The 120752-nt window shown below is 46.8% G+C and overlaps 2 protein-coding genes across 10 annotated transcripts in view; both read right to left on the minus strand.

Annotated features, from left to right (window-relative positions):
• CHRNA4 (cholinergic receptor nicotinic alpha 4 subunit) overlaps positions 1 to 2317 on the minus strand; it is a 20876-nt gene extending 18559 nt beyond the window's left edge. The window contains exons 1-2 of the mRNA XM_054274418.1: positions 1803 to 2317; positions 509 to 660 (exon numbers count right to left, since the gene is read on the minus strand). Coding sequence (XP_054130393.1) covers positions 509 to 660; positions 1803 to 1863 — 213 coding nt within the window. The 5' untranslated portion in view covers positions 1864 to 2317. The remainder of the gene's footprint in view (positions 1 to 508; positions 661 to 1802) is intronic.
• A 45850-nt stretch (positions 2318 to 48167) lies between these two features.
• Positions 48168 to 114867, minus strand: KCNQ2 (potassium voltage-gated channel subfamily Q member 2). 9 transcript variants are annotated; one of them, XM_054274775.1, is made up of 18 exons: positions 114566 to 114867; positions 92050 to 92140; positions 91086 to 91212; positions 89163 to 89338; positions 88166 to 88291; positions 85893 to 86003; positions 84914 to 85009; positions 84138 to 84232; positions 80813 to 80842; positions 76899 to 76967; positions 75060 to 75089; positions 69551 to 69604; positions 62241 to 62464; positions 61276 to 61384; positions 60616 to 60747; positions 57740 to 57847; positions 52048 to 52171; positions 48168 to 51349 (listed from the first exon to the last, which is right to left on the minus strand). In XM_054274775.1, exons 1-18 carry the CDS (start codon positions 114859 to 114861, stop codon positions 50642 to 50644), a joined length of 2706 nt encoding a protein of 901 aa, XP_054130750.1. In that variant the 5' UTR covers positions 114862 to 114867; the 3' UTR covers positions 48168 to 50641. The 9 variants fall into 9 exon arrangements, with proteins under 9 accessions (XP_054130750.1, XP_054130751.1, XP_054130745.1 ...); XM_054274776.1 differs by lacking the exon at positions 69551 to 69604; XM_054274770.1 differs by lacking the exon at positions 57740 to 57847 and having other exon boundaries at positions 62241 to 62428.
• Positions 114868 to 120752: the final 5885 nt, after the last annotated feature.

The following is a 120752-nucleotide window of genomic DNA, read 5'->3' on the forward strand; positions in this document are numbered from 1 at the left end:
CAAACATTCAGAATTTTCTTGTTAATATCTGCTAGATTAGCTAAAAACTCTCAAAACTTTCATTTGCACAAACCTCTTCAGGCAATCTCTCTTCCCAAGGCGTGAAAAGCAGTGTCCCTATTAGCTTGTGTAAATTAGTGTTAATGATCATGGCTCAAATTCCAAATTAGGTATTTGATTTATTATTTTGCCAGATTCTCTGTCATTTATGCCAGCAGCTCCAGTGCCCTGCTGTGATCAGCCCCATGGGTTTTGATAAGGAATTCGGGATTTTGCCTGTAGTAAATGAAGAGTAAAGGATCCACTTTGATGCCCAGCTACTCACATGAGTCCCCCCATGTTCCACCAGCTCTGTCTGCATGATTGCTGCTCTCTGCTGAGGGCAGAGCATTCCCAATCCAACTCTGGGTCAGCCAGTAAAGCCCACACAGGAGCCCACACCAGGAGCCTCGCCCTGTGCCCAGCCTGGCTAATTTTGGCCTTTGTTGCACAAAGAGGCTGCACTTACGACATCGATGAGCTGCGCGATGGAGAGGCCGAAGCGCACCAGCACCACGTCCGAGATGTTGGCCACGGGACGGGACCACTTGTTGTAGCCAGAGAAGAGTTTCTTCAGGAGCCTCTCCTCTGCGTGGGCTCGGGTCTCCACCTGGCCAAAGGCTGTAGGGAAGGAATAGAACACCTGCAGGTCCATGGGTTGGCACAGCTGGAGCCTTCTCCAGAGGGAAACTCCTGCAAGCCACAGCTTGGGGACGCACAGGAGGGTGATGCTGCCCAGGTGATTTGTCTCCCCTCACTCTATTCACCCACTATTACAGAGCAGGGTTGGTCCGAATAAAGTGGGAGCACCAGTAATACCATCTAGAAAACACTTCATGAGCCATTCTTCCCTGAATCTGATCTAATTTTTATGGCCACTTCGTGGCAAGTTTCTAGCACTGGAGTCTGCAAGCAGGGAAGAGGGATGCTAGAAGGGCAAGCCAAAAAGGAAAAAGCAACCTCCTGCTGGGAAATAGGGATTTTGGATCTGATTTACACATAAAAAACTGGCATTACATCTAGTGCAAAAAAAAGGCAGACTGAAATTCAGCTCTTTAACCTACCTAGTGGATATTTCACAAAAACAATGGGAGAAAGAAGAGGATGATGGACAGCACAAGTTGGATAACAAGATCCCGGTTTTGCTCAGGCATAACTTTAAAAGTTGGAGGCTGCAAGGAGCAGCCCTGACCCTGCACGTAGGCTCCAGGAGCTGTCAGAGGTGCCTGGTGGTTGTTAAAAATTAAAGCCACGTTTCATCCAGGGGCTGCTGGAGGAGCTGTACCAGACAGAGGGGAGAGGGAGCCGGGGGCTGTCCCCACGTCCCTCCTGGAATATGGCTTCTACTTAGGCTGCAGCTGCCCTGGATTATACAAAGGGAAGCATTAGCTGAGCGCTGGCTGTGCTCTCCCCAGCCGCAGCTGTAGCCCCGAGACACATTAACACACTTCACCCAGGGAAGAAAAGCCCTGGCAAGAAGCAGGATGCTGAGCCCCCGTCTGGATTCTCCCTCCTGTCCCCTTCCCACCGTGGCTTTAACCCTTTCTCCATCACATCAGACAAAAGGAGAACAGAATAAAGGCAAAGCGTTGCCCAGCAGAGGCTGGTGCTCAGGGGACCAGAAATGATGGGGCAGAAGGGTGGAGGAGTCAGGGAAATTCCCTGTTGAACAGGGGCTGGTCCCTGCAGCGTGTTTTTGAGAGGGATAACGGAGCAAAGAGCTAAAGAGCAGAGCAAGGGGAGAAGAGCTTTCTCAAACTTACCGGGGAAAATGCTGGCACACAGCAGCAGGAGGAGGTTTCTCTTCGGCATGAGAAATCCCATGGTGGAGCAGAGCTTCAGTGTGCAGAGCCTCCCGTCAGGGCAACTTTTCCTCTCTGAGTCTCTGGATCCTCCAGGTTCATTCCCTTAAACTCCTATCGCTCTCTCTCCCTCTGGGAAGGGATAGCAGCTGGTGCTTTGATTTTGTTGGTTTTTTTTCTTCTCTCTTGTGAGTGATCTCCAGCTCTTGCTCCTCGAAGGATGCTGTTTGCTGGGACGCTGCTCTCGTTTACTCACAGCGATGTGCCAGGGATGCAGAGAGCCTGGGGTGCCCAACCTCGCTGGGCTCTCCTCTGCTCCTCTCCCCTTTCATTCAGGGCTCTTGGTGCTGGTTTGTTTGCTGCTGCTGCTGCTGCTTCCAGCCTTCCCCAGCCCTTGGGGCAGCCTTTGCTCGGGTTCTGCTGCTGACGGGCCACCGATGATGCCTCTGGAGCGGAGAGTGAGCACAGCGTGTTTGTATATTTAATGTAGTCAGTCCTGCCCGCCTCCTGCTTAGCAGGAGGAGGAGGAGGAGGAGGAGGAGGAGAGAATGCCTGCGCTCCAGCAAACAGGCTGCAGGGAGGAAAACTTTTGCAGGAGAAATAAAGGGGGAGATGCAGAGCCCAGCTGCGGCCAGAGGTGCATATGGGGCCAGCTGGGATCTCTGTAGCACCGGAAGCCCAAACAGTTCTTAATTAACGAAAGCTGTCTCTCTAATCTCGTCCAACTGCTTTTCAAAATCACTCCAGTGTAATTAGACTGAGATATTTCTGGCTTGGGCCCGTATCTTTGCTGTCAATAATTACTGGGGTGATGAACCTGCCCAGGAGAACAGGGCTCTGCTGTCCTTGGTGCTGTACAAACATGTAGTACAAATACAAATATTAGTGTCTGCCCACGGGCAATATTGCAAATCAGGGGTGAGACTGAGACAAGGGCACTTGGATTTATCTATATGTTTGAATGTACATTAGATACATCACAAAAACTCTATTAAGTCTTGCAAATTTGGTGGAGGAAAGGATAACTCCTTGTGTTGGCAAGGAATTATTACTCCAGCCCTTCATCTCACATCCCTGATTCCTTTCATGGGAGACATGGAGTGGAACTCTCCCTGTTTCATTTCCAAACTAGCTTTGATATTAACACAATTACTTCCACACGGATAGCAAATGGATTTAATTTTCAGGCAGGGGTAATGTTGCCAGCTGCAAAATTAATCAGAGTCTGTTCTAATAATATTAGCTACATATTTTATGTATAATACTTTCCCTACTCCCAAAGCATCTCAAATATCTTCCCATATAATAGATTGCTCACTGCAAATGGGGAGGATTAAAGTCACAAGAGAAAATAGGTCTGTAGTGAGATTATAAATAACATCACTGTAGTACCAAACTCGACTAGTCTGTTTTTTCTTATCTCATCTCTTCTTCAACAATTGTCAGCCTTTCCAGTGACAAATCACACCCTATTTTCCCACTTTATGGATTCCTGTACTGTTTTGCTTTCGGAGTCCTGACCCTCACTGCAGCGCCTGAGTACCTGTGATAAGCTATAAAAATCTATAGTGCTCATTCCAGGGAACCATGCAGCATTAATTTAACAAGCAGCAGATGTGAGATCAAATTAACTCGGAGCTGAGGCGTGGGATACATCCTGAGAGCCGGGTCCTGTGCAGCTCTGATCACTCCAGCCAGAGGGGAGCAGAGGGGCAATCACTCCTCACCAGGGTTAAAACAGCATCACTGTCACCTACTGCAGCCACACATTTCCAAAAACAATACTAAAAAACTCCTAGAATATTTTAAACACCTTTTCTCTGTGGAATCTGAAGTCTGCAGGTTCTTGTACCCCTTGTTATGTCCAGCCCTGCTCAGTTCTGACCCAGCAGCATTAAATGAGGGAATCCTGGGGGTTTCTGTCCACCTCCATCCAGCCACAAGCACCAAACACAGGAAATAGTGGGGAATAGGATGTCTGAAGGCCATTTTTCAGTGAGGCTGGTGCTCTGCACAGGTCACACACTGAGCAGCCAAACCCAAGGGATGCAAGATCAACTATTCCCTTCTGAAAACCTTGGCCATAAATAATACAGGTACCCTTGACTACAGCCCCTCCTGTGCAGAGCTGATTCAAATCCCATGGACAAACCCCATCCATCTTCACCTTGCCTGGCTTTCCATGCTGGCGAGCAAACCCTGCCTTTAGATTAACCCTATAAATTATTTTGATTAAAAAAGGATTTCCTTCTTTTGGAAATTAATCGTAAATCACCATTTCCTGTGAGTGAAACGTTTATCCCTCACCTCGCTGGCCATGTGTGGAATGAGCATATTTTACAGTGGCTTCTGTGCCTTGAAGTGACCTTGTTAAATCTCACTGCCAGTTTCTTTCTGCATCATTGGGCCATAACAAAATTTCCATCAGCTCCTGTGTGAACTTGGAAGGCGATGACTTCCACTGGTACGTGTGCAAGGGACTCTGACTGGAACAAAAGATGCCATTTAAAGGTTTTAATTATTCTTTTTTTTTATTGTGGCAGAAAGCTGCAACTCCAGCCTGATTTCCAGGGACCCAGCTCTGAGTCTCCTCATTATTATGATCTTCCTTTGTCTGAAAAAGACGTGGATAATTTGGGTGATCCAGATGTTCACAAAAGCTGATTCAAACATCCCAGCTATTGAAGATTCTAGACCGAACAAAACAGAAACAAGGCAGTGTTTCCCCAAGGTTTCCAGTAAAATCTCAGACTTGTCCTTGGAAAAAGTGCAAGCCAGTAACAATGTCAGTTTTGAGCCATTTAGTAGAATACCATGATTTTGCAAGGATCTGGTAAGTCTTGACTGTGCCTTCCTGCATTCTGCACTCCTGTGAATCTCTTGTCTGCTTTAAACCTTTCTCAAATAATTTTTATTCTGTAAAAGACACTGGCAGAAGCAGATTGAAGGTCCCAGAGAGGTGGGTGCCTGCATATAAACTGTGCCTAAGCCCCCTCTCCTGCCTCATTCAATATTGAAGATACTCAGCTGCTCGAGGAGGCAGAAGCTGCTGCACTGCCAGGGAATCCTAGGACTGCACAATTCCTTTGAATTTGCTCTCTCTCCCTGATCTTGTCTTGGATGTCACAGCCAGCTCTCCAGGGCGAGCCCTTGACCTCTGTTTATTTTGTAAAATGGCACTGGGATGTTTAAATCTACAAGAGTGAGACATTATAATGATAATATCTCCTTACTAGTGTCCCATTTGGGCTTGGCACAGGGGACAGCTCAGGTTAATGGAATGCTTGAGAAACACCAGCTTTGCATTCAAAGGGGATTTTTTTCCTTGTCTCTCCATTCCTGTGAAAAAGATTTCCTCCTCCTGTTCCTAACTGCTTTGTCATAAACAGGGGCTTCAGGTGGGGCAAAGCAGAAGGAAGAAAACCAACAGTGCAAGGGGAGAGGTCTCCTTTCAGTGAAAAGTGCACTGGAATGAGCAGAGGGACGTGCAGGGCTGATTCTGAGCAGAGCAGGCTCCATCTGCCCCTGGGGAAACCTGCGAGCTACTGCTGGCCCCTCAAGAGTGACTCTGATTTATTCATCATTTCAGTTTGTTTCTGAAGTGAAAGAATGCTTCAAAAGACATTTTTAACTAAATCAAAGAGTTTTTACTGTGTGAGAGGCTTCTGGCCATGCAGGGGGGCTGAGACACCTGCATGGCAGTGGGAACAGCAGTAAAACAACACTGCAGGAATGTAAAAGGATTCAAATCCTAATGAGCACACAGAGAAGAGGGAGAGATGCTGCCTGTAAATGTAGGAATGATTATTTCCAAAGCAGTGGATATAATTATGGAGCCCAGGCTTTTCCAAGGCTTCTCCTCTTCTTGGAAGTTGGCTATGGAGTGGATTTGTTTCAGCCAAGAGCCCTCTGCATTAACCTTTTGGGTTGCCTTGGAATTCTCACACATTGTCAGGCTGGGAGCTACAGGAGCTCAGAACCTTGCAGGATTAGCTCCATAATGAAGCTCTAGGGAGAATCCAGTTGTATTTATTTTGAACAGCCTGTGCTGATGGAGAGCAGGGGGAATTCTCTCGTTCCTTCTGTCTCCAGACTTGTTCCCACCTCTGTCCTCCACAGCAAGACACTGATTCTCTTTTTGTCTGACCAATGACTCACCATGCCAACAAAACACAATAATCCACACATTTCTTCCTCTCTGGATTTCTCCTCTTCCTGTTGCTCACTCAGGCATATCCTGGGAATTTCTGAATAAAGCTCTTTATTAATGAAGCAACAGGAGGATTTGTGGTTCTGGCTGTACTTAAACAAAGCAACAAACAAAGTGAGCCAAGCATTGAAAGAGGAAATGAAGCAAAGCAGAAAGTCATGGCCTCATTAAGACTTCCAGCTCTACAACTATTAAAGGGCTCATGTTACAGATCAGATGAACCCCTACATCTTATTTGCAAATGCCAGACTCCATTGTAAAGAGCCCATAAAGAGCAAGGAGGCAGCTTTCACTTCTCTTAAGATCCACAAAGATGGATTTTTAAATTAGAGAACTGAAGCATGTTTCTCCAGACAAGTTTGCTCTCCAAGGGTAGCTTTGGTTTCACTGCTCAGCTTTGTGGATCTAAATTAGGCTCTCGTCCTTCCTCACCAGAGGGCAAACACTGCCCAATTTACTCACTGTGGAAACCTGGAGCTGAGTGACTGACAAATCCTTTCCTCTCCCCAGCCAGCTCCAGCAGCACATCACAACTTCCCAGCCAGTGCAAACCTGTCTGAGGGTGCTGCAGGCTACAGGCAGAGCCAGGGCTCCTGAGAGCAGGCTGTGATTAGCTAGATGAGGTGACTGAGCAGGTCACAACCTCCCCTGAGCTCCTGGCCTGCTGATGGGAAGTGTCACAAACCTGCTGAGCAGCCCAGGCTGTGAGGGTCAGGTGCAGGACCTGCCCATCCAGCTGGAGAGCAGGAGCTGGCAGCTTCTCCAGCCACCCCTGCTGGCATCAGAGGAGCTCAGGAGGTCCCTGATTTAAAGCTCTTGATGCCACTGCACAGACATGACCTGGAGCAGCTCCCATGCCAGGCCTCAGCTCCCTGCACAGAGGATATTTTAGCCAGGCATGGAGAGGAGAATGATCTGAGCCTGAAATACCTCAAGTGCCCTCACCAAAGCTGTTATGAGGACAGAGATGAGCTTTGCCAGAGATAGACCCTACTCCAGGCTCTGTCTGGATGACTTCAGCCTTCATTTTCATGCCCACACCAGTGTGAATGTGTTCTCTGTCCTCTGTGCAAAAATCAGCATTTAAAAAATGCAGCCAGTGGTAGAAACTTGGTCATAAATATTGTGCTTGGCACAAAGCTTTGGCCATAAATATTTCCTTGGTTAACCAATAGGAAATGATAGCTCTTAAATCTCAATTATAGTTGAGTAGTAACTGGCTCACACTCATTGGCACCAGGGTCCTGCCTTGCTTGTGTGGCAAATAAGGGCAGCTTTCCCACAGCTTTGGAAGCAACCCTGGAACTCTGATTTCTGATTTCCAGAGTTCAACAGCATTTGTTTTCTTTCTTAATTTAGAAAGAGCTGGGATGAAAAAACTCTCATGTTTAGACTTCCTTAAGCACTGTCCAAAAGCTTCCTGTTATAGTGGCAGTTCTTTTCCAGCTTTTTCATTTTTCCATCAATTCTTTATTTACTGGATTCATTCATATGTAGCTCACAGACAGTCTTAGGATGTGAATCTTCAGAAGTGCTGCACTTTCTGCAGGAAAGGAAAGGTGGTGTTTCTTAGAGAATTTTTGGAACTGGAAGTTGCTGAGATGCTACCAGCCATACTATCTGGTAGTTTAGCTATGATCAAGCCAGCCGAGATAATTTTCATACCTACTATAAAGTCTATATTCAAAGTTAAAAAAAAAAAATTAATGAAGAGGATTCAGAGCATCATCTTTTATGGCTGCAGACAAGCTGTGGCCACACTCACCATATATTGGTACATGCTGGCAGTGTTGCCTCTCCCTAGTGTGCACCTGGGAAGGTGGAGAGGGGACAATCCAAGAGCTCCAGAAAAATGTGTCCTTAGTCTGGATTAGGGCCAAAGATCCTTTTCCCCTTCACATCTCTTTTTGTGCAACAGATGAGGAGGGTTTTGGGTAACCAGGAAGGCAGAGCCTGATTTGTCTGCACCCTCCTCCCACGTTTCTGGTACCTTCAGGCTCCCATCTTCTCTCTGCTCATTAAGACATGGGTTTCTATTATTTTCCTGCTGACTGGCCCACACAAAAAGAAACATCAGCCATCTGTTACTCCCACAGTTTTCTGGATCACAAGAGTGTTGTTGATTAAGGAGGATGTTTTATCCAAAAGGCACCCATTTCCCACTGATTTCCCCAAAAACATAGCGTCTTCATCTAAAATTACAGCTTTTTTGTCCTGCATGCTAACAACACACTGGCCTTTCCTTCAGATCCATGTACAACTCTTGTATTTGCACAGCAGTTATTTACAGCACTACTCACTGCTCAGTCAGGGTAGAGGAACACAAACACTTGATTTCAAGTGCCTGGATATCTTTGGAAATCTGGACCGTGTCCACCAAAGTATTGTCAGACAACCACAGCAGTCTCATGCTATTCAGGAACTCAGTTATTTTTTGCACTTTTCTACTAAAACAATTTATCATGATGTCTTTCGGCCTCATCCTGCCACTCCAAACATCCAAAAGTTCAGGGATATTTATACCTGGACTGCTTCTAATTTTGCCAAGCAAGATGATTGGGCTGGCATGGCTACAGCAACTCCCATCATGATGACTGTCGAGCTTGGAATTAGCATGAAGATACTTTGACATATTTTATTCCAGATTCTATTCTTCTTCTTTTGGCACAGGCTGGTGTCCCATATGGCCCATTGTTGGACCCTGCACCAGCTGAAGGAAAAGCTTCTTTGATTGACACTTGAAAATACCAAGTTGTGCCTTTGGGCTGGCTCAGGCTGAAAATGCTCTTGGCAAATGGAAACAGTCGTGTCATTTTTATTTCACTGTTCAACAGGAAGAAGATATTTTATACACTGAGCAATGTACATAAAAAGTTTATTCTCTAATATTCCTCTTTTGATCTCCTGGAGCATGTTTCCAACTGGAAATGGGTTTCAGATCACACATTCAGCTCTGAGTGGAACTTGGAGGAATAAAAACCCAAGCTCTGACCTCTGGGTTTAGAAATCAAATGGCTCCTTCCCTTGGGGAACACAACTCTTGGCCTGAGCAATCTCCTGTTCCACACTTTTGAAATTCTCACATGGGATTGCCCACACCCAAGGTACACCCAAAGAACAAGCTCAACCAGCTCCTTTCATCTGTGAGGAAGGAAATGCAACCAAACCACAGAGAATGACCTGGGGGTAGAAGTTTGGAGACATGGACACTGGGATATTTCATTTTGTAACCCATCTCCCAAACCACAGCGTGTCTTGACTGGCTTTCCTTGAAGTCCTCTGGACTATCCACACCATCAGGAGTAAAAGCTATTTGTTCTTTCAAATTTTACCATTATGGAATAGGAGAGAAATTAAAAACTTAATAGTTTTAAATTAAATTTGTTAATTAATTACATTTTTTAAAATTAATTTTAGTTTTGAAATAGCCTGGACTCCCAAGACTATTTTACACAAAAAACAAGTGTGGATAAATGAGCAGGAATAACAAAACCCCCTGTTAGTAGCAAGGCTGGTGGTATTATTTTCTAGCAAACCCAATGAAAGCATTTTATTGCAGTCAGAGGAGCTGACTAATTTGTGGGTTGCAGCAAGAAGTTAAATTTGTGTAAAGAAAGAAAGGATGGGCATGGAAAAATTATTCCCTCTGCCTATCCAGAAAGTGCTTATAATAGAATATTTGCAACCTTCAAATATTCTTAGTCATGATCCTGTTACTGGCAGGGGAATCAATCCAGGTTCTTGGAACAGGACAACACTGAAATCATTGATTATTTCCATTTTGTGGGATGAAAATTTTGGTGGATAAAGGGCTGTTCCTATGTGGCAGCAGTTGAGTTTGATCCTATGGCTTTGGATATATATCATATAACATACAGCATATGTTCTGTAACCTATAAATTCCTTGAGCAGTGGAGATTGTAAATGGAAATCAGACAGACAGCTTCACGCAGCACAGAGTGAAAAATCAATCAACTATAATAGCAAATACAAAGGCTGTGCTGCAGGGCTGAAGAGCCATTTTGCTCCATGTATTCAAACACCTGCAGCAGAAGAGGCTCCTGTGAGGCATCTCTTTTCTGATGGAGAGAGATTTCTCATCCCAGCCCTTAATGAACACTCAAATCACTGAGCTGAGCCTTGCTTTGTTCAAGGAAGAAAGTGCTGACCACTTAACATGAAAAAGCGCCCACAAACATGAGTCATAGTCCAAAGAGGAGTTTTTCTTCAAAATCACAGGATTAAACTTGTGTATGAGGTTCTTTGCAATCCTTACTACACCAATACTACAGAGACCATTCACTTCACTTCCTGACTAATATTTTTTATGGCTATAAGGGAAAAAAACAGAGGTTGTCAGACATTTATTTCCCTTCAGTGTCTGAGGCTGTTGGTGAGACATCACAAGCCCTGTGGTGTAACCCCAAGACCTGGCAGCCCTGAACATCAACCATTCCCCCAGCATCAGCTTTCAGCCTCTGCTGCAGAATTCCAGTGGGAAACAAGCTGAGAAAGCCAAACCTCTGGCCCCATCTCATCATGGCCTGTTCTCCTCTGGAATATGCTGTTTTCTGGAAGTGTGCAAAACTTTCTCGTTTTGGCAACCCACACAACAATAAGTATATTTTTATTGCTGATGTTTGTTATTTTTTCCTCCCGCAAGTGAAGGTGCTTTGGAAGTCATGAAAGTGTTGCATTGAGGGATATTTGCTTCAATGCACTGCCATTGCTTGGTCCTCTATTCACAGAAGGAAAACACAAATGTATAAATTATGCAGGCAGAAATCAATGAGGCTTTTGAGGGAGAATTCACTGGCAGTGGTTTGGAGTTGTGGCCGGTAAGCTCCGATCACGACACAATCATTAAAAATCCAGTCAGGTCCCACACAGAAGTGATGTTATTCTAATGCCCCAGTCACTTCAGCAAGGTGTAAATTGCTGTGTTGCAAGGAATGACGTTGCCTGAGGCAAGTTACCAGATTTGTGGAGCAGGGCAGGAGGTCAGACATGAAAGAGATGGCACAAGGGAAGGCAGGGAGCTGAGAGTCAGAATATTTCCATCAGGATCCCAAAGGTAGCAGCCAAAGCTTCAGTCAGAGACAATCATTGCTAGGATACAGGGAAACGTGTCCAGAGTCATAGCAACAACTGATTACAAGCAATTCCCCAATCGTTTGAGGAGATGGTTCACTCTAGTCAGCACTTCAATTTCTTGGTGATTATCCAAGATGTAAACATCTTTACCCAAATAATCCAGCTGTCAGCCGTGAAAATCGATTAAATTGGAAAGTGGATGTCTGCAAAATGGTCCCTGCAAGGATTTATGTGCAGGTGGGATTCAAGGGGGGGTCAGCAGTGCTGGTCCCAAAGTGGGAGCTCAGAGCCATGCACATCCTTTTCCTTTATCCACATCACCTTATCCAGCACTGCCAAGGCTCGCCTTGCCCCTCACGTGCCACATTTAGGAAAACACAGCACCAAAAATTTAAATTTAATTTTATACCCCCATCTCCCATGAAGATGCAGATTGTTTAAGGCTAGAGATGGCCCTTGACTGGCTACAGGCATCCCTTGCAGGGTGGATGAGGAAAAGTTGGGAAGAAGTGGGCTGGCAGCTCCTCCTGGGAAGCTGGGCTGCTGCTGCCACCAAATCACCAATAAATCAAAGAGTGGCCACCATCACTCCTGGGACATTTAATTCCTGGGAAAACATGACTTTATCCCAAGCAGGGCAATGATTTCCAGAAGGACCCATGTTTTCATGCTGTGCTCTGCACCCAGAAGGTGCCAGCCACACTCTCCCTACTGCTGGAAGAAGCTGGATTTCCCTGCATTTCCCAGGTTTAGCAGATTTGGGAAAAAAGCTGGATATCCCTGCATTTCCCAGGTTTGGAAGATTTGGAAGGAGCTGGATGTCCCTGCATTTCCCAGGTTTAGCAGATTTGGGAAAAAAACTGGATATCCCTGCATTTCCCAGGTTTGGCAGATTTGGAAGGAGCTGGATGTCCCTGCATTTCCCAGGTTTGGCACCTCCAGCAGGACAGCCCCTTTTTGAAGTCTCCTGTTTTAATTTCCCACCTCCTTTCCCTGGATCCCTCCTCCTGGCTGTGTTTGACAATGCCAGGTGTGAACAGAGCCCAGAGCTGCCCTTCAGGGGAGGAAAGAACTGAAAATCAGAAAAGTCTGAACTAAAGTGTGCACAAGGGAGGCTTTGTAAGCCCAATTAGAGGTAATTAGAAGTTCTCTAAAGCCATCCACCAAAGCCCTGATGAATATTTATTGCACTATTATAGACTGCTCCCAGGTATTCTCCAAGAGCATTGGAATTTTTCAGGGAAGACAGTGATATAAGTACTTTTGAAGCAATTCTGTTCCAGAATTGCAGTGGTCTGTGCAACTTATATGACTTTTACATACTTTTTAAAATATTACAGGAGAGCACAATGACTTTTCTCAGGATATGTATGAAAGGTGGCCTGACCTTAATGGACATGCAGCAGCAATTCAAGCACTGGGAGTGACTGACACACCTCATGGTGCAACTCAGTTTAAAATTATGGCACTTGTGCCTCTGAAAACACTCAGGGACTTTGAATATTCAGCTTCCATGCAAAAAAAAAAAGAATTAACCCTTGATCCTCCACCACCCCACACCCAGCATTGCAGGGAGATGAACTGAAGAGCTTATGCACACTCCTGGTTACACAACCCACAAATCAACCCCCCTCTCAACACACATCTCTGCAAGACACACAAGATAAATATAGAGAAGGCAGTATCTCAGCTAATTAAGCTCTCACAAAGGTGAACTGCTGCAAGTTTAATTAGCTTGCCGATGTTCCTCCTGCAAGGGTGTTTAAATCAAAGTCAGCTTCATCTGGATCTAATTTGTGGCGCACAGGGATGCGGAGGGGTGAGCAGACTTTCACCTTTTGCTGGAGGCAGCACATCATCTCAGGCACAGGGGAAATGAGGTAAATGACATCACCAGGCTCCCCTGGGCAATGTGTTACATTCTTCTGTTGAAATTATTCATCTGTTATTTAGCTTTGCATTGCCCCTGTTTGTACTGAAGACGCTTGGCTCAAAAATCCAATTGCACAATTCACCACAGTGCTCCTGGTTTAATGGGAAAATGCTCATGGAAGGGCTGTGAGGGGCACGGGGCCTTGGGTGACCCTTTCCTACTGAATTCCACCATGGGGATCCAAATGGAGCTTACCAGAGCTTCCCCAGGGACTGAGCTTCTCTTTACAGCATTTAAACAGAAGATAAAACAGTGTTTTTCAAGCAAGGTAGAAATGTGAGGTAGGGGAGGGAGGCTGTAAATAATCACCCCTGAGTGTCCATTTCACCCTGTAGCCCCAACCAGAGCTGCTGATCCAAGCCAGGGCTCTTCCCAAAGCTGGAGCAGCACCATTTCCCCTACAGCAGTGGTTTGGTGTGAGTACCTCCCTGTGCAATGGGGGCCACTTGTTAAATCATTACAAGTGCTACTTTTAATTAAATCTTGAAATCACCAGCTTTTCTAAGCTAAAGTGAAAATCCTACCCATTAGCTGAAGACTCTCCAGAGCTAGAGAGAAGTTATCAAAAGCAGATGGAGAAGAAATAAACACATGGCAACCATTACAGTTTTCAAATTGAGTTCTTTACCAGCTGTGTCCAAAACTTTATTGTCTCAGAAGCGTAAATCTTCCTTTGAGTGCAGTATAAACTGGGAGCAAAATTTCTGGCAGTTTCCAAACCCTGCCTTATATCTCTGAAAGGGAAAAGTCCACCACAGGCCACCACCAGCCTGGCTTTCCTTCTCCATGGTCCCTGCAGTGGGGTGGCCTTGCTGGAAAAGCATCTCCTGCATCTGAGATTCCCCCAGTGCCCACACAGTTCCAGGGCAGTAAAAGCATGGAGAGGTTCAGAGAGGTTTCCAACCCTTCCCCTGAGTCTGGCCTCTCTCTGCCTCTCCAGTAGAATCCCCTGTGGTGCTTCCCTCTGGCACCAGGTGCCTTTTCCTCTGTCACTGCTTGTCCCACAGGGCTCCGAGCCACATACAGGGAAGCTCATCAGGACCATCCAAGGAGAAGGGAAGGTCAAACGCCATCACCAAAATGAGCCAAAAACTGATGAACAGGTCCTCTGGTTCAAAATTAACAATGGTTTGCCATGTGTAGAAAATCAGCATTTTCCTACTTAGTCTTATACAGAGTGGACAGACAGTGGATTTAAATGGATGTAAATGGTTTAATTTAAATATACTGCAGTAAAACCATCTCTTCTCTTCCTTCTTCCTTAGATTTAAAATCAAAAGGGAATCTTAATTCTGTCTCTGTCTGAACACATCAGCTGTTCTGGTCTGCCCATGTGCCATCTCTTATCCCAGAGTGTGTGAGAGCTGATTGGAAATGGTTTGCCAAGGGTGATTTAAAATATTTTTTCCAAAAGCAAATCTTGTGAGTCTGAGGCTATCCCAGACATGAGAAATTATACTAATGTTTGTCTCCTCTAATTTAGAATAATCCACAGACCTTTGACTCCCCATCTTCCCAGCAATATCAACAAACAATTAGTACTTTTGCTGAAACTTGTTTATGCTTTCCTTACTTTCAAGTGAACCGAAGATATGGCTTCCTAAAATAAAATTATAAAAAAGGGAGAAAACCAGAATATGTCAGTAGGAAGGAATTACATAGTGCCTGGAAGAGAACAATTAATGGCCTCTGAGAAGTTGAGTAAGAGCTACAAAATTTATTTGTATCCTAACAGGATTTTCTTTTGTAAAGGAAAACATGAAATATAAATCAGCGATTGACATTTCTCCTTGGGGAAAAAGAGAGAAAAAGTGATGGATGACAGATGGCAGAGAAGTGACAGTACACTCTGCAGAGATGCTCAAATCATTTGTTGACAAGGAGAGCTTAAAAGCTTGAACAAAATGATATTTCTGCTCACGCATTTAGTCAGATAGTGCTTAACTGGTTTTGTGATGAAGGCAGAAAATGCTATTTAAAGTTTCTGAAGATCTGAAAAAAAAATAGCTCAGGGATGATCATTTTCTTTAAAGTCCAAGTTGTGAAAATATGATAAAGCACAGGCAAAACATTTTCTTCAGGATAAGACTTGAAAGCCAGCACAGGGAATAGGTTAAATAAACATAACTTTACTGTCACAAGAAATTATAATTTTGCATTTTTCCTAAACATCTTTTGATTTTCAGGCAGGCAGTAGGAACTCTTTAAAGCCTTACTTAAAATACCCATATATTTATATATAAATACATATTTTATATACAAATATATAGATAAATACACATATAAGTTAATATAAACCCCTCATGTATAATTTTATATTTTTACATATTGCTTTTTTATTGTCAGTCGCTGATCAATGAGGAACAATGAGAGGAAACTTCAAAAGGAACCAAATGGGATTGGGGACAAACAAAGTGGAGCCAAACTTCAAAGCCATGTCTGATTCTTCCAGAGTTTTCTCAGGAGCTCAAGAAGCCAATGCAATCCCTTGTTTTGTTTGTGTGGATCAGCTTTGCAAAGCCCAGCCTGTCAATAACAGATTTGGATCATCCCAGACCAGAAGAAATCAATGCCATGAAGTCTTCCAGGGCTGTGTTAAATTTGGTTCTTGTACATCAGATGAATGATTCCTATCTGGTGCTGGTTACACATTCTGGCAAATGATGGATGGAAACTGCTTCATCTGCTCCCTTCCTCATGACATTTAAAATTGCAAATGGCCAGGAAAAGACTCCAAAAAGAGCATTTTTCAGCTTTCAACAGAGACCATCAGCTCTCTCCACATAGCAGAGCAAAAAATCTTTTATCTTGGTACTATTAAATACAATGTGCTGGGAGGCAGAAGTGCTCAGACAGGGCAGGGATGGTGGGATGTGCACAAGGACCCAGCCATGGGTGGTTTCTCACTTCACAGCCCTGTGACCAACCCACCTGAATTTTGCAGCATGGTACAAATTCAAAACCTAACACTTCAGAAATGATGGAAACAATTAGCAGGGCTGCTTGACAGCCTCTGCCTGGATAAACCCACATCCACGCTTAGTCTGGAGTGGATTTAAAGTTTTGAGGATCACCTCTGCACAGGATGCGCTGCAGAACAGAGTCTGAGGGTAACTCTCCACCTCTTAAAAGAGGAAACAGGAGACAAGAAAGGTTTTAACAAGAGGGAATTCACTGAGTCTATGCAAATTATTATTAATAGGGCTAACAAAGCTTTGTTAGCACAGAGAGATTCACGTGGAGAGGAGTTTTTTAGGGTTATTAACTCTCATACCTTGTTGCTTCGGGATGTCATGAAGCAGAGCAATGTGATTTCTGTATGTTGCATTTGTTTGCAAAGCCTGGGGCGTTTCAGAGAGAGGACCACCCTCGGATTGGAGCTGTTTGCTCAGGCTGAGCAGAAGAGGATTCCTAATTCCTCCTCCTGCTCAGTGGAGCAGTTGGCTGTCTTCAGCAGGGGAATTCACTGAGGGTCAGCAGCAGGGAGATAACCTTGCCCTGCAGGGATGGGCCATTTTATGTATTCATCAGCCATTCCTTGGCATGCAACAACAGCATAGCAATGAGCTGCTCCCACCCTTTCCTCCCCTTTCAACACGTTAGGAGTCAGGCAGGAGATCAAGCTAAGCTTCCTGATAAACCTAGCTCTATTCTCTTTCTCTTCACTTCTCAATTGAAAGACAAAATAAAAAACAAGAGAGAAAGGAAGAGACTAGAAAATGGAAATTTCATGGGGAACAACAGCTTTAAGGTCATGAAGTGAAAACAGGAAAAAGCTGCAAAGACAAAACCTAACACTGTGGATGTTCCATATTCCAAGTTCCTTATTGATAGTACCTAGTCAGAGGCTTCTCTCTTTTCTTTTTTTTCCCCTTGGAACCTGTGTTTCCAATTTGTTGTTTGCTACAAATGAAACAAGAGGAAGGTGATTCACAGAGATGCAGGTGCCCCTGTTCTGGTGGGTCAGGACAACCTGAAGCCTCAGAGGTGAGGCAGAAGAAAGCACTGAGGTTTCCAGGAATGCATGAAAGAAAGATAGGTGTACCAAGATGATAAATAATTATCCTTTTGGTGTGCACTTCAAAGAAATGAGTGAATACCATCCTGTCTGTGGCAGGAAAGAGCAGTCTGGACCTCTGTCCTTGTGGCTCAGCAGGAATTGAGTACCGGGGGGTTGTTAACACATATGGAAAATTTCATGGAAGTGCCAAACATCAGCTTCAGCAGCACCAGCAGAGGAATAAAGCTGGGAGCAGCCTGCTGCACTCCCTGCCTGTGTTTACTGCAGGGAGAATGACTCCTTGTCAGGACTAATTCCATAATGGGAGTGACAACCATTTAGGGGCTGAGTGGTGTCATTAGATGTGGCTCGCCTGCTCTGCAGCCACTTTTTCTGGCAATTTGTGCCGCCTTGTCTTTCAAGATGTGCAGGAGGGGACAAGGGGAGGAGGGAGTGCAAAGGGTTATTTATTTCCAAACCTTTCTAACAGGAAATAACAAGATCCTGAAGGCTGAAGGGGTCACTTTGGTGAGGCATGGAGGAGAGGAGGGAGTGTATGGGGAGTGGTGAAGCAACCCCAAATCTGCTCTTCATCACAATGTGTGGATCCCTGATGTTGCCCCCTGTTCCCCTGAGCATTTGCAGGTGTCAGTGAACAGGCACCAGCTCCCAGTGGGATGGGAACCCTTTTCCTGCACAGCAACATTTAGGATTTCTCACACACCCAGAGGATTGCTGGATCCTTATTTTCATATCACTCTTGTGTCACATTTTTAGACATAACAGTGCACATTTATCCAGGGTTTCCCTCTTGGAATTGCTGAGGAAGGAAGTGTTAAGCCCATTACAAATACGGTTTTTGACTGACAGCTTAAAAAATTTCAGATTGTGAAGCAAGTAGTCCCATGGTCAAATATTAATTACTTACCATTATTCATTGTGGAAAATGAAAGTTGTGGTAGCTCTCAGACACTCATGTCAGCTCTTAACAAAGGCTTGACTTTGATCAAGGGCAAACAAAATAGGGAAGGAGAGCAAGGTGCTGTTTGAGCTGGAAATGCAGTTGAGGTTTTCATTTTTTGGGATCTCACCCTGAACCACAAACCAGCATGGGCTTTGCTGGAACAACACTCTTCCCATGGCACCTGGAAAACAAATTCCGCTTTTCCTTTGCACAGAAAGAAACCAATATGATGAGAGATGTGGAGAGCGTAAAACTCAACTAAGCCCTGAAAGAGCCTGAACAGGACTCCCTTGGCTTTGCTCCACCTGCTCGCCAGGCTGGCATTGCCCTCTCTAACTCTCCATGAGCAGGAGAAGCCCCTTGGTCCCAGCAGCTGGAGAGATGGCTGTGTCCCTCTGCAGGTGCCCAGCTGAGCCCTGGCAGTGCGCTGGGCAGCAAATCTGTTCTGGCAGCAAATGAAGATGTTTCCCCTCTTCCCCTGGACAGCCATTCCTTACAACAACTTGTTTTTCTTCAAGGCTCACACTGAAGAGCGGCAGGGATGCGTTGAAATAACAGAATTGACTCAGGGAAGATGGTTAATCACATTTTAGCTGGAGCCTCCCTGCACTGACACAGTTTTATGAATTGTGTTCTGTGGCATTCACATTCTCTGAAAAAAGTCCCTTCACCCAGGATTTTTCTCCTGGGAATCTGAGAAGCCTCAGAGAAAAGGAAAACAATTCTTATCTCATTTGCTTCTCCTGTGTTGTGCTCACGTGTGGAATGTGTTTGGAGATTGTTTACCCACAGGTGATTGTTTCATTGCATTCTGCTGTGAGTTGTTTTGACTTTTCGGCCAATGGTGCCAAGCTGTGTTGAGACTCTGGAAAGAGTCACAAGTTTTCATTATTATCTTTTAGCATTAAGTATCTTTTCTGTATTCTTCAGTTTAGTATAGTATTTTTTAATATAATATAATATCTTAAAATAATAAAGTATCTTAAATACTTCAAAAATAAAGTATCTTATAGTATCTTAAATAATAATTAGCCTTCTGAGACCATGGGGTCAGATGCATCATTCCTCCCTGCCAATACAATAGTGTTTCCATGGGGCACGAAGGAGTTGCACAGTTTTATATAACTACATACACTTGGGTGATAAATCCCCCATGTATTTTACCTGGATGGCTCCACAGATCCCCACAAACACTGTACCTGCTGATTTTTATATATTTGAGGGGGATTTTTGGGTCCATTTGCACATACAATTAGCAGGGTTGACAGCAGCTATTCTTAGGAGAAGGCAGGCAGGTTGGGATTTAAAATAAATACAGATGTTAGACAGAATTCATGTTGATAAAATACTTCAACTCTAATCTTGGTATAAACCAGAAGGCAGTGGTGGGTTATTATTTTTCCAGTTGTCAGGTGAAAGTTAGATTTACACAGTGCTGAAGGAAGAGGGTGGAAGAGAGAGCTGCTGGGCTCTCTCAGCAGCCCCAAGCTCTCACTTGGAAATCATAATTTATGGAGCTGACATTCTGTGGACAGAAACCTGAGGGCAAGTGAGCCCTGTGAGGGGAAGGACACATCTGAGGGATGTGAAGTGTGAGGTCCACATTGCTGTGAGTGCTGGCATGTGTGATGGATGGGCAAGAAGTTCAAGCAAGTGCAATAATGGATTATGAAAGCTGTCCTCACTTTGGGAAGAAGAATTGCCCAGGTGCTGAAAGCAGCAGCAGCAATGGTGCCACAGGGGATGAAACCCTTTATTTCTGTCGCTGGAGCCATGCCAGAAGGCTGTGCTTAGGATCTGCATGTCAGAGAGATTCTGCATTGTCTGATTTCTTTCCTGTCCCCTGGATGGTGATTGATTTACTGACCTTGAGTCTGACACCTTGCCCTGAGAGCAGCACACAGCCTGTCCCTGCTCTTCATCCAGGCTCTTCTCTTTTAGTTATCTCTCCATGCATAATCCAGGAATCTCATTTCCATTCAGTACAAAATAACAGTTTTATGCTGCTGCATAATGTAACATGGGCTGAGCCTATTGCAGGGACTGGAGAGCATGCAGGTGAGGGAAAACACCTCTGTTATTTAGCCATGCCTCAGAGGCTGAAAGACAGGGAATGTGTCCTGGGGAATGTGGAAACTTGGCGGGGAAAGGTGTCCTCTGCAAAACGATTCTCCTGACACTTCTGAGGGCAGAGGAGGCTCAACCACCCCAAGGGTTTCCTTCCATCCCCCTGTGTGCCTGGACAGGGAGGGTGTCCTGCTCTATCCCTGCTTTGGAAGGAGGTGGGATCTGTGCTCAGCCCTGAAGCAGCACCTCCCTGAGCCCAGCACATCGCTGAACCCTGGTTTTACCTGCGGACCAGCTGGGCAGAGCCTCCAGGGAGCTCGGACCTGTCCAGCTGAACTCCGTGTCCTGCTGCTGCCTCCCAGCACAGCCCTTCTCATAACCACTCTGCAATCTCTTTTTCTCTCGCCTTCCCTTCCCTCCCCTTTCTTTTATTTCCACCTTTCCCAACATTTGCCCTCCTCCTTCCCTCTCCCCACCTCGCATTGTCCTTCCTTTCATTCCCCATCACTCCAAACCCTTTCTGGCGTCTGAGCTTTTGTTCTGCTTCCTCTCGGCCCCTGCTGGGACCTGCTCTGCCTTTCTGTTTACACGCATGTCTGTACGAGTGCTGTGTGTGATAAAGCACGGAAAAATGCCCCTCTGAGACCCGTTTTGCTTTTGCAGAGCAGATCCTTTGTGCCAAAATAATGACTCAGCACCGCCGCGGGAGAGGGGCCGTGTCTGTGTCTGCTCTTCCACAAACAGAGATGCTGATGAGCTGCCCAGGCTTTGGGCTGAATCTCTGCCTCCAAGGTGATGCCTTCAAGTGAAAACACTGAGATGAGAAGGAGGAGGAATTATCCAACAACATAAAATTAACTTTTAGCTTTTTTTCCTTCTGTATGATGAACCAGAGGCCAGACAAAAAGCAGCTCCTCTCTTGCCCTTGCCTAGCACGTGCATGCAAAGATTTCCCAGGGGTTTGCCCATTCCCTTATAATCATATTATAAACAGAGATTGCAGCACTTTGAGCTTTCAGCTAAGTGTTCTTGAATGGGCACTTGTCAGTTCGACTCCAGTATCCTTTATCAGTCACTTTATGCCATGGCATTTCAGCTTGAAGACAGCCAGCTGCATCTTTCAGCATTGCCCACTTGATCTGGCTGCCAGTTTCTCTCTGACTCACAGCATTTTATTTTAAGCAAAAGGAGTAATGAAATATTTATTCTTTTTCTTGGGAAACTTGAAACTGGAGGCAAAATGTAGCTTTTTTGCTTTTTCCCTTCCACCTTCATGTCTCTGAACTGTGCCATTCTCTCTGGGATGAGAGAACTCAGGAGTGACCAGAGCCTCACTTTACAGATATTGGGATTTCTTTGTGGGACAAGGCATGAGAGTCTCAGTAACACAAAACCCCTTTCACCTTCTGCCTGGCCCCACAAATTCACCCTGCACGGCTCTGTCTCCAAACCTGCTTTCCTGGTTCTGCTGGGGGTTTCCAGCATTACTTCTAGGGACAGGTAATTGCACACTTTCTCCATGGGTTTCTTATTTTATCCTAAAGGAAGCAGCAGAACCCAGTGTTATCATAAATTTGAAAATCACAAACCAACCTTCTGATTATCCCTGTGTACTTTCTGCGCTCTTGGCATCCTTTAGAGATGGATTGCCCTCATCTATCACCAGTGGGAAAAGGGGAAAGGCTGGGATATAGTGGGACCAAGCTGACTTTACCCCACGAGATAATAATAATAATAATAAGCCCATGGGAGGAGGTGATTAGTGGAACAGTTTCCACAGGCGCCCTGCTGGCTCTAATCTGTCTGTTGTCATTCTGCTGCTGCTGTTAGGCCCAAACAGCCAGGCAGGGTGAAAGCCACGCATTTCTGAGGGGTTTATGTCAATCTTCTGACTTTTCATTTGACTGGGGTGGTATTTTTATTTATGGAAGGTATGGCGTTGGGCCTGCCTTGGGGTTGTGGATAATCTCCGCTTAGAGCTTTTTGATCCATTTTCCAAAAAGATTATTTTAATCTCTTCCTCCCTTCCCCCAGTGCATCTCGCTGCACCAAGGGATAATTATTTATCCTCTTGCCTCACCTCACTCCCACTGGCCACTGTTTGATGCTGGCCAGATGCCTGGAGCAGAGGAGACAGGGTGAGTTTTTGTGCAGGGGATGTGATGTGACACCGTGTCAGTGATTTCAGAGAGCAGCACAAAAGGACTAAATCCATACTTAAGTAAACTATCGCAAACAATAGTTTTGTTGCTTGTCTGTGCCCTGGGCCAGGCAGAGGGCAGGCTGACCCTGGTTTGAGCAGTCCCTGGGATGCTCTGCTCTACTGGGGCAAGTTGTTCTGCTAAGCAAGAAGAGAGCAAACACAAAAACCCTTCAGGCAGAGCCAGGCAGGTCCCCAGCACCCAACACTGTCTTTATTTGCCAGCAAAAAAAGGCAGCAGCTGAGACCTTCTGCCTGTTCAGCTGCTCAGTGTTAACAGCATCGAGGAAGAAATGATCATATTCATGTTCAGAGCCCCTAAACCCTCCCAAAATGAATCTGTTATTTCCTTCAAAGGCTGCTCTAAAGCCACACTCTGGGAATGGCTGGGTTTGGTCTTCAGGATGATAATTTGGGAGAATGTCACCAGTCTCAGGCTGCATAGAGCTGGACTGCATGTACAGGCTGATAAAGGAAATTAGAAATTCACTCATAAATATTATTCAGAATGTGTATTTTCCCCTTTCTCTTCCTCCTGCTTTTGTCTTTAGCAAACCCCTCTTCCTACTCAACCAGTCCTGGAGGGTAATTTGTCTCTTCATGGCTTGTGGAGCCTACTTGAAAAGGTTCAATTAGTCAATAAAGGTTCTGGCTCTGTATTTGCAGCATTTCCATTCCCTGGTTTTGCTGAACCTCTGTCTTCATGGAGATTACACACTCATCTTAATTAGGAAGTGGAAGAGGAAAAGAGAAGCTTTTTAGCCTGCATTATTCAACTTTGATCTGACTTATTCCCTTTCATTCTGGAAGAAAAACATTTCAAAGACTTCCAGGAGCCTGAGTCTAATGGCATTGACCAGAGGCCCTGTCAGTCTTGCTGGAGAAGAGAAGAATGCCCTGATATCTCAGTTTCTCACAGAGTGTAATAATGCCCTCCTTAGAAACCAGCTTTCATTAGACAAATTTCTAAATTTAAGGTCATATTCTTTTCCTTGGGTGATTCTCATTTAATAGTCTATAATGCAGATACATCTTATATCTTGGTTAGCTTTACCCAGGGGAGAGAAAATTATTCTTTGTCTCTTACTTCAGGTTTCACAGGCAGTTATTAAACACACTTGAATAAACGGAATATTTTAAAGAAACATCATGGGCTTTACCCTGAAAAAGGAGTAGGGAACTCTAAATTCAACTTTCCTCCCTCCTGGTGTAGAATTGAAACATCGAGAGAAATTATTTACAAACTGAGCTCACTAATATTTGTTTAACAAATATCACAAACACAACGAGCTTCTAAGGCTTTTTTTGGAGAGGGTTAGAGGGTTTTGCCATCTTTTCAGGTGATATTCACTTTAAACATTTAAATGTAGACATGGAGTTGGCAATGTTTTCCTTGGTACCCCCAGAGATGTCAAATTCTGTAAGGGAAATTCACATAGCAGAAGAGATGATGGCACCTCCACTAAATTGTAGCACAGATCTTCCCAGCCTCTGTCATTATTGTGGTTTGAAGAGCAAATGGCACAATGGAAATGTCCTGGGAGATGTCTCTGGTTCTGGAGCTCACATTTGTGCCTCTCTCTGCTTTAGTTGTCGCCCTGCTGTCCTGCCCAGGCTGTGCAGAACCTTCAGCAACAATGCATTATTAACATCCTCCTCCTGATCAGAAATCAAACATGAATAGACTCATACAAAGTGCTCCATTTCAGATTACTCCTTTCTTCCTCCTTTCTTTTGCTAACAGGAGATGTCAATACGAATCTCACTCTGAGCTGGGGGTTGGCTCAGGGTGGAATTTCACCACAAAGTTGCTGTCAGGAAAAGGGGAGGTTTGGTGAAGCTTGGGTTCATTTAGTCACAACTAAATACCTGCTGCAAGATGGAAAATCCAGCTTTTGCTAATGTGGGAAACATGGAGCTTCACTGAGGTTTAGTAATTAAAGCAAACAAGCAACCACTCCCCGCAGAACACACCCACCCTTCCCCTGTCCTTTTTGTTCAGCAGCCCAGAGAGTTTCTCACTGCGATCTCACACTACCTTTATTTGAAATAATAATAATAAAAAATTTTTAAAGTGTATGTGATTTTCAAGATCAGGCAATTCTTTCCCCCATTCAGTGCTAACAATTCCTCATTATTTCAGCAGAGGAAGACCCAGGGTGATTCTAAACCTGTGTCTGAGCCTTCACGCTGTCTCCAGCAAGGAAAAACAGTGAGACTAATTTCTCACTCTCTCAGTTGCTTTTCACTTTTCACAGGACGCAGACTTCTCCTCCTTTCAAATGCCAAAAGGCTCTTTTTGGGGTAAATAACCCAGGCCATAGTGGCAAGATTTGTCAGATTGTTCTTTGAAAAGAGTATGGGAAGATGGGCAATGGAATGGAAGTCACTTTGCAACATTGATGCCCTATTTAAAATACAAATAATAGAGCATTATAAATATAATCATGTCTGAAAAATAGATTAGAGTGAGGAGACCTGCTTCCCAGGCTGTCCAAAATGTGGAAGATCTTATAACTTCAACCCTGAATTTTCTATCCTGGCAAAACTGACCCAACAACGTCCTTCAGGGACAGGGAATTACCAATTCCTGACCTAGAGATGTTCTGTCAGATACAGAGGCTGGGAAAGAGTCCAGGATCTGCCATCTAAGGGTTAGCCAAGGATCCTAATTATAAACTGTTCTGGTGACAGCTGAAACGTGAACCTGCCTGGCCAGGAGGGGCTGAGCAAAATCAAGCTGAGCAAAACCAAACTGAGCAAAACCAAACTGAGCTGAGCCCACTCCCACCCTCCGAGCTTGCTGTGCTATCAGCTCTGCCTCAGCACAGCCAGGTATGAATAAAATATCACAGGAATACATCCATCCCACCTGGAGAGCTTGTCTGACACACTGAGCAACCAGCCAGCTCTGTTTAATAAAGAGCTTCCTTTGGTGCTTCAAAGGACTTGGTTACACCAATCAATTGTATCTTTCAAAAGCAGCTTGAACTGGACTTTTAATCCTTTTTTTTAATTATTATTTATTTATTTTAACAAGACCCAACAAGGGGACAGATAGAAAGAATCCTCAGATGGTGTCAAATTTTAGATTAGTTCCTGTAATATGGGAAAATCAAATAAATTTCAAGCTATAGCAGGACTGATTTTATATTTAGGGAAAGACAGCAAGGAGTGATTCCAAATGCAGCCTGGCTGAAGATGGACAATTGGACAATAAATGGATTTCCAAGTTGTAATGAGGAGGAAGTAACTGGTAAGGGGAAGTGTTTGCCCTTGCAGTGTTGCCCCCAGACAGAACTTGCCTGGTCCCTCACACAGCACTGTCATGCTGGAACAACCAGTGGAGCAGCAGAGACTGGGATAAATCCACAGGACCTGAGCACACATTCAGTGACCTCTGGAACATGAACTAATCCAAAATAGCAGTGGGGTGGAGAAGATAAGACAAACCAATGAGGAAAAAAGGAGGAATATTTTTTCCATTTCCCTTCCCAAATGAATACAGCACAAAGCCATTACCGGAGGGCTCACTCTGAATTTAATTTCAATGGCATATTTGGGAGAACTCCTGCTCATCACAAAGGTGTCAGAGCCATGTGTCCAGTGGTACTCCAAGCATTGAGCAAGTTTCTATAATTTATTTTAATGCAATGAGTTTCCCCCTGTTGGCTGAATCACATCCAAACCAGGTTTATATCTGGCTCTGTAATTCAGCTCCTTTGTGGCCTTTCAGGATGGAATTCTCTCCCTCTTCTCTGCCTCCCTAAATGTGTCATTAGCTTCTCATTTTATTTCGGAGTGTTACCTGCTTTCCAGCTTTCTTAAGGTATTATTTTGATCACCTCAACTGTTCCAGCCCCTTTCTGTGTCATGCCTGGCATAGGTAGGGCCAGATCATCAGAGGGGATACAAATCTCCATAATTCCAGTGGAAATCATGGAATTCAGCTGGTTTTTTTGCAACCTCTGGATGTGACTGACAGGTCTTGCAGGAGCCAAATGAGGTTTTGCTACACCCTGGATTGTGCATGTCAGGGTGACTCAGAGCCTGTGGAGGTGGGAATAGTGCCTGGGCACAAATGACATTTTACTTTTTTTTTGTTGATTTTGTTGTTTTCTCTGCTTAAGGTAAATTTTAATTAGCTCAATTAATTTTCAGCATATTTTCCCTTCACATTCTAACTCTCCTTCCCATAATAGTTTTTCCTCCAAAGTGTCAAAAGGAGCATCCTTCTCTACAAAATACCAATCAAGAGGATTCAAGTTAATTGCTTCCTGCAAACCCTTATAAGCCAAACAAGCCAATCCACTGTTCTTTAATTCCCTCTTGCTTTCTGTTATTATGGCTTGGTCAGTGCTTAGGGATGCTGCTGATAAGCTAATGGTGATTAGGACTCTAATCACGTGCCATCTGGAGTGAAAAGATGACTCCAGGGAGAAGCAGAACACAGATTTAGTGTTTCTGAAGGAGAGAGCTGCTTGTAGTGTGGCCAAGGGAGAGCTGGCAGGGATGGGGACGGGGATGGGGACAGTGCCTTTGTGCCTTTGGTAGAGGCAAATCCCCTGTGCCCTCCCCTGGCTGGATGCTCAGGAAAGGCAGAGCTGGGTTTGCTGCATGGAGCTGTTGCCATTGCTCTTTGAAGTGCTCAGGGAATATAATCTTGTTTTTCCAGACTCTCATCTACCTCATATAAACTGAGGGCTGGCAATCACTTCAGTCCTGCTTGGGAAGGTGTGAGAAGAACAGTAATATGTCTGTCCTTCACCCCAAAGATGGGTTCTGCCTCACTTTTCCCAGACAGGGTCTGGGTCTTTGTGCTACAAAACACTTCTGAGCTCAGTGAGGGCCTGTAACCTGTGAGTATCTGAAAGTCTGACCCCACCAGCTCAGGAGAGGCTTCCTTTGGGTCAGCTTGGGTGGTCAGGACCTGAGTGTCATGACTTGAATGCAAGGAGCACGCCCCATCTTCCCTCCCTGTGCCTGAGATGGTAACAGGCATGTGGAATGCAAGCCCAAATCCACAAAGGAACATCTGCACAGCCAGAGCCTAGGGGTCAACAGGAAACCTCTTTTATGGTGTGTAACCTCAGTTAGACAGAGAGCAGGCAAAGGAAACCAAAGGCATTGTCTGGGCAGAGTCCTGTGAGCTCCTTTCTGAGGGCACAGACCAAATGACAGCTCATTATCCAGGGGAAAAGCTGTGTCCTCCATCACCCCCAGCTAAATCACTGTGAGCAGGCAGATCCTGCCCCTCAGAGGGTCCGGGTCAGGCCAGAGTGCAGCCAGGCTTTCACCTTGCCCTTGGACTGGTTTACAAGGTGATGGTGATCTTTACCTTTCCATGGTCTCTGGCACTGTAAAAATGGCTGTGAGTTAAAGCAAATCGTACTTAGTTTGGGTATTTTTTTTCAGTGTGTGTTTAAAGAAAATATTCGAGGTGCTACCAGCTCCCAGTGGGGCACTGCAGGATGGAGAGGCAGCAGCTCCAGCTGGAGCCAGGGATAGAGGAGCCCCACTTGGGACTGCTGCTGATGGGAGCTGTCAGTGACCAGGGGCTTGATGAGGGAGATCAGCATCGCTCCTCCAAAGAGGGAGAGGGAAGGCACAAAGCCCTGGGGCCGTGCAGAGCTGCTGCCTGCACCAGATAAACTCTGCTGGGCTGGGCTGTGTGAGCAGACACAGAGCTCACAGTACACAGGATTTGTGTTCAGGTAACTCAGGGCACAGTCAGGAACAGAGCAGGGTCACCTCAGCCAGGGACTGTCCCCAAGCCCTCAGCGCAGACAGGTTTTCTCTTCCACAAGTGTGCATTTTAATGGGTGAAAGAGGGTGTCTGTGCTTTTTAATTTTTTTTTTGTGGGATTTTTTTTTCTCCACTCAAATATACACTTGGTATTTGAACAGTTTACTCAAGCAACTCTGCTGCCTATTTCCTCCACCTCCTCCTGACCAGAAGGTCTCAGCATCTCACCTGAAGGGTGGATGGTGGAAACTGCCATTTTCATTCTACAGGCAGCTCAGGGATGGAGAAGCAAGGTGATTGATCAAGATTAATCTGTGGTAAAGCAGAGCCCCCCCATCCCAAATCCTACCTCGTGTGTTATCCTTGCTCTGTATGCCTTTAGTAAGAACAGATTTGGTCCTAGAAATCAGGCTCCATTCAAGCTCAATGCAGCGTGAAATCCTCCAGTCTTTACTACATCTCTGGGGACTTGGGTTGCTTGTATGTGAGATCTGGCTTTCAGCTCAGGCTCCTGATTTTAATTTCCATCATCTACAGGTGCTTGGCTCGAGAGCCTGCCCTGCTGCTGCTCCTGAATGCTAATTCCAGCCACGCTGCACAGGAGAGCTGCTGGAAATGTGATAAGGAAGCACTGGGAACTAGTGCCAGAGTCTCAGCTGATTGCAAACTGATACTGCTGCCTTGTTTAAGTGGAAAATTAGATGGAAAAAAAAATCATTAAAATATGGTAGACATTTTCTTCGGGCTCTTTTGAGGGCTGCTGTTTCTTGATGCATTCCAATAAGATCTCTATTCCCTGTGCCCTTGTAATACAGAGCAACTGCAACTGCCTGTCAGAAGGTACATGACTAAGTGCTGTCTTTTCTCTGTTCTATTGTCATTAAGGCACCAGGAATGTTTATGGGATTTGGGCCCTTGCTTTTAATGAGAGTTGGACTCGTGCCCCCATTTTAATCAAGTATAGGACCAGTTATTATTAATGTAGGACTTTGGATGCACATGACTGCTTCCAGAGCTAATGAAGATGGATTCCTTTCCCAGAATAGATTACAGGCCCAGGTCCTGCAGCCTCTGATTGTGAGGTGTTCTTGGGGAGTAAATCATGAGTTGCTGCAGGATGACAGAGCTCTGAAGATCAGCAAGAACTGCCCCTGCTGAGGATGCTCTTGTGGTGGAAATTGATTAGGGATTTTCTTACATTGGATAAAATTTGGGCTGCGGTCTAGAAAATAAAAATCAGCAAGAAATGAGTCTTGGAATGCCCCATCTCTGGAAGTGTTTGAGTTCAGGGTGGATGGGGCTTGGAGCAGTCTGAGATTGTGGAAGGTGTCCCTGCCCATGGCAAGGGGGTGGGATGACATGAGCTTTAAGATCCCTTCAAACCCAAGCCATTCTGTGGTTTTGAACTCTGAAAAGCCAGTTTGTTCCAGGCATCAGGTCACTGAGTTCTTGACACTTTGCTGCTCTCACTCCCCCTCCATCAGACCCACCAGCCTGCCTATGCCTGCACCCTGAGACACAAGCTCAGGCCTCCCTTGTCACAATATTCCTTCTTCTTGTGCCCTCCTGCCCTTCACGTGCCCTAAGGCACATCTGCACCTCTGTGTGTCTCCAACTGCAGAATAAAGACACTGCTGTTTCTTGCTTAGTTCAACAGTTTTCAGACAAATCACATCCATTTTGTATCTGTGCATCTTTGTGCACAGTGGTGCATGATGGCAGTTGGGTGCTCTTGGAGACAGAATAATGGAAATACTGACTGAGTGAGAAAAATAGGGAAAAATAGGACAGTGTGAAGGGCAGGGATAAACTCCACAAGGTCAGGAATTTCTGGCCATGTCTGGCCTGATCAAGTGCTGGCATTAGTCCTGCTCCAAGCTGGAGGTTGGATTAGAGGCTTCCAGGAGCACTGTCCAGCCAACACTGCTCTGATCTGGAGATTACTCATGAAGTCAGCATGTCAGTTCATGATGAATTTCACCAGTTTTAAAGCAGGGAAGTTGGGTGAATAAACTTCTGTCCCCTGAGATTCATGTCTGAATCCCATTGGAAGAAACATCCTTGGTGTTTAATCTCCTGTGAGGCAGCTTGATTGTGCAGAGAGGAAAAGAGAAGGACAGAGGGGAGGTCCCCAATTTGTTTCCATAATCCACAACAGCATGGACTGATGCCAGCTAATATGGCCAAGTTAGACTGATTTAATGAGGAATCTTAAGCAAATACATTTCACCATCCAAAGGGATAAAGCATGGACAAGGTTTTCTTGTCTCTTCTGCTGAGCTGACACTTGTCATGCCATGACTTGATTTCATTTGATTATGTGCTTACATGATTTGGCAGAGAAGCTGCACAAGTGTAGCACTTGTCTGTGTGTCTGTTGAGTTTAGATAACTGAGTGCTGTCTCTATTTTGATAAGGACTCTATTTTGATAAGAGCAGCCCACCACTGGGCCATCGGCAGAGTCAAAATTGTGCCAACCCTTCTGCTGTTCAGCTTCAGGCTTCCCCTGCAGGTTTCCTGTGGAGGCTGTGAAGTGTCCATCCATTCAAAAATGGATTGAAAATGGCCTGAGCAGACTGGTCTGGCTTCAAAGCTGGGTCTGACTTCAGAGCTGGGTCTAACACCAATGTCTGCCCTGCTTGGGGAGGGGATGGAGCAGGAGGCACCCAGGGGTTCACAGCCATTCATGGTGTCACAGGGGGAAAATGAGCTGAGATTTCCTCAGGAAAAACACTCAGATCAGCACTTTTACACAGGCAGGGCCCATATGAATTACACTGTCAGGAAAAGTTACCAAAGCATGAAATTCCTTCCCCCTGAGTGTATTGGAATTGATTCACTCTCCTGAGAAATGTGCTCACGCTTGGCACTCAATCCTTTCACTTCTCTTTCAGTCTGCTCTGAACTCCCACATTGAAAACTTGGTGTTGATCCCAGCATTTTTAAAGTGAGGTTCTGTGCAGGTTTGTAGATCTGATGGCTGGAATGAGTGATTGCAGTGAACACTCCTTAAAAGGAGAGTGATGAAATACCCCTTTAGCTTTCAGTCTTTCTAATCTGTCATCATATTAGAGCAAGCATGGCAGGCTCTGTGCAATCAGATCCTTCCATTCCTTCCAGAATTTAAGCAGAATTCTGCTTTCAAGCAATTGCTGGTGTACAAAATTCCAGAGATATGCTGTCCCTTTTGAAAATTTCACAGCCCAGGATATTCCCACACTGAAGTCTGTGTGACTCCATATTTTTCTAGCTAGATTTAACTAATCTTAACCTCAACTGCCAAAAGCTATGAGAGTTTTCAACATAAATATATTTTTACTTGGCAGTAGCACCCACCCTCCCTTACCTGTTAATAATTTGCTTAGGATGTCAAATTTTTAAAAATTCAGGAAACAACTGATATGAAGAAGCCCCAATATGTATAATCTTTCATTTCTTCTTTATATTCAGGGTGTTTTGGTTGTAGGAAAAGGAGATTTTAACTGTTTTATCGTCCACACTTCATCTTATTCTTCCTGTAGGATATAATGCTCCACAGAAGTTGATCCTTGCTGAACGACTAGCTGTTCTAAAATGCCTTTGAGAAAACAAAATGGTTTGATTACAGCTTTTAAGTCATGAAATCATGAAGAAAAAAAGAGAGATTGGAGTAGAGAATGTGCCAGAACTGGTCCTTTTCCCACTGGTTTGTGGGATTTGCCTGTTGGGGTGACTCCTGGCAGTGCCAAGGGCAGCAGCACCATTTCAGTGGGGTGTTTCCAGGTCTGCACATCTTGGGGACAAGAGCAAAGGGCTCAGGGACAAGCTGGTGCCTCAGATGCTCCTGCAAAACCACAGAGGGGGTGGCATCAGAGTTAAGGAAATGCAAACCCATTTCAAATGCAAATACCAAGGCAACAGTTTGCATTAAAAAATCGCAGCTCTGAATGTCAGGGAAGGAATTCTAGAGGCTTCCTCTGCCTCATACCAGCCAAGGTGTCCAAACGTGGGGAGGCTGCTATTTCCAGAAATCTGGGCTGGAAAGGGAGAAGTTGTGTGGACAGGTTCTGTAATCATTCCCATGGCAGCAGTGAGCTGGGAGAGCTCTGAGCTGCTGTGAGAGACCTTTGTGGGAAGCCTGGGAGGATGGGGGTCCCCAGGTGGGATTGGAACAGCAGAATGGGGGAGAAGATGGTCCAAGCTTCAGTGAGAGGATGATTTGAGAACATGATGCCAACTTGCTGAACAGCAGCAGCAGAACAGGAGATGTCTGGCAATGCCAAAGGCTGGAGTTTGAAAAGCAGGAGGAGAAGCACCAGGGATGGGCCAGGATTGATATTGTTCTGGATTCAAGGGTCTTCTCTCAGCCTGTGACCTGATACTTCTCCCTCATGTGCTGTAAAATCTTTTTTGCTCACATTATTTTTTTTTTCAACAGGATTTCAGGTTAAAAAAAAAAAATTCACTGAGCTTTCCAAGGAAACAGAAGCTGATGTTACCTCAACAGCTTCAGCCACCCCTTGCCAAGTTCTGCTCTGGCACAAACAGGTCTCCTCCATCTGCTGTGTATTTCTGTCTCTCCAAATTGGTGTTCTGTGCATGTGATCCATTCTCTGTAACAGAAAGCTTCGTGGGCCATTTCTATCAGCTCACTCTGTCTCTCTGTCCTGGCTCTGCAGACTGTGATGGGTTTTGTGCCAGCACAGCTCAGGGGCAGGCAGCTGTACAGCTCCTGGGCTGGGACCCCCAAAAATGTCTCTGAGTCACTTTAAAATGTACAACCCCAGGTGGAACAGCATCTCCAGCACCTGAAGAAACTGTGATTTGCAAGATGCTTGGTTCCTCCAGGGCATTGTGCTCAGATCTAGAGGGTGGGAATTAATCCTTTTGAAAATACTACCCAGTTTCACGCTTTTAAGAATTTTGTGCCCTGGCCACCATTACAGTTAAGAATAGCAGTAACTGCTGTTATTACAGACTGTTTTACCCACACACATTTCTTTACAGAGAGGCAAACTTTTACTGAACTCTTCTTTAAAAAGAAATTTTTTGTTGAAAGAAGACCAGAGGCACTGGATAGCATTTTCTTTAAATTGTCCAATTAAAACCAAAGTGTCCAAGAGCTAATAATCAAAGCAGATGTTAGCTCAAAATCTAAACCAATTATTTTAAAAATCTGTTCTTGATGGACTTATGCTAATGAACTATTTTATTATCATGAGAAATTGCAGCCTGTGCTGTGGTTTTAACAGTCTAATTACAGAGATAACACTTGTTTTGTGTGCCCGTGATAAGCACAGACTTTTAATTCACTCAGCAAATAGTGGCATGACAGCAATGGGCCAGGACTCTGCATCTGCTGCTCTACAGAAGGCAAAAACCAGGGGCTGTCAACTTCTGAAGAAGATTTCAGAGCTTCTGTGTGTCTTCTCTCCATGGGGGATTAATGAGCATTTCTTTATGTTCAGCAGAGCATTTCTTTCAGTGGCTGTCCCTATGCAGACCCCAAGGAAATCTGCCTTGACTGTGCATAAAACTGATGACTGGAGGTTTTAGGACTAACAAATATTGAAGATATTTATTTATTTTCTATGCCTGCCTTTGCTGCTCCAGAGAGGCAGAAAACACTGGAGATGTTGAAGAGCAGACTGTGGTGCTGTTATGTTGGCTTTTGATTTCCAAACAGGGAGCTGATTAAATGCTTTTTTAAATCCTTGAGAAGGGAGCAGATCCTGATAGCAACCCCCAGGCAAGGGGAAATCTCTGCCCAGGAGGGAGAGGTCAGGGTCAGTTTGGAGCTTTCCTCACAAGCTCTCTGGCTCTCTGTCCATATGGCCATGAAAAACAAAACCTGGTTTTTCCTTTTATTTTGCCGACATTACTGCAGATACTTTAGCCAAAGGCAAGAGAACAGAACCTCTCTTTTCCTCTGTAGATTTGCTCTTTTTTATTCTTTTTTTTTTTCCTTTGCATAAATCATACCTTGCACAGAAATGAAAACTGCAGTGCAAGGACCCTCAAGAGCAAGGATTTCCAGAAATCAGGCATCAATCCCATCTGACAACACATCTGTGAGAATCCTGGAAATTTCTCTGACCTCATACTAATACAACATCCATAAACAGAAGAGTTTTAAGACTTTTTCTAAAACCACTTGAGCAAAGCTCTGTGTGCTGCCTTCAGTAGGGTCTGGCTTTATCAGATGCCTTCACTGTAGGAATCCAAAGCTCAGTTTATGCTCAGTCATGGCCACTGAAGTTCCAGTCCCTGCCCTTGTCCTGTGATTCCCTGCAGGCCCCAGTGCCCAAGAAGGATGTGTGTGGTTTATTAGGGGATGTGAGCAGTGCTTGGGAGCACCCCCAAGTCCCATGTGACACTGGAGCCCAGGTGTGTGCCTCCTGGGAAGGGTGCTAGTGTGAAAAATGCATGTATTTTATGATTGGCTTTTCGCAAATATTAAAATGAATATTATATGTGTTGTGTTAGAAAGTAATGCTGTATTAATTCTCTTAAGTACTGTGTTGAATATAGTTTTAGGTTATAAAAATTGTTAAAATACAAACTATGCTATGTAGGATACTTTTTTTAAAGAAAGGACTTGCAGTGAGATAGCAGCCACAGGACACCTGAATCTTTCAGAGAAAAAGAATTTATCACCCTCTTATCAGAAGAAATGAACTTCTTCCCGCCTCGAAGGCGCTGTTAGGATTGGAGGAAGAAGCTGAGGATGATCAGACAGAATCCTGTATTTGAATGGAATTTTTGCATCATGTATGAAGTGTATGAATATGCAACAAGCTATTGCTTTTAAGGGTTAATCCTTTGTTAACTGCGTCCTTTTTTGGGCTCGTGCTGCCCAGAAAAAGGTACCCGGACTGTCCGTAACTCTTTGTCTCTATTGTCTCATATTGTCCTAATTCAAATTGTCCAAATTATTGTTACTCTAATTGTATTACTATTTTTATAACCATTTTATTGCCTAATAGTAATTTAAAATTTTAAAAACAAGCGATTGGCGTTTTTCACACTGGGAATCCCACGGGGTGTGGCTGAGAGGAGCACATCTGGGTGGGGGTGATGGAGCCCTCACCAGCTCTCTCATAAATGCAAACAGCTCTGGTGGAGCTGCACCCATTGACCAGCAGCAAAAGAGAGCAGTGTTCACAAAACCACTTACCTGGAGTCTGCTTCAAAAGGGCTGAATTGGACAAAATCCCCACTGGAATAAATCTTTGTTCAGAGTACAGAGGCAAATTCTGCTGCCTGTGGCACTCTCCTGCCTACACCAGCTGCCCAGCCTGAGAAAATTGCCAGGCTATAATCAAGAGATATTTTTCAAGTGACTCTGACTGCTGAAAGAATGTGGAGGTCATGGGGCTGTTTTCTCCCTCCTTCTTCTAAAATCCATTTTCATACAGATCAATATCTGTGAAGACCGAAGGAGAAAACAGGCTTTGGGAATCAAACCCTTTCTGCTTGGAAGCAGGGCAGGAACAAGAGGCTCTGCAGCAGTGCTGTATTAAGGAGCAGGATTTATCATTGCCAGCCAAGGTTGGCTTCTCTTTCATTCTTCAGCTGGATCCTTCCTTTCAGTGACTCTCATTTCTTCCTTGTACAGCAAGAGGGTGAATGCTGAATAAAGATCAGCACCTGGCACCTCCATGCACTGACAGTTAAAAGGAATTTTCTCTTTTCACAGCACAGGGCTGAGCTTTCATCCCATCCATTGGTACTGGTGGTTCCTGGGTACTGGAAATCTTGTAAATTAAAGGAATTGAAAAGTTCATTGCTTGCTTTTTTGTTTTTCCAGGTCCTCATTCACCTGGGATGATTGAGGTGCAGCTTTGAGACTCATTTTGCGGGCAATGTGGTGAAAAGCCTATTTAAGATTTACTCCTACACAACCTCACAATGTGGCAGATAATATTCTCAAATGCTGCTGAACTTTGTGTTGGTGATATTGGTTTTTTGGTGTCTCCTCTGAGCTAATCCTCAGCCACTGGACAGCAGCAGGAGCCTTCACCCTGTCCCTGTGTGTCCCAAACCTCCATGTGAGGCCACAGGTTGCTCTGTCAAAGAGTTTGGGATGCTGTGGGGAAATGGGATTCCTGAAAGGCTCATATTTCTGCAGAACCAGTGGTGTTTATCCCACATTTCCTAAACTGCAGCCCATGAAAGCAGCTTTTTGTGCATTTTGTGTAACACCACCTCACCCACTTCATAGCTGCAGAAATTTGATTTTCAGACCTTTATTCTGCCTTCATTCCTCCCTCAGCCACCCCCTTTCTCTATTGAACACTCTCCATATCAATATCCATCACAGAGCATCTCCTCCAAAGGCCAGCTTCAGCCTCCCAACCCTCTCCTCATTAGGAAAGGATGAAGTAAATCAGTCTCTTCAGCTGGTCCCAAAGGCTGCAGTGGAAGATAAATTGCACCTTTGCCTTTTATGAGTAATGCAGAGCAATCACAGCAGGGCTTTACAAAGGGCCATACATCTTCCAGGAGCCCTGTGTCCATTAGCTAAATAGCTCTGCTGCACACAGGACAGCTGCAATTGTGCAGGATGGGGAGAAATAGTGCAGTTATCCCTCTGGCTGAAAACACACCTGAATCCATGTGGGAGCTCCTTCCCTTCTCTCAGGACAAACTGTGGATTTGGATGTGGATGAGGTGAGCACAGTCTGTGTAATCTGCAGGACACAATGCAGGTGAAAGAACTCAGGGTCAGCTTACCAACACTGCTTTAACAAATTAAACTGCAGCTCCAATTAAACATGTGAGGATTAAACACCACTCTGGAAATAAAGCTCCTGCACCCTCTGCTGGGGAGAGGCTCGTGGCTGCACAGGCTGGCGCACCAACCATGCTGCTTTTTCACAGGACTTTAATCTAAAATTCCTTCTTTTACCGTGGAAATACTCGCAGGGGTGTGGCTGAGATGGGGAAAACAAGACAGGTTCTCCGCCCACCGCAGCCCTTCCTGCCGTGCTGAACAAAAAGCCTGCAGACCTCAGATGAGAAGGAAGCCTTCAATAATATATTCTATGCTATCAATAAATCATGTAATAAAACGTAAATAATGTTTCTTCTTCTCCCATCCTTAGCTTAAAGGGCAGGAGGCCAGGAAACATTAATATTCCTGTCCCTGGTTCTTCCCACACAGTAGCTTTTCCCACTTCACAGAGCACCCCATTCCTTACAAGCAAACATATTTTGCCCCATTTAGGAACTCAGTTTCACTGAATGCCTTTATTTCTGCCAACAGTGCTGTTTCCACTCTGCAAAAAAACAAGGGTGAGACATCCTATGGGAGACTTGTTAAATCAGGGAAGACCCCAAATTTGTCTGCTTTCTTCCCTTATTCAGGAGAAATGAAATCCAGATGCTTTGGGCTGCCGAGGTGGGCTGGGGCACTGCCTGTGTGTGTGTACAATTCTGGGAGCACTCTCCTGCTTCTCCCCAGAAAAGCAGCTCCAAGTGGTTGTGATGCTTCCCTGGAAGCTCTCAGTGTGTTTGTGGAGTTGGTGCCTGGCTGTAATCAGCAGCAAGAATGAGGTTCCTGGGCTCTGCAGGAGCCAGGAGCGCAGCTGGAGCAGGGAGGGAATGAGGATGCTCCACCGAGGGGATGCTGAGCAGCTGCAGGAGGTTTCCAGTTCAGCAGCAAGCTCCTTCTGCCCTCTAGGGTCCAGCTCACCTCCCTCCCCCAGGGAACAGCTCCAGCTTTTCTGCAGGATGGGCTGGAGGGGAAATTTCAGCTTTGAGCCACTCCAGTACCTGCCCTAATGATGCTCCACTGATGAAGAGCAGATGGGATTCCACCAGCTCTCCCAGTTCATCTGTTGTGCCCTGCTGCTGTTTGTTTCACCCCTCAATTAAAAGTGTACTCATTGGTTTATATCCACTGGCTTCTTCATACTCTGATTTCAGGAAAAGCTTCAGCTGAGTCACGAAAAGGTCAACTATTAAATAATATTTTAGCATTTACCCTTTAAGATGAAATCAGGACCTGAAAAGGCACAGCAACTGTGGCTTTTATTTAGTTTGTGATTTTTATTTAGTTTGGAGAAGCAGTCCCAGGCCCATGTACTGCTTTTGTGCTCAAAAAGGAATGGGGCAGAAAGCTACAAAAATGAAAGATGTGCCAGTATAACAAAAACTTCACACCAGTGCTGACCAGTGAGAGAGGGAGAAAAAGAAGCAGCAAGAATTTCTACTCATTTTTGATACTACAAATTTGGACAGATAAAGTGTGTCAGTGCCTCTTAGAACATTTGTTCAATAAATCATTGGAAAATGTGTAATTTATAGGTCTGGTGATGGGGGAATGTCTGGGACTGGCTCAACTGAAGCTGAGAAATCTCTGAAACCCAAAGTGGAAAGAGGAGCTCGGGGACATTTGTTTGTTTTATTTAACAACCATGGTGTGAAGAGCAATCTTATCAGCTTTTTAGGTGTATCCAAAATCTCCTCCTAACTTGTCTCATGCTAACAGTCCGTCAAGGGCAAAGAGATAAAATATTTGGTTATGAGTTTTGTATGAAAAGTCTCATGTTCCATTATTCACTGAATTCCTTATTCATGCCAAATTACATAATCCTTTAAAGTGTGTCCCATTCCCTTTTCCTTCCACTTCAATTTCTGTCTGCCTTTCTCTTTAACTATGTATTATTAACTTCCTTATATAAAAGAGAGTGACCACCTTGCTGAAAATGGTTTCTCTTTCCAGAAAGACACTTTATGCCCAAAACCACCATTAAATTACTATTGATGGAAACAGGGTTCCATCAGGAAACAGGAAACAGCTGCCAAGAAAGTAATAAGGGTAAATTATACCCCAGAGCAGAGCTGGAGTAGCATTTAATGGATCAGAGAGATTTCACTCACCATTCTGCCTCTGAGTTATTGCACAGCTTCCTAAAGGAAAAAGGTTTCTGCCCACCTTGAGCTTGAAATCAAAATGCTGGAGTCAGGTTTTATCAGGATCAAAAGCTGGGGTTGGCTTTTTTTCACCTTGGACTGAGAAGTGTCAGCTCTGGGTGTTTTAAACTCAGTGCCCAAAAGTAGGACTGAGTTTTTACAAACTGCTTCTTAATCTTGCAACACCTGCTTACCCCCCCAGTGAATAAGGGAGAAACGTTCCTTTAATTTTCCAAGTGAGTAAATGGTTTAATTAATCAGCAAACAAGGCAAAAAATTAAAATACCCAGACTGGGATTCTGCTTAGGAGCAGAGCACAGCACAGTTTTTGGCAATGAGTTTACCCTGCAGAACTTCAGACCTCTCACTGCATGTACAATTCCAAATAACTGTTAATTTGGAAAAAACACTTTTACTCAAATTTTGAGGTTTAGTTAGAATCAGGGGGCTGTGAAGGTGCAGGGGAATCATTGCTGAGTTACTGAAGGTTGCTGTCACAGCTCCCTGGGGCCCAGCTCCCAGCATCCTGATGGGCCAAGAACTGAACAACACTGAGGGCAAATAGTTTGAGTAAAAATCAGTTTCCCTTGAGGAGCTCTATTGGTGAGGAGACAGGTAGATGTGTTCCTATGATAGCAACTGCTCTCCTAAGGGATATAAATAATTTCTATTATAATTTGTTTCTAAGACTCCAATATTTATTTCTGCTGCAGGGAAAGGGCCTTCCTGATTTTTCCAGAGGCCAATACTCGAGGAAAAGCAATGCCTCCTCCTGCTGGTCTCCTCTCTTGGCTTGGCAAATGTGTGAGAAAAGGCTGCAGGTCTGCTTGGCAGCTCTGCTCTGGCACAGCAGGTGCCACGTCTGGCTCCTCCAGCATCCCTGTGGGATGCAGCAGGACAGTGTTTGGATGCAGCTCATAATCCTGTGCAGACAACTGGGGAATGTGCCTCAGCAAGCTGAGAATTTTCCTGTTTTTCTCGCTGGTGTGAAACATAATGAGATAAAATATAATGATGCTGTTGAAGCCCGCTCAGAGTGCTGTATCCATTGGGAAATGCTCACACCTGGACTCCTCTAATAGCTCTGGGGAGGATGGAGCTGCTGAAGGCTTCCAGCCAAGGGCTCTGGCACAAGCAGGGGCTGCTGTGCCTGGGCACGCTGTTCATTCTGCCAAGCCTCTGTCACTGCCTTGCCCAAATGACTGGCAGGCTTCCTAAAACCCAGGTCCTGGATCATCCAGATTCTCATGCTGCATCATTCTGGAAAAAAATATCAGCATGGAGGAAGGGATTTTACTTTTTCCTTTTCACTTACAAAATGGAACTGCTGTTTTTTCAGCCAAGATCACTACAGGAAATGCTGTCAGTCAATCCACTTCACTCCTAGACAGTGCTCCAAAATCCAACTTTTTGATTTAGAGCTGATGCCTGGTAAGCAAAGTAACTCATGGGTACCTCCCTTGCCAGTGCCATTTCTTGGCTCTGAACCTCAATGACACCAAACTCCATTTTTAGCAGGGTGATAAGGAGCTGGCACAGGGGGTGAAAGGCGTCAGTAACCATCTTTTATCTGTCAGGATGTGGTTGATGTTGAACCTTAAGAGAGTCAATATTGGTAAAGGACTCTGAAGGGCAGTGTCCTAGTAACTAAAGGCATCTGAGATTTATGAGCGTGATTTTATACTCGAGAAAGAAAAATATATTCTAACATTGGAAATGAAACTGTGTGGAGGCTTAACGTCAGGAAGTCAGGGCCCCATTTATCTTCTCTTCATCAGCCATCATGTACATCCCCCAAGTACCAAGAAATCCCCATAAATAAAGAAACAAAGAGAACCAAAGAAGTGCAAAGAAAAATAAATGTGTATTTCATCTCATGAAGGTTAAATCTCTGGTATTTTTACTGAATGCAAATTTTCCATTCTGATGCTTCGAGGCTTAAATTAATGATTGTGATTATTTAATTTTCCTCCATTTCCCTTCCGGTTGCAACCGTCGGTGTTGGTTTTCACACCACACATAAAGAGTTTTGCAGCTGCCACAGTCATTCCTGTGAAGGTACAAGCTGACCCACGCTCAGTGCTTCAGTGTAAAAGTCTGGGCTATGTTGCTTTTCCACGGTGCTCATGTAAAACCATGTCTGTCAGCTTCTAGCCAGTCCCTTAGAAAAACCACAGGTCCTTCCCTTGGCACCTGTCCCTATAAAATGTACATTGCACAAAGTCATGATTGAAATGTACAGAGGAAATTACACATTCACCAACAGAAAAAAAGAAAAACAAAAAAAAAAAGAAGAGAGAAAAGAAAATCCGATTGCTATTTTACAAGAGAAAAGTGTGTCTCATTCCATACATACAAAATGTTTTCAAATTGTACATAAGTACCAAAGGCATTATGAGAGATTCTTTGGAGATGAAACGAAAGTGCAAGAAAGCCAAGGCAACAGAGCAAATGAAAGGAAGCAAAGCAGCAGCTGTCTTTGCTTTCTAAAGGACAACCAAACTTCCCGGCTCAGCCCAGCCCCGGCGCTTTTCCCGCGCGGGATTCGCGGGCGTGCGGCCCCGCGCTCCTCCCGCTGGGAAATTCACCTCTCAGCTCTCACTGTCAGGACAAAAACGTGAACCATTTTTAGCCCAGGTAAGGCCAAATGAGCCAGGTGCTGTAATAAACCAGGGGAGTGTCAAGGTATCTCAGGGAAGCGGCAACACACTCCAGAAATGGATGTACTCTTTGCTCAGTAACCTGCTCAGGGCTGAAGCAGCTCTTACAGCTGAGAACTTTGGACCCAGAGATGAATTTCAGGCCAATGCAAAAATTTGATTACTATTTATTCAAGGCATCCAGCAGTATTAAACCAGAAAAGTTTCCTCTTCATGCCTTTGTTTATTTAGATTAAACACTGAAGGGTAAGCTCTACCCAATATAAATCTTGTATCTGTGAAAATATTGGCAAAGTTCAGTCCTAGAGGATGATTCATTTGGTGAGGCTGGTGAAATCTCTGTATAGGGGCTATTGAAATCTGTTGGCTGACCTACTTGGAAAATCAGATTTATTGGTTATAACATGGTCCTTTCTTCCATAACTCTAAGATCAAAGATGGGCTTTTAATGTTTCTTTTCTTAATAATGTCTTACCTAAGGGATTTTTAAATATAGGCAAAGGTAAGACCCATGGGGCACTGGGATCCTCTGCCTAGGGCAGTAGGTTTGTGGGAGACCCTGGCACTGCCCTCAGCCATCGCCGCTGCCGTGGGACACCCTGGCACAGCACGAAAAGACTTTGCCCTTGGATCTCCAAAGGCACAGGACAACTGCTTGGCCACACTTCTTAGGAATGGGCTTTTTGGACTTGAAGTTGGCACTGGCCACTCTATTATATTTGTTTGTTTGGAAGGAAGCCAAAAAAGAAATAATCACTCAAAGAACTGCATCGCTCTGCTGCATGGGCTGTGCTGCCTTCAGCAGTGGGATTTCTCCTTGGGATGGCAGTCACATACCAATCCCCTCTGCAAATCTTCCTTTTTGACCGAGACAAATTATTGAAAAGGTAATTTGGTTTTATTTTACCCACTGTCTCACCTCCAAAACAGAACTTTTCTTCCCCTTGTGCATCTCAGATGCAACTTTGTCTGTTTTGATAAAGAACACGTGTGCACACGTGTTCATACCCACATGCACACACAGCCACACGTGGTGCATGTACTCAAACTGCATGCACACGCTTCTGCAGCCAAATTTATGTTGTCCTTTTATCCTGCAGGTTATGACAAATATAAACTGTGAGCTTCATTCAATCTGTACAGAATTTACAGTTCAGATGAATAGCAATGAAGAATACATAGGAATACAGTAGCTGTTAAGTTTATGGGCTGTGTGTGTTCATTTTGTTCAGGTATTTTTTAATTAACATCACAGAGGCAATCTCGTATATTAGCTTCCTGATAAAATCTGTTTAAAGAAGCATTCAAATGCAGTGAATTTCTTAACAAAACAGGATGCTCATTTTTTTCCCTTTTCCCAGTTATGTTGAGTCACATCACAAACCAGGCAGGTGACACTTTGGTGTCTGTTCAATGCACATAGGTTGATTACATGTAGAGATACCTATCAGCACATGGCATGTAATGTGCAATCTGTGTGCAGTACATGTGGATAATGTGCCAAAGTGACACCAAGCAAGATAAATTTCATAAATACAGTGTCTATATTGGAGAAACAGGAATATAGTTTTAGTGTGTGGAGTGTTCTTGCTGCATAAGAACAGTGGCACCCACCTATATGAATTACTGATAAAAGAATAAAACATTTATAAGAATAATTTCTTGAATCTCCTAAAGCATTTGATACACCACGCAGCAACTGCAGCTATGTTTAAAACCTGCTCTTGATTTAAAATAACAAAATGTCTCTCATTTATCAGCTATATCTTGTTTTGCCTTGGTGTTCCTGAAAGTCTCAGGTACTCTACACTGTGCGTGAATTTTTTGAGAAAAAGTGAAGAAATGTCAAATTTTAGGGTTTTGGAGGGAGGGAAGAGTAACCAACAAAGAAAGGTCTCCATCCTGTCTGTTGACAGGAGCATGGGGAAACTCCAGCTCCAGGGAAGATGCTGGATAAGCAGGCAGGACAGAGGAGACCTGTCACCAGCCTTGACTTGTCCTCAGGTTCTCAGCAAGGCTGAACGTGGTGTCTGTGGAGAGGATAAAGAAACACATCCACACCTGTGATCAATCCTTTTCATGAGCATCACTGCATATGGAAAACACTGGATCATGGCCACTGTGTTGGTCAAGTTTAAGCGATTACTGTGAAATGCTGTTTCTGCTTTAAAGGGAGGTGCCCATGACAAAATAAAGAGGTATTTTCCCATTGTGGCTTGCAAGGCTTGTGCTGAGCTTTTCTTGTGTGGAGTGGGAAGAAAAGAGCATTTCTCCACGTCCACAGCCATCAGTGCCAAATGGAGCTGAAATTCCAGCAGAGGCTTTGCTGGCAGCGTGACATTCAGCCTTGTTTGAGGTCAGGTTGGAGGCTCTGGCATGGCTTCTACCTGAAATCACTAACCCTGCCCTAAAATTATAGGCATAGCTGCAGGTGAAACCCAGCCTGGGCTTGGCACTGAGCTTTGGAAAGCCTTGTGGTTTCTCAGAACCAGGCAAACAGACGCTGCTTGAACAATCCACCTGCAGCTGTATTTACAGGAATTAGGAGAGGGCAAAGTGCTTCCAGGTTCATTGGCAGCTTTGGAAACAGCACAGCTTGGACCAGCTGCTTTCCAGCTCTCCCCATTACCGAGATGGAGCCTGGCATGCACAGCCACATCTGTGGGTTGCCAAAGGGGACAAGGGTCTTGAAAACAGCTCTGGCTTCAGGGAGCAAAAACATCTCCACTGGTAGAGGCTGTGAGCTCTCCTCAGAGATGTTCACCTGGACAAGAAAACCTGAGCCAGACCTCATCCCTGTTTCACTTTAATCAGCTAAAGCCATGAGGACAAACCCTCAGAGGGCACAGAGAGACAGCACAGACCCCATCCCTGTATGGAAAAGCTCCAGCAGAACAAACCAGGGATGTGTTGAGGCCACGGTGGCTCAATGAGGAAGCAAATAAATTGCCAATAAAAAGCAAAACTGTCGTGCTAACGAAACACAAAGGCTCTCTGGTGCACCTGGTGATGCCAGGCCAAGTCTCAGAGCAGAGTTCTGGCATTACAGCTTCCCTGGTAAACAGTCTGGGCAGGGAAGGGGAGGATATGGGGTCAAACTCAGCAGTGCCAAGAGATACAAGAGACTGCAAACACCAGCAAGATGGGCAAACCCTGAAGGCCTCATGGCAGCCTGGTATTGCAGTGGGAAGAACACTGGCAAAATGTTCATGGAGATGAAAATGTAGCTCAGGGCCACTCTGTAAGGAGAGTGAGAGATGCTTCCATGAGGAATGGTTATGGCACAGTTCCAGGGTGTCTGAGACCACCAAGGCTGTAGGGAAGGGTGGGTGGAATTCCCAAAGAGTGGATTCCAAGGTTTGGAAGTCACCTTCTCCCCTGCACCTTGGGCTGTGCTGCAGGCACAAAAGCACCCCAGGGCTGGATGCAGGTGAGAGGATCCTATGGGAATTAAATCAGACATATGGCAGGTCCCATACATGTGGGTTCAAATGGCATCTTTGAAATGAAGACCAGGCCTCCATCCTTGGCACTGCCTGCTCCTCCAAACCCCCAGCAAGGGCTATCTGGGATGCTCTTTTTCAGTGGCATCCAGATGGAAAGGAGGTTGTGACACACAGCCAATACAACTCGTATTTTCTCCTCCCCATTTACACATTTGAAGGAACCACAGGTACAAACATGTTTGGTTTTTTTTACCCCGTAGTCACAAGCAGTAGAAATGGAGTCTGTGCATGCTGTATCAGAGGGATGGGGGGATGACCAGTTGCAGCATGAAAGACACTTGGTATATCAGTGTTACCTACAGAAGCACCGCAGCACCCTGCGAGGCGGCTCCCTGGGAGCACAGCCTCTCCCCGGGGTGATGCTTTTGGCAATGTTTACCTTGTCAGGTACTACAGCAATCTGGGAGTGCAGATACAGCTGGAGCATATTGCTGTCTACTCATCTCAGGCTGCATGCAGTAGCAGGCAAAAATTGAGAGTACAGTCAGTGAGATAGTCCAGAAAGCACATTCATAAGTTAAAAAGGTTCCTGCTGCTACCTAAATTCCAAGCGTGATTAATAGTGTATCAAAAGGTGTGTGTGACCCCTCTCCCTCTAGACACTAAGGTAAGGCAAGCAGTATTGTGTCACTGGGGCATCAAACACTAAGATATACTAAAGAAGATTCCTATGCAGTATTATTATCCTTATTATTAAAAACCCACCCTGTTGTTATTGTTTAAAAAAACAGTGAACCCACACCCCTGCACGGAGCAGGTTCTGCTCCGTGAGGCAGAAAAGTCGGGGTGTTTGTGTGCTAAAAGCAAGGGTTTGCTTTTACACCTCTGAGCAGCAGTGACCCTGCAGGGCTCGGAGGGGCTGCTGCCCTCAGCCCTCCCCACAGCCTTCTCCTCAATGCTACCTGCAGCTGAAGGAGCTTTTGTATCTGATTTCCTTGTTTGGGGCTCAGGAAAGGGAAGCTGATGAGAACAGAAGAGGCTGACCCGTGATGGAGAGAGGATGGAGAGGATGTGGACGTGCAGCTGTGGGTTGGGATTAAAAAATTGGAGGCTCAGGGTTCACTCAGCCTGAGCGTTCACATGATGGAGAAACAGAAATCCTTATCCTGCTCCTGGGCTTTTTAACATTCCCAATAAAATACTCACTGCTAAGGGTCTTTGTATGGGACAACTTTGGGTAAATTCCTAAGGAATTTCAGTTTCTCTTTTGAAACTTACATTTTAGTCTTAGCAATAATGTTGCCGTGACCATGGTGGTCTGAGGATGTCAGGAAAATGAGGTTTCCAATGGCTCCCTCTTGGGAAAAGTGAAGGTGTTTCTTTTTTCTCTTGGGCAATTATCTGTAAGGGGAGCATTTGTATCTGAGGTGATGCTCTGGCTTCTCAGGTAGATTATACAAACTTTCTAAAAATTCACATAATTTAAAATCTTAAAAATCAATAAAAATGTAAAAATATACCTATTTATCTGTAAATAGCAATGACCCTGCAAAATTTATTTGGACCTATTAAGCAGCATTTGAAACAAAATGCATTTTTAGAAAATCTGATCTGTCACATAGTCTGTCTAAAGAAATAGAATGGCTTTCTGAGAGGCTGGGTGAGAGGTTTGGTTTTGGTAAGCTCCTTGACATTTTTTGCTCTAAAAATTGTTGTTAGGAAAATGGGTCAACAAGGAAATTCACATACAAAATCTGCACTTGAGTAACATTAAAGTCCCTTCCCAAATATTGGGAAATTTGACTTATGGCTGTTCCTCTGTCTCGGGGTCACATTATGAAAGGCCACCTTGCAACATCTCCAGCCACGTCTCCTGTTCAGAGAACTCCTCAGACCACCTCAACTCACACTTGGCCCTGAAGGACCAAAAACCTTCATGTCCCAGCCCCAGGCATTGCTCCATCCCGTGGGTGGGCCAATTGCAGGATTTCTTTCCAGACCTAAACCCAGATTATGGGAAAAAAAAAAAAAAAAACAAACCAGAAATTTTTTGGAGACCAGAGCTCAGGCTGTGGTCCAAGGTCATGGCTTCACATTCAGCACAGACACACCTGGAATCAGGCTGGGGCACAGAATCCAGTGTGGCCATGGGCAGCCACGGAGCAGTTCAGGATGGTCTGCTGGAAATTTGGCTTTCACATCTTCAGCTCTCTTTGGACTCCTCTGTCCACACTTGGCATTGCCTAGAATTTGTTTCTGTCCTCCAAAAAATACAGAGTAAGATTTGGGAGGAAGAGGGAAGCAAAGAGTAGCCCAAGAGAGGCTCAGCAGAGGGACAAAGTTTGCCTATCCACCCTTTTAAAGGTCTTTGTCATCAGGACTGCCTTATCAGCAACCCAAAACTGATTTATTTTCTTGCAGTCTGGTGGTTCTTGCAGGAGACTGCCACCAGGAATGTGTGGTACAGACATGGGGGAGCTGAGTGATTAGAAGGGAAGACTTTTCACAGAGTACTGGAGTGTAATTTAGGGGAAGAATGAAATTATTTATGACAGTAAGCAACAAGAAGGACCTCTCATTGTTTATGCAGTCTTAAATAATTTCATGGAAATGATGAGTGTTATTTCGAGCTAATGCTAGTGTAAGTTAACCCCAAAATCCATGGGGTTTTGCCTGGATGAATGAGAAATGATGATTTATGGCATGGTTGTGCATGGTGGTGTGTCAGAATTTCTTTGATGTCACGCCACAGAAAAATAGATCTCATACCTTCAAAGAAAAATTCTATGTGAATTCTGTGTGAAATGTGCATAAAACAAGTTTTTTGGAATCACTGATTACAGAACAAATCCAACAACTTTTCAAGATACGAGTCAAAAGATCTTTATAGATTCCAGTGCAGGAAGTTGAAGAGGAAAAACTCAATTTTTCCTATACAACTTCTGAAAATGAGCTTTAAGCTCCCTTTCCACCCAAACCATTCTGTGGTTCTGTGAATGAATGATTCTGTGATTCTCTTACTGAAGACCAGTCATGTACCTGTGCTGCATTAGGACTGCATGGCATCATCCTCATCCTCATCCTCATCCTCATCCTCATCCTCATCCTCATCCTCATCTGGCATTCCTGCCTCTATATCACAGCCTCTGTTCCAAATTTCTAGCAGGCCTTGAAAAGTAATTGCAAACAAATAAGAGAATAAATCTTTTTTATCTCTGACTTGGACAAAATCTGCAGTGAGCAGCTGGCTGGAGCAATGTCGATTTTTGCCTCACCAAAAGCAATTTCCATTCTTGTGGTGGGTAGAAAGCCCAGGCCACACATTTGATTTAGGACCTGCTGACACTTCTTGTTCTAGCAGAAAGGATCTCATTTTGGAATACACCAGAGGCAAATCTGCACAATTTACAGCCATTTGGCATTTAAAGTTGTCACTGTGTGGAAGTCAAGGGCATCGCTGCGTTAACTCTGCACAAAGGAATCTGGAGCCAGGAGGAGTTTTGGAGCACAAACAGAGAGGGGAAAACTGCAGAAGTTAACAAAAACACGGTTCAAGAGGGGAAAGAAAGGAACTAGCATGGCTGGAAGACCAGTTTCTCCCTAAGAACAAGGTTTTCCCCTCCTGAATGGTGAAAAATGGTAGGAAAAGTTGTGAAGATACTTCCCCCTTCCTCATTCCACGATAAGACCTGTGTGCTGGCCCTGGGCACTAGCAAAATAATGGTTTTATTTCCTGTCTGCAAGTTGTCAGACTTCACCCACATCTTCCCTAAGGCCAAAATTATCCTGGGTCTCCCCTGGTTGCTGTGTTTGGTCAAGCAAACAGGAGGAGAGAAAAAGGCTGTGAGTCTCCGTTCACCCCAAGCAAATCAATGTCCAGCCTCTCAAAGGCCACACAGAAATGAAGTTGTCACCTAAATAACCTTAACAGGCTCTTGATATGACACAGGGAAAATGTGGAAAGACAGGGCTTGAAATCACAGCAGAAAACACGCGTGGGATTTGGGCTGTGGATGCGCAGCAAGGCTCAGAGGCACAATGCCAGCCATGGTGTCCCAGCCCTGGAAACAGATCCCAAACCAAACTTCTCCTGATCCATGCCCTTGCAAATAAAAACCCCTACCAACTTATCCATGTAAAGGATCACTTTGTGGCTTTGTTTTGGTCCCAAAAGAAACTTGGAGCATCACTTTACCCCTTGCCTTCCCCCAGCTGAAGGAGCTGCTGAGGTTCCTGGTAATGATACAATGACCTTTCCAAGAGAAAGTGCTTCCACAACGAAATGGAGCAGACTGGGATTGGCACAACTTGCAGGCAAGCACGGGCAAGAGGCTTCTGAAAGACCATGAAGAAAGAAAGAAAGCAGAGCCTCTTAACTCAGCTTGAGGGATCCAAACAAACCAAAGGATGTCCCAAAAATGAGGGGGTGAGATTCCTGGCAGGGCAGAAGAAGAAAGGAAAGATTTTCACGGGCATAGTGTGTGCAATAAAGTGTTCAGGCACGATGCAAACCGTAAGAAAAGTGCCCACTCTGACCAACAGGGCTTCCAGAGGATGGAGCTCAGCACTTCACTCACAGCAAGGCAGGTACCACAGCATCCTGCACGTCCACCCTCTCCCTTTGCCTGGTGGCTGTGCCTCCCCAATTGCTGGCCATGAGAATGGCTTGGGATCATGGCAGCCCTCCAGAGGGGTTGCCTTTCATTCGTCTTTGCTTTCAAAGCACCCCCAAGTCCCTTGTCAGCAGAAGGAGAGATAATTAAATATAATACATGGTTAAAAATATAAAATTCCATCCCCATAGTGTCTCGTCCTCCTTCTCTGTCTCATTTCTCTGCCCTCTGGATTGTCCCTCTTCTTGCACTCAAGCTCATATTTTCTGAGTTTCTCCCAAGATGGGATCATTTCCAAATTGCTGTGGTTCAGAGCAGTACCCCAGCAAGTCCCACTTAAGGCCACGTCTGCTGCTCGTGGAAATATCCCAAGCCAGCATTCCTCTCCTCCAGGGATTTTCCATGTATTATATTGGAATTATGTCACCTTCCTGACAGCTAATGAGGAACCATGGAGTAACAACCCCTCACTATTACACATGCTCTGAAACTTAAGCCAGGAACAGAAACGTATTCTGTCTGTGACTCCAAAACACCTAAAGGTGTGATCAGCTCCTGCCATGACATATCAATTCCCACCTAACACTTGTCAGCCACCAGTTAAAATGATCTACAAAAGCCCTGGCTGGGTGATTTATTCCTGCCCTGCACTTCTGAAGATTCCCAAGAAATGCAAATTGCCTACTCTGCGCCATGGAAGTTTCACCTAATGATCTTAGAAAGAGAGTATGAAAGAAATCTGGACTTCACGGCTCCAGTTCGCTCGTCACCGTGACCTCTTCCACAAGTGCAGGCTCGGACCTGCTTGTCCCCCCCAGAGTAAGCTGCAAGAAAGTATCTGCCAGCTAAGGGTGTCCTAGAAAGAGGAAAACCTTAGCTGTCAATCTCCTTGAGAAGTTCGACATGTGGGCAGCTGGAGTGGGCAGCTGCCAGCGCTGGGACGCGGCGCGGCGGCTGCAGGGAGCCTTCACTGCCGGGGGGTTGACCAGCCCATGTCACTGAAGGGTCCCTCACCCGTGGCCGACCTCGGCGGGGGACCACAGGGCGTGCACAGGTCAGAGTCGGTGTCTGACTCCCCTTCCGCAATGTAGGGTCTGATTTTGGCCACGGCTGCATAGCAACCGTTGTTAAGGATGTCCAAATTCTCTTTGGACTGGGAGATGCTAAAGCCGCTGAAAGAGCGCTCCAGTTCCTCGTGGTCCACCGAGGGGATGGAGATGGACGTGTCGCTGTCTCTCATGGCACTCTCGTGGTGTTTGGTTGTAATGTCTTCGTTCCTCAGGTACTCCGCGCTGCTCGCCCGGTGCCCGCCGCTGTAGGCGGACAGGGAGCGCTCGTGGGAGGGCGGAGGCGGGATCCGGACCAGCGAGCCGGGGTCCCCGATGGGAGAGGAGCCGTGGCTCTGCCGCTGGCACGACGTGGAGGGCGGGCAGGCATTGCTCGGGGCTGGTGGGGCGGAGAAGTTCTTCTGGCCCATGGAGCTGGTGGACCTGATGATCTTGATGATGCAGCCGTTCTTGTCGATGTGCTCCCGGCTGTCTTCGGGGCTGTGGTAGGGAGGGGCCGGGTCTGGTTCTTTGGACCCAAAGTAAGCCTCTGTCTCCGTTGGTGGGATGCCCATCCGCTGCATGTAGATGTTCACCAGGAAGTCCAGCTTCTTCTCCATGGACTGAACCTGCAAAAACACCACAGTTCCAGCACTATGTGCAAGCTGAGGCACATTAACATCCTGAGTATGAGCAACTTCCATGGAGGCACAAGTGTGGGACTGGGCTTCATAGATCACCTCTGCCTACACTGACCCACAGCATCTCAAACTTTTAGAGTATTTAATTGTCCTGTTCTGAAGGGTTTAATTCTCCACCTTGTTACAGGATTGTCCTTATGCTCCTCTAATCTTTATGACACACACCAAGTTCTAGAAAAGCAGCAGAACACTTGCTCCTTCCAGCTCCTTCCTTCACTTTGCACTCGTCTGAGCTCAGAAGGCCATTGGGATTTCTGAGCTTTATGCTCTAGGAAGATTCTAAATCTCCAGCAAGGCCAGCAGCTCCAGCAGACAGGCTCAGGGACTAATTTGAAACTTGTCCAGTGTGGTGGCAAAGAAACCAATGTGCTGTTTTCAAAAATAATACAGGCTTTTGAAAAACTCACTAAACTAGAATTCAAGTGCCTGGTTTGAAAGTAGCACTTAGGCTTCCAAGGCATTTAGTGCCCTTTCATAACATCCACCTTGCTTCTTTTTCAAAGTATTCAGGGCTCTCTTTTTTTTTAACTTAAAGGTAACATTCCACTGAAAGGAAAAAGCCAAGGAAAAACCAACACAATGCATGCAACACCCTCTGACAAGAACCCCTTCCTGACCCAAGATACCTGTTTTTCAACTTTTCCAAGCCTGCCCATCATGCTGGGGTCTTCGGGCAGCTCCCCTTCTGCCGGCCCTTTGGTCCGATCCTTGTCGGTCATGGAGGATCCTCTCCCAACAATCTGGTCAACTCTAGCGGGATCAGAAAATCCCCCCACCCCCGGAAAAGGACCTGGAGTCAGTTGGGGGCAGCAGGTGAGGAGGGCACTGCTTGTTGCGCCTCCACGGGACAAAGCAACAGCCTCTCTCCCAGCTAACACTCCAAATTACTCACAGACACGCAGTGGCACTGAAGTGTTAATTCAGATGCAAAATTCAGAGCGGTATTAGCAGAGTTTGAAATTATCCATTTCTGTTTATACAGATAAAACCTGGCACATTATGCACAGTAAATTTACCCACTGCAAAGAATTTCTTTAGCTGGCTTTCTTCCAAATCGATTAACTTCTTATTTGGGCTGAGAAATTATTGTTTTGGGGGAAGATCAAGTTTTCTGTCTAGCAAATATCAATGGGATCTTTTTCAGTCTTTGCAGCAGTTTCCTCTCCTCCATGCAAATGTCCATGTGTAATTCTTATGTCCATGAAAATAAGCTGCTTGTCGTAAGATCCAGACAAACAGGTGCAGTGATAACTGTTTTAGTGGAATTACATCAAGGCTGAATTTGGCCAGAACTCACCAAACATTACCAAACTGTTTTCATCTCAATGCAGTTCACACTTGCACTGCTAGATTTACTGTTTTTTATTAGCAGGGGTCCCAGCTGGGAGCAGCAGAGGAATCTGCCAAAACAGCTGGGAAAGGTTACCAGGCACATAATTTGGTACTGAATTCTTTACACACGTCACATTTGCACTTCCTTATTCCCAGTATGGAAACACCTGGGTTGATTAACAGCTCCATAGGCAGAGAAAGGAGGAGAGTAGAACCAGCCTGGAAGTTTGGATTCAATTTTATTAGAGGCATCAAATATAAATTTCTGCAGAGTAAACAATACAGCTTTTTGATCCCTCCAAAGTCTGGGGAGCAACTAATTTTTGGAATAACTTCTTAATGGCAGCCAGGTTTATAGACTAATTCTGTGCTGGGCAAACTTTACTCTTGCATAATGCACCAAATGTAAGGGTGGCAGGGGGAAAGAAGGGTTAATTAATCTGACTGAAACCAAGTTGAGGAATCTTGAGCAAAAACTCAAAATGCTTCTTACACAGTTCTGCCGTGTGGGCCATGGGTCCATGCACCAGGAGGAGGAAAAGGAAGGAGCTGAACACAGACAGACAGGGGAAAATGAACAAACAAAAACCAAGGAAAGGAATGAGACGTGAGGCTATTTCCAACACAAGAGCCATCTGTTTGCTTCACATTGGACAGGGACTTCATACTGATGTTGGCTGTTGACACTGAGGGACAGGTACCAGTGGGAATGGACCAGTGTGGCTCCCTTAGCTTATATTAGAGCAACAGCACTTTACAGCACCAGATCTGGCTCAAAGAGATGAAGTGGATGAGCACATCATACCAAAGACAGAAAATATAAGCCAGCAATTGTTTCAGAGTTTAGCTTTGATCCCAGAAGCTACTTGATTTGGGCAGGGATGTGACAGAATTCTGTTCTGCTTAAAAAGCCATGTTTGATCCTTTGCTTAGCAATATAAGCACAGGAGTACAAGGAGCACCAAGTGCTGGAATTACAAGTGTGAGGAATATGCATGCCTTATTTCTCTCTTGTAATGGGAGAAGGAAGTCACTGACACTTACAGGAACTCCCCACGAGGGATGCAGTTACTGACAGGACATACAGCACAAGAAATCCTGGGACAAAGTCGTTACCATGTAAGCAAAGAGCTGTTAAATTGGGTACCTCGGGCTACCTTGGTGGGGAATCACAAGCCAAGGCGTGGTACAGCCACTGTATGACCTCCTCTCCTGTATGCACAAGCAAGTAGACTGGTAAAAGAATGAACACGAGTTTAAAGAGGCCCAAAGTCTAAATGTTACTGAGTATTGCAGAAGGCCGAGAACAATCAGGGTGCTCTGTCCTCCTGTTGCATCCAGCAGCACAGTGACACTGAAATATGTCCACTCATGGAAATGAGACGTCCCTCAGGAGCTGTGGAGTGGTGCAGGGAGGCAGGACAGACTGTGACACAGAGAGGAGAACCCAACATTGCATCCTAACCCTAATTCTAACCTTGCAGAAATCAAGGCAGGACCTCTGCTGTCTTTCATAGCTGAAGAGAAGAGCTGCCCAGTGAGTGACCCTCACATGGCCCATTTCAGGGGCCAGCTGGCACTTCACTGCTGAAGTGATCACTAAGAAGAGCACTCAGTTGTTGCTCACTTTCAAATTGCCTTTAGACCTGCTGGGATTTAGGAGCAGGGCTGAAGCCCTTCCCAGAGCTCACCCATAAAGCATTCAGAAGCCCTTTCCCATTATAGAATTGACACCAGAGCCCAGAATTCCTGCTTGATTCATTCCCTTTGTGTCTGTACCTGTACACGGCCCTGACTCCTGGGGTGGTTGTCTCCCACAGCTCTGAGGAAGCAGAGCAGCACCAAGGATGGTGCAGGGGGCAGCTCTGGGCCCCTGGATTCAGTGCAGGGAGGGAAGAAGGTGAACCAAGTCCTTCTTTCTTTATGGCAGAAACCAGTGTCAAGGTCTCCTACCCCTTTGCTGACCATGGCACCAGCTGGAGCACAGGAGAGTGCTCCTACCCTCAGCAAAGCCCAGATTTCATTTGTGCCTTATCTGATATAAGAGGAAAGAGGAAATTCCTTGTGAGCTCCCCAACCCACCTGTACCTAGCTCAGAACCACCAAGAGCAGGAGGTCCTTTTAGCCATTACAAGATTTTGAGATTTTGTCCCAGCTGGGCAACAAAGCTCAAAAGATGAAGAAGAAAGAACATATTCCACTATAGGAAGCAGAAGGGGATAATTTATGTTCTTACGGCACGACAAAGGACCAAGAATCTTCTGGGGTGCCTACCCCATTCCTACACTACAGGCCACGGGGAGATTTGTGTCTTCTCAATACTTATTTTTGCTGTGCCAAATACACTTGTGCAGAGGGAAGAATTCAGCTGAAGCTTTGGAAGAGCCAGCCCCATGTTCTTCCTTTCCTGGCAGAAGAGGATTCAGAGATTTCTAAGGATGCACAACCAACTGTGCCATCTGCTGTCCCTGGTTGGCTCTGCTGGGCCTCACTTTGGGAGGGAGAAAGAAGAGGGGATTGCTCTTTAAAGTGGACTTTACTGTCTTTCCTTCTTTCTAATGATACAAAAAAAATGTAAATTCTTGCATCAGCCACAGTGCAGGTTTTCTCATGCTTCATTATGCTTCATGCTAACAGTGCATGCAAAGAGGTGTAATTTGTCACCCTCGGGCCAGAAGCAGACATCAAAAGGTCAAACGGCTCAAATGATATAAAAATGAAGTGTTTGGGAATAGATAGTCAAGTATTTTCCTTTTTTTCCCCTTTATCTCTTATAAAATTTTGTAAACAATCCAGGCATTGAAGCCAAACCCCCTTCATCCACGTCACAGGACTGGCTACTTACCTCTTCATTTGGCAATGAAACTTGCCCTGGACAAATTTAGATCAACAACTGTTTTCTAAAAATTACAGCTGAGATTGCACCTATTCTAGGCTAAATCAGCTGATCGAGGGAATTTTATCCAAATTGTCTGTGTGCAGAGCATGGAGCAAACACCACCAGCCAAAGCACAGCTGTGGGCACCTACCAGGATCCCCCTGACTTTGCTGGGAGCTGCTTGCAGAAAGATTTTGGCTGAACTGAGCAATCCATAGGGTGAAGACAGCTCATGGGACATCCCTCCCATGAGGTTTCTCTGGGCAGAATTTGGCTAAAACAGGGGGTGCAGACTGAAAAGGAGAGGCTGGAGCCATCCATGGGGATGTCATAGGACAAAGACCATGGCAGCAGCAGAGCCTGACCCAGGTTTTTGGATCAGAGCTCTGGTTCCCACCCATCAGCCCCTTGAGCACCTCACAAGTGCTGCTGGTGTCTGTGGGAGGACGAAACTGCCAAAAATTAAGTGTAACACATGCCTTTTCATGAGTGGGAACAGAGATTTCAGCAGCCTGCTGTACCCTGCTGCTTTCTGCAGGCACTGCTTGATAAGGGGGAAATGAAAAAAAAAACCACTGGAAAAAGGAGAAATTACAAAAAAAAGTCTAAACATCCTAGTAGCCTTGTGGGCATGTGCAAAGATTTTAAAATCAGTATTAGAAACTGTGTAAAAGGTGAGGGGAAAGTCATTAGCATGAAGGTGATATAGCAACAGACTTGAACTGAATAAAATAAATATTCCATTTTGAGGCCTCTCCCCCTCAGATCCATTAATCACCTTTGCTGTGTGTCAGGCACAAGTTTTCACATGAAAATCTTGCTTTTAGTGAAGGCTTGTCGGACGTATCATCTTAAAGGTTAAATACAACAAAATCCATTTGAATGTGTATTTTTAAATTTAAATATAAATGTTTCTGCAGATAGCAAGGTTATTTTGTTTTCACAGACTTCTTTTGGCAGGGAGGAAGAATGGGAAAAATTACTTTTCTGAAAGCATTTTTTTTTTTTCAAGCATAAAGCTTTGGGCTTCTAGAAAATTCAATTTTTTTAATGTTTGAGTTAGCTGAGTGGGAAAAGGTAAGCTTTCAATATTCTTTTTACTTACATTTCTCTAGTGAAGATTACTCAGAGCAGCTTAAATAAAAATCAAGAGATTTGTCACATATTAGCTCTTAGGGAGGCAAATATATTTAGGGAAAGAAAATATTTGAGGCTAAGCTTACTACATTTAAAAATCACCTACTATTTCTGCATGGAAAATTACTTTCTGGCAAATATTTATACCTGCTTTGGGCTCTACTGGTCTCAGTACAAGGAGAAAATACAGCCCGGGTCATGGCCTTGCTGCCCAGACCTCAGAATGCCCTAAACTGGGAATTTTTTGGGAGAATATATTCCTCATTGCATGAGCTTCAGATATGATTTTACTTAGAGAGAATTTAATGACAACTATCTCGCTGTGTGACCGAGGGCTGGGTTTGACTCCTGCTCCTTTTGCTTGGAAAATCAAGACTGATTTCTTATTTTTCAGAATATGAGTCCCATGGTTGCAGTACTTTAACACAATTTTTTCCTCCATGGTCAGTAGAATGGCACCAGGAGGAAATAGAGATCACTGTGTTCATCAGCTACAAAACACTTCATTCTTACTTTGCCCACTGAAATAAACTCATTTAATTGCCCCAAGAGCTGCAGAGGCTCCTTTGCTTGTGTGTGGATGGTGTCATCCTTTAGGAAGTGGATTGTTCACTTTATATTGGCTTTGTGGGTAAATATTCCACCTTCTACATTTAAGGACAGCCTGATAAAATATGAGATCTTTTAAAAAGACACAATTTAGCTTTCTAATACCTCGAAGAAGACTGAAAATAGGAAATAGGCTCGCTGAAGGAACTGATGGTTATTGATGACTGAGCGAACATCCCCTTTTTTGTTCCCCTCTGGCTTGAAGGCAAATCAGAGCACACCCAGAGCAGCAAGTGAGTCTTGATTTAGCAGGCTGCACTGCTAAGTGAGAAATGCCGTCATATAACTGGCATGAAGGGGGTTTGACATTAAGCAAATGAAAAAAAAATTCCGGAGAAAGCGGCATTTTGGTGAATCCTAACCTAGGCGAGTATTGGGGAGACTCTTTGGAAGAATACATGGGTCCTTTGGTTGGATACTTCTTATGCCGGGGAGTTGAAGGGGGTGGGGGACCCACAATCATATCTATCCTGGCAAAGTAAATAAGAGAAAAGACACCAGCAAAATGCATAATGAAGCAACACATAGAGAAAAGTTGGTCAGAGAAAAGTCGCGGAAAGAAACAACTGACAAACAGAAGGACAGGGAGAGAAAGAGAGAGAAATTGAAAATATATTCTGCTGGAAACAGAAGGCTCTCGCCTACCACCTGGTTGTTGGTGAAAAACCAGAGTCTTACCCACCTCAGGGTAAGATTTGGGGATTTAGGCACCACTGCATCACCATTAGGAGCTCCCCCCGCCCCAGATACAACAGGCACCATGCTTTACCCTCTGGAATATATTTGCATATGTGTGGCAATATCCCATTGAGGTGGCTGGACATGAAACAATATATATTCATCCTCCTTTCAGTTCCAGTGCTAGAGAGCACATCCTCAGCTAGTTGAGGGAAGCATGAGCTGCTGGGAGTCGGCGAGGAACGCTGCAGGGCTGGATAACTCAATGAATGGGAGACATCCATGGTTGGCAAGGTGTCGGGATGGAACACGAGACAATGTGAACACAACACTGAAAAGAGCACATTGCAGACACAGTGACACAGGCTTTACTGATTAAAGAGGAAAGTACATGTAAACACCCCAGAAATGTGCTTGGATGCAGGTTAAATCCACCACAGCCCTGGCTAGGGGAGGTCAGAGCTGAGCTGGGCTGGCAGGCAGAGCACAGGGCTCTGATGAAGGAAAGGGACACTAAAATATCTGTTCTCCAAGGTGCCCCATGACTTCCTCTCTGGGATCCACCATAAGGGTGCAGGGTCCAACACTGGCCATGGCCTTGTCTACAGGGGGCCCTTCCAGTTGTACTGGGCAGGTGCCCAGCCATGGGACCTGTTGGTGCCCAAAGGGTGGCCCCAAAGGGGTCTGCTCCCATCACCACCACTGATCTCCTGCTCCGTGGGGACAGTGAAACCAATGAAGCTGCCTGGATCCCAAACCCAGGTGCTTCATGCTTCTGAAGCAGCTCCTGGTCCTCCTGGCTTCCCTGTGAGAGGATGGGTGGTGGCCTTGTCCAGCCCCAGAGCCTCATCCTCACAGTCCTAGACCTACAGCTAAGAGGAGAATCCAGTTTGGTCTTTGAAAGCTGCAATTCTGTACCCCAACCTCCCCAAAAAAGCAGATAACCAAACTGCTTTGTCTCTGCAGCACATGTCCCTGAAGGACTGGGGAGATCTGGATGGGTGGTGAGGCAATCTGCCACAGCCCTCAGGGTGCTGGAGACTCAGGCAGCCCACCTGGAGCCAGCAGAGGGGACAATCCAAATGCCCAGGACCCACAGCAGAGGTGGCCTCAAGGCCTCTTGGTTCAGGTTACTAAAGTTAGGAAATCTCAATCCCTTCCTCCTCTCTTCTCCCTCTATATTCAGCTACACATTTTGGATCTGTGATCACTGAATTTGTTCAGAACGGGAGTGAGAGGCTCACACAGAGGAAATTCTCCAGGATATTTTGGTCTCCATTGCAAAGGAGAATGTTCCTTCTGGGAAAAGCACAGTGTGCAGCAGGGCTGAGAAAGTTACCTCTGCATCTTGAACATCAAAAATAGCAGAGTTAAAATGGTCTCTGAGAGATTCATGGCAGAACAGAGACTCCTCTTTTTCCCAAGACAATTTTCCTCTTTCATTCCTGAGGTTCATGTCAGCTGTTTGCATACACAAACATTTCTTTTTCCTTCATATTTGCTGACTCTACCGGGGACTTAAATGGGTCTGAAATTAAAGGAAAACTTCCTCAATGGCTTCTAGGGGAAACTGGGCTGCCACAGCCATCAAGGGAAGCAATTTCATTCTCCAAGTGTAAAAGCAAATGGTGTATTTTTTTGACTGGAGATTGCCCATGGCCAAGCCCTGCCACAGTTCTGGGTGTCCTTCAAACTCTGCAGAACTGGAGCCACTTCTGCTGAGCCAACACAACCAGGGCTGTTGGAGGCTTGGGGTTTGCTTTTCCCATCAGGGCTGAGGGAAGAGTGGTCAGACTGAAAGATTAAACTTTGATCCTCTGTTCAAGGAATCAAACATGTTTGAGGGGTTTTTTTATTCCAGGAGAAACATGAAAAACATGGAACCTTCTCGGTTCCATTTGTCCCTTTTCCACATTCCTTCTCCTCTTAAAATGAGCACATCTTGCCCTAAAATCTGAGCCTAGAAGCTGAAATGCAGCTCAGCTAAGCCCCACCTACGGTGGTGGGCTTGGATGAGACACTCCCATCTGCATGGATTTCAGCAGACTGTGCCATCCGAGGAGGGATTCCTCCTGAAGCAGCTCAGCATCCCAACGGTGGGAGGGAGCTGCTGCCTCCTCCTCACTGCTCTCTGTGTCTGTGGCAGCAGGGCCACAGCCAGGACACCAAATTTCATCTTATTTCACTCCCAGAAAGGTACCAAGTGACCCACATCAACCTTAAACCTTGGGCACCAAACCTCTGCAGCCTGCCAGGAGGACCATGGAGATATACATATTGGGATAAACCGTATTGCCAAAAGCTCCCAAAATAAAGCAGGAGGATGAGCCATGATTTCTGTATGTCCTGAGATGGGCAGTAAGGGAGTTTCAGGGCAGTCCCTGCCCTAAAGACCTGCTTATCCCTGTGGGTTCCAGCCATTAGCACTGATGTTCCATGGGGATTTGTCTTAAAAAGGAAAAGAATAAGCTGTAGCTGCAAAGAGAAGTGTCTCTCCTGAAAACACCTCCACAGTGAACAAAATGCAGTAGAAAATGAAGCAAATAGAGGGGTCTCTTGCCTGGCCTGAAGGTTTTTGATCCGGGAGAGCATGTCCAGGTGCCCAGCCGAGTACTGCTCGATGACGTCCATCACGTCGTAGGGCCGGAGGCTCTCCTTAAACTTGCGCTTGGAGACCAGAAACCTCATAATGCTGCAGGAGACAGAGAGCAAAATCATCACACACCCCTGGGTGCAGCCTGACCTGCTTCATGGCGGGTAAAAAACACTGCAGGGAGCTGCTCTGGAGGGAAAATGGAATAAATCCCAACCCTGTGGGTTTGGGGGAGGATGCAGCAAGAGGAGAGAGGAAGGGGATTGCGGGGGCTGGTGGCTGAAGCCCTGTCTGCACCAGGGGGTCCCTGATGCCCCTTGGACTGTCATCTGTGCATGTGCTCTCTGCACCGCTTTTAGAAATGTCAGCATTACGTTCAGAGCTGGTGAGAACTGTCATTTGGATGCATCCCTGCGGGGGATTTTCCTGTTTCTCCATTTATTCCTTCCCTAAGCAAAAATTGCCCTTCCTGGCAAAATTGTCTGTAAAGCAGGGCAGGCCACCCAGGGGAAAAGCAGCCTGCAGCACACACATGTCAGCATTTGCCAGCACTTCTCAGGCTTTACACTTCTCATTTTTCTCTATAATTTATTTTTTTGGACTGCTTCCCCCCTCTCTCTCTCTTACCACACGGCCCTGATGCTGACTTTCAGCCCTGGTGTCAAATCTTCTGTCACAAACTCGCAGTTGCAGCTTTTGTTCTCATCCGGAATGTCTTCTCCAGGGAGGCTTGCTTCTGGGTTTGGGACAGGGAAGGAGAAACACAACACGTTACCGTTCCCTGTGCCAGTGCTGCACAGTGAGGCATATCACAAACAGCAATCCCAGGGGAAGCAGCAGAGAAGCCTTTGCTGAGTATCCAGATGAGAGCATTTCCCAGGATGTGCTTAGGTGACATTCAGCAGTGCCAAGTGCAGCTCTCACACATCCCTGTATCAGTGAATCCCAGTGAATACCATTTGGGTTGGAAAAGCCCTCTAAGATCATCAAGTCCAACTATTCCCCCAGCAAGGCCAAGCCCAGCCACAAAACCATGTCCCCAGGTGCCACATCTAGATGTGTTTTAAATCCCTCCAAAAGGTGACTCCACCATTGCCCTGTGCAGCCTGTTCCAGGGCTTGACCACCCTCTTAGTCAAGAAATTTTTCCTGATATCCAACCTAACCCTCCCCAGCGCACCTTGGGGTCATTTCCTCTTGTCCCAATACCTGACTCTTCCTCCTTTCCCCATCCTTATATACAGAAATACAAACATTATCATGGGTATCAGAAGGGGTTTTCTTGTATCTTCTAATCATTATTGACAAGTTTGGGTTGGAAGGGACATTTTAAAGGCCCTCTAGCCCAACCCCCTGCAATGGGCAGGGACATCTTCACCTTGATCAGGTTGCTCAGCCTACTCCAAGCTAAAAGACTGGGAGGAGAAGGAGAAGAGAAGGAGAAGGAGAAGGAGAAGGAGAAGGAGAAGGAGAAGGAGAAGGAGAAGGAGGAGAAGGCCTTGGCTGGCAGCTCTGCCCTTTTTAGGTGGGGAGGGACAGGATGTTGGGGCCAGCTGGGAATTTAGGGCCCAGCACGGCATCCCAAGCCCTCACCTTCCGAGTTCTGCCGCGACGCTGCTCCCTTGATGCGGAACGCTTGCCGGGCTCGGCTGCGGTCTCCGAAGCTCCAGCTCTTGGGCACTTTGCTCGGGCTGTCCTCGATGCTCTGGTCAGCACTGGGGGACCTCCTGATGCCCTGAGCCTGTGGAGAGCCTTTCCCTTTGGTGCCAGCACCGCGGGGACTGGAGAAGACACGATCTTTCAAACTGACCTTCTGACTGTTCAGAGAAACACGTTGAAACAAAGACAAAAAGGAGACAGCAGGAGGAGTCATTCTGGAAACCACGCAGTCCTTCCCCACCAGCCATTAGAAACCAAGAGCACTTCCAAGCAGCAGTGACATGTAGCTTTGCTGTTGGCTTTTCTTTTTTTTTTTTTTTCTCCAATATGTATTTTTTATTTTTATTTTTGCTTTAAAGAAAGCATTGTAGAAATGTTTCCGTCATCATGAGTGAAATGGGAATGGTTCGTAAGAGAGAGAAAATAATGAGGACTTAAACAGCAGCCCCTCATGGGATGCCAGGGCTGGCGGGACAGAATGACATTAACAATGAGGTTATGATTCCTTAAATCACTGATCGGCTCCGATCACCAGTTAGGAAGCTTTTCTTTCACAACTGCCTTCCAAAACACTATGGCTAATAAGAAAATACCAATTAAAAAAACCCCAAGCCACCATCTTAAAGCTTTTGTGCGAACACTTCACTTCTGGTGCTCAGATCTGTCCTTTCCCTCTTCAGCTCCTGTATTTCCTCCCTCTTAAAACATGATCTGCCCCCTTTATATATTCCAAAGAGTTCCTCTTTATCCAGTTACATATTGAAACACATAAATACAAACACTGTGCAACTCCTTTGCATCCTGTAAAAAATCCCATCTAAAAGCTATCTGCCATCTCCCTCGAGGTCTGCTATGGCTGTCATAAATATGGAAAGCAAAATTTTAAAACTCCAGAATATGGACTTTCATGCCTTTTTTCCTATGAGAGTCTTTGCAATTATGGTTGGAAAAGAAGGTCTCTCCATAAACAGAGATCTCACTGGGAAACAGTGACCACCCAGCTCTAATTAGTTTCCAAATTCTGAAATTTGCATTTAAAGCCTTTCACCCAAATGGAGATGTTGAATTTTTATCTAAAAATTTAAGAACAAAGAGATTTTGTGAATCTTTATGAAACCATAAACTTTATAGAGACAGCACTGAGGAAAGTAGACTGCAAATACTTTTGGATCATTTCATATTTTCTTAATAGCAATCAATGATTAAACTCCACTGATTAGAGCTTGGACAACCAGTGCAAGATAGCTGCACAAATAGCCAATATTTTATATATAGGCATATCAAAACTGAGTGAAGACAGGGATTGGATTCCCAGCATTCTGTACCATTGCAGCAGCCACTTATCATTCTGCTGCCAACTCTCTGCCGCAATTTGCGGGAAGAACATTTCACAAATTTCAATTTCAATTTCCACGTCACCAACCAAAGACCTGTTTTTCTTTTTTTTTTTTTTGGTGTGTCTTTCAGCAGCACCAGCTTAAAAGTTAGAGCCCCATGGCCCCTTCTTTGCCTTCAAAACTGGCACACGAGGTTCTCCAGTGAGAACTTGGCTGCTGGTTTTGAAGCAAAGCAAAGCGCGGCTCCCTTTTCCCAGCCGCCGGCTGTTCCCTGCTGACAGGAGCAGACACCAGCTCCGGCCAGCCAAGGAAGAAGATGTGACTCGAGGACACTCAGGGAGCGGATTTGTCGACTAAGAAGGTGCTATTTTTACAAAGTCACTTTACATTGCGAGACAACAAACGTTTACAGGGAGAGAAAGGTGCTTAGGCAGCATTTTGTGGGGTTGTGTGGGGAGGGCATCCCCTGGGCTGCAGGGAAGGGTTGGCTGCGGCCACAAGCTCAGCAGCAATTTCACATTGAAAGAAGGGTTGGAGAGAAAATAAAATTTGCTCATGACCAAATTAAAAAGGTGGAATTATTCTAATTAAAGACGAATTTTAATTCAGGTAGGTGCTGGGGATTGAATTTCCAGTGTGGTGCCCATCTGCAGGGTCTGTCTGAAGGCCATGGGATCAGCAGAGCTGAAATCCAGGTCACAGGTACAAATCCACACAGGATTCTGGGAACAAGCACGTGCCTAAACACCTTTCTGGATATAAGCCTTCATTACTACTGCCACCAAAACCATTGCACATAATGTGCCAAAGGTTTAAAGGAAATTCTCACTCTGAGTTTCTTGGATTAGAAACCAGATTGAAATTTCATCATTTGATTCTAAATAGGCCAACTGGATCTTCTTTCTTTATTTTTGTTGATTTTAAAGAATAATATTTTTTGAATCCACTGTGTTTCAGTAGTATTATTGCTTTGAATTACCTTTTTAAAAAGTAAGTTTTATAAAAATGCTTTAGCAATACAGCAATATTCAGGATTCAAAGTGATCTTTTTGTGCCCTACCCTCTGCTGAGTTTCTCCCATTACCAATCCCAGCATAAAACCAGTTGCCTTTCACTCAGTATGGCAGGGCCTTTTCCTTGGAGCCTCTTTTCCATTCCCACAACAAATGTGCTACAAATGTTTGCAGGAATCACAAAAAGCAAAAAATAAAGGGTTGAACTTGGTGAGGGATAAAAGCAAAGAGTTTCAATCCTGAGAGCATGAGGAGCAACACATTAAAAAATCTCATAGAAATCTGATGAACAATTAAGATCTGGGTGGGTTTTGTTCCCAAGTACTCACTAAGGAAAAAAACCCAACACTTGATGTAACTTCTTTGTTTTAACATAGATGACACGAGACACCATGAACAACTTAAAAATTTTTCCTTCTGCCATGCAATTCCTCATTGGAAACGACACCTGGAATCACATGCAAGTACAATCCCTGCAGAGGAGGATGCTGTTGGGGCCTGCAGGGGCTGGTAGGAAAAAAAATCCCACAGAAATACAGACATACATAGGGATATATGTTGTCAGCTAATCCAAGATCATGTTCTCACTCAACCAGAAAGTCATGCAGAGGGACAGGGATGCAGAGTGCCCCAGAGAGGTGGTGTTGGGATGTCACTCCAGGATGGTAATGAGCCTCAGCTGGGTGGGAGGTGTTGGTGACACGAGGTGAGGACAGCAGGGACAGACGGACGCTCACAGTGGTGACAGCGGTGTGAGCACAAGGCAGGACCTCTGCTCGTGCCAGGGGGAGGAAGGGAAAGGGATCTGTGGCTGTGCAACCAGAGGCACAGGTTAGGGGAAGCCACAACAGCCTACCAGGTTTAAATCACATGTTTAAATCAGGTTGTGATTTAATTCTAGATCCACTTCAAGTGGCATCTGTGAAATCAGATTAGATAGCAAAAAATTACCTTTCCAGGCTGACTGTGGGGAAGGTTTATAAATATTCAGGTTTTGAATTTAACAAAGGAGAGAAACTGAGCTGATTTTTTTCTGTTGCCAGTCAAAAAATGAGAGTCCATGCTGGAGAAACTGGATGATGTTCACTGCTTTAGTGGGCTTTGCATTTTGGTTAAGTCCCAGCACTCAGCAGAGAAAGGCACAAGTACTGACCTTCAAAATGAGCTGCCATCAGCCTCCTTAGGATGCCAGAGGTTTAAGCTCCTGTTTAAAATGCTCTGGTTTGGAGTTTATTCCAGTTCTCTATAGTACTAAATCAGCCCTTTTAAAAAAATGTGGACTCATTACATTAGCAGTAATTCTAGATCAATAAAAAGTATCAGTTGTAAGGTCTTGCCATTGATTTTAAACTATGCTTGAGCCATTACTTCATCTTCTTCTCAGCTAGCCAGAATGAGTCGGACTAGCACAGACCCAGATCCATCTCTGCACCCAAACCCAACCAGTATCTGTGCTCATTCTTCTGAGAAGCTGTGGCCAGGAGAAAAATGCTGTCTCCTGTTAGTAAATGAGGGGCTTTTTTAAATCAAGAGTTTGTGCTGAGCTTGTGGTATATGAGAACAACTGATTAAAACCAGGCAAGAGTGCCAGGAGTGAATGATGACCTTGGTGACTATCACAGGGCTCCAGTCTGCTTGCTGCTGTAAGTAAGAGGCAGACAACAATTACTGGAGACATGAAGGAAAAGAAAACAAAATTGTGTATACAAAATTTACCATGACTAAAACAAAAACCAAGAGAGTGCCTGGCTCAAGCCTGGTTTGACTCCAGTGATTCCAGAAAAAAACATTGCTAAAAGGTGAATTCAGCCTAGAGAACGCAGTTTCTAGAAGCAGAGAAACCTGGGTGTAAGGGAAACAAAACATCAGCCAGTGATCCTGTCATGGTGAGTAATCCCTCTCCTTTTCCTCATCCACAACCATGGTGCTAGACTTGGATGGGAGCCACTGCTGCTGTGATGGTGAGGATTGGAGTTGCAGCATCCCTGCAGCCACCACAGGAGCACAGGAAAGCACAGGGATGAGTGAAGGGACAGTGGAGCCAGACTCACATCTGTAACCTTGGCTGTCCTGCAGCATTCTGTTATAATCACCCATCTCTTCCTAACTCCCAGCCCTCTTCTCCCAGACTGGTGTTGAGCGCTGTCAGACACCACACCAGCACATCCTGCATCTTCTCCCAGCCCTTTGCTGTTTGCCAGCTCGGCTGTGCTGCATTTTGGGAGCAAAGCAAAGCAGCCAGGCTGCACTCTGAGCTGGCTGACCATTCCCAAAGCAGACTTTAAGGAACCTGCTCCACCCAGAGAGTCTCAGGCCAGCCAAGGGCTCTGCAAACACCCTTCCTTCACTGCTCTGGGTGCTCTTCCCACTGTGAGGTGCCCTCGTCCCTGAGTGTACTGGGAAAGTCTCTTACAAAGCAGAATATGATAGAGATGATAATCTGCCTTGGTGTAGTTACATTACCGTCTAAAAATGAATGTGTTATTGCATTTATTGACTAAAGATCATTGGTTTAGTACATTAAGAAACCACAGCTTCTAAGGAGTTTCCTATTAATTTACCTACATTGAGTTTTCCATGATTGCCTCATCGTGTGCTGTTATTTCGTTATGTGCATCCTAGATGAAGGCTTTTAGCACTCAGCCTGAGCTGCATCAAAGTGCTGGCATCTGCCCCAAGAGTTTGTGCAGTGGGGATTGGTGGCAGACACCCAAGGGTCCACAGAAACAAGACATCTGAATTATTTTTACATCCCTTAAAAATTAACCCACAGTTCTACTAAAGCACAGGGTGTATAACACTACATTCAGGATGGATGCAGGTAACAAAGATGCTCTTGTAGCTATTCCAAAGTCCAAGGCTCCTTTTTGACTGGAAGAACCACGGTCTGTCATCCTTCTTTTCAGACTCTCCAACAGATTAAGAAGATATTGAGGTAACACTTTGTTTCATCCTCCCTTTCCCTTGCAGAACTCAAGATGTGGGAGATGAAATGAGGACCACAGTGGGAAGGAATTCAGTAGAAAACAGAAAAAAAATCACACTGGCTCTAGCAATCAAAAATCCATGCCTAGGAAGACATGCAAGGAAGACATTGAGATCAGAGTGGCTGATTTTCCAGAAAACAGAACTAGACACGAACAGATGAGAGGACAGATTATGAATAGCACTGCTCATTTTCATCTCTGCCAAAAACAACCTCAGTGTTAAGCAACTGAGAGGAGGCTTTCTCTGGGGAGAACTCCCTGCTCACACTACACCTCCACACATAAAACAACCTCACCTGGCAAATGGGAACACCACAGAAGTCAGGTTCATTTTTTCCAGCTAAACTGTTGACTAAATCTTTGCCATTTGTCTTGAAATGCTGCCTGTGCAACTGATGATCACCCAATATTTACCCCCACTTTTCAAGGCTAACCTTCAAGGAAGGCCATAGCACCACCAAGTATGTAGCAGGAGGCTGACTCAGAGGTTCAGGCTATTTATCCAGATGTAAGGGATTTCCTACCATGGAGAAACTGCTTTTTATGAACCCTAGATCATGCCCCATTCCTCTTTGTTACCCATTCAGAGATGGGATTTACCACTCTACTTCTGAGCACCTGGTACACGCAAACCTCAGCCATGAGTCCTACCCTCTAGACTGACAGAGAATAAAAAGAGCCAGCAGGTCAAAAAATAGCAAGAAAAGAAAAGATACAGGTTGAAACAATTAATGAAGAAAATCAGAGATACATATACTGTTAGAGCTGCAGTTTTACAACTTTCAAAGCTGTAGTTTGTTGGCTTTCTGAGGGATACAGAGACTGGTGATTTTGAGAATTAAAACGGACTCCAAAAAAGAGCATGCAAAAATCCGAGTTCACAAACATGCGGCATCACTCAGTGCCCTGCCACTCCTGGGCTGTCCACCTGCCTGGCTGTGGGGGCAAGGAGCTGGGGGTCCCCTGCCAGCATTCACAGCATGCAAACTCTGGGCAGAGGGAGATCAAGAAGGTGCATGTTTGCTGCTGAGGAGCAGGGGTGGGGGCAGAGACTCTTCTAGTGCAGGTGTGGAAAGTATTTACGCACAGGTAAGAGAAGATCTATGTGTCTGTGTATATGGCTGTGGGTGCACTAAGGGATGCTGGTTGGGAAGTCCCTGAAAACACCTAGGAATTGTCAGCTGGATGAAAAAGATGCAAACCCTGCTCGTAGAAAGCCCTGAGCTAAAGCTGTCTGTCCCCCTGGGGGTCTAGAAACAGAACCATTCACAAGGCCAATGTCAACGCTCAGGGGAGCCCTGTCCCCTACGTCTGGCGGGACAGGCTGAGATTAGTCCTTCTCTAGCTGCGTAGTAGAGGTGCTAGATAGGCAAGCTGTGGCTTCCAAAGGCCACCAGGCTAGGAAAGGTCAATTTGTCACGGTCAGAGAGCCAAAGGAATGGTGACTGAGCAGAGGCAGGAAGCTGGTATTTCTCAGGCTACTAACTGGACATTGCTGTACAGTGCAAGTCAATTTGCAAGGATTCCCTGGACCTTGAGGAGGGATGGGGTGATAGGGAGGAAGGGATCTTTAAAAAAAAAAAATTAAAATTTTTCATTTTGATTTTTTTTGAAAATTTTCCATGATTTGTTTAACTTCATTTCCTGGCCTCCTCCCTTGCTGAGCAGACACTGTCTTGGCTGGCCCAGCCCAAATTCCCCATCCTCATCCCTTCGCTTCGTGCACTCTGCACAACAGGCAAGGCTCTAATTTCGGGGCGGGCAGCGGGGAGGCTCTTCCACCTTTATTTTACTCATCTAGTACCTCTATTAAGCAGAGAAGTGATCAGAACGGGTGGTAGCAGGGTAGAGGGAGAATGAGCCGTGCAGCTTTTGATTAGTTTCGTGCGACGCATTTCCCGTGGTACCTAGAGTTTCCTGAGCAGCATCCGCATAGTGACTCTCTGCACGGTTTGCTTTTACTGGAAATGAGGGGAGAGTAAAAATTAGACCTGGAAGCAAATGCCAGACAGGAAACTTTTGATTATGGACTCTGGGTTTAAAAGACAGGTGTTTTGAGGGCCGGGTTCATGACAGGATTGTTCTGTTTGAGTGTTCAGTGAGGAAAAAATAAGTCAATCAAAAATCATGAGGGTTTCTGAAATTTGTTTCACTGTGGTCAGTAATTTTAATTATTAGACATGAGGCATTCTGCTCATTGAGTTGGTGGTGTCTGTTTATCTACAATTAACTGCAGGAAGATTTATCATCTGTATTGGAAACAAAAAAAAATACCCCATTCTTCCTCTAAATATATAAAAAAGTACGTTTTTTCAAATTGTATAAACTATGGAAAGCCAAAACTTTAACTTGTTTTGTCAAATAATATCCAAAAATCTCAAATTTCTTCTTTTTTTTTTTTTTCCAAAAATAAACCCACTCACAAAAAGAGATAGTTATTCTGTGAATTATTTGATATGGAAAATACCATTACATTAAGCCTGGCATTGAAAAAAACCAAAAATAGATAAAAAAACAAGGTGTGGTGCAGTCCCTTATGGGAAGGGAGTTGAACATCTGTGTTCACACATCTGTATTTTGTAATGATTTTCAGACAGGGCCTACCACTTCTGGGGAGTTGCTGACTTTGAGGAGGCACCACCACAGCTCCATCCCAAATGGCTGCTCAGGCACTGCCCTGCCAGGAGATCCCCACCAGGACCAGGGTCCTCCACGCCATGGAGCAGCCCTCTACCTGTGGAAGGGGAATGACGTGGCCCCATCACCCCACCAGGCCACCAACCACCAGCAGGCAGCTCTTGCTGAATTCAGGGCCAGACTGCAAAGGCTGAAGGGCACCAAATCCCAGTCTTATTTTACACTTGTGGTGGGTAATCAGAGGAGCTGACGGGCACAGCATCCCATGCAAGCTCAGCTGACACCACCCTCAGCATCCTGGGGACTCCTCAGGTGTCCACAATGGGACCCTGCATCCCCAGGTAGCCCCAGGGGCTGGTGGTGCCACCAGGGCTGTCCTGGAGCTGGCGTGGGAGTGGGACATTGAGCATGCAGAGCCTCAGGGAGACACATGGGTTTCTGTCCTCTCAGTCTCCTCTGCAGTCCCTCCAGAAAGATGCAGTTCCTTCCGTGCAAATAATCCGCTCCCCTAAAGGCAACTGATTATTTCCAGATTACTGTCAGTCCCAGCATGAGTCTCTGACACCAGATAAATTGGTTAGAAGGCCAAACACCAGCCCAGGCTCATGTGGCCCATGGAGTTCCCATGATTGACCCTGGTTTCCATGGGCAGTAGAGGTTTGGGACACCTTGGACATCCTTGGCCGGATGAGCAGGGGCCCACTGAGTCAACCAAAGGCATCCTCCAGTGCGTACAGAAGCCTTAATCACACCCCTGAAGAGAGATCTTGGGGTTGTGTGTATCTCAGACAGACATATACACACACTGAGAGAGAGATATACACACAGATAAACACACACGGTACAAGGACCCAGCCCAGCATTCACCCAGAACACAGCCAAGGTCCTGCTGAGCTCACTGGGGTCAAGGACAAGCCACAGCTGAGAACAACCTTCCAAAGAGGTTCCTCTCATCACCTACAGCACTGAACTCATGCTGGACAAAGTAATCTGAGTTTTAGCTTCCCACTTCCCTGGAATCCTTCTGTTTCTTTTTCTCTGATATGAATGTGTTATTACGATCATTTGGTTCATTAATTTTAAGCTTCTCACCCAATTGTATTTTGGAAAATGCAAGAGGAAGAAATGTGGTCGTGGATGCCTTCAGATGTTTCTCAAACCATCTGTTAAAGAGCATCTGAAGCCCACATTTCATACAGAAGCCTCCATAGCCCTGGTGAACCATGTGTCTGTCTTTTTGACATTACAATCAAAGCAAAACAAACAGAAACGAGATGCCACAGCTAATTTTCAGCCTGATTAACAGAAGAGTAATCACCCCCCCCATTACTACTCTGATCTGCTGGCTTTCTGCAGCAGGAGGGGTGAGAAAAGCCCTAGCACAGAGCAGGCCCCCTTCCCTGGGGATAGGAGGGAGAGTGGATTTGTGTTTGGACCCTGCATGGCAGTGGTGGGGTCTCAGAGGTGGGATGGGCAGCACAGCCAGCCTGGGGAGGGGCAGGGGACAGTGCTTGGCTGGGGCAGGGGCAGGGTGGACACAACACCCAAAGTGATGGGCAGCAGGAGGCTCTGAAAGTGTTTGTTTTTTTAAAGGGAGGAAAATAAAAAGGGAGAAAGGGGTACATGGCATGTAGGAAAAGGCCAGCATCTCTTCTGCTCATCCCAGCCCAGGCTCCACCTCTGGGGGAGGTGAGCTCCCCAAGAGAGGCAGCACAGAGCGTTCCCAGCACTTGGATGGGGATGCAGACAAGCTCGTGGTGGGAAAACAAAGCAGAAACCACAGAGAAAGGACATAACCTGTCTCTCAGGTCAGCTGTCCCATTTTATGCCAAAGCTAAATCAAAATCCACCCAAGAGAAATTGCAGGTGACCCCGAGCCTCTGCCACACTGACCCCATCACCTCCTCCTGTGCTCCCAGCAGCTCTGCCAGTGCTGTGTGGGCAGAAATCAGCACAGCCACAGCAGCACTGGGGGCAGAGGGCAGGACCCCAACAGCCACCCCTCTGCTCTGGCAGAATGCTTGGGATGCTCCCTGACCTTGCAAGACAACGTTTATCCTGCACAGCATAACCCCATGTGCCATGCCAGCATCCCTTCTCTAAATTGAAATATAATAAGGTGAAAAATAGTGAAAAAGCTCTTTCTGTTCCATTTGCTGCAGGGGGTTTGTGGTGTATCTGTTATGGAAAGAAGGATGTAGGAAATCAGCCACTCCCTACAAATCACTGGAACAGGAGGAAGATCCAGCTCCCTCCAGGTGTAAGACTGTTTCCTTACAGCAATGGAAATGCAAAGGGGAAAATCCCTTCCCAAGCTGAAGCAGTAAAAGTGTAGAGCTGGGGTCTGCTAAGAGAGACAATTCATCCCCAGGAGCTTCCTGAGTGAAGCATCAGCAGCAAGTGGGTGATTAACTGTCAGGTGGGCAGAGAAACAGGATGAGTTCTCTTTTCTAAGGGCAGGATGACACACTGAGCATCACCGAGAGGCTGCTGGAAATTCGAGTGGGTGGAAGATTTGGGATGTGAATGCAAAAGACCCAGAAAATTTTATTGGGGGAAAATAGGCAATTTGGGCCCCCTTGAACACAAAAATCCTTCCTGAGGGCTGAGGAATTACCAGATGGAAGGAAAAGGAGAGTGAGGACAGGTAGAATTGGTATTGCCCTAACAAATCAGAAGGAAGGAGCTTTGGTGCTCCTTCTGCTGCCATGGCAGCAGAACTGAAGGATATGGAATAAACTTTAAAGCTCTTCACAGCAGCTGCAGACCCTCAGCTTCAGCCCTCCTTGGGCTGGGGTTTAGCAACAAAACCCATCAGTGTCACAAGAGACGGATGCACCACAGGAGCAGGAAACAGCACTTGGAAATGGCACTGATGAAGGACCTATAAATAGTAAAAACTACTCTGAAAAAGCACAGGGAAGGACTATTTTTACTTCTTTCTGTGACATAAGGTTGAGAAAGTAGAAAATGATCAGGGAAAAACCTGCAACCTCTACGAAGAAATATTGTACTCAACTTCAGGTGTCTAGTAAATAAATATGAACCCTGCAAGACAGGACCAAAATTCAAAAACTAGAAATAAGGCTAGTGACTCAGAAATAAGACTGTTTAGTCTGATTAGATTGCAGGGATGCTGGCTCGGGAAAGGGACTGTCATACCTCAGATTTCCTTGGCTATGGAGCAGATGGGGCTGAACAGGGATTTTGTCTCATTGCACTGTAAGAAATGTGGATTTACCCTTTGATGCATCCAAAGTTTACTACTGGCTGAGGCAGGGCAGCAGAGCAGCCAGACCGTGGGATTAAATTCTGACCCTCCTGATGCCACAGGCAGGTGGCCAAGATTTCAGCCTTGGTCTGCTTCCAGAGAGCTGTTCCCAAGTAATGCTCCCTGCTTTAATAATGCTGGATGGAGGCTGCCTTCACTCAAGCTGCACTTAACAAAAAAAAAAATAAACCGAAAAAAAAAAATCTGGATAGTTGAAACATGATCTTGGAGATTTGGGTTATTTTGCAGGAAAATAGATGGAGTGCTACAAAGGTTCTGCTTGCAAAGAAAAGCTCAAAGGAATGACAGGGGGAAAAAAAGGGGGTGGGGAGAGGGAGAAGGAGGAAGGAAAGATAAAATTTTCCACCCTTTAGTCAGCAGTATATCTACCCAGATATCTTTGGTTGGCTTTTATGCCAAGGAAAAATTAGCTTCTGGCCTCTTATAAGCTAAGAGGCATGGCAGAGAGGTACATCTGCAGAATGCCAGGCTCTAGCTGTACTTCTGAAAAATGTATTCATTGTTTACAAAATCTAGGCAGTAAGCTGTGTTTTGAGGAATGAGATGGAAGATCAGAAAGCCAAGCAGATGATCTCCACTGATCATCAGTTTGTGTCTCATCAGCCAAGAAAAAAAAAAAAAAAGAGATTCAGTTCCAGAACTATTCTTTAAAAGAACTGGAAAATACAGGACGAAAAAAATCCCAGAATTAAATACTTCTAAGTGGATGAAGAGTGTCCTAAAAGTATCCCAAACACCAGCCCTGCTGCTTTCCCTGGGGAGTTGTGAACGGAGAAAAGCTCTACCACAAGTGAGGTTTGCAGCCGCCCTTGGAAGGTGCTCGCCACGACCCAGAGCTCGCTCTGCACCGTGGGCTGGAGGCGTGGAGGGAAGATGGAGCAGGGAATGTGCCTCCTCCCCAGCAGTGGGGAGGACCAAGGGTGTCTCTGCCATGCCACCCCGTGCCGTGCCACAGAGCCCTCCTGTGTCCCACGGAGAGCAGCAGGTCCAGGCCGTGCCCTGCGGCGAGAGGAGCTCAGCAGGAGTTGCCAAGGCGGCGACGCGGCGATGGCTTCGTGTTCATCACGTCACCTCTGCCCAGCACAGGTGACAGAGACACAGGCAAAGCCTCACCTGCCCTGGGCACACGTTGAGCCTGTGTTACACCGAGTTACTCAGCTATAACCCCAGCACCAAAATAAAATAAAGAAGCGTAAACCAAAGCCCTGCTGTCACCCCCGTGAGTGTCTGCCAGCTCTGCCTGTGCTGCCACCACTCTCCATTCCCCCCCGGCCTTGCTACCCTGCTCCAGCCTGAGGCAGACTGGAGGGAAGATATGATTTAAGGTCCAGCATACATGTAGGTAACATCGGACTGCACAGCACAGGAAAAGCACGGTAATACCTAGGAATGCTTCCCTCGATGGTGCCACGACATGGTACACACACTCACACACACAGAAATCTACAGGGAATGCATGGGGATGGCGTGTTGGCAGTGATACAGACCTTGGCGATGGTTCAGGCTGCTGCTCTTTCCTTTAAACAGAAGCAATAGTACATTAGCATGGTGTCAGGTGGCAAAAGATGTTGCTGCTTCACTGTTAAAACATAACGAAACGACAATACCAACAGTACAACTAAGTGGAAGTTGTGGACAGAAGAAAGGGAAAGGAGCACTTAATTCCTGGAGTTTCTGGCCTGGACAGAAGATCACTGGAGACTCACACAACCTCAGAGAAGACACATACAACGCACAGGGTTGAAGATTTCATCCCAACCCATCCTTGTGCCTACGCACCACTGAGACACCTGAGGGCTGTGTGATTTGTGTGAGCACAGGAGGACTTCTGTGGGCTCAGAGAGCGGCCCCCTTCCTTTGGAAATGCACTGCCCTCATGTTTTGCACAGGGGGAAGGGTTTGAATGGCTCCCATGACCTCGGTGCATTCACTTTTCCTCCCTGGCCATGGGGACAGAGCTCATGTCAGATCTCCGAATGCACGGATTCACACCAGGTGCTGGGATTGGACATGGGTAGGAAGGAGCGTGGACCCCTTCCCTGGCATCCTGACACCCCAGGTGGGGTTTGTGCCTCCAGACTCTTTGGCAGCTACTTTACCAAAGCAGTTGGCAAAGGCAGCATGGAGGGAGTGGGACACCACAGTCTGTGTTTGCAGTATCGTATTGAGATCCGAAACTGGATTGCCCTGAGAAATCATTGAGGACAAAGTGAGCTGAATGCCTACAAAAGAGCAGCCAGGACAATGCAAGCCATGCTAAGGCCACACTGAAAAACACCCCTCACCTCCACTGAGCAGGCACTGTGGTGGTATTTCCCTCCAGCAATGAGGAAAAGCTGCTCTGATTCACAACCCCTACACTGGGGAATGGTGTTTGGTGGGGGCCCCGACCAGTCCTGCCCCTGCAGCCCCCCAGAGAGGGAGCAGATAGTGTTTTCTCTGCCTCCCCTAACACAAGTGTCCTCTGAGTGTGATGCTGCACCAGCCCTGGCCCTGCTGCTGCTCAGCAGTGACCACTGAGACCTGCACAGAGCCCGACCCCTCTCCCTCAGCTAAAGGCAGCAGCCTGGAGACACTAACAAAAATCTCCTTCCCCCCACCTCTGCTTCTTGCTCAGAAAAGCCTGGAAGCCCAGCCTCAGTCACTAGCTCAAATACTCACATTTAAACTGCTCAGGCTGACCCAGGGGTGGATTCTTTGTGGAGGGCAGGCTCCATCCCACACCCCCCCAGCTGGCCCCGATGCCCACTGGCACCTCTCCATCCCTCCCAGGGTCTGCACACTCCCCATTCACCAACAGGGCAGCCTGGAGTGCTCAAAAACCCCAGGAATTTCCCCTCCCAAGCAGAGGGTGCAGGTGCAGGACTCCTGCCCTTCTGGGGGGTTCATGTAAACCCTTCCACAGACAATTTAGCAAAAGTGTCTCACTGCTGCAACCTTGCCTGCTGTCACTGGAGGGAACAGAGAATGAATTAACACATCATGGGCCTGAGGGTCCTCGGAGTGTGGTGAGGAGCAGAAAGGTCAGAGGAAGCCTGGGATCACTACCTCCATCAGCCCCTTTGAGAATATGGCTTTGAGTTGTCAGTCAAGCACTGTGACATTGCTCCAGAGCCAAGTTAGGCTGAAGGAATTCATGTAGAGCACGGGAGAGGGGCAGGGAGGAGGTCACTGAGTGACCCATGTGGGACCAGCTGTCAAACCTCTTTCATCTTCAAGGATGTCCATATGCAAAAGGCAGGAAGGAAAAAAAGAAAAAAGGAGAAAAAAAAAGAAAAATACTGCAAAGTGTGTGCGTTCCAAACTCTCTTAACTCTGCTGCTAACCTGAATGTCAGTCCCGACTTGCTCTTCAAGTTCCTCAGGAGCTCCAGCTGGTTCAGAGGAGGGATGAGTCTAGAGGGAGAAAACAACAGGCATTAATATCCACTCAGAGCTGATTGCAGAACCTCCTGTCTCGGCAACTTCCCCTGCTGCCCCATCCTTTCAACCAGAACCAGCTCTGTGCCACCAACTGCAGCTGGGGGACAGCTCGGGAAGGATGGAGAGGGGTTTGGTGCCACTTCCAACAGTGTCCTGAGGCAGAGCAGTGGGGTAAGAGAGAGAAAGTGACAGCGAGAGAGAGAGAGAAACTTGTCTGCACCACTGGATTTTGAACCTCCCCAAAACCAAGCAGCTGCCAGGGTTCCTGGGCAGCCCAGTGGTGTTTTGGCAGAGCTGTAGTCTGGCAGGTTGGCATTGCTAAATGGAGAGAAACTCCAGCTTTGGGGGGAAATAGGAAAACTCAACCCTGCTGCTCTTGGGAATGTGGGAAGGCATGGGAGGGAGAAGCAGAGAAAACAAGGACCTGGAGAGCATCCCAGGAGAGAGAGCAGTGGGCTGCAATTCCCTACTCTCCATGTCAGGTTTTGCCCTAAAATGAGAAAAAATCTTGTGCCACTGCCTTCCAGAAACCACAGGGCTTCCTTTCCTTCTCAGTTAAAAAAAAAAAAAAAAAAAAAAAAGAATCTGACAATAGGAATCCTGGTAAGAATTAAAAATCCAGAGAACATCCTTTGGCCTATCCTGCTTAAAAGCCATGGAATTAGCTCCACATCCATTTTGGAGTTCTTCCCTGAGAACCTGGGAATAAATATTGCTTGGTCCATAAATATTTCATATTGATATTCTCAGCCAGGTTTTCAACCAAGAGAAACATAGGATGGAGGTGTTAGGGAGGAGACTATAAGGAATGAGGCTTCTAATAAAATAAAGGAAGAGATATTCATGCTCACATTTTTTCAGTCATGATGAGACGAGTAGTTTCACACTTTAACTAAAAAAAAAAAAAAAATCCAACTCAACTGGAAAAGCCTCTTCTCTGCAGGCACAAAACTCTTCCTCAAAACCACAGTGGTTCAGCAGAGATTTTGTGTTCACAAGATTGAGGCAATCAGAAAATTTTCCAATTCTAAGTATGGAGAAAAGAATAAAAATAGGCCTGAAAAATTTTGGCTCAGCTCCTCAGTTGCTTCCATCCAGAGAAAAGCACATCCTGATCTGCTGAATTAATGATCCTCTTCATTCCAGACATCAGGAAGAAGCTGACCTTGATGCAGTGGAGCTGTGCATGAGTGCTGGGCTGTCACCTCCCTTCAGTTGGGTTTGGAGATGCATTGCAGGTTGGCAGAGGTGGCGCATAAATCCAGCACAGGGTGTACTCAGCAGCTAATGAAGGGTGCACAGCTCTTCTTTGGTGAATTAATTGCCCAGGGAGGTCCATACCCAGCAGAACACAGGAAAATCACCCCGTTTTCTCCAGCTGGGATTGAAATCCCAGGCTCTCACTGGTGGAAGTCTCAGCTGAGGAGCTCAATAGCTCAAAAGACTGGAGGATTCAGGATTCCAAAAGGAATGATTTCTTTTGCATCAGCCCATGGTCTGCAGTGGCACCCACCTCTTGGGACACCGCGGATGCTTCCATGAGGAAGTACAGACACACAACAAACACAGAAATTCACCGTTTCTGTGGTTGGCTCATGGGCCTGGTACACGTGAGGTGGAAACAACCAATGTTTTAATGAAATAATTATTACTAAAAATGAGTGAAAACATATACTTGACCTGAAATTTAATCTCAACTAAATGCTCAGCCTAACCTGTCACTGCAAGAGCAGCTTGAGGAACAGCTACTGCACCACACCATTTCTCCAGAACCTTAAAAAAACACCAAAAAAAGGCAAAACTCTGCACAGCTCTTGAACTGAGCTTTGCTGTGGAATGCTGGGTGCACAGGGGACACAGGTGCCAGGTGCAGGAGGAACCTCTGGCTGGGGCTCCTCACGTTTTCTCTCTCTCCTCCCGCTCCGTGCGTCACTGGTTAGCGAGGGAAGCACGTTCCGGTTAGGGGGGAGCTGGCTGAGGAATGTGCACACCACGGGACACACACAGCTCATGCCACCCACCACAGCAACACTTGGGAGCTGCTGCAGGTCCCCCCAGCTGCCTCCACCACCCCTCCCAGAACAGCACAAAGGCCACGCTAACTCCAGCTGCCGGCTCCCGCATCCGCAGGGAAAGGAGGATCCGCTGTTCCTGGGAGCACAGAGAACTGTTCAAGCATCAGGGGACAGGAGGGAGGCCATGCCTCGGGCCAAGGACACCACCAGAACCCCACGACACGAGGAGGGCAGCAGCACACGACACGGTGGGAACCACAGGGACACACCACGACACGCTCACGGACGCCACGATGATTTTTTGGAACAGTCCCAGGATGAACAGTTAAAGAGATGGTGACAAGGAGAATGATGCTGGAATGGGGTGGGAACCTAAATGAGCCTCCATGCGGTGCTGGAGTTTCTATGAGCAGCCAATTTTTGCCCTAACCAGGACTTTATGTCTCCAACTGAAGCTATTTTTCATGACTGAGAACATTTGTGGAGCTTATAAAATACTTCATTACGACAAATGGAACAGAAGTGGCACATTCTTATTCCTCTGCCAGTAGTAGAAAAATGTCTGATTCTCAAAACAGGCTGTTGTTCAGCACAACACGAAAATATATTCTTAATATTATACTTGCAGTTCATTGATGCAATTTGCTATAAATTAAGCACATAGAGCAGTAAGTGTGATTTACTAAGGCTGTAAAACTTGCATCTGTGAAAAGTGGAACTGGGTTTCGAAATCAGGCACTAAATCACATCAGCTCTAGTGGCATTACTGCATCTAGGGAGGATTTAAGCTGCTCTCAGAACAGAGCTTGTCCTGCAGTCTTGAAATGGAAGTCATTTATTCCCCATCTTAAAATATTAACTTGACTACACCTTCAGATACCCATCTCATATAAAATACTCCTGTGATTTGCAAATCTACTCCTTTCTGCAGAACCTGAGATAATATTATTTATCATAAATCTTACACAGCCATATCCAGGACTTTGCATTTGGATTGATCCCAAAAGGTTAAGTCCCAGATTGAATAACTGTGGCTAATAACTGCTTAAGCTCTAGGTGGGTCTTGGAACTAAAAACTGAAATGGAAAAGTCCTGCTGAGATGAAGCATTCTTTCACCAAAAAATCAGATTGGATTACTCAAAGAAATTAATGATCATATCAGCTTAGCATCCCAGATCTTTCTCTTCTCCAGGTTTTACCCTCAAAAGCAGGCACAGCTGCTCTGGAGGTTTTGTTCTGTGCCACCACTGATGTGCCCTGTGGTGCCACCACACCAGCAAACTCAAAGCCAGCATCACCAGGTGGGCACAACTCCTGCGGCTCAGAGCCAGATAAATGACAGAATGAAGGATGGGAGAAGAGGGCTGGAGAGAGGGAACACAGGGGAGTGAGGGCAGAGGGCAATGGAAGATGAATGGGGATGTTTTCTTGTTAAGCGTTGCATGGATCCGGGAAGGTTGGAACGACCATCAAGAAATCATCCTTAACAAAGCAAGCTTATCAAGCACGCTCCCCTTCTCCTTCCTGACATCACCATTTTGGCAGTTTCCCAACACTTGTGTGTACCAATAGCTAAGATGTACATGGAGGTGCAGGGTTAGTCTGTAGCAGCAGCTGGGCGTGTCTGCTTTGGGCTTTCACTCATTCCTTGGGGAAAAAACTCATCCTCGAAGGTTTCTGTCTCTTTTTGTTTGTTTGTTTTGCTGTTTTGGTTTTTTTTTTTTTTAAATTCACGTTACAGTCCCAAATGAAGAACAAGGAGTGACATGACACACACTTTCAGAGTCACATGCACTTCATACCTGGAGGCACCATACGTTTGCGTTTGCGTGCTTTTCAAGTGTTTTCACCAAAGAAAACCAAAGGGGTGAGAGAAAGAAAAACAGGGGGGGAAGTTGGGGTGGAGGAGAGGGGGAAAGAAACAGAATAAAGAAAATTAGCATATGAACCAAGTGTGTCCCCAGGAGCAGCTGTGGCCAGGCTCACAGGTGGGCACAGGAGCAGGGGCTGAGCTGGCTCCTGCTGTGGCTGGCTCAGGAGCCATGGCACGCCCGTGTCACCCTCGGGGACAGGCAGCTGGCACCTTGCTCTGAGAGCAAATGGGCACCACGGGGCAGGGAAAGTGTGGGGGCCTCCCAGAGACCTTCCATGGGACATCCTCAGCTCCACCAGCTGGGACACCCTGGGCTGGGCTGCTGATGGGCAGGATGTTCCCATGGATTTGATTTTTTTAGTGAAGGCCAATATATGATAGCAGTTCAGAGCAAGGCTCTGCTCTCATGAGTGACAATAAGAGCAGATTTTTTTTCCCAATAAATCCAGTGGCTGATGAAGAACAGGTTATATATGATGTCTGGGTGCACCAACCCAAACCACACCTGCACATACAGAAGCCTTATGCATGTTTCAGAATTTGGTCCTGCCACATTTTGGATTTAAAGATGAAATCTGGGATTCTCTCAGAGGCCACCATATTTTCCCCCAAACAAATCAGAGTAGCTCTACTGCAGTGATTGGAGTGATGCTCTGGAGCCATATGAGCTCCTCCAAGGCACTTGTAACAATTTTCTCACATCAAGCAGCCAAGCCTTTCCAGAGATGCCTTGGGAAGAGAGATGAGCTAAAGGCACAGCCTCCTGCTATGAGGGATGAGCAGCTCAGTGCTGAGCAGAAAGGATGCCAAGGTAGTGGTGACTGCAGATCATCCCCAGGCACCAGAGAGGGGATTTTGTGTTCCTCTAGCCCACTTCCACACCACCCTGTGCATTGCAGCCACATGTCAGCAGCCACAGCCTTAAGGGGCTGCTGGGCTTGACGTGCTGCTGTGGCTGCAGCAGCATCAGCAGAGCACAGAGCTGCCAGTGCCTGCCCATGGCCTGGGGAAGTGGGGAGGCAAGGAGAGATGGTCAGTGTGAGTGATGCAAGCTGCAGCCAGAACATACAGTTACTCCCTTTTTTAAAAGAAAAATAAATCTACTTAATTTGACAGGATTCAAAATATAGTCAGAAGGAGTTCACTGGTTTTTGGTAAAACAATTTCATTGAGGGCTGAATCCATTGGTGCACCCACAGCTCACTCGCCCAGGTGATGTTCACTTGATCTGAGCACAAACAGGAGCTGGGGTTTAAGGGAGAAGCTGAGAGCTCAGAGAAATCCATTTCTAAGGAAGCCCAGGGTGTGGGGCTGAGCAGCACCCACAGCAGCAGCCAGCAAAACTGCTACAACCCTGCTAAAAACCTCTCCTGGCTTTTCACTCAAGATAAGCAGGCTCTCCAAACTACATTTTTTACCTCTTTCTCCTCCCCAGAGTTTCTATTTAGCCTTTTCTGGAGATCTTTAGCTCAGATTTCTTCCTGCATATTAGCTCTGTGGAAATACAGGTTTTAACAAGGAGGTTGTGTAACAGGTAATCAAAAGGGTGTCACTGCATGTCTGGCTGCATGGTAAGTTCAGTATTTCAAAGAGCAGTAAAATCTGGCAAAGTCCACTGAAAACAAGCCCTGAGTGCCTGCATTTTGCAGTGGATTTTGGGCCAAGCTCCATCCTCATCCTCTCCAGTAGCTGATCCCAGGCAGTGCTGCAAAGGTACAGCCAGGAGGTCAGGTACTGGGAGGGAGAGCTTCAATGGGTGGGTTTAATGCTATTGGAAAACAGCTTTGTTCTGTTCTGTTGGGTTGTTGTTGTTTTGGTTTTTTTTAGATAAAACCTTCATGTTGGTTCATAAATTTCTAGGGGAAAAGCAACCAATCAGACACACACTGGGAATGAATCCAATGAGAACTTACTGACCACAACAATGGGACTTCCAACAGGTTTTTATGATGGCTTAAGAGGCTGGCTGCTGTGTATGAATTACAGGCTAAAGCTTACCCCAGGAAATACATCCAGGCTGTCTGCCTGAGGGCTAGAAGGCACCAGTAATGTGGGAAATCAGGAAGGGATTATTCCTGCAGTGGCACAGCCCAGTGCTGGGCCACAGCCCTGCGTGGGAGCAGGGAGATGGGGCACAGGGAGCCCCATCACACCCAACAGAACCCCACAGAGCTACAAGAACATCTAACAAACATATTCAATCATTCTACAAACACAGAGAGTCATGGATAGGCTCCAAAAATACACCAGGAAGGGGCACATGGCCCTGCCCAGGATACAGGGAGGTGTGGGGTGAAAATGAGTAGAACATTTTGTATTTTAGCTTCTGATGAAGCCACAAGGCCCAAAGGAAACATGAAGGATGCAGTGCTTCCCCACGTCCTAGAGGGCTGGGAGGCATGGCAGGGGACTCTGTTCCCAGCTCCATGAAGCTCCAAATCCCAGGAGGCTGTGAGTTTCCACAGCACTGCTCTAACCTGAATGGTTTCACCATAAAAACCTGCCTGGTTTTACTGCAGGTAGAGCAAGGCAGGTGGGAACTGCTAGAACACTCTGGTGCTCAGCAGCCTCATCCATCATGGCTCCAACGTCATTCCCTGCTTGTGTCAACTCCCTGGGATGGATAAATGAGATGCAAGAAATGGGAAAACGCTCCCTGAATCCCGAGTTGGTTTTCCTCCTCTTAGAGATAAAAAAGGAAAAGAAAGGAAAGGAGGACCCAGGGAAAATGCACCTGGGAGAGGGCCAGGCTGGTCAAGGGTGGGAGAGAAGTTTGCTGAAAGGCAGAAGGACCATTAGAGACCAGTTGGACCAGCAAGGAGAGCCTGAGAGGGCACAAGGAGCTGCAGGTAGGGTGAGGGTGGTGTTTACCTATGATCCAGGGCAGCCTGGAGGGAAGTCTTCACACCTGGGCACGGCAACTGTCACAACACAATGCAACTACCAGCAGGCGTGGAGAAATAAAGGTGAAAAGAAGAGCATGTACACACACAAAGACATGGGAAGAAAAAAAGAAAACACAAAGCAACACGGAAATTAAAATCAAGTCAAAAAAGAAAAACAATTAAAAAATACAAAGCAAATAAAACCAAAAGCAAAAGCTTATACCAGCCCTTAGGAGCTCAAAATCAACTTTTAAACAAAAAAAAAATTAAATAAATCAGCAAAATTATATATTCAGATAACAAAAATAACTATGGAGACAGTGTCATCACGAGGAAGGCAGTGGAGGAGGAGGCTGGAGGAGGAGGTACCTGTACATGGGGACGGTGACGGTGCGTTCGTAGTACTGCCAGGTGGAGTGCAGGTCTGTCCGGGACAGGTTGGTGGCATAAAATCTCCAAGCCGCCTGTGCAGGAGAAAACCCAGTGGGACTGTGCACCCAGGCATGGCCAGAACCACCCCTGGGTTTATAAACCTCAACCAACACCCAGTCCTGTGGCATAGATCCAGCATTCTGCCTTCCCCTTGATTTGGCGACAAACGTGGGGTGGTGCCATGACACTCCTGACCATGTGTGCCCAGTTAAAAATCTTGCAGGTCCCAAATATTTATTGCCATGCTGAGGTAAGGATGGATGTTGTTGCCCATTAAGAAGTGAAAAATATGGAGAGAGAGGAGCAGGAGAATGTAAAATGACTAATTTCAATTCTCCAAGACATACAACAAGGCAAGCCTTCTGCACGGACATCTGTTCTTGTGAAGAAAATGCTCCCAACTGTACCTTTATATCAGGATAAATATTCTCTTTGGGGAGAAAAAAGGGTGAAAACAGACTGTCCTAATGCATTTGTCTTGCTGAGCTGGCTGCTTGCTGAATTCCATCTCTTCTCTCTAGATTCCCTACCACATATGCTGTTTCCCCATAGCTGATTTCCTGGCATTTTTTCCCAGACAAAACCAGTCACCGCCTGCAGTCTCACACCTTACACACACGGCCCCATTTGTCTCCTTCCCAACTTCTAAAAGTCTATGAAGCCCCTAAAACTAGGATGGTGCCACCACAAGGCTCCTTGGATGTGACCCTCACCTGGATCAGGCCCGCTGCTGGGTTTCGCCTCTTCTCAAAGTGTTTTTGTCGATGCTGCTCTTGAACCTTCAGAGCAAATCCTGAACCCAAGATGCCCTAGGGAAGAGAACAACAATTTGCCACAAGCAGAGGTTTAGTTAAGCTTCCACTTAAAAATTGTGGCCAGCTTTCCCTCCAAAGGTTTTTTCCTGGCTCATTTTTTGATTCAAACTAGAGGAAGGAAAGAGCCTCCATCCTGGTAATCAATGGCATGCACTCTCCAAGGGGCAGCTGACTTTGCTGGCACTCACTGGAATTGCAAGTTTTCCCAAACTATCTCCAGTCAACTGATAAAATACAAAAGAACCCCAGTGTGCTGGCATTCAACAGATCATCCTCACAGGAATCCTGATCCCACAACACATTGAAATGCACTGCCAAAGGGACAGGGGGAATTTGCTGAAATGGTGTAATCACAGAATAGCAGACTGGTTTGGGTTGGAAGGGACCTTAAAGCTCAATCCATTCCAACCCCCTGCCATGGGCAGGGACACCTTCCACTAGGTCAGGTTGCTCCAAGCCCAGTCCAGCCTGGCCTTGATGGGCAGCCATATCTGCTCTAGGCAACCTGTGCCAGTGTCTCTCCACTCTCATAGGAAAGTATTTCTTCATAACATCCAATCTAAACCTACCCTCTCTCATCTTAAAGCCATTAATTACCCCAAGGAATAGCCTTCTGGGGAAAAAAAAAGTTTTTTACTGCTTCCATAAATATTTGTGCAGAGCCAAATCTAGAGCTCCCATCCCATTTGCTCATGCACACGATTCCCAAGTTATGGATATTCAAACAGGCTTTCCATTTTTGTCTGTCATTTTCTGACCCAAAAGCCACAGAGTATTACAGTCAGGAGGTCTCTGAGTGCATCACATTGTAGCTTTTAGAGTGCCACTAGCTCCAGGGGCTGGGGACAAGGCCCAGGTGAGCTCAGCACCCACTTACAGCAGGAAGGGCGAAGAAGGAGACACCGATGAGCGTGAAGGTCGCCGCCAGCAGCCGCCCGTTCCAGGTCTGTGGATACTTGTCCCCGTAGCCAATGGTGGTGAGAGTGATCTGCAGGGAGGAGATCAGTGCCCAGCCCTTGGTCAGACAGCCTTAAAACTGAAACAACTCAGCCAAAACTCCCTCAACAGCTGAGTGGCACATGGAGGAGCCGGGTCACGGTGCAGCTCAGGGAGCTGGGGCACCAGCAGGGATGGGCAGCTGCACGGGATGCAGAGACACCCCGACACTTGCCCTGCTCACGTGCTGGTTTCACACCAGTTGGGAGCATTTTGGTGCCTTTTGCTGTCAGAGAGAGAGCTGCCATCTGGTGCAGAGGCTGGCGGCAGCTCGGAACCTCCCCCAGGAGGGGTTGTGCCTTCGGCAGGGGAAGCAAACCAGCTCTGTTCTCCCAAACTCCCTCTCAGCAGCTCAGGAAAGCTATTGGCATGCACAAAAATCTGCTGCTGTTTATTCCCAACCGTCCCAGCAGTGCCCATCAGCTGGTCTCCACTCCCCTATTTAACAACAGCCTGTTAGGCTGAGAGGATGAATTACAGCTCCTTCACACCACCTCATTTAGAGATGGGTTTTGTGCTATTGCAATGCACCAGGAGAGAGCTGGCAAGATGCTGTCTGCATTTTAGGGAAGGACTTGAGAGATTTGCTGGAGACAGAGGCCCCTGACTTCCAGAATTCCAAATTCCAGAATTCCAAACTGCAAGGGAAGACACTTTTTCCCACTTCAGTCCATCGACGCCACAAGTAGGAAATGCTGGCTAATCCCCCAAGGCTTCCAAGAGGATTTAGAGAGCCTGGGACTGGCAGGACAAAGCAGAGAGGAATGGTCTGATCAAAAATATCTTTGAGACTTCTGATCCCAAAGTCTGTCCCTGTCACACATGGACAGCACTGGCCCCAGGGATGGGAGATGACACCATGCTGATGTGGCATTGGAAACATGCATTCCATTTAGAACAAAAAATCACTTTTACACAAATGGAAGTAGGATCCCAAAGCGCCTTTTAATTTGGCTCACTAAAAGCCTTATCAATTAGATGCTATTTTGACCAAGTGGTTAAAAAATGCATCAATGTGGCTAATCCTTAGTGAAACGCAGAGTCGGAGCAAGGCTCACTCCATAATCACCACAAAGCTGGTTTACAATATTTTTGTAATTTCTATAGACAACAAGAAGTGTTGGACACACTAAGATCAACGAAGGGATGAGCTTCTGAACCTGAAATTCGGTTTGTCCCATCTCTCAACGTCTGCCCATATTGGATCCATGAGCTAGACTCTGACAAAAACTGTTTATATTAATGAAGCTTAATTTTTTTTCTGAACTTCTCAGTGGCAAAACAGTCTCAGAAGCAGAAGGGATAAATCTGCCCATGGTTCTCCCCAGACTGAGCTCTAATCTGGGCTGTCACTTTTCCTTCATTGTTTATTTTCTCGTTATGTCAAATTGGGCTTTGTTTTTATTTTTCTGTCCTAACTAAGGGGCTTGAAAAGCAATTTGCTGCCTCTTTCCCTTTGTTGGAATGGAGGAGCTGCTTGATCAGCTGATTCCTCCCCAAGCCTGTTATTGGGATTTGATCAGATCGGGGATTTTCATTACATGCTTTGTAATCAAGGCCAAACTAGTGATGGAGCAGAAGAACAATAATGCAAGAAGATTAGAATGTCATTAATTCTCTCTTTGTAAATCGGGTAATCCAATAATTCACATGCACACATACAGGCACAGCAAACCACAAATACTGCCCTTTCAGCAGAAATGTGATGGGGAGTGCTCACCCCACTGGAGCCTTTCTGCTACTTAGGCCCTATTAATTTTATGAAATTTATTCCAGCATATTCAACAGCGCCTTGCTCAAGTGCAATTTAAATAATTAAAAGGCAGCAATAGTTGTCAAAACAATGATCAAAGCACCCTGTGGTGTGGGATCTCTCTCTGACCTGCCTCTATCACGACAGAGCTCAGTCCCACGACTGAGAGCACACCAGTTCTCAGCTCCCCTGCAGCTCCAGGCAGTGCAGAAATGTGATCCCGCAACAATTTCTATGAGGTTTATGTAAGAAAAAGAGCTAAATGGAACAGCCTGAGGCCATTTAATAAAAATGTTAACTAAGCACTCCCTAAGTCGATACCTCACGTAAGTGATAGAAGATGGAGGGTTAATGGACATTTTATTTTAATAACCAGCAGCTGCTCTATGGAAATTACTTACCAGACCCCACCAGAGTGCATCTGCGTATGTATCAAAGTGCTCATTTTCTCCCTTCTCGGCCAAGTACACCAGGAAAGAGGCCAGGATGAGGCACAGGAAGCCAATATACCAGGCAGTAATCAGCTCCTGTGAGATCATTAAAAGAAAGAAGAGAATAATTGCAGTCCTGGTGCGCATCTCCAAATGCTGAGTTTCTTCCTTGCTGCTGGGTCTGAACTTTCCCTGCAGTTGTTTAGGTTCTGGGGCTTTGGCTGGAGATCAGTAATGGCACTTTCTGCGATGGGACCATGGCTCTGCCAGGTCTGAAGATCAAATCATCCAAACACACACAGCAAATGGAGAATTGAGTGTTAACAGCTCCATTATTGCAAGAACTGGAACTGAGACTTTAAAAACTCTGATAATTACCCAGTTCACACAGGGAAGCAGAGCTGAAACTGAAATAGGAACCCCCAGATCTCTGGAGATTCTACTTAGGTCAGGTCCAATCCACTAAAGGAGGACCTGTGAAGTTGGGGTCTGGAGGGACTATCCCCCAAATTTTAATTCAGAATTCACAGGAGTGATTATTTTTGGATTAGATGAGTGCAAGGGTAGAAAAGGAGACACACAAATTTCCTGTGATTTTCACACAGTGCTGGAGAAGCTGGCTAAGTTTCTCTGGGGAAAAGAAAGTGAATGAAGCAGGAGAAATGTTAAAATCATAAATATAGCATCAGGAAGCAAAAAACTACCAACAACCTCTTCCCAAACTGATCCCATTACACCAGGGATTGGTTCCATGACTGGAATCTCTCTCTTCCTTCTCTTCTTGACTGGTGGAGAACTCCACCAGACCTTGTGTCTCTGCCTATGTTGCCCCCCTGTGTGACCTACAGTGCCCTTCCAATCTCCCCAGGCCTGGAAGAGCTTTGGGATGGAGAGCTGAACCAAAGCAGTGTCCGTGGTGGGGAGAACACAAAGAGCAGCTCCCCGTCCCTGCCGGGGCCTCGCTCACCTTGCTGTGTGCGTAGACCACGGAGCCCAGGAGCTTCCAGGTGCCGCCGCGCCGGTCCATGCGGATCATGCGCAGGATCTGCAGGAACCTCAGACTCCGGAGGGCCGAGGTGGCAAAGACATTCCCCTGGGAGCCCGCTGCCAGCACGGCGATGGATGCGATCAGCACCATGATGTCTGTGGGAACACAGGCCAGGGAAAGCTGAGGAAGAGCTGCCAGGTCGGAAAACAGGCAACCCCGTGATGGAGGGAGGAATGATGAGGAGGACGCCATGATATCAGAAGGCTCATTAATTACTTTTTTATACTATAATATTCTATTCTATATTACACTACATCTAAACTGCACAAACACTCAACTGAACAAAATCTCGTGACTGTCTGCTGACCAACAGTCTGGACACTGATAGGCCAAAGAAACAAAACACCATCACTTTGGGTAAACAGTCTCCATATTGCATTCTGCTTTGGCACAACACAGGAGCAGAGAACAATGATGAGGAGGACTCCATGATATCAGAAGGATAATTAATTACTTTATTCTACTATATTATTCTATAATATATAGCAATATATTACACTACATATAAACTGCACCAACACTCAACTGAACAAAATCTTGTGCCTGTCTGCTGACCAAGAGTCTGCACACACACTTGGCCCTGATAGGCCAAGAAGACAAAATACTATTACTTTAGGTAAACAATCTCCACATTGCATTCTACTTTGGCACAACACAGGAGCAGCGAATGAGATAAAAATTGTTTTGATCATTCTCTTCTCTGCTTCTCTCACTGCTTCTCTCAGGTTCAGAGAATGTGAATCACACACTGCCAGATCAATACCAAAGGGAATGGTGTTGCCACTGCCTCGGGCCATGTGTGACAGGGGTCCCCTACACTTGTGTCCCCTGCTGGAAGGACACAGCACCAATCTGGAACTGGAGGAAAGCAGCCACTGCACACCTTGTGGGAACATCCTGGTTTCCTTCTCCATGGTCATCATTCCCATAAAAAATGGGTCAAATGCTGCAAATGGATTTTGATCTGACTCAGTGTTACCATTGGATTAAATCCTTGCCAAAGGCTCCTTCTTTTATTAGCCATAGCTGCCTGTTACACAGAGCAGGGAATTCCCCCATCTAAATTGGGAATGAAAATCCATACATCCTCCATAGTAATCCTAAGGTGCTTAAGGACAAAGAAAGTCCAACAAATTTTCCAAAAAAAAAAGTCCTGCTCAATACACATCAAAGATCCCATAAATGTCCCTCTTCTCTGATTTGCTACACAAATTTTATTGGAGTGTTTTTCTGTGGAATAACCTGAAATCCTGCAGATGACCATTGCCAGCTCCCAAAGGCAGCCTCCATAGTGAAGGGCACAGCCATTCTGTCCATTTCTAATCCCAGAAAATATCACTGCTGTGCCCAGATGGCCCCTCTCACAGGAGACTCGCTGAGTGCTTTACAAACAATAATTAATTAAGTCTCACAGCTCCCTTGTGAGGCAGCTCATCAGCACCAGGGAAGGCAGAGTGAGACACAGAGTCTCAATGACTTGGGAACAATTTGGTGTGGAGGTTGGACGCAGGATTGCAGGATTCCAGTTCCTCTGCTCAGCTTCTCCTGGCTAAACCCTGTTTCTGTGGCTGTGGACATCTGTCAGTGCCACTTGAGGTATGCAGGGCACTGGGATGGCTCCCAGGTTAGCAGAAAACAGGGAGAGCCCTGTGACAAATAACAAAAAGCATTGCCATGGATTATGACTTCTGCCTTCGGGGCTTTTTCCCTTTCTCAAGGTGACCATGAAGCAGCTGAAATTTAACCCCCAAAACACGTGCAAGACACTGGTGCACCATGCAAGCCAGTGCTTGGAATGGCCACTCTGGGCTGGGGAAACTCAAGCAGGGGCTCAGCTCTTACCAATGACACAGAAAGGCTTGCGGGCAAATTTCAAGCGTCCCCTCCAGCCCCGGTAGCGGCAGCAGCAGCCGGCGGCCCAGATCCGCACAAAGTACTCCACCCCAAACACCACGATGGTGACAATTTCCTGCAAGGAGGACAGCGACATTAGTGGGGGGAAAAGGATGGTGGGGAGCATGCTCCAGAGTCCAGGATAAACCCACGGCCTTGGAAAAATGCACCTCAGAAAATGCAGCACTGAGCAGTGTGCGCCGCTCGACAGAGAGCCCAGGCTGGAGAGATCATCAGATCTCTGCCTCTGTGTCTTCCCTCCCCCTCCCCAGCGTGGTGAGAGGTGCTGCACGTTGTAGTCATGAACTGGAGCTTTACACCTCCTCATATTGTGCTTGCTCCCCCATCACAGGACTGATGAACACCTCGCTGTCTCCCTGCCACCAGTCCCCAGGACTCAACTCAATGCAGAGGGAAGAGCAGAGATGGGAATCACTGAATCTGATCCTAGAGGATGACAAAAGGGGATTTCAGCTTTTTCCCTAGGAAACTGGCTGGTTGCCTGTGTGTGCTGGGAGATCTGGGGCAGGCATGCTGTAGATCCTCTATCCCTTGATGCCACATGAGCTCTTTCCATCTCTACCTGAATATCCTACGCATGCCCCCTTCCCTCTGAGATCTTGTCTCACCTTTCTCATGCGTCAAACCCAGTGAAGCCCTAATTAGTCTGGATCACCTTTTGACTTGATGTAGGAAAGGAATGGGGAAGACGAAGACAGACAAAAGGAGAGGAGACAGGTGAATCCAGCAACCCCGGATTTTTAAATTGTTTTTTCCTATTTCTGATCCACAGGCCCAAGTGGTCCTCTTTTCACAGGGGACAGTTTAAATTCTTGCCTCAAACACCTCCAGTCTCAGGGGTTTTTTGTGGTTTTGACCTTATTTTAATAGCTCACTGTCAGCCCCCACTTACCAGGATGTAAAGGGCCCCTTCTGAGCTGTTCTGGTACTCATCAATGGTGGAAAAGACAGACAGCACCAGGCAGGAGAACACTAGTAGAAAACTAAAGCAGACAAAAAGGGAGAGAGAGAGAAAGTCAGTCTTAATGGCAGTAAATTTTCATACTCATCCAACAAACTCAGAGAGCAATTTTGGATATATTTCTCTCTGAGTATTTACTGCACAGCTGCTACACCACCATGTAAAAAGGGTAAGTCATGTTTTGCTAACTGGAAGGGTTTTGTGTGGATGGACCCACTGGACTATCCCCAGTTTGACCAGTGCCAATCCAGTTCCCCTTCCAGCTGGCTGCTCTGATCACTTCTGACGTTTTTTTCCCCAATAAAGTGTCAGCTCTTTCACATCAACACACATCCAAAAAGCACCCAAATGAGCAGGGGCATTTCTAACAGGGATAAGAGGGGAGCACACTGGCTGAGGAGCAGGAGCATGGCCTGAGAGCATGGACTGTACTTATGCATTTACAGCCACAAACACTCACACAGAAGTGGTGCTGAAATTCTTGCCAGAATAGGACATTTTTGGGTGGATTTAATGTTCCTTTCTCAGGCAGGTACTCCACATTAACTCCCCACTGCTTGGAAAGACTGGTGATTTTTTGGGTTTGCTGGAGCATCACTGGGAGGTGGGTGGTTGTTACTCTGCTCTTCTGTGGCCAGACATGGGTTTGATCCAACCCAAGGGAATGTGATTTTGGGGAGGGAGCTGGGCTGGTCTCTGTCCCAGCTCTCCAGGGACAAAAGAAGCCTCATCCTGCCATAAGCTGCAGGGATACAACCTTGATATCAGCTCTCTGTGTCTCTAATTTTCCACAGAATCAGGGAGATGCTCACACCCCAGCTCTGTCACTCACTGCCTGCCCCCACCAAGGCTGCCCAGTGCTGGATGTGCTGATGCAAATCAAAGGGCACAGGATGAGTGACAGGAGCTCGGCTCTCTCCTGACACTCAGCGCCTGAATCCGCAGCTGCTGAGGTGTCCTGGCATCTGCTCAAGGATGGAGGCTGCCACCCCTGCCCACTGCTGGCTCCAACAAAAGCAGGGAAATTAATTTACTCAGGATCGATTTACTAATACAATAAAGTAGGCCAGTGCAAGGAGAAACTAAAAGCTGCATTCTTTAAGAGCATTAAATAATTCATCTGTCTGACTTTGTCTCACATTCCTACCAGCTGCATTGTGAATATTTATAAGGGTTGGTTCTGCTGGTGGGGGCTGCTGCATTTTGGTGAATAAAGAAAAGGAGATTCACACCACCAGGTTGTGCTTGTGGCTTTGCAGTGACCATTAATGTCACAGTAACAAGTAAAAATAGGGAGATTTGCAGTATTTATTTGAACCACAGGCTGAAACGTGGTGGTGAGGAAGAGACTGCTGGAGGTGAGGGACCTTCAGAGCCATCTCAGCCAAGGCTGAGCTTTATCAGCCACAAGATGAATCCAGCGCCAAGCAGGTAATTGCCTGATTTCTCACTGCATATTTCCCCTTTTTACATCAGATTTGGTGTGCAGACACTTGAAACAGCCTCAGGAGAGTAAGAAAACCTCACTTGCAATCCCACTCACAATGTCACTCAATGACTTGTCTAGGTCTCACTTCAACATCTTTTCTCCCCAGCCTGGTCTCTTAAAGCCCTTGCCATAAACAATCTCTGCAGTCAGATGGGCTCCATCCATCCATCCATCCATCCATCCATCCATCCATCCATCCATCCATCCATCCATCCTCCATGCCCTGGGAGCTGGAGAAGGGGCCCCACTGCTGCCCACATCATGGCAAGGGGAGCAGAATCCCACACTCCAGGAGGAAAGGAGCTGCAACTAGGCTGCTCCACTCCTGGAATGGCCCAGATTTTGCTGCAAACTTCTATGCTGAAGTGAGAAAAAAATGAATAATCCATGAGAGAAGAAAGAGGGAAACAAACAAACAAATAAACAAAAAAACTGTAATGGAAAGGTATCAAGGGAAAAAAGAATTCTACATTTTCTGATTAAAGAAGTAGAATGTGAGCTGCATTTATTTTTGTGACCAAACATCACTGTAAAGTGCCTGAGGAAGGGCTGAAAGCAAAATGTCAATATCAGAGCAGGCTTGCACACTGTGCTTGCTTAGTTGATCACCTTGGATTGATCCAGAATAAAGCCAGTATCAATTCATGATTCCTGGCAGGGACACACACCACAAAAAAGAAAAAAGAGGATTCCTGTATGTTAAGCTGACAGATATTGATGGGAGAGGGAAAAAAAAAAAAAAAAGAATAGAAATTGCTTTATCACTTCAAATCCTGAGGATGGACTATGGGGAGAGCTGGGGCAGCTCCAGGTGCTACTGGAGCACTTGGACACCTGGGTGCTGCTTCTGCCCCTTCCAGCACACCCCTGCAGCCTCATCCCCATCTTCTCCGTGCTCCCCAGCTCCCCAGGGCCAGCTCAGAGCTGCTGCAATTTCCACTCTGGGCTCCCCAGGGCTTCCATTGCCAGGGAGACCTGATGCAGATCAGGCTGGCAGGGCCAGCATTAATTACAGCTCTGCCGAGCGCAGGAGGCAGCAGGGAATGCACCAGCTCCTCCAGCAGAGCATGGGGGATCCATGGCCAAACCCCACAGGGACAAAACCTGCCCTGGCCCAGCCCCAACAGGTAAGGGATCTCCCTGTCCCAGCAGTGCTGCCAGCAAGGGACGCAGGCTCTGGATCGGCACGGGATCCCAAAATAGCGGCACGGTGATGCAGCTCCTCTGCCTGAGCGTGTGGGTATCCTGTGCATGCTCCCTTCCCTCTGAGATCTTGTCTCACCTTTCTCATGTGTCAAACCCAGTGAAGCCCTAATTAGTCTGGATCACCTTTTGACTTGATGTAGGAAAGGAATGGGGAAGACGAAGACAGACAAAAGGAGAGGAGACAGGTGAATCCAGCAACCCCGGATTTTTAAATTGTTTTTTCCTATTTCTGATCCACAGGCCCAAGTGGTCCTCTTCTCACAAGGGACAGCTTAAATTCTTGCCTGAAACACCTCCAGTCTCAGGGGTTTTTGTGGTTTTGACGTTATTTTAATAGCTCACTGTCAGCCCCCACTTACCAGGATGTAAAGGGCCCCTTCTGAGCTGTTCTAATGCTCAGTCCCCCTGAGTATCTTGCAAAAGGAGACTCAGAGAATGGCACCTTTATGCAAGAAAACTGCATTTGGGGGGTTGAGGTCTGTCTGGCACCTGGGAGGCCTTGAGGGATCTGCAGAGGGGTGGGAGAGGGAAGCTCAGAGGTACGTGCACATCGGGGCATGCATCCTCTGAGCTGCCACAGAGGCAGGGCACTGGGGAACAGGAAGCTGCACTCTGCTTTAATTCCACCTAATCTACCCAGACAGATCAGGAAAGGGCTTCAGATAATAATGGATAGCTAAGGAAAGGGAAATAAGCCAATAAATAGTGTAGCAGTTGGGATGAATCTAATTTTTAAAGCTACATATCTAATGAAAGTAAATTACGTCTGCAGCCTGACTCTGGGAAATGTTAGTTTGCAATAGGGAACATTAATTAGGTCCCATCTAATGATTTTTACATTAAAGATGCCAATTCTGCTTGGAACATTGGAGAAGACACTGTCCTTCTCCTGAGCAGACAGACCCAATGCATGGATGGAGTCAGCACCAGCATCCCCAAAACTCAGGGCAGCTTCAGGGTGGTTTGGCACCACTGTCTCCTCCCCAGAGTGACAGGAAGGAAAAATCTGGACACCTCATGGCATTTTCTCACCCACCTCTCATTCCTGCAGGCCCCCAGCACCTTCTGCTGCTCTGACATCCCCCACACCTGTTGCTGAGACCTTTAAGCTCAGCCAAGACTCAGCTGTGCAAATCTGACTGCTGCTAATGCCAGTAAATCCAAAGACCTGCAAAGTCTGACTTTACATCCAAAGGTTATGTTGACTTAAAACACCCGTGCAAGCTTCTTATTACAATTTTTAAATCCCGGCACAAAATCTGCATATCCACATTTCATATCCACTGTGCTTCAGGTTAGCAACAGAAAAAAGAGTGACTGAACTCCCCCTTGGAAATGAAAATACTTAAAATGCATGAAACACGAAAGATTGTCCTTCTCTTTTTTTTTTTTTTTTGTTCTTCCTCAGTGAAAGCACATGATGGAATCATCATAAACCTTCTCAGGTTAATCATCTAATTTGCCTTCCAAAAGAAACCCCCTTGGAATCTACATGCCCATTTACATAAGAATTTTTAAAAGGCCTCTAAATCTATTCCTGAAATACTCCTATTCAAATAACATTCACTGACATTCAGAAATGTTGGGGTTCCTCTGATGGAGCACCACTAATTACAACTGGGTTCCTGGATGTGATCGAGATGGATGCAACACAAGAAGGTGACAGAAGCTTACACTGTGCTTGTTGCCCACTTTAATGGCTTTCCTTGGAATTGGGAAAGGCCATTAATGATTTGCTTAATTAGAAAGGGCAAAGCTAGAAAGGAAAGAGTATTTCACTTCAGGCATTCAAGAGCTGCACAATGAAAAGCAACTTAAAACATTTAAAACACTTGAAAACTACTTTGGGGATGTAAACAAGGCATTGATAACTGTGCTAAAATAAAACTGACATGCTTATGTGCAATCCCAGTAAATCCATTTGCTGTGGGCTCTGTAAAACCCTGCAGCTCAAGTACCTAAAACTTTGATGTAAATCAAAGGCCAGGAAAACACAGAAATGACAATAAGTGAAGGTGAAAGGGCATCCACAGCAAAGAGGAACAGAGATTGGCAAATGCCTTTTAGTGCTCAGAGTGCCTCAAAATCAGAATGGGAGTATTTGCAGCTCAATTTAAACCTCCATTGAGTCAGAAGCAAAATGCTGAGAAAGCTGTGACTTTTCCAGGGATAAAAACTTTGTTGTATGGCACCTACCCCTAGCCAGGAGCATCCATCATCTTTATTCATGTAAGCAATCCTGCTGTGACTTGCAACCTGGCTGCTCATTTCCAAGGCTCAATAGAAGCCTGAACACCTCACTCTGGGTTCCCACATCACTTGGTCTCAGCCAAAATCATCTCCCAAGGCAAATTCTGTCGCTAGAAGAGCTGGAAATAGGAGACTCCTGCCTTTTGGTGCTGTGCCTTAATAAATGCTCTCCGTCTTCCCAAAAATAACTCCTGATGGCATCTCCATCCCCTCAGGTTTGGCCATGCCCAGCCCCAACCTCTGTGCTGAAATTGTGCTCCTTGGATGAGCCTGGGGGATCCCTGAGCATCCATGTGGGTAGGAAATGTTGTTTGTGACGAGCACAGTGGCTGGCTCCAAGGCAGGGACTGTCATGGTTTATAAATTTTTTAATAAATCATTATCAAAGGCCGGTCTGGGACAACATTTACAGCTCCTGTGCATTCTCAGTGCACTCAGGTGATGCCTGAGCTGCCTTGATAAGAACCCCCTTGCTTTCCAAAGCCATAAAGAGCACTGAGGACTGTGGGGTGAGCTGTGGAGTGGTCTGGGTTGAAAAGGAACTTAAAGATCATCTAATTCCAAGCCCCTGCCTTGGGAATGCCACCTTCCACTGGAGCAGGTGGTCTAAAAGGAGCACTGGAGCATCTCCAGAGGACCAAGGCAGCGTTCCAGGGCAGGCTGTGGTGTGCACAGAGAGGCTTTAGGTGGTGTGCTGGGAGGTGAGAATTCATCAGGCCACAGAGAAACAGCTCTCAGGGATCCATGTTAAAGGGCTGGCCCTGGGATAGGAAGGAAAATCATGGAATGATTTAGGCTGAAAAGACCCTCCAGGATCTTTGAGTCCAACCCTCCCCCAGCACTGCCAAGGCCACCACTAAACCATGTCCCCAAATGCCAAATCTACAGATCACTGAAATCTCCCTGTAAGAGCATGGCAAAGTGGCACAACCAAGTCACAGGAAAACCTCTTGCCATGCCTTCCTTCTGTTTAGGAAGCACATTTCTCAGAAATAAAAGCAGGATTTAGGAAATTTTTCCTTCAATCACCACTACTTCTGAAATCAGTTGCCACTCCAAAAGCTCCATCGGTCTTTTTGCCCTTGCTTGTAACAGGAGTGCCAGAGTCCTGACCCAAACTCATGGGCTGCAGGAATTTGAGCTGAAATTTGGTTTCCATGAAATAATTTGTTCCAAGTCCAGCAAAGGATTGTGTATCCTCACACTTAGGAGCAAGAGTGAGCTTAAGAGCTTTTCTGGATTGAAGCCTCAAAGAACAAAAGCTGTCTGGAAATGCCAGGGAATGGAGATCAAGCTCTGAACCCTTACAGTGGGAAAAGGATTTAAACGTAAGGAATTGCTTGGGATTTTTACAGGCTGGCTCCAATCATTTAACTCAGGCTGAATAAAAGCCTTATTAATAACAATGACTGCATGCAAAGTTCTAGCTCCAATGTTCTGCTTTGTCCTCACCCAGAATGAATCACTTGGAAATGCTTGTCTGCGAATTCTCCTCGCCCTGCACACGCAGCCTCAGAGGAGCCAGATGTCTGGAGGAAAATCCAAAGTATTAATCAAGCCTGTGCACCTGCCAGAAGAGTCTGTTCCTGCTGGGATCCAGCTCTGCTGGGCCGAGGCTTTCTTTCAAAAAATTTGGTGGGGGGAAATTATATTCATGCAGCTGCAGAAATGGTTCATGGGAGAGAATCTTAAAGCCCACGGTGCAATTACAGTGCATTGGGAGGTAAATTAAGAGTATAAAATATTGGACATTTAAGTAATTCTTAAAATGTCTGTGCAGGCATTTATTCAGATCATGTTCATTGATTTTAATGTGAGGGAAAGTTGCTGTCTCATGCAATACCCACATTATTCAGATTGAAATCTGAGCACTGTCTCTCTTTCATCCCACAGGGTATTCCCCCAAAAGTGCCTTTGCTTCCTCCCCACCCTGGAAAAATCATTGCTAGTGAGTACAGGAATACAAACCTTCCTGATCCAACCTTTATTTGAAGATCAAGTTATTTCTGTTTCTTAAGCCTTGTTTTTCCACAACACCTCGAGAAAAATAGATTTCAGAAGCCAAAGAAATGCTGCATGGTTGGAGCATGCAGGAAATAAAATTCTTCTTGCTGAGGTCAAACTCCTCTGACTGACCTGGGCAAGTCACTCAATCTGAGGTGAGCTCTAGAACTGGGTTAAAAGAAAGCTGTCCCTCTAAAATGTAATGCTGCATCTCATCTAAACATTCCTCGAGGGAATGTGATATACAAAAATAGGCTCTGGTCTAATTGCAGATAGGAAGATTGTCTCCAATCGGGCTGGATCCTGCAGCAGACAGGAATAGTAGCTGGTTTTTCAAGGGTCTGTCCCAGAAGCAGCAATTCAGCTGGAGCCTGAGGTTTCCTGCCCACAGAGGATGAGCTCCATCACCCAGAGCTCCTGCAGGTTCCCTTCCCCATCTCTGACTCTGCACTGGTTCCACAGCACCATGAATTCCAGCACCTCAAATCCAAAACTCCTTGCTGAGAGCATCCTTGGGGAGCTGCTGCCACAGGGGCTCAGCAGCTCTCAGCACTCACCTGAACTGCCCCAGACCCACAGAAGGCAATTAAATGGCTCAAAATCCTTGTGCTGCCTTTAAAAAACTCAATTTCCCCAAGGGTGAGGCCCTTGGCTTGTGCTGCTGTAAAAGCAGGACCCCAGAACTGCTGCTCTTGGGCTCCCTCCCAGCTAAGAGAGAAGGAGAATGGCTGAGATATTGGCAATTTTGAAGGCACTCAGATGCCCCAGTCACTTCCCAGGGCCCATCCCCAGCTTCATTCCTTGATAATTAGAAGACAAGGATGTGGTTTCTGAGAACCAGAGGCTAATGGATAACACCAAAGTGTAAAATGCAAAGATTACCAAAAGCCCTGCTCATTTCATTTGTTCATTTGTTTGTTTAATTAACAGAGGGAAATTAAGAAAATATTTACAAACTGCCCATATAAAATCTAAGAATTGGTAATTTCAACATGTGTTTAATTTTACCTCTCTTGTCTCAGGTGGTGAGCAGGAGCTCACAGCCAAGGTGCAAAAGAATTGGATTTCAGCCTTTTGATTTCAGTCCCCAAAAGACTGTGACCCCCAAACTGGGTAAAAAAATGTAACCTGAGGAATAGCAGGAATGCCACAATAATCAGGATTGATGTTCTCTCTTATCAATTCCAGCACAAATCAGGAATAATCCTTGAAATCCAAGGGGGCTGCACTGCCACAGGAGAGGCTCCAGCTCAGCTGGGTCCACACCCTGCAATGCCTGAGTTTGGCAAAGAGAATGCAGGACTAGGTCCAACAGACAGAACTAAAGGGCCAGTGGTGGTTTTGGAGCTCTGCATCCCCTCCCCACATTGCCAGGATATCATGGTGCTCCACAGCAGGGGTGGCAGAGCACAGCCCTGGTGTTCCCATGCCTGGGAAGCTGCTCCTGTCAGCATGGGGATGTTTTTTCCAAGAGAAGCCTCTGGGCCATGCAGACAGGCAGCCCAGAGGAGCTGCCCAGGGTGAAGGGACACAAAACAAACTTGGATCTTTGAAGAGATCAGCATTTAGAAGACAGAGCTCTTTAGCCCTAAAAAATTGCTGATCCAGCCCAGTTATGCCGCAGGGAGAGGAGAACATCACACCAGCTGCCAGTCAAGCCCTGCTCAACTTCAGCACTAACAGAACAATTTTGAGTCTCCCAAAACTGCAAGTCTGAATTCAAAAGTCCTTTTCCACCTTTTCCTCTCCATCAGCAAAGTTTCCCTGAGGAACTGGCAGATTTGTGCTCCCCATGGAGGAGCCATGGGGACATCACCATCCTGCCACCACCCACATGGGCACCTCCTTGGCACAGACAGTGCCAGCTCTGCCAGGGCACAGCCTCTCTCTGCACCTGACACAGGAATCCCCAGCACCAAAGGACAATTAATCACTTCTGCCACCTCTCACTTCTTCCCTGGCATAACCCAGGTACAGCAGGTGGATGGGCAGGTGTGGCTGGGAGCAGGAGAGCACAGCTCACACACTGAGAACCTTCTGCAGAGGGAGAGGCTGCCCAGAGAGCTGAACCCTGCAGAAAGGGGAGGGAAGCCATGGCCCTGCCACAGGAAATCAAGGCAAGCTCAGTTAAAGAGGGAGCCTCGTTTGAACTGGGCAGCTCTGGGGGCTGTTGCAAGCAGGGCTGGGGTTGAGAGCCAGCACATTGAAGGCTTTTGTGCTCACCTGGATACTCACAAAAAAGGTGCCATAACCCCACCTAAGGCTCCCCCAAAACCTCCATCAGTGGAAGAGGGGAGGAATGATGCCTGTCCCCTCCAGCTGTCCCTGCACTGCAGCAGTTCATAGGTCAGCACAATCCCTTCAGCTAAGGCTCATTACCCAGCCAGTTCCCAAACTCCACACCTGTCCCTCACTGCTGCTCATTGCTATGAACCACCCAGACATGGGCAGATGGGAATCAGGCTCAGACAGCACCAAGCAGGTGGTGACCAAATAAATTTCTGACATCCCTGACAATGGATGAGCCTCACACAATCACCCTGTCTGGCTGCCTCCCTGTCTCTACCTAAAATTTGGACCTGCTGGCTGATTTTCATCAAGTTTGCCACAGTAATGGGCAGCAGTGAGGGTAAGAACCTCTTCTCCCATTTCTGCCCCTCCAAGGAGGCTGCCGCAGGAGCCCTATGGGGCTGGCACACCCCAGCCAGCCTGGGAAAGCCACGAGCTCCCAGAAAGCAGCTCCCCCATGTTCCCCTGCACAGCAAATGACAGGTTTGCCCCCTCTCCTTATTTCCCTGTGCCAGTAAACACAACAATAAATAGCAAGCTGCAGGAGGCAGATGATTGTGTGGTGAAAGGTGGAAAACATCTAAAAATGATTTAAAGCAGGGAGGAGAATAGGAAGAGAGGCCTGTGGATTATAATCTCTGAGGAGGAGGAGCTGCTTGGCTGGAGAAAAGCAGCAAAGGCAAGGAATTTTCCTTCCCACCCTCCAGCTCTTTGCTCTGGGTGATGCTCAGGTCTTTCTGTGCAGGTCCCTCTTTGCAAAGGTTCCCAGACCCAGCCCTGGCACCCCAGCCCTGGGACAGGAGCAGGGGCAGCACTGCAGGGGCTGGAGCCTTTAAAAACTCCTAAGGACAAGGGACACATGGCATGGACACAGAAAAGCTGAAGAGAGATTATCTAGCTGCCATTTCAACACGCTGGTAAATCAAAGTCGATGGAAGCCATATGCTCTGCTGGGAAGCATCCATCTCGTTGCCAGGGAAACATCTTTCCCATTTAAAATGGCAGGCAAAGGCTTGCAAAAACCTGCTTTTAACCCCCTTTTCTCAGGAATGATCCAAGTCCCCCAGCAGCTCCCCCGGCCCTGCGGCATCGCTGTGCTGCTGCTGCTGCCTGGAGAGCTGCTGCAGCCCAGCCTGGGAACAGGAGAGGAGATGCTGCTGCTCCCCTGGGCTCCAGAGGAAATCAGAGCCAGCCTGGCAGCAGTGAGATCCCACATCCAATTCCCAGCTTACTCCCAAGGCAGCTTTCACAGCCCATTCTCTGGAAAAGCAGGGAATCTCCCACCTGGGTCACATCCAGCAGCTCCGCTCGGGGATGCTGCAGGTGCCTGGTGCAGGCACACACAGATGTGCCCAGATGTGGGGCAAGGGAATGACCAACAGCAGGACCACAGCTGGGTTTGTGCTGCTCCAACCATCTCCTGCAGAGCTGCAGGTACCACCCATCCCTTCCAGGCAGCGAGCATGGTCTGACCTTGGGAATTACAGCAATCTGCAGCCAGGACTGCAGGCTCCAGGAGCCACAGGAAAGCAGCCCTGAGCTCAGCAGCTGCAGCTGGCTCTGGGCCTCCTGCTCTGCATCTGCACCTTCTCCTTGCTCCCTCTAAGCCAGAGCTACAGCCCTGGGTCTAACACAGCCAGGCTGGTTCGCCAGGGCCACCCTCAGCTGCAGGAGGAGCTGATGGGTATGTGGGAACAGCACAATTTTTAACCTGGCACCGTGGAAGTCACAGCATTTGGAGTCACAGCATCCTCAGCCTGCTGCTAAAGCAGCAGCTCCATGCTGGTTGTGTAACCCAGCCTCACAGGACCTTCCCCATAATGAGAGGGCCTTTCCCTGCAGTCCCATGGGGACCATATGCTGCACTCCTGAAAGGATGCTCAGAGCTCAGCTTCCTGTCCAGCACCTGTTTTCGGTCTTCCCTAGAAACAGCAAAGAGCAAGAGGAAGCAGGAAGGAGGGGGGAAGAAAAAAAGTTTAATTAATCTTCATTTAATTTCGGCTGTCTTTTAGCAAATGGAAAATAAGCGAGCAAAGCCTGTGCCTGATGCTGCAGCCCTGGGCTCATCCAGAAGGGATGTACATCCCACTGCAGCCACCACAGGGTCAGGCTTCACTCCAGCCACTCTTCCCAACACATCCCACAGGGATGTGGCTGCAGGGGCTTCCCCAGAAACAGATGGGAGGCAATTCATTACCTTCATGAATTTCTCTGTGATTTTCACCTCCCAAGGGGGGAAGAGCAGGGCCAGAGAGGACTGAACTCCTCTTGAAGGTTCAGCCTGTTTATCTACAGCAGGCTGGGCTTTGAGCAGGTGCTCTCTGCCAAACACACACCCACAAAAGGCTGTCTGCAAAGACGGGAACCAAAAATGGCAGGTTTGATGGAGGTGCTCCCCAAGTGCCCAAGTTCTTGCATATGGATGGGCCAAGCCCTGAATTATTAGTAGGTCTCCTAGGTTTGGCTATTCCAAATCATGGGTGGAGACCCAAGGTTGGGATATGCCCCACATACTCATAGATGTTTACATCCCCACCACCTGCTAAAAACAGTAGGAGAGAAACAACTTTAGAGTCCCATTTATTTATTCAGACACTTCCATTGCCTTTTCCTATACTTACAACCCCAAATCATTCTCTCAATACTTAGACTGTTTAAAATCACTGCCAATTTAAAACCAAGTTTCATACCTACATGGTATTATCTAAACTGACAGAGGACAGGATTAGGTTAGATATTAGAAAGAAATTCTTCCTTATGAGGGTGCTGAGACCCTGGCACAGGGTGTCCAGAGAAGCTGTGGCTGCCCCATCCCTGGAAGAGTCCAAGGCCAGGCTGCATGGGGCTTGGAGCAGCCTGGGATAGTGGAAGGTGTGGGATGAGATGGCAGGGGTGGAAAGAGATGAGATTTAAGATCCCTTCTAATGCAATTCTATGATTCTATTTATCCCATTAATCTGCTGATCCTCACACCAAGCCTCAGCAGCTCTCTCTGTGTCATTTAATATGATTTGAGGTGCTCCCACCACCCAAAACTGCATCAGGAAGGGAGGGTGCAGCCTCTGGGTCTGGAGGGGCAGCTCAGAGAAAGTTTTAAATTACATCTATTTTCTGTTGCAGAAAAGAAAAACATCATCAGCTACAAAAGGTCAGTGCAGAAATTCTTCCTGTCCCTCATTAGCCAGCACGATAAGCAAGAAGCTGCTAATTAAGAATAGTATTAAAAACATCACGATGTTAAAAGAAGAAAAGGTGAAGAAGAAAAATTCAATGCAAAATTCTGGTAAATTACAGAGAAAGAGCTCAGGAAATTCTCCTTTTGTCTAAGACTTTTCCCTTCCTTACAGGAATAGCCAGAACTAAGAAAAAAACCATGCCAGAGATGTGCATCCCCTACCCACAAGAACCCAACCAGAGATCACATTAACCAAGTTTCTTTAGAGCTGATACGGATTAAATGCTCCATTCCCTCAGGCTGTGGAGACACAGCCCTCATGAAGTGCCAGCAATTGAGTTCAAGACATAATGACATGAGGACTTGTCCCTCTGGCTCAGGGTGATGCTTAATTGGGTGTGAAGTCAGCTTTTGGATGAGCACTGCCATGAGCAGGCTGGCTGCTGTGCAGGTCCCAGAGAGGTGCTGCTCCTTCCCCCCCAAACCCATTGCAGGGCAGCTTCCTGCAGGCATGGGGAGAGTCTGGAAAGGCCCATCCTGGGGAAAAGGACACAGCAAAATCCCTGCACTGGATTGTCTCAGAGGAGCCCACCCAGGTTTGCCCATGGCACCTCCAGTCCTTGCTCTGATACCAACAGAGACTCACAGCCACTCAACACCTCATCTCCTTTAAATAATGAAAACCCCACTAATCAAAAACCCAGAAGGACCAGCAGAGAAACCTCTGGGAGGGAAAAAAAGGGAAAAAAAGTACAAATCCCACCTCCCCCTCAGCCATGAGCCAATGGACAGCAAGAGCAGCTCCTGGACAAGGGCATGCAGCACACTCAGGTCCCCAGCAGCTGTCCCAGCAGCTCCACACCCCGAGATGGACAAACATCCCATGCAAGCTCCTACCCATGCTCCAAACAGCCATGCCCCTGCAGCCTGGAGAGATGGGATCAGCAGCACGGATCTCCCAAAGGATGGAGCCAGTTTGAGGGTTGGCTTTGTTGCTCATTCAAGCCTGGAGTCTTTATATAGTGTCAGGGCAGGATCCAAAAGCGGAAGAGAGACACCCACTCCCAGGGAGTGTAACACACACACTGAAATAAATAGCTCCCTGCCTAAGGGGATGACTCAGGAATCTCACCAGTCCTTAAAGCACAAATCATTGCTAATAAACCACAGAAAGCTTGGAGGAAGGCCTAGCAAGAGGTCAGCTGGGCAAGACTTGGCATTTCCATCCTTGCCAGGCATAAAGGAAGAGGAAGGATGAAAAACCACTGGAAAATAACAATGTCCAACGTTGAGGCAATGGTCACACCAGCCCCAGCCCTTCCTGCAGTACACCTGCCCCAAGAGCACTGAGAAGTTCTTGTTATTGGGGACAGGTTTTGTTTTTCGCTGCCCCTCCTGGAAACACTCAGGCTTAACCACCATATGGCTCGAAGTGGCAGGAGGAAAGAGAGCCTCACTCCCTGTTTGTCCAGCTATAACATACAGATATTTATATTTACCTATTTTGCTCTCCTCTTGAGTGAAAGATGGAGTGCTCTTACATCCCTTATTACATTCTTCAGATCAGGTAACGAACCTCCCAGCAAGCATAAACCCAATTAATGGCCACTCTGAGACTCTGAGTTGAGCACAAGCCCATAAAGATGCAGGAGAACGTCTCCCAGAGCTGTCATTTCACTGCCACACACAACACCCCAACAGGAGAAAGTCAATAAGAGCCATTCACAGCCCTTCCCATGCTGCATCTGTAATGAACAGTGAGATCACAGCACACTGTCCCTCTGAGGGTGACCCATGGCACTGGGAAGGTGCCACCTCCATCCTCCCAGCCCAGTGCCAGCGCTGCTGAGGCTCTCAGGCTGGCCAAAGCCACCCCCATCTTCCTTTGCAAACCCAAGGGGCACAGACAGAAACCAAACCATCAATCCAAAAGCAAATCAGGTGACAGGAAATGCTGTTAAAAATAAAAGTGGAGCAAAGATAACATTTACCAGCACTGCCCCAAGAACTGTTTTATGCCCTTTCTGTGTCTTGGATGCTCAATACACCAAGTCTTCCAGCAGGGATTAGCTCTTTTTGACTTGATGGGCAAAACAGAAGCTTGTAGACTTCTACTCCCCTTAGGGTGCTTACACACTGCTCTAATACTAACAGAATAATATTTTCCCCTTTCTATTCACTTTAATTATTCCTTGACTGATTTTTTTTACTTTTTCCTTGCACCCCATATTAGTTTTTTCCACCACACCAAACCTGCAAGAAACAGGCACAGCAGGTACCCAGACACAACCTACTGCCTTGACACAGGAGACACACAAGGTGTCCACGAGTCACCCTTGAGCCAGGATTCCTCATAGCTTATTTTCATTTTTTTTTCTTGGGCATCCTGATAACTTCATGGGGAGTGACAGGCTGGCTGTGGAAGCTCTGTCAGGAGTGCCTGCCCTGCTGTGCTCATCCCTTGCAGTGCGTGACAGCAGCTCTGCTGCCACCCCAGCCCTAATTTGCTCCCACACTGTCACCTCCCCAGGGCTGGCAGAGCTCTAAACGAGAGAGAGCAGAACTGCCACGCAGATCAGCGTTTGTTTACAAATGAGGAGTTTGTGAATGCTTGGGAAAGACCCTCCGCGAGGCAAAATCTGTCCTGAAGAGACCAAGCACCAGCCACGATGGAGCTCCAGGAGCTTCAGACAGAGAGCAGTCGCCTCCTAACTCAGAGATTCCCTCTGCTTTTGCCTGTCCCACCCTCCTGGGGGTGGCAGTGAGAAAAGGAGGATTTCTGAATGGAGATGGCAACTGGGCACTTAGGCTTGGTGGCTTCTGATTTTTCCCAGTCTTGCTTGCAGATCACAAGAGCTGATCAGGGCTTGCTGCACAGATTCCTTTCTCAAAACCACTTCTCAAAGATCTCAGAACCAGGTCATCCCATCTCAATGTGGATCAGCCTCATCTCTCCCCTTCACCTTACCTGCTGGGGTGTCGACAGTGCAGCTCTGCCTTTGAGCACCCCAGTTCCCACAGGCTGTGGCAGGAGGTGGGAGATGCCTCCTCTCACTCCTGTTTTTCAGTTTAAAATCATGCAAAATCTCTCCTCCTTGCCTGCACTGCTCCCACCCAGCTCTCACTAAGGTCTGCAAGGTGAGTTAGGCTCCCTCTGCCACCAACAGAGGGAAATGGGCACCTGCAGAAGGCAAACCTGCCCACTTAACCCTGCACTGGGGCTGCTGTGGGATGTCCATGAGGAATCCAGCACATGTCTGGGCATCACCAAATTCACAATGATAGCTCACTGCACCTTGAACATCTGGACATGGTAGATCCCAAGAGAATTAAGTGATTACTCAGTCACAAGGGTTTGCACCCAGCAACCCCAGTGACTCTGATGTGGCTCTAAATCACCTCCCTAGAGCAGCAAGAGTGAGAGGTGAGAAGATTCCAGAGGTTTTCTTGCTTCCTCTCTTGGAAAAGGCAGCTCTTTGACATCCGATCCACTCCAAAAAAAATCACCTTATGGATGCGTACCAACACCAAAAGTTTTCCACACATCTAAAAAGCACATTAAAAGGCTGGAGTGATGCCAAAGAGAGATCAGAGAGTTCTGCAGGAGCTCTCTGCTTTCCCTCATTGGTTGGCAGCTGTAGAGCCAAGAGGCCCCGAGGCTGTAAGGAGGCAGCTCCTGCCACCCCAGCCAGTGCTTGCTGTGACACTCCCCATTCAACAGCACAAGTAATTATTCCAGTGCCTCACAATGAATGCACAGGACGCCCCCAAGACACCTCTGCTGTCAGTGTCACAGGAGGCTGAGGTTGCAGCTTTGCCAGGAAAAGGCCACAGGAGCCACATGGGGAGCCGAGGTCGCCACAGCTTCAGGGAGCTGAGCAAGCTCACACAGCCTGCTCACCACACAGCGATGATCTCAGTGCAAAACACATTTTACATTGAGATATCTACTCTTGCAGTCCTGGGGGAGTCATCTTTCATCACAGGTGGCTGCCAGAAGAGCCCAAATCTTTTTGTCCTGCAGACTGATTAGGAGCATTTAAATGCGTGGTGGTGGAGGGCCCTGCACCCCCTGTCCTTCTGCACCACCTGGTTGTGCCATCATGTGCTCACTAGTCAAGTACATCTAAATACACTCTAAATGCATCTAAATACATTCATGAAACTCATTCCAGGCCACCACAACGATCTGTTTGCAATGTGGTTCCTTTTGGACCATCAGGGGTGAAAAATCATTGCATTACTCTAAAGAAATGTGTGTCCCAGTGCTGGAGACTCCTCTCTTTGATGTGCAGGGACATCACACCAACAGGGACATAAATCCTCTGTAGGAACCACTCCCCACCTTCCTCAGCTCTCCCATATCTGTTCCACAGGAGATTACATGGCAGGAAAAGGGACTGGCACAGCTCCCTGCCACCACAATTTAAAGAACAATCTGTTCCTCGGGAACTAAGAAACCAGTGAGCATTTGGGCTACCTTAAAAAGGGTTATGTAGGGCTAAGTGTTTGCTACTTAACTCCCAGAAGCTGAACACTAAATTTACATGCTTTTTATCCTTGTGAGCAGCACTGATGCCTGGCAAACCCTGTGCTCTGCTCACCCTGGGCACAGTGTCTCACCCTGTCCTCCCTTCCTTGTGCTGCAATGCAAAAAAAAAAAAATCAAGAAACCTGATTTTTGTAACTATATTTCTTTGAGCTGTGCCCATCTTACCTTTAGTAAAGAATTTGGAGCTTGCATTTTGGGTTATTCCTCCTTTAATACATCAAACCACAGCAAGACTCATCTGAGGTGTGTTGCAGCACAAAAAAAGGAGGTCACCCAGGGGATCAGCTTGTTTTTCATTTCCTTAATGTCAGTGTGGGGTGAATATGATGGCTGGAACGTGACACATTAAAGCAACTGCAATCAGGCTGCTCCCACCAAGCTCTGACTAAGCAGCCGGAGAGGAGCTCGAGAGGCATCCCAGCAGGAAGGTGCCCGGGTCCCTGGGGTGCGCAGGACCCCACAGCTCAGGGCAGAAGCCCTGGAGGGCAGAGCCCAGCAGGTTTATTAACCTGTAGGAGATCTGTGCTGGCCCCTTCATCCCCCTCAGCCTGGAGGTGGGCAGGGAACCCAGGAGAGGTCCCTGCACGTCACTGATGGATGGGCTGGGTTGGGTGACATCTTACCTGCCCACAACCACCCTGTGTGATGTGTTCACGGGGGTCTCAGGTTGAGGGAAGAGATGAGGATCTGACTCCATGTTTCAGCAGGCTTGATTTATTATTTTATGATATATATTACATTAAAACTATACTAAAAGAATAGAAGAAAAGGTTTCATCTCAGAAGGCTAGCTAAGCTAAGAATAGAAAGAGAAAGAGTGATAACAAAGGCAGCTGTCTGAGACTCTCTATCCGAGCCAGCTGTGCTGTGACTGGCCATTAATTACAAACAAGCACATGAGACTAATTACAGATGCACTTGTTGCATTCCATAGCAGCAGATAATCAATGTTTACATTTGTTCCTGAGGCCTCTCAGCTTCTCAGGAGGAAAAAATCTTAAGGAAAGGATTTGCCATAAAAAGATATCTGTGACACCCTGTCTGGGGGCGAGGGCTTGCCATGAACTCCTCAGGGTTTGGGGATGGACAATTGACACTGCCAGACCACATTCACCCCGAATTCTGGGGTAAGAGATTATCTGGGAATGGATCTACGTGAAATAACCATCAGTTCTGAGGAGTGAAAGGAGTCACAAAAGAGGCCACATCTGCAAAGAGAAAGCCTGGAACTCCAGGGAAACTCCTCACCCACCCTCTGTGCTCCCCCTGAGCCAGCCATGGCCATGGATGCAGGCAGGGCACTGGAGAGAGGGATGGCTTCCATGGGTGAAAAGGGAAGAAAATGGGATAGGGATGGCACAAGGAAATTTGAACGGAATTAGACAGGGAGGAAATGTTCCTCCTTATTATAATTTAAGTCCATGCACTTGCTTAATTAACTAAATGTATGGTGCACAGTATGAAGATGAAAAATGCACCCAAACTATTTTTAACACACTTAAAGAGATGCATCAGGGTTGTAAATTCTAAGTAGGAAATGCAAGAATTATGTTGGTTCCTGTGCACACAGCTTTGAAAGTGCCTGAATCCAGGCTGTTTCCTTGCCACTGTTCCAAATGCAGCCCCCCATTCAGCTCAGGGGCCAAAGCTGAGCAGCTCACCCAGGGATCAGCAAATGTGTCCGCAGACACCTCAGACCATGGGGGTGCCCAGGGTGAGCACCTTGCTTAGGGTGGCACAGAACAGTGATCCCTCCTGAAATGAGATGGCAGGTAGGGACAAAAAATCACTGTCAAGTATTACAGCCCTTCCTGTGCACAGGACAGGTGACAGAAACCAAGCCAAAAGGACTAGAAGAAAAAAAAATTATTCAGAGTAATAAAATGGAAAACTTTTAGGAGCCAAATGCCCACCTGCACAGAGAACTAAATTGAGATCTAAGTGCTGCTGCACCCCTCAAAAAGCCTGACCTGCTATTTAGACACAGCTCAACTTTCCAAGTTTCAGTTCTGCCTTGAACAGAATGAAGCCATGTGCTGCAATGCAAAGGATCTGTCACAAAAAAAAAAAAAAAAAAAAAAAAAAAAAAAAAAAAAAAAAAAAGCTGGGGGAAATAGAAAAGAAAGGTATTGAGAGAAATAGAAATATTGGGAGAAGGTGAGAAATAAAGGAGGCTCAGACTTCTGGGAGAGCACCTCTAGCTACACTCAAAAATGGGGCCCACCAGGCTCAGCTGTCCATGGGGTTATCCAAAAAATATATTAGATATCATATATATCATACCCACAGCTCCCAAGAGCAGGTCACCCAGTTGTGTCAGTGTAGGAAGAGCTATTAAATACAAAAATGAATCATAACACAGAAATATAAAACCCTGCTTTTGCTCACAGAGGTAACAGCTCTGCTTTTAGAGAGGCAACATCTGAGATGAGACCAGGGCTGGGGGAGTGAGAGATTCCCTGGTTTGAATTTCCCTGATTTCTTATGCATGAAATGGTGAGAAAGGGAATGATCGACAGCAGGAAGAGGTGGGGAATGAAATCAGATGGATTGGATCTAGGATGCAGCACTGGAAATAAATGCAACCTGCACAGGCTTCTCAAGGCACAGCATCAGAACCAGCCTGGGCCTCTGCAGGCAGGCATTCAGCAGAGGTATTACCCAGAGGCACCTCTCATATTTATTAAAACACCTCTGTGCTAGGAGAGCCCCAATAGTTTTTGTCTCGGCTTTGGGTGCAGGGAGCTGCCCGAGCAGCCCTGGAGCAGCTCCGTGTCTGCAAAGGCAGCTGGGTCTGCAAGCATCTCTGAGATAAAACCCAGCCTTGCAGCATCACAAACTCACTCACACTGGAAATAAATCTGCATGCAAGGAAGCCCCTGTGAGCAGCAGAGCAGGGAAATAGGGGTGCTGGCAGTGGAGAGGGCTGGCTGGAGCCAGGACAGTGGCAGGACAGGGCACCCTCATCCACAGCCTTCTTCAGGACTCCCATTTCTGCAGGATGAGGGCTAAAGGCGCTTTTGTGCCCCAGGATTTGGCACAAAATGAGGTTTGGGGCATGAGGAGACAGAGGGACCCCAATAGCACACACAGGGCACTGCACTGGCCTTTGGGACATAGGAATGGCTCCAGCCCTTCCATACAAACTTTGTGACCTTGAGGCAGGCTAGTCATCCTCCCACACCTTTGAATAAGCTTTTTATCTGTCCTGTCTGTCTGCATTACTGACTTCCAGTTACAGAACCCATTCCAACAGCCCCAGAGCTGGCACAGGCCATGCCAGGCTCACCCGGGCAGCAAGGGGGGATAACTGAGCCATGAGCTTATCCTGGCAGCTTTGTGTGAAGGTTCCCATATCCTTCAGCTCTTCCAAAGCTGTAACAGCAAACTGCCAAAGCTAAACCTGTCATGGGTACAGTACAGAAAACTGGAGTCCATAGAACTTCCCAATACACTGTAAAAAATTATGATATCACCAACTCTTCACAGACATTGGTGCGATTACCACCTCAGCCCTGAATTCAGCCTCCATTTCCCAGCAGGTGTGTGAGGGGAGGAGGCAGAGCTGGTTTTACAGGCTCCCCGTGGTGCCACAGCAGATACAAGTGGAGTCACAAGCCCAGAACAAACGCAGCTGCTTGGGCTGGGGGATGCAGCTCCGGGGTGAGAGCCAAGGGGCACTGGGAGCAGCCTGGCACTGGGGACAGGGCAGTTTGGGGTGTCCTGGCTGCCCAAGCAAATGCAGAGAGCCAAACAGGTCAGAAGTTAAGACAGAGCAGCTGAAGAAGCCCAAGATGTTTGTAAAGCCCTCACAGCCAGAGTTACCCCTGCTGTTTGTCATTTGGCTTTCAGCCCCTTCCATCTCTGTCACTGTCACCCCAGCGTCCCCAGCTGGGGTCTCAGCTGTATTTAACAGCACCTTGCACACAGCATCCCCACCCTCAGTGCACACACAGTAACCCAGCTCCCAGCATGGACACTTGGCCCCTCCACACCATTCTGGAAGATTTTGAGACACAAACCACCCACAACTCCAGAGGATGGACGGGAGCATGAAAGGTGTGCAGGAATGCCCAGTGCTGGACTTCACACTCCTCCTTGTAGCTGCAGTTGAGCTCCACAGATGCTCTGTCTTCTCCTCTCCCATTTCCCAGGGGAAATGAGCTTCCCCAAGGACCCCAACTCGCTGCAGTGCTCAGCAAACCTCCCCCTTGCACCCAGCAAGGATCTCCCCTCTCCCATGGTCCCACCAACACCTCCAAGGAAGGCCTCAATGTACAAAATGGCTGAGGAGCAGAAAGCACATCCCAACTCCTTATCTTACAGCAGCACAACAGCAAAAGGATGGAGGGGGAGGAAAAAAAAACAGAAAAGGCCCCAAAAATCCTTTTGCCATGGCTGACAGAGGCCCTGGCCATGAGGAAAAGCACAAAAACAAAACAAAAAAAGCATTGGCACCAAGGGTAGGAGCAGCTCAGCCCGAGCCCAGGCCTGCAGAAGAGCCCGGTGGGACTGTGGAAAGTCCCAGAGGGAAGGGAGTTGCAGTAACGCCGAGATTTGTCTTGACCCTCCCTTTGCGAGCCTGGGAACAACGGGAAGTCATCTGCACTCCTATGCAGCAATGCTTCAGGGATTCGGGGAATCCTGCTGCCAAACGCGGGTCAGCGGGGCCATTCCTGCCCAAAACCCGGGTACCCGGGGAGGGGATGAGCACCCAGGGATGCTCCTTTGTTTACCGCTCGGCCGTACAGGCTGCGAGCCCCAGACACTGATTAGCATTTCTTTCTAGACACATCTCCCATTTAGACGCTTCCCACCGGGGACAAGAAATACCTCCAGAAGTCTGAGCAGAGCCCCAGAACCAACCCCAGCCCCAAACCTTTACCTGCAGCCGCCCAGCAGGCAAAGATGGGGCCGGGGAGGGAAGGATGCTGGGGGGGTGGGGGGGAGGAGAGACGGTGCCTGAGCGGAGCTTTTTGTTCCTCTGCTCAGAGCATTGCTATGGTGATTTCAAGCAAGACGGAGGAACAGTCGCTACCCATCACTCCCGCTGCACCGACCGCATGAGCAGCCCCTTCCCCCGCAAGCAGCAGCGGGCAGGGGGAGACAGGGGCTCGGTGACTCTCCTGGGAGCCTCCCCCCAGCTCTGCAGGGGCAGCTCCTTCCCCGGATGGCCATCGCCGCCCCGATCCCGGGCACCGCCTGGGCTGGGGCGAGGGATGCGGGATGCGGGATGCGGGATGCAGCGGCGGCCCGGCCGGCCCGGCTGATCTCGGGAGGATGAGGGGGAGCGGCTCAGCCTCCGCCCCCCGCAGCATCCCCCGGGGCTCCCCAGCCAGCCCTGGCACCCGGCATCCCTTCCCCGCACCCGCTCTGCAGCTGGAGCATCCCCGCTCTCCGGCGCATTCGGGGGCTCAGGGGATGCGGGAGGGCACCCCGAACCCGGGGGTGCCACCAGCTTTGCCCCCCACCCTTTTACTCACACGTATGCGTGGTAAATGAAAGCCCATCCCCGCGGTCTCTCCAGCACATTGTAGAGGAAATTCTGCAGCTTGCGGTAAAAAGCATTCCTTTTGGGGGGCTTCCCGCTGCCCGAGACCCCGGAGCGCGGCTTGCTGAGGATGCTGCCCCGCTTGGAGCTCTCGGAGCCGGCGATGAGCAGCGCTCCGTCCCGGCTGGAGTCCGGGGCGCCCGGGTCCAGCCCCACGAAGCCCACCTTGAGCTTCTTCTCGGCGGCGGGCCCCGGGTAGACGCCTCCGTTGCGGGATTTCTGCACCATGGTGGCGGCGGGGGGCGGCGGGGGGCTCCGGCGGGGGCTCCGCCCGCGCTCCCCGCCGCTGCTCCGCGCCCGGCGCAGCCGAAGCCGCAGGAGCCGCTGCAATCGGCTCCGCCAGCGCCGCCCCGCCGCCGCCCGCCCCCTTAACCCTTGGCATCCCCCGCCGGCAGCAGCCGCCCGCACCCCCACCCCACACACACGCTCCTAAAAATCCGGGCTTGCCCTTCGTCACCCCCTCGAAATTTAAAGAAAGCGTCTCCGACCAAGAAATGCAGTGTTTGGTACTGTTCCCCCAAATGTAGGTCCCCCATAATGCAAGGGGGGACATCCCACCCTCAAATCAAAGTGCAACATCTTCCTGCTGCCCACAGCTCCCCAAACCGGGCTCTGGCAACCCCTCAAAACCCCCATGGAGGGGGCTCGCCCTGTCCCCCAGGAAGGGCTGGGCAGCGCCCTGTGGTGGGATGCCAGCCCTGTTCTTAACCCTTGGCATCCCCCGCCGGCAGCAGCATCCCGCATACCCCCCACTTCCACCCACTCCTAAAATTCCTCACCCGCTCCAAATCTAAAAAAAGCCACTCCGACCAAGAAAAGCAGTGTTTGGTACTGTTTCCCCAAATGTAGGTCCCCCCTAATGCAAGGGGGACATCCCACCCTCAGATCAAGGTACAACATCTTCCACAGCGCAGTGTTTGCTCCCCAAACCCGGCTCTGGCACCTCCTCAAAACCCCCATGGAGGGGGTTCCTCCTGCCCCCCGGGAAGGGCTGGGCAGTGCCCTGTGATGGGAGTGGGATTCCAGCCCCCTGTTCCCACTGACAGCAGGTGCAGACACTGCCAGTGTCACAGGGCCACCCAATCTGTGCCCCCTCTCTGTGAGCCCACTCAGCAGCAGACCTGCTCAACCTCTGCACAAATCCCACGGTGCAAAGTCATTCCCTTTCTCCACGCTTCCCAACCTCTTCCCAACCTATCCTCTTGGAAGCCCAAATTCAACATTCATGCTGAAACTGCACCATGGCATGGTCACCAAGCTGTTCAGAAAGTCCATCTCCAGATGTGCTGACCCAAACCAGCTCTTTAATACCCCACTATTTATAGTCCAGCAGCAGCATTTTGCCCCTTGTGCCACGGATGGATTCTGCCCCAGGGAATATTTCCTGCTGACACAGCTTCACTGGACTCAGGAGAAGACAGGCAGGCTGCAGAAAACAGGACAGAGGTGCCTGCCCCACATAATTATCCTCCACGCAAAGGGTTCTTTGAAGTGCAATGGGAAGACCTGCAATCAAATAAAATCAAGCCCAAGATCATCATCTCCTTCCCAGTGACATTTCTATCCCTTACAACCCAAAAAATCACAGGTAATCTGCATGTTCTTTGTAAGTAAAACAAGGCTTCAGGATAAAACTTTTTGTATGTAAATTAAATAGCAAGCTCAGGTAAGCTGCACCTTTCATCATAAATACTTCAACACAACGTTAGTAGAGAAGCAGCAAAATGATGGCCCTGAATTCTATGCCTGCAGGAGCCACCCAGGGCTGGATTTTGCTGGAAAACCAATCTTACCACTCTGTATTGTTGCCAGCTTTCCCTGAAATTCATATTTAAACGAGAAAATCAACATAACCTTTCAGAGTGCTCTTCTCAAGTCCTGGCTTTTTGGTCCTCTCCTAATTTCTCAGGAGGATCCCAGTGAGAACTAATGGATAAGAGGAGCACTGAGATTAAAGTTGCTGCCTCTCACTCCCCAAACCCTGTCATGCACATTGAGAGAAGACTGAGCATGGAGCAGCCCTACATTTTTTATGAACAGAACGTTTCCTGTGACCCATATTCTCTCCAACACATGGCTGAAAGAGAATCCATCTCTGCAAGGCAGGCAGAAAACTAAAGCTGGGTTAAATACTGGAAAACCAGATCTGCAAGTATGTCAGTGAATAAATTGCTCAATTCAATGAGGGGCCATTCTATTCATTATTTGTGAACACTTGTAAGATCATTAGTGTTCTTTAATAGGGTGGCCAATTACAAATGTGCCTGGCACTAATGTACAAAGTGCATTATTATAGATCCAGTGACGCAGTCCCAAAGCAGGAAATATCCCCCTCCACAAAAAGGCCAACAACAAACAAAGGAAGCAGTTTTCAATTAACAAATTCAAGATTACAAATAGTCTGTGAGCCCTAAAGAAGAATCTAAATTCAACACACTCCTCTTTGCCTAATTAGTTGGTCATTCTCAGTGCCACACTGCAGCACAGCTCTGGGTGCCCTGCATTTCTGAGACCACCAGAAATGGGGAGTGGGGAAGGCAAGGGGTGGGATCTCACCCTTTCCAAGGCATGGGTGAGCTGAGGAAAGGCACAGTGTGGTTGTAGGGACTGTCAGGGATTGTTACTTCACTCAGGAGGGAGGCAAAACCTCAAAGAAAAGCAAGACCTTGAGAGCAAGTGCAACAAAGATTGTCTCCTTTTAGTGAAGAGAGAGCAGTGGAAAAGGCCTGATATTGTGGATACAGGCCTCTTCTAGCCTCACCCCTTCTTTCTTTTTACCTTGGACTCTTAGGGCATCTCTATCTCATTTTTTTGGATTGGCACCACCAGATGCAGTTGAGTGCTCAGAAGCACATGGCTCTACCCTTTTCACCTCCACGTGTCGCTCACAGGACCTGTCCCTTAATCCAGTGTCCAGTGCCTGGCCAGTTTCAGCCCTGAGAGGAGCAGCAACTGGTTACAAACACTGAGCTAGGATGTCCTGCACAGAGCCTGCAGCAGGTAATTTTGGAGATGAAGTCACTTGTGTGTCACTTGTGCTGGGTGGCACAAGACAAGGCACAGCCATTAACACTGGGAATTAATGAGGTATATAAAAGCAGCAGTGGGAAGGTGCTTTTATCTGATCCAAGAACATTATGTCTCCACAAACAAACAGAATTACTGAGTCAGTCCTTTGCTTTCAACACTGGTGATGGCTTTAAAACACAAACACCATGGCAGATAGCTTAGACCCTGAAGGTAGGATGAAATCCATCAATCCATGTTAAGATACAGAAAGTCCATGCTCTGTCCCCTGGCGATTTTTGAGATGTAGTAAGAAATGACTGGTGTGAAATATCTAGAATGACTCCAGGGATAAATTTCTGCTTGAAACACTGAACGAGAGCCCTTTCTCCATCCCCACCCAGCTGGTGGCTTGTGTGAACTGCGCTACCCATAGCCTGGGTTTTGTCACTCACAGCTCTCTCCCAGAGCTATTTTCAAACCCTAAAGCAGATGGCTTTACCTCCCCTTGTACAGGATGCTGCAACATCCCAGCAACACCAACCTGCCAAGGGAAATACATGAACAGCTCGCTCTCTCTGCCCCCCTTGTCCACCCATCTCACCCTGCTTCAGCTCCCCCTCACCTCCCACCACCCCCATCCTCTTCTCTGAGGAGAAAACAGCCCTCAAGAGCCCCTGTCCATTGATTATTCATGTCGCTTCCCTGCCTGACTCTTCCCAACACGCCAAATCAGTTTTGGCTTTGAAACCAGCAGCCCTGACCCAAGAGAGGTTGGTTCATACAAGGAACTCGACCTGGAAGGAGATGCTTCCCCAGAATAAGGTGGAGCCTTCAGGGGGAAAAAAAAGCTGTAGGAAAGATAATTCCTGTGCACAAATGGAGAAATCTATGTATTTCCAAAGGAGAAAGGTGAGTGTGACATTTGTGGCTGGAATAGAAGGCAATGCTCAGCCAAAGCTTCCACATTTGGGATGAAGAGATGTGGTTGGTACAGCTGCAGAGGATGTGCAGGGTGGTGAGGACACTGGTGCAAAACCTTGAGAGCAAGAGGGTTCAAACTGGCAGAGATCAAAGATTGCTTTTGGCACTGAGTCACAACCACAGCATCAGCACTGATTTTTTTAAACTTTTGTTTTTAATCACCTGAAATGAAGGTGCACCAGATGGTTTTCCAGTTCTGATCAAATCTGACAGTCATGTGTTTCAATGCTAATTAAGTTTCTATCCATTTTCATTCAAACTAGAAGCTCTGATAGACAGTCTCCCCAATGGTTCCTTCTTCCCCCTTCAAAGGTGATTTTAAAGTGAATTCTCCTCTTTACCAGGCACAGGAAAAGGTGTCCATGAGCAGGCCACGCCTCCCAACCACTAAAAATCTTTAGATCAATCAGAATTTGCAAGCAACATGCTGATAAGAAGAAACCAGGCTCCCTTCATCCTGCTGCTGACAGAGCTGCTTATTTTATATTACATATTTATTGGATGCAAAATTTCTGTGCCACCATCCATCTTCCTGCCCTGTTCTTAGACAGCACCGACCTCATTGGAGGCTGCTCCAGAAAAAAGTCAGGACAAATCCTGCTGTATGAGATCAGCTTGAGCTGCAGCTGGAAGCGCTGACTGTATGAACAGAAATCTCTCCAAGTTATGCTGAATTGACTTGGGAGATACACATGCTCCATTCTTAACTAGAAATTTATGTTCCTCCTTTCTAAGGGTGATTAAAATTGCTGAGGTCTAAATATTAATTTGTGCTGTGGAGGCCTGACTTTAAGGAAAACTGGTTTCTGGAAAGAACAGCTGCTTGGCTGGGCATGTGGAAGGAGAAACAAGTGGAAAAAAACCGAAATGGAGGCAAATTCTCTTGGATTAATAAATTGTGTTACCCTCAGAGCACCCACAAAGCTGAAAGTCACAGAGGGATCAGCACCCTGCTCAATTTCCTGTCACCTTTACACTGCTCTGCTTCTGCCCCACTCAGTGCACACAAATCCTGGCAAATTCCCCACTGGCCAGGTCTCCTTCCCCATCTCCACTCTCCACCCTTCCATCATTGCCCTCCAGCTCCCTCTCCTGCCCTCTCCTCCTTTGGGACCACGTGTAATTTCTTTTCTTCATTTATGCCGTTACCTTGAAGGTATTTTTAGCCCGTGACCACAGTTGCCCCTGAGCCTTCCTTTTCCCAGACTCTGTAAATTTAGCTCTCTTAGTCATCCCTCACGTCTCCCAGTGCTCACATTGTTCCTCCTGACCTCCTTGGGTTTCCACCTCCTCCTCCCGCACCCACAAGGACCAAAGCCACACCATCAGATTGCCATCACCTCAGTGCTCTTCGACCTCATCCCCCAGGACAAGGAGGCTCCAGGACCTCGTCCCACACCCTGATGGCCACCACAAGCTCCTTGGGGACGACCACTCAGAGATGGAGGAGCCTTGCCACCAAGAGCCCCCTCCCAGTGTCTCCAAACGAGCGCTGTGCCCCCCACAATACACAACTTACAGCAACAAAACTAAACTGGGTCTCACTTGGGAGCTCTTCCAGCCTTGCCTGGGTTCAGGAGCTTGGAATCCAGCTCAGGACTGGCTCTGGTCCCGGCAAAGCACCTCCCAGAACCATAACTGCATCCTGGCTCAGGCCCAGTCCCACAAAGCCCATTAGGTGCTTTGTTCCCATTCAAGCACCTGCCTCCCACTGACTTCAAAGCTGAATCAAAACCTGCATGAATATTTAGGGACTGGAGGTTGTCATCCGAAAGAAACAAGCCCATACTGAAATAGCTGATTCTGACACATCATCTCTGCAAGGAGGGGCACATCAGATTGATCTGTGCTCTAGCCTGACATGGAAGGGAAAGCAGCTCAAATAAATATATTCCAGATGGTCCCAGGTGTCCTGGGTTAGGAGGGGAGCAGCATAAGGAGATGCCAAAGCCCTAAACCTGCATGGGAAAAAAATATTTTCTTTTTTTTGATGTAGAACCTTTTTTTCAATTATTTTTCTTTTTTTCTGAAGTGTCAAAATCTACAGATTTGGAAAGTAAGAAAACCAAACCCAATTACTAAAATGCTGAAAGGCTTGAAGGCCAATTATTTTACCTCTTCATTATTGA

Source organism: Melozone crissalis, unplaced genomic scaffold (genome assembly GCF_028551555.1).
Source record: "Melozone crissalis strain CALT ecotype California unplaced genomic scaffold, PUWL_Pcris_2 ptg000017l_1, whole genome shotgun sequence".
NCBI classification, from domain to species: domain Eukaryota; kingdom Metazoa; phylum Chordata; class Aves; order Passeriformes; family Passerellidae; genus Melozone; species Melozone crissalis.

Coding starts and splice junctions, on each gene's coding strand:
- KCNQ2 (XM_054274775.1), bottom strand. CDS start 114,861: ATGGTGCAGAAATCCCGCAACGGAGGCGTCTACCCGGGGCCCGCCGCC. Junction 80,843..84,137: donor GTCACCGTCCCCATGTACAG/GTACCTCCTCCT, acceptor ACACTTGAAAAG/CACGCAAACGCAAACGTATG. Junction 61,385..62,240: donor GTCGCGGCAGAACTCGGAAG/GTGAGGGCTTGG, acceptor TCCCAAACCCAG/AAGCAAGCCTCCCTGGAGAA.